Source organism: Camelus dromedarius, chromosome 14 (assembly GCF_036321535.1).
Source record: "Camelus dromedarius isolate mCamDro1 chromosome 14, mCamDro1.pat, whole genome shotgun sequence".
NCBI classification, from domain to species: Eukaryota; Metazoa; Chordata; class Mammalia; order Artiodactyla; family Camelidae; genus Camelus; species Camelus dromedarius.
This window is the reverse complement of record NC_087449.1, coordinates 54,585,807-54,716,090: the sequence shown is the minus strand read 5'-3', so window position 1 is coordinate 54,716,090 and position 130,284 is coordinate 54,585,807. Positions and strand designations below refer to the sequence as shown.

Below are 130,284 nucleotides of genomic sequence, written 5' to 3'. Positions count from 1 at the left end.
TACTGCTTTGCAAAACTTTTGTTTGTTATTATATAACAAACTAGGTTGCACTGTAAAATAAATTTCTTACTGTAGGCTGCAATTAGAAATGTTTGAAAACATTGCTTTAGAAATATGGAAAGGCCAGAAAGACTGGAGAGCAGGGAAGGAGTTAGAAGGGGTCTTCCCACTAAGATGGGAGAAATTGGTAGGGACTGTACCACGGGGCTTTGGAGAACACATTAACAGCTATCATAATAGCAATGCATTTGAAGGATTTTAAGCAGGAAGATATGATCAACTTTGCATTTTGCAAATAGTCACTGTGGCTGTTGGGTGGGTGAATATCCAATGAGTGCAATTGTTATGGAAATGACAGGCCAGCCAAGAAACAAGCACCACTCGGAGGGTTGGAGTACTCAGATTTATTGCGCCGGTGGGCTCAGAGGGGCTTCTGCTCCGAAGCTCTGAGCACCTCCAAGACGTGCACATGAGGTTTTATAGGGTTAATTACAAGTGTGGGTCTATTAGCCAATAAGGCTCAAACAACAAAAAGCAAGGAATCAGTACACTGGAGCTTATCAATTTGGAACAGATCACGTTACTGACACTTGTTGAACTTGGATTTACGAGTTAGCTTGTTAGCCAAGTAAACTGACACTAAACTTCAGATTTACGAGTTAGCCCAGCAGAACTTAGATCAGTAAACTGACACTTACCACACTTAGATTTATGACTTAGCTTGTTAGCCCAGCTGGGCTTTTCCTTCACACAATGAACTGACATTCTCAGAGTGGCAGAGAAGGCACTGTCCCTGCTTTCAAGGGGCTCAGATTTTATCTAGGGAGAGAACAAGACATGGTAAGTGTTCTGTTATGCTTCCACAGCACCAAAAATTTCCTCTATTGTAACAGACCACTGCTCACAGAATTCTTAAACCTGCAGCTAGAGGGCTGAACTTGACCCCCAAATACTAGCCTGGTGTTTATAATAAATATGGGTTTCAAGACCTGTACACTGAAAATTACAAACCACTGCTGAAATTAAAGGAGACATAAATAAACGGAAAGACATCTGTTTCATGAATTGGAAAACTTAATATTGTTAAGATGTCAGTACTACCCAAAAGTGATTGTAGCTACAGAGTCACTGCAATCCCTTTTTGCAATCCTGGTGACGGTTTTTGCAGAAATAGAAAAAAACATCCTGGGGGGAGGGTATAGCTGAGTGGTAAAGCATGTGCTTAACATGCATGAGGTCCTGAGTTCAATCCCCAGTACCTCCATTAAAAAAAATTAATCCTGTGTGTTTAATTGTTTACCATTTACTTTCCTTCACAAAGACAGGAACATTATTTGCATTGTTCACTGCTGTATCCCAACTGTATAGAACAAAACCTCACACCCAGTAGATGCTCAATCAATATTTGTGGAATAAAAATGAATGAATAAATGAATGAGGTGACTTTGATTTCTTAAAAAAAAAAATCCTGAAATTTATACAGAATCTCAACTCAACCCTGAATAGCCAACATGATCTTTAAAAAAAGAACAAAGTTGGAGGACTCACATTTCCTGATTTCAAAACTTACTCTATTAATTAAAACAGTGTGGTACTGGCATAAAGGAAGCCTTAGACCAACAGATGGGAATAGAAAACTCAGAAATAAGCCCTTGCATATGTGGTCAAATAATTTTTAACAAGAATGCTAAGACTATTCAATGGGGAAAGAAAATTCTTTTCAAAAAATGGTGCTGGGAAAATTGGATATCCACGTGCAAAAGAATGAAATTGCACCCTTACGTGATGCCATATACAAAATTAATTCAAAATGGATTCAAAGACTTTTTAACTGGTTGTTCACTGTGATGTCCACAATGCCAGGTACATGGCTGGCACTAAGTAAATATTTACTGTAAGAGTAATACGAGCAAATGTATGGAAGTCTGCCCGGGGCCACCCTCAGTTGGAAACTTATTTTAATTCAAGATGTGAGAAAAAGAACAACTGGAAAACTCCAATTAAGTAGAATGAAGACAAAATAAGGGTAGAAATTTGAATGACATAGGAAAAAAGTTACAAATGAGAGAGGATAATCCAATTAAAAAAGAAAAAAGAAAACTGGCTCTTTGAGACTAATAAAATTGACAACATTGTGTGACCACATTGATCACACCCAAAAAAGACATGAATAAAACAAGAGGACAGAATTAAAGACACTGCACTGTTTAATATACAAATGTATGGACAATAAATCCGAAAACTTTGAAGTGGATTTCCTAAAATATTATAACTTTAGAAAGTGGCTCAAAAAATAAAAGACACTTTACATCCACTAGGATGGCTATAATCAAAAAGACAGATAAGTGTTGGTGAGGATGTGGAAAAATTGGACCCTTCATACATGACTAGTGGGAATGTAAAAGGTGCAGCTGCTGTGGAAAACAGTTTGGCACTTCCTTAAAAAGTTAAAAATAAAATTACCATATGATCCAGCAACTCCACTCCTAGGTATACACCCAAGAGGACTGAAAAGCAGGAACTCAAAGAGATAATTTTTACATCAATGTTTATAGCAGCATTATTCATAATATCCCAAAGGTGTAAACAATTCAAATGTCCATCAACTAATAAATGAACAAAATATGTACAACAGTATTGCATCTCATGTACATATATATGTACAATGCAATATTATTCAGCCTTAAAAAGAAATGAAATTTTGATACATGCTATAATATGAATACATTTTAAAAGTATTATGCTAAGTGAAACAAACCAGACACAAAGGAGAAATACTGTATGATTCTACTTATATGAAATATCTACAATAAGCAAATTCAAAGAGACAGAAGATTAGAGATTACCATGGCTGGAGGGTGAGAGGAATGGGGAATTATTGCTTAAAGTTTATAGTTTATGTTTCAGGGTAATACAAATTTTAGAAATAAGTAGTGTTGATGGTTGCACAACATTGTTAAGTACTCAATGCCCCTGAATTGTACACTTAAAATGCTCAAAATGACAAATTTTATGTTATATATATTTGATCACTAGAAAAAGTTAAACAAAGAGCTACCATGTGACTCAATAATTTCACTCTATATACTCAAGAGAAATAAAAATGTATGCCCACACGAAAACTTATACACAAATGTTCATATCAGCCTCATTCATAATTAGCTGAAAAGTGGAAGGAATCCAAATGTCCAAATGATCAATAGATAAACAAAATGGGGTGCTATGTCCATACAATGCAGTTATCCAGCCATAAAGAAAGAAAGTACTGATACACGTTACAACACGGATCAACCCTGAAAAAATAATGCTAAGTGAAAGAAGCCTGGCACAAAAACTCACATAGCATATGATTCCATTTGTATGAGATACCTAGAATAGGCAAATTCAGAGACAGAAAGTACATTGGTTGGGGGGAGGGTATAGCTCAGTGGCAGAGTGCCTGCTTAGCATGCAGAAGGTCCTGAGTTCAATCCCCAGTACCTCCATTAAAAAACAAATAAACCTAATGAACTGCCCCCCTACCCAAAAAAGAGAAAGTACATCAGTGGTTAGCTAGGACTTGGGAGAGTGTTGAGGGTGAGAAGGAAAAGCTGGGCTGGGCTAACAAGCTAACTCACAAATCTAAGTGTAACAAGTGTCGGATTACTGATCTGAGTTCTGCTGGGCTAAATTGTAAATCTAAGTTAATAAGTGTCAGTTTGCTGATTCCCTGTTCATGATTCTTTTTTTTTTTTTTTTTTTTTTGCTAGCCAGCTGGATTTTCAAAGAGACATATCTGGCCTTGAAATGTTGGTTTGCTGCCTCCCTGCCTCTACTTTTGTGATAATGATGCTGCTAAAGCCAAATATCCCAAGCTTGTAATCAACCCTATAAAACCTCATGCACACGTCTTGGAGGTGCTCAGAGCTTCAGAGCAGAAGCCCCTCTGAGCCTGCCGGCGCAATAAATCTGAGTACTCCAACCCTCCGAGTGGTGCTTGTTTCTTGGCTGGCCTGTCGTTTCCATAACAAGGGGAGATGAGGGTGACTGCTAAAAGGGACAGGTTTTCTTTTGGGGATGATAAAACTGTTCTAAAATTGATTGTGGTGATGGCTGGACAACTCTATGCATATACTAAAAGACACTGAATTGTATATTTTAAATGGATGAATTGTATAATGTGAATTATATCTCAACAAAGCTGTTTTTTCAATGACAAAAACATAATAAATAAAGGAAGAGAAAGTCCCTGAGATGACTGACAAGGCGCAGTCCCACCTTTCCACCTGCTCCAGGTTGGCCATCTGGACCTATGGCCCAAGGAAGCCCCCACCGGTACAGTGTCTTGGGCCTGGACTGCTGGGAAACAAGCTGCTGGAAGACAAGCCGCACCTAAATTTCCATGAGCTTAAAATACCGTATTCACAATTACTTGCTTAAAATGCACATGCTTGCTTTGTTTTACTGTTTTACACAGTAGATGAAATTTGTGAGGAGAAATCCTGAGATTGACCGTAAGGGAATGAAGGAGGGCAGATATCTCTTTAGGGTAAAACAATGGATGATCCTGGAAAGCCAGATCATCCATTAACAGAAGCTTGTTCCGGCATGAAAGCATGCTTTTTAACCCGAGGGAAGTATCTGCTATCTCCAGATGTCCCTGAGGAAAAAACAGGATAGACTTAGAAAATTTGCATATCCTGAGGAGGGTGATCCTTTCTGGAAGGGATAGGCCTGAAATTAATCAGTTAACCAGCAAGCAGAACTTAGTGCTTATCGCAAGAAATATCTAAAGCCCCACCTCTTTGATAGAATTTTCTTCTGAACTGTGTACTCCTAATAAATATGATGTCGACCAGGCTTTCGGTGCTCTAGATCCACGTGATCTTGAGTCCCCTGGTCCCATCTTTGCTCTTTACTTTGTCTCTTTATTTCTTAAGTCTTGTGTCGCCCGTCCTCAGATACGGTCCTAAGCTGCGCTGGATGCAGCACTGGACAAGGTCTCCTCAAATGCACCATGTTCCCTGGTGGTCACTGTGGCAGGATTGTTTACCTTCAGAGAACTTCCAGCCCATTGACAGACTATGGGAGTCACTTTTTTCAGTTTAGGACTTGATGACAGATGGGAGGAAGTGGCCTTCCAAGGTCCCCAGCTGGAGTCCAGGCATGCCTTGGGTAGCAAGTTTGTAAGAGGTTCAGTCCACTCTGACTGCAAACTGGCCTGGCCTGGCCTGGTAATTCCCATACTGAATTATTTGACATGTTTGAATAGAGGGCAAAATGTGTAAGGAGTTCAGTTTACTCCTCTCCACTGAGAAGGATCCTCCACAGTGGATTTACTAAAGATATTTGATATAATCTGGAAGGTTTAAGAGTTGGGAACATACCATGAGCCTCCATTTTGTAAGAGGGTCTATCTACATGGCTCCACAGCAAACCACCCTAGCTTGTGACCCTCCACTGAGCTATTTCCCATGATGGGGAAGACTGAAAGGAAACATACCTCAGAAATTGGATCTACCAATCTCCATGAGAGTCATCCTGGAATCACGCCCCAAAGCACTCCACTTGTTCAGTATCTACTGGAAGGTTTATGAATTGAGGAAACGCCTGGGGCCATGATTTTGCCAGGAGTCAGAGGCATCGCGGAGTCACCCAACCACATTTCCTGGGGCCCTTCCATACAATCAGGGACACTGAGGTGCCAAAGCATCCCAAAGGTCTGAGAGGCTGCCCGGTGCTGTCTTGTTACCTCTGCATCTCCTTCCAGTGGGAAATGGCAGTTGGAAACTTAGGGACGTTGGAGCTTCAGTGGTTGCAGCCTCTTGCACAACTTGTACAACACACACACACATATTTCCATGTTTTACCTATTGTGAATAATGCTGCTATGAACACGGGAGTACATATAATCTCTTCAAGATTCTGTTTTCAGTTCTTTTGGGTATACACCCAAAAGTGGAAATGTTGGACCTCATGGTAGTTTTATGTTTAACTTTTTCAGAAACTGCGATACTGTTTTCCACAACCAGCTGCACCATTTTTCCATTCCCACCAGCAATGCACAAGAGTTCCAATTTCTCCACATTCTTGCCAACACTTGTTATTTTCTGTTTTTTGTTTGTTTTTGTTTTTTGGTAATAGCCATCTTAATGATTGTGAAGTGGTATCTCATTATGGTTTTGATTTGCATTTCCCAGGTGCTTTGTGATTTTGAATGTCTTTTCATGTCATATTGGCCATTTGTATATCTTTTTTAGAAAAATATCTGTTCAAGTCCTTTGCCCATTTTTGAGTTAGTTTTTTTGTTGTTGCTGATAATTGAGTATTAGTGGTTCACTATGTATTTTGGATATTAATCCCATATCAGATATATGAGTTGCAAATATTTTCTCTCATTCTAGGGTTTTTTTTTTTTTTTTTTTTTTTTTTAAAACTCTGTTGATAGAGCTTTTTGATGCACAAAATTTTAAAATTTTCATGAAGTCCTTTTGTTTATTTTTTCTTTTGTTGTCTGTCCCTTTGGTGTCATAGCCAAGAAATCATTGCCAAATTGATATCATGAAGATTCTGTCCTGTTTTCTTTGAAAAGTTTTATTGTTTTAGGCCTTACATGTGAGCCTTTGATGCATTTTGAGTTTACTTTTGTATGGTGTCAGGGAAGAGTCTGATTTCATTCTCTACATGTGGGTATCCAGTTTTCCCAGCACCACTTGTTGAAAAGACTATCCTTTCCCCATTAAGTGGTCTTGGCACCTTTGTCAAAAATAATTTGACCATATATGCAAGAGTTCATTTCTGATATCTCTTTTCTTTTATTCCATTGGTCTACATGTCTGCTTTATGCAAATAACATGCTGTTTTGATTACTGTAGTAACTAAGTTTAAACTCAAGGTACTGTGTTGACTCTGGTGGAAGTGGGAATTCTTGTTCTTTATCTTAGAAGAAAAGATTTCAGTCTTTCACCACTGAGTATGTTTGCTATACGTTTTTCCTATACGGCTCGTGTTTTGTTGAGGTAGTATTCTTCTGTTCCTAGTCTGTTCAGTGTTTTTGTCGTGAAAAGGTGTTGAATTTTTCAAATGCTTTTTCTGCATCAGCTGAGATGATCATGTGTTTTTCTCCTTCATTCTGTTAATGTGGTGCGTTACACTGACTGATTTCTGTATGGTGACCCATCCTTGCATTCCAGGAATAAATCCCACTTGGCCATGGTGTATAATCCCTTTACTACGCTGTTTGATAATATTTTGTTGAGGATTTTTGTATTAATGTTCATAAGGGATATTGGCCAGTAGTTTTCTTCTCTTGTAGTACCTTTGTCTGGGTTTGGTATCAGGGTGTTATAAAGTTAGAAAGTGTTCCCTCCTCTTCAATTTTTGGGAAAATTTTGAGAAGGATTGGCATTAGTTCTTCAAATGTTGGTAGAATTTACCAAAGAAGCCATCAGGTCCAGGGCTTTTCTTTGTCAGGAGATTTCTTATTACTGATTCAGTCTCCTTTACTAGTTAGATTTTCTATTTCTTCTTGATTTAGTCTTGGTAGGTTTTGTGCTTCTAGGAATTTGCCCACTTTCTTCTAGGTTATCCAGTTTGCTGGCATATAATTGTTCATAATTCTCTCATAATTATTCCTATTTCTGTAGAATTGGTAGTAGTGCCCCCACTTTCATATCTAATTTTAGTAATTTAAGTCTATTGAGACTATTTCTTAGTCCATTAAGCTATAGGTTTGTCATTTTGTAGATTTTTTCAAAGAACAAACTTTTGGTTTTATTGATTTTCTCTATTGTTTTTATATTCTCTATTTTGTTTATATTATTTGGTTTAATCTTTACTTCATTTTCCTTCTGCTAGTTTTGGTTTTTTGTTTGTTCTTCTTTTTCTAGTTCTTTAAGTCATACAGTTAGGTTGTTGATCTGAGATTTTTAAAATGTGTTTATACAAATAAATTTCCCCCTTAGCACTGCTTTTGCTGGGTCTCTTAAATTTTGGTATGTTGTGCTTTTGTTTTCACTCATTTCTAAGTATTTTCTAATTTTCTTTGTAATCTCTTCTTTGACACATTAGTTGTATAAGAATGCACTGTTTAACTTCCACAGTTTTGTGAATTTTCCAGCTTTCCTTCTGCTATTGATATCTAACTTCATCTAGCTGTGGTCATAGAAGATACTTTGAATAATATGTTTTTAAAAATCTACTGAGATGAGCTTGTGGCCAAATACATGTTCTTTTCTTTGATCTTTTTTCTTTCTGTTTCTCATACTCAATAACTTCCACTGTCCTATCATCAAATTCATTGTTCTTTCTTCTGCCTGCTCAAATCTGCATTTGAATCTCTTTAGTGAAATTTTCATTTCAGTTATTGTACTTTTAAGCTCCACAATTTTTATTCTTAGGTTTTCTATTTCTTTATTGATATATTCATTTCACTCATATATCATTTTCTTGACTTTCTCCATATCTTCCTTTAGTTATTTGAACATTTTAAAAAGAATTGTCTTAAAGTCTTTGTCTAGTATATCTGCCATTAAGACTTTTCCAGGGACAGATTCTTTTTTCCAGGGACTTTTTTCTTTTGAATGGACCATACTTTCATGTTTCTTTGTATGTTTTGTAATTTTTGTCATTGTTGTTGTTGTTATTGAAAACTGGACATTTGAATCTAATAATGTGGCAACTCTGGAATTCAGATTCTCACCCTTCTCCAGGGTTTGCTATTTTTTGTTACTGTTTTTGTTCATTGCTTCCCCCCCCCCCCTTTTGATTGTTGTAGGATGTCTCTGTGCCAGGGATAAGCCAGAGATGTAAAATTAAGGTCTTCTCAGGACTTTTCTGACTCTTTCCCTGGGCATGTATAGTCATTTTCTAATTTTCTCCATATATACAGTTGTTCTTAAATTTCTTAATCTTTAATGTCTAGCTCCCAAAAGGGAGGAAAAAAGAAAATTGAAAGGGGAAAAAAGGGCATCAACTCTTTGAATCCTCTGGAAGTCACTTTAGCTGGAGGAGGGACTCACAACAACAGGATAGGGCAGCAACAATGGCTTGCCCCCATCTCTTCTCTGTCTGTACCTCTGTGGTCAAAAGCAACAATCAGTAATCAGAGCACAAATCCCTACGGGGTTTTGGAGGATAGGGTCCTTTGCTCACCTTGGCTCTCACAAGCTGTATGCAAGTTGCTCCAGGAACACGTGCACAGCTGCCTATTCCATGACTAGGGATGAGGGATGGCTAGCTGAAATTGACCAGAATTATCCGTAACTTACCATCCAAGTCTTCCTCTGGAAGTTGCAAGCCTTAGGTAGACTCCAGGGTTTCAAAATAGTTACATCAGACAGATTCTGCCAGTGCAATTGTTGTCCAGGTGAGGAGACAGATTCTTGGTGCTTCCTCTCTGCTCTCTTCCCAGAATCCTCTCTAAAGACTTTATTTTTAAGCTACATTTCATAAGTTTCAATGCATAGTGTTTTCATTATCATTCTAAGTATTTTATAATTCCCTGTATAATAACTTCTTTGATCAATAAATATTTAGAAACCTGTTTTAAAATTTCCAAACATATCGAGGTTTTTTCCTCTAAGTTTTTATGGTCCTTTAATTATATTTTAGACATATTATGTAATTTGTATGATATTGTTTCTTTGGTTATTGCATTTGTAGATGTTTCATATGTGCTTGAGAGAAACAAATTTTCTGTAAGTGTTGAGTAAAGACTTCTAAATATATCTAGTAAATAAAGAAATAGAACATTTGATTAAATCTATAACAATTAAAGAGGCTGAACTGGTAGTCAATACAAAAGAATGAAGCAAGGAGCAGAAAAAACAAAAGAATTACTTTCTTTGCTCTGCATTAAGGAGACTTGGCAGGTCCCCCCACAGCCCTTTTATTTTTAACAGAAACATAAGGCTATAAGCAGTCCATATAGAAACTGGAAGAAGAAAGCTACAACATGCTTTTTGGTAGAAATGATTTGACATACAAATTTATTTACTTGATCATATTTAACAAAGCAGGGCAGAATCACAGTCATTTTCTTCATAGTATCACTGTAAAAAGACTGAATTTCAGAACTCTTAGTTTGCTCTGGAAACATAAGCTGACCATTAGCAACCTAGATAGCTTTTTCTTTCCTCTCCAGGCTCACCAGTTCCTGGGTGGAGGTGGGAAAATTGATGTGAAATAAATAGCATGTCGTGGAGGCTGACAATTCTTTTCACCTCCTCCCCGAGGCAACAGGGCGACTTTGGCTTACTCTTGATCTGAAATCATTTTAGTAAGCAAGCAGGTTATCAAACACAGAATGGAGGAAACTTTCCATTGTAGACAATTGCCAAAGTTAGGTATGGATGAATTCAGAGCTTAACTTCTTCTGTTGATTAGAGAGGGGTATGCTAGCAATGGATCTCAGATCTTTGATCCTGTGAGACATCAGTGTAGTGCATTCAGTTCTTTTTATTAAAATGTGTGGGAAAAGCCATCTCTGAGTAGAGAAGAATAGTTTAGTACAATTATGGTGTGGTAAGAGGAAAATCAAAGTGTAGGCAGGGTCCCTTTCCTCTTGAACTCCAACGATCACTTCACTCCTGTCAGTTTTAGTGTCCAAGCAAACTGAACTGGAAGAGAAGAGGGTGGCAGCTGTGGCAGGTACACAAGGAGACTTTCATCTGGATCCTTGGACCACTTCAGATTGTTTTGGACTCCCAGCATTGTTACCTGCAGGAAGTAAAAAGGGAATGGAAAAAACACTGATGTATTAAGGAGTACAAAATATGGCCTGAAAATGGTGGGAAAGAACCACGCTGGGCCAGGGCAGGGACGACAGTCTAAAAGGGGAATAAATATGGGAGAAACCTGGGGAAGGAAAGAAGCATTAGAGAAGGCCTGCCAATTCCTTCAGGAAAAGTTTCATCTCTGACGGGACTGAATGAGGCTCTTTACCTGTGTAGTCGAACTACTTTTGGGGGATTTAAGGCTTAAGATTCCATGTTTTGGCCAGGACAGGAAGATGGCATAAACAGCTGATCCTTTTGAGGTATACCTGGGGAAAAAGAAACATCATTGTCAAAGATACCTGGCTTGTTACCCTGACACATAACCTTACACATTCCCCCTTCAGTTATCTACCAATTCCAAGACCTTCAGTCCGTCACTGCTACTAGGAAGCACTCAATACCAGTTAAAGTCTGTAGGAAAAAAAAGCAGCCCCAGAAGACCCTCTTTCTGGCAATATATTTCATTTTTATCTGTCTATTGGGTTCTAAGTTTTCTTTAAAAAATTTAAACTCTTAGTTATTTCACACTGAAGTCATTTTGTGTCATTATTCAAATTTTGTTCAACTCCAGATGCATATGAGAACAGCCAATGATATAACATGGGCAAGGTGTGCAATGAAGACAAATTTGTTGTTCTAAGATTTCACAATGCTTAGAGAAGAGGATGAAAAATCATGACATAAAAACTCATCCAAAACAGAGGGGTGAATGTGTTTCCCCTGATCCAAAGACCCCCACCCTATGGTATAACACTTGCAGAGGTCTTTCGGTGGACAGTTAGCATGTGCCTGGCACTCTGCAGGGTACTCGACATACATTATCTCATTTAACCCTCACAGCCACTCTTGGAAGTCAGATGTCATCATCCCATTTTGCAGTTGAAAAAAACTGAAGCCCAAGGTCAAATAACTAGATCCACAATTGCAAGTATGAATCACGACTTCTCCACTTAGTAGCTTTGTGATTTTAGGCAAGTGATATTACTGCCCTGAGCTGCTTTCTCACTTCTAACATGGGGATAATGACAGTATCGATATGGTGGGATTGTTGAGGGGATTTAGAACAGACCCTTGTACATTGTAGGTACTGTACAAATATCAGCTGTTATTCTTTTTAGGGGGCTGGGCAACAGTGTCAAGCAAATTGATTGACGCTTTGTAGCCCCTTCATTTTTCACCAAGCCTACCACCTTCCCTCACTAGTCAAAGATATCCTGGTGGCCTAAAACATAAATCAGGGCACACATTCAACAGCAAGAGAACAGCTTTTGGGTTTTTGCAAGACGACTTCCAGCCTGGCTGGTACCATGGTGGATCCAAGGAGATGCCAGCTCGGCAGCGGCCACAGTCCCGTTGCTGCACACAACAGAAGACTAGACTCACCATACAGTTGTCGTGTTCTTTTCAAATTGTACCCTCCATGGTTTGGAGGCGTAGATAGCCTCCCCACTGACGCTCAGCCACTTCCCAACAGCAAGCAGCCTTTCTTGGAAAATGGGAACAATCAGTCCATCTTTGGTTGGTCCGATGTTGAGAAGATAGTTGCCTCCCAAACTTACTGTCTGAACCAGTTCCTAGAGAGAGCAAAAACAAAGGAATCCTAGCTCTGAATGCCAGGCCTAGCAGAATGCTTAGAACACACAGGTATGAAGAGAAGAAAAAGAATCTAGGGTACATTCTCCCTCTGCTTTGCAAATATCCTTTACTCTTTTGAAAATAGTATGTTTTTTTTTTTTTAATGGAAGTACTGGGGATTAAACCCAGGACCTCATGCATGCTAAGCATGTACTCTACCACTGAGCTGCACCCTTCCCCCTGAAAATATTATATATTTTTGTCATGATAAAAGCAGAATAGGCTAATATGAGAAAATTGAAAAATTCTGCTACAAGATGGAGAAATACATTAACTTCAATTCCAGGGAGTGCTCACGGGCACTTCCCTGTGACACTGTACCTCCTGTGGTGCCATATGCGGTGGGAAGGTTGTGTGTTAGAAGCACCAAGTGTGAGCAGGGGAGCCGAAAATAAAGCACCTGGCCCCAAAGGACTCCCATGGAGCCATACAGAGAGAATACGGGGATCCGAGAGGAGAGATTTCAAGCAGGTACTCTGGAGACTCTGGGGAGATGGAAGAGACCAGAAGAATTTCGAGACACTCTGCATGTGATAGGTTATATACGTGTACTTGCTTCCCCTTCGGGAAAACATGCTGTAAAGAGATATATTCTTCAGGATTTCTGGTGTAGGGTGTGTGTGTGTGTGTGTGTGTGTGACAATTTGTTACAGTACCCTAAAGACACCACATCATTAACCTTTGATGTTTCCTTCTGGTCTTTTTCCTGTGCAGTTAATTCTCTGTAGTTGTGACAATACATAACTTAATGCCCTCCAAGCATTAACCCATATTACATTCAGAAACATTCTAATGGTTAAAGAAAATCCCCAGATCTACTTAATTATCCCTTAATGGTTGCAAGAAATTGAAACAACCCATCTGTCCAACTGAAAATGATCCTGGGAAGAACACCTCTGTACGGAAAACTCTCTTCTGTCATTAGACCTATTTCCTTAAGGCAGGATTTTATGAGGAGGTTCAAAAGGGTTCTATCACCCTGCACTTCCATCCCGAGTGCTTCCACTGCTCTTGGTCATAAGGTTAGTTTGGCATAGCAGTTAACAGATAGCTACCTCACATGCGCTCTTACCGAAATGATTGTGGATTCATCTGCAACATCCGTTATCACCATGTTGCGACGATAGCCCCAGGAGAGCTTATCTATGGAGGTGCACATCTCCCACTTGTGATCTGGCAAGGTCTCTGGCTTGAATTTATCTTGACAGTTGTAGTATCCTCCATGGTGACAGGAACAATTCTGACCCCACCGGTCATTTACTACTACTGTATCCTAAAGGAGGAAGGAGTGCTGGGTCATTGGGAGTAAAGCCATTTAGCTTCCTTACGAAATACAGTTTTGAAAATTGTGTCTATTTGGAAGCAAGGAACAGATTTGATTGAGAGCAGTGGTTCTCAACTGGAGGCCTTGGATGGGAATTTTGGCAAATGTCTAGAAACAGTTTTTGGTTGTCACAGCTGGGGTGGTGCTGCTGCCATCTACTGGGTGGAAGCCAGGGGTACTTCTGAACATCTTACAACATATAGGATAGTCCCCTCACAACCAGGAAATATGCAGCCCCAAATGCTAATAGTACCGAGGATGAGAAACCCTGGTCTAGCAATATGTAATAGAGATATCATCTGGTAAGCCACGTAGTCTACCAGAGGAGAAATGGAGAGGAGGAGACTAGCCTGAAGTCACATCCCCAGGCAGAGTTTCGGAAAGCTGGGACTATGGTGTTCCCCCCCCCCCCCCCCGGCAGCAGGGCATGGGGGTGGTGGTGGTGGTAGTTAGGTGTATTTATTTATTTTTAATGGAGGTACTAGGGATTGAACCCAGGACCTCATGAATGCTAGGCATACACTTTACCACTGAGCTATACGCTCCCCTGGAAAGCTGGGACTATGAATCAAGTATTTGAACCCAGCCCAGGATGCTTTCCACTGTATAACCCTGACCTCCTTTTCCTAGGTAAATAAAAGTCAGTAATCAAGCCTTCTTTTCCTTCCTTCAAGGTTTTGCTGAACTTTGAGAAACCCTTACATGGAATATCTTAATGTAAATGTTTAATACTGCTATGAGGCTCACACTGGGGTATCCAAGGAGAATAAAACACGAGTTCTTGCCCTCAGAGATCCAGCAGAGACTAGCTGAGCAGACAGATACATGGACAATTACAATATGACATCACATCAGAACTTGGGATTAACAGAAATGGGGAACACTGATCCAGGAGTGTTTCTTACTTCTTCCAGGAAGGAATAAAAATTGTCAGGAACCAGATTTAGTTTACATCCAACCAATACTTATTATGTGCCTAACTGGGCCAAGTACTCTTCTTGGAGCTGGGAACATAGCAATGAACAGATACAAACTCTTGCCCTCACGAAGCTGACATTTTCGTGACAGAGACAGACAGTAAGAAGGTAAATGATATCTGAAATATACTAGACCAGGTAAGTGGTAAGAGAAAGACAAAGCAGGGAAAGAGATACAGTGTGCCATGGGCAGGCTGCAATTTTGGATAGGGTGGCGGGGAAGATGCCCTCTCAGGGAAGACCTGCAGAGAGCTCGGGAGTGAGCCATGTGGGGACTGCAGAGAGAATGGAGAGTAAGGAGAGGGGGCTGTTTCTCCTAAAAGTACTTTCCCAACATGAGTATAAGCGCCAAGACAACTCTCTCTCCTAACATGTGAGAAGACATTCAGAACAGGAGTGGGCAAACCGGGTCTGCAGCATCCCACCCAAGGGTCCACATCTGAGCCACCCCGGTGTGGGGACCACTGGGGGAGAACCATGATACCGCACCACTGGAAGTCCCCACATGTTTGGCGAGTCCCAGACAACCACTCTTCATTTGTCTCTATTTGTCACATAGGGTTTTGTCTTTTTTCTTTCTTCCCAGTTTCGGAATTTAGTAATATTTACCCAATGAGATCCTTAGAGGTTTATGAATCTACCAAGATAGCTCAGTTCAAACAGGTCTTATACTTAGGTTTCTCTTTAAAATCCACAACAAATCCAGAATATATAAAATTTTTGAAATTTTCTATAGTGAAGATTAAGACTTCTGGTACTTTGAAATTCAAACTATAAATGGGCAGCTATTATGCAATGTGACAGTGTTGATTATGGGGAAGAGGAGGAGGTAGGGAAAGTTCCCTCAAGAATTTGGATATAAGGGAATATGAAATTTCTCCTTGAGAGTTAAACTATGTAACATAAAGTAGCTGAAGTCATAGATATTCGCATTTTTATTCCTACCACTTAATTGTATATGTTTTGTATATTAATTTTTAGGGTGTTCTTCTCATTTACAATGTCTGTTTGCTTAATAATTCATTTTCTCGACAGTGGTTTGGGACTTCTACATATCATTTCTATTCTACTACTTAAATTTAACAAGATTTAAACCCATGTTGTCAAAACCAAGAATTAAAAGAGAAAACGTACATACTACAAGGAAGGCGGGAGGGAAGAATTAAAGGAGAAACATTTAATATTTGTTAAGTCCCCTGGTCCCTATCACACCCATGTTAATATTACTATTTATTATTGTTCTGTTGTCTTTATTGTTATTACTTCAGATCTTGGATCCTCACTTTCTTTTATCATAGCAGACAAATAAGAGGTAAGTCTTACAATCACATACCTTGACTGGGCTGTCATTATAGAGCCAAGAGAGAAAACCTGTAGAGTTCCAGTAAGTGTCGGGAGAGTCCCACTCTCCATCAGACCAAATCAGGTCAGGTTTGTACCTGAGAGACGTGCAGTCAGAACAAAGTTTATTATCTGAATCCATTCACAGTAAGAGTCTCATTGATCTATCTTTGCAACAAATATTTACAATTACATTTTCTCAAAGTTTTAAAAGTACCATGAAACTATCACGGTGCAGAGAAAGTGGAAAAGTAAAGGGACATAAAAATGACAATACACAGACACAAACCCCTTAGCTAACACAATCACTGTTTAATACACAGCACTTTGGTATATTTCCCCAAGTCTTTTTTTTTTTTTTTTGTAATTTCTTAAATTAAAAAGTAGAGTTGTAATTAGTACACATATAATTTGGTTTCCTTCCAGTAACTAATTCCAATGAAAGGAGTGGTGCTCCAGAGCCACAGGATTAAGGTTGCTGCTTTTAAGATGTACGAAGAACTAGAACTATTTCGCCAAATGCATTTCTGGGGACAAGGACCCAAAGCTTTCACTATAAAAAAATCTATTAAATTCACTTGAGCCACAGTTGCATCTTTCACGTATTATTACTCTGAGCCTTATAAGGTATGAGAGTATGTGTGTATTTAAACCTATAAGGTAAACATTATTATTCCCACTTTAGAGAGCAAGAACCTGGTACTCAGTAGGGCAATTTATTTTAGGGGACGGTGACAAAGCTTGTAACAGGAGCTGGAACCAACAGGCAAATCTGCCTGACGCCTAATCCTATGGCGTACTCTGCAGCTACTCAGGACAGCAGGTTGAGTCCAGGAAGAAGACCGCCTGTTTAAGAGGCAAGATAAACACAGACAGTCCGTGTTTTACTGCGTACAAGAGACTGTACGAGGCGCTTTATCCTCATTACCTCATTAGTTCTCACAATGACCTTGTGATGTATAAACAGGTAAAGAAACTGAGAACTAGAATGACTAAGTAGCTTGTCAAGGCTATACAATCAGTAAGAAAAAAGAAGTGGATTTCCGACCTAGTTCTGTCTGACTCCAAGTCTATGCTGGTCTCTTACAACTGTACTATTTCCTTAGAGAAGTCATCTGCATGCAAGGAGCTTTTTTATTTTTTTCGTTTTCGGTTTTGGTTTTTTGGTCTACAATGAGAGTCCAGGCAGAGATGGCTGCCTCTTCATCTTTAAAGGCCCACCATCCCCCAGAAGCTCCCAGATGTAAAAAGGGTAAACTCGGAATAAAACATGAAGACTAGTGACAAATCCCAAAGTGAAAGTGGCCATTTTAAGAATAATGATAATAATAACACCTTTATTCTGTACCAGGCATAGTGACAGATACTGTTCATGTATTATTCTGAGCCCTATACAGAAGGCATTATCATTCCCACTTTACCCAGTGAGAATCTGAGGCTCAGAAGGGTGACCTGTTTCAGGCTTTTAAGTTAACAAGAACCAGGATTCAAATGCAAGTCTGCTCCGCACCAAATCCTATGCAGGGACCATTAGACCATGCTGCCCCTCTCCAGGGTCCTGCAAAGAAAACAGCATACGAGGACGGACCTGAAGTTTTGACTTACCACCATCCTAGGGTTGGTTTGATTGTTTCATTTTATAAAGGCAATATGACCACACTTCAGAAGTTTTGGAAAGTAGCAAGAAAAAATATGTTTTGTCTTAAACACAACCACTGCATTTATTATTTTGATGTCTTCTAGATTTTTTTCATATCCTACTCCTTCCCTCTTCCCCTCAACTTAGCAGTATCCTGTAAGAAGCTCAGATGTCATTGATGAAAGTCATAAGGCCCAAAACAGGTCTGTCTTTTACCTGTTAACAAGGTCGTATAGCTCTGGCATTGTTTTTGCATGGACAAAATGCTGTGTTTTGAAGCCATTTTTCTTATCAAGTAGGTAGAGAGGATGGAACCATTCTAAGAGTGAGTGGTAGAGTCCATAGCGTATGTTCCTTAAATAGAAAAACAGGACAGCAACAACCATTAGGCAAAGAAAAATTAATTTATTTTTAGAAAAATCATTTGCAGGGGGGAGGTATAGCTCAGTGGTAGGGTGCATGCCTAGCATGCATGAGGTTCTGGGTTCAATCTCCGGTACTTCCAACAAATAAAAAAATAAACAAACCTAATTACCCACCCACTCTCCCCCCCAAAAAAAATCAAAAAAAAAGAAAGAAAAAGAAAAATCAGTTGCAGCATTTTTACATCTCAGTGAAACTCACCCACAGGGCATGCAGGAGCCAAAACCATTTCCTTAAATTATCTCTTATCATTCACTTAAGCAAAATGATTGGGTCTATAGTGTTTTCGATACTGTAACAAATTATTTTTATACATAAATACCTTAACACCAAACATCATTTAAACTTTTGTCAATTATCTCAATAAATATAGTCCTATTTAGAAAAAAAATTCTCTGTCATTTTGTCATATTGTGTGTGTCAGAATATAATGTGTATTCTGGCAAAGAATACATATTGAAGAGATATTGGAAACCAGAGACAAATATAAAGAATAAAATATCCAAAGTCTTATCACTCAGAAATAATCATTAGCAACATTTTCTATGTAGTTGAAATTAATGAATATAGGTTTCTCATTTCACTTGTAAGGTTTACTAGTAGTTCTTAACACACTCAACAAAACGAAACATGGCGAAAGTGAACTATTTCACACACAATAAAGCTTGTTTTGACTTAGGAATAGTGAGTGTTATGGAAATGCTATAATACAAATAAGAAGTGAAGATAACATTGCAAAGGCACAGATAAGGCAGAAAGAATTGAAGCTCAGCGCTTCATCATGTGACTCAGGGACTAAACAGATGCAAAGAAGGTAAAAATCAAGGATCTTAAAGTCCAGATCTAATCAACATCTCAGAGTTTTTACAGCAGGACAATTAGCAGAGTACAGCATTGGCAAACTGAGTATTTAACAGGTGACATAAGTCAGCAAATACTTTCTTAATGGGCCGGCTAGTATTTGAGGCTTTGCAGACCTTGTGGTCTCCATCCCAACTCTAAAATTGTAGCTTGAAAGCAGCCAGAGACAATGCATAAATATATGGGCTCAACCGTGTTCCAATCAAACTTTATTTATACAAACAGGCAGCTAGTCTCCCTCTTATGTAAGACATCAAGTTTGCCAAATCACAACAGAGCTGAGATTGGGCATAACACACAGACCACTTTTCCTCCTTACAGGTAAATACAGCCAGAACTATAGGGGCCAAAACCAGAATACCTGGGTTCAAATCCCACCTCTGCTACTTCCTAGTTCTTTGATTTTAGGAAGTTATTCCTTATTAAGTAGCAAATATTAGAAAACAATAATTAGAATCAACCAAGTGGCTCCTTACCTCACTTTTTGCTGCTTTAACTGTCCTTTTTAGTTCTCTCCTGATCTACCATTCATCCAAACCTTCCCTGAATGCCTGCAAAGCTCTGTGTTGACAGCTAAGGAGGACACAAAGATGAGAGACCCAGACCTGGCTTCCATTTGGTATTGGAAAAGGCCCTGGGTTGGAAGACTTTCCAGAAAGAATACTCAGCAGAACGCAAATGGAGCACTGTGGTCTATGCTGGATACTCTTCACCTAACCAGACAGGGCCATGAACTTCTCTGATGGTGTCATTTTTGGTCATATGAAAACTGCCAAGCATCAAACACTGCAATTCAAGGCCAGAAGCCCTTCGGGGTACTCCTTAAATGCAGACTTAGAAAGCACACAAGAGGGGAGGAGGCACGGTACACTGGATGGCTAGATTAAAAGAGATGATGGAGTAACCGTCTGTGGACACACACCTTTTCCGGACGGCTGCTTCCAACTCACCAACCAAATCACGATGGGGCCCCACATCCTGAGAGTTCCAGTTCCAAGACACGGGACTCGGCCAGTTTGTGAAGCCTTCGTGATGCTTTGTTGTCAGGACTACATACCTGTGGACATCAAAACTATGTGAGCAAAGAAGCGGGCAGCGGGCCAGGAATGTGAACTTATCTGGCATGACCTGGGCTTTTAAAATGGTTGGGAGAACTTGACTGCAGGGAATGTACAGTTGACCCCCTGAACAACGCAGGGTTTAGGGACGCTGACCTCCCGTGAAGAAGAAAATCCACATACAACTTTTGACTCCTCCAAAACTTAGCTACTAATAGCCCACTGTTGACCAGAAGCCTTGCTGATAACCTAAACAGAAGATTAATACACATTCTGTGTGTTATATGTATTATATACTGTATCCTTATAAAAATGTAGAAGAGAAAATACTAAGAAAGTCATAAGGAAAAGAAAATACATTTATAGTACTGTACTATATTTATTGATGCTATAAGTTTATGTGGTGTGTTTACCAGGTGAACCATCTGTCTGTCAGTACTTACATCAATATTGTCTTAAAAGACACAAAACAAAGTAGATATCATGTGTATTACTAACACTAGACATCAAAAGTGAAAAGACAATGTGAAAAATAGATTTATATTTCTTTACAGATTTAATGATTCATGCACTGATAACAAAGCAGCAGCAACATGACTGCTTTATATAGCAGCCTAGTGTAATCGGCATGTTTGCTTCTCGGTGGCCTAGTCTATATACTAATGAATGAATCATTATAAAATTTTTACTAAGAGAGAGAGGGAGGGGCATACTGTATGGTAATGTAATTCTTTGAAAGCAAAGATATAAAACAGTAAAAAAAAATGGCTATACTGTTAGTTTTATATTAGACATCACTTACCCTATGCTTATGTACAGACTGGCTCTCCACTTCAAGTCTCGCACATGAACACAATGAACACTTAGGTGATGATGCTGACACACCAGACACATTTACTAACTGTACGGCTCGATGCATACTTATAATTCATTAAGTGCAAGTGGATCATCATGAACGTCTTCACGTTGAGTGGGCTGAGGAGGAGGAGGAAGGGGAGGGGTTGGTCTTGCTGCCCCAGGGGAGGCAGAGGTGGAGGAGGTAGGAGGGGAGGCGGGCACTCAGTGTAAATTTATGGAAATACATCATAATTTCTGTCTGACTTTTTTTTTTCATTTCTCTAAAAATGTTTCTGTATGATACCAATCTTCCCTCCACTGTTTGCATTAGTTTCACTGCTGGTATCATAGAAGGGTCAACATAGAAAAGAAGTCAAAAGTGGTCTTGAATAATCAGAATCCTTCCATCAGACTGTCTAATGTCAATCCGTTTTCTGGCACTGCTGCTTCTGAGTCTCCTTCCTCATTGTCTAGCGCTGGTTTTGGAAGCATTCATCTCCACCAAGTTGTCTTCTATTAATTCCTCTAGTGTGGTGTCTATTAGCTCTTGAATTTCTCCAAGGTTCATGTCTTGAAACGCTTCACCTCCCCCTACCTTTTTTCGCCATATCCACATTTCTCTCGTGATTTCCTTGATTGGCTCTTTCATAAATCCACAATATCTGGACACAGCTTTCTCCAGCAGGGATTTGTTGTTTTTAGGCTTTTCCACAGTTTCTTCTGTAACAACGATGGCATCTACAATGGTGTAATCCTTCCAGACTTTTATGATGCTCTCTCTGTTGGGATTCTCTTCCACAGCATCGACAATCCCTTCCATACAGTATTGTCTGTAATGAGCCTTAAAGGTCCTCATGACCCCCTGATCCAGAGACGTTGTATTTGGGGGCAAGCACACGCCTTTGGTGTTGAACTCTTGGGATTCTGGGTGGTCAGAGGCATTGTCTGATATCAAAAGAACTTTAAAAAGCAGTCCCTTACTGGAAAGGTACTTCCTGACTTCAGGGACAGAGAATCAATAGAACTACTCCAGAAAAGGAGTTCTCGTTGTCTAGGCCTTCTTGCTGTACAACCAAAAGACAGGTAGCTGGTGTTTATCCTTTCCCTTCAAGGCTCAGGGGTTAGCAGCTTTATGGAAAAGGACAGTCCTGATCATAAACCCAGCTGCATTTGCACAGAAGTGTAGAGTTAGCCTATCCCTTCCTGCCTTAAATCCTGGTGCTTTCTTCTCTTCCTTACCAATAGATGTTCTTTGTGGCATTTTCTCCCTAGGATAGGGCACTTTCATCTGTATTAAAAACCTGTTCACGTAGACATCCTTTCTCCTCAATGATTTTCTTAATGGCATCTGGGAACTTGTCAGTTGCCTCTTGGTTGGTAGAAGCTGCCTCTCCCATTATCTTGATATTTTAAAAGCCAAACCTCTTTCTGAAATTATCAAACTATCCTTTGCTGGTGATGAATTCTCTGGCTTAGATCTTTCACCTTACTTCTGCTGTAAGTTGTTGTACAATGACTCGCTTTTTCTCGAATCCCATTAGAGTCTTTAGGTATACCTTTCTTAGAGCAACCCTGCACCCACGTAAAAGCTACATTTCAATACAAGATAAAAAGGTATTTTGCAAAAAGTGCAAGGTTTTTCACACCTCCTAGCATAGCTGCAGTGACAGCTTCATGAATTTTTTTTTTCTTTCAACAGTGGTCCTTACACTGGATTCATTCATGTTGGAATGGTGGGCAACCACAGCTGCAGACTTCAATCTATGATACATAAGAAACAATTCAACTTTTTCTTGTAATGTCATGACTTTTCTCTGCTCCTTGGGAGCACTTCCAGCATCACCAGAGGCATTTTGTATAGGTCCCATGGTTTATGATATTGCACTAAATACGATGAAAAATATGTGAGAACCACAAGAGATCACTTTTTCTTGAGATACAAAATTTACTGGCAAGATGAGTGCTCACATGAAGATGATTAGCATCACATGGTGTTTTAAGTGGATGCTCACAACACTTGAGCCCACCATGACAGCAACAGGTGGCTACAAAATTATGACAGTAGTACAGTGCATACTACAGTTAATTTTACACCATTATGATTTAATACTGCATTTTTATGATTCTTTCCATTTCTGCAAATGCACCATGTATAGTGTGTGTGCATAGCTTTTGATAAATTTTAACTTTTTATAATAGATTTGTAGATATTTCATGTAGTAAATGATAAAATAGACTAGTATCTGCATATTTTATTCATTTGTGACATACCTAACTTTTTCCTAATTTTCGGTATTTCTAGGCTATGTGAGTCACCTGTGAGTTTTTTCAAGTTGTCACAAATCTCCCCCAAATTTTCCAATATATTTATTGGCAAAAAATCTGCGTATAAGTGGACCCATGCAGTTCAAACCTGTGTTGTCCAGCTGTACTTGTATGAGTGACTACATTAGTGACAACCAGGAAGTCGCTGCAGTCATGACTCCTCTTGGGTATTGCTCCAGGAATAAAAGCAAATTTGAGGAAGTCACAGTCCCTCGTCCCCAGCCAAAAAGGAGGCTCAGAGGGAACGAAGGAGTAGGTAAGGGGAAAGTTGTACACCTAAGCACTCCAGTTCTTCAACCCTTCTGGGTATTAATGATTAGCTTTAAAAAAAACCCAAAAAACCAAAAACAAAACCCTTTGCCCTAAAGGAGAAAGAAATTTCTACTAGAAATAGCAGATGATAGAAAAGTAAGCTATTTGTTTTACCAAGCCCGTATGAATCGCCTCTCACTTACAGAAGTGACAAATGGCCAAAAGAGCTAGGGAGAAAAGGCCAGTGTTGAAATGACAACCAAATCACCCAACATTTCATTTGGTTTTATGGCAGAAAAATAGATGATGCCCACACGTGATCATTTAATCACTGGCCGACGCGGGGAGTCCACACTTTAAGGGTTAGACAGAATTTCAGGCTTTGTGGGCCACATTCCTCTCTGTGGTATATATATATTTTAAACAACTCTTTTAAAATGTAAAAATCCTTCTCACATCAAGAAAGTAAGCAGAGGACCAATCCTCTGGCCATGATTTGCAGACCCGTGGACTGGTGGAAAGAACCCTCCATTTAAGAGTCATGGGATTTAGAGTCTAGGACATGAGTTCCCGTCCTCTTTCTGGGCCACTCATCTTGTCCATAAAATAAGAGGTCTGGACAAAGGATGTTTCCCATATTTTAATTTTTCTCATTTGAAAATTATGGACTTCTAAGGCTCCTGGAAGACAGTGAACTCCTCCTCTGTTTACTCAAGCTCTATGTTCCAATACATTTTATTGCAAGCACTAAACATCAGTTGCAATTTCTCTTTAGTAAAAGAGAAACGAAAACCCAGAAGACAGTCGAGGAGACAGGCAAGGGTGGAAGACTGACCTAAGCCAGGAGCTGGAAAAGCCACCTGCCTCCATTCTTACTCTGCTCCAATCTATTTCCCTCTCAGCCAAACTCATCCTTGAAGCTGAGGGTTGACTTGACTTAACACTGGCAACATCTTGCCTTCAAGGATTAATCCTTCAGGACTGGCCCCAGCCTTCAACAGTCTCCTGAGTCCTTGCCTCTCTCTTCCCCACTCCAGTGCTCTACATTTTCAGTTCTCTGAACCCTTCACACACAAGTTCCAACAGCTCTCCAAACAATTCAGACATTTCTTGAGCACTCTGTGTGCAAGGTGTTGAGAAGAGCAGATGAATGAGAATCTGTGCTGTTGCCCAAATACTCTGCAGCAGAACTCCCTTCCCTCCTTTTCCCTTGGGGAGATATCAAATCCTGAAGGAAGAACATAATCTCCTTCTATATCTGTGGAAAGAGGCTTCAGCGAGGTGAAATGCCATGTTCAACTTCGCAGTTGAACTAGGATCAGATTACCTACCTTTGGCTTAAAAGCCTGGAATCCTGTTTGTTTTGTTGACCAGGAAGGGACATCAGAGGTCATCTAACTCAATCCTCTCGATAAAGAGGTGTCGCCACTGCCCGTTTTCCAGCCCACTGTCTCCCTGAAACCTTTATTATCTTCTAGTTCCCACCCAGATGCACCTTCTCCTTATGATCAGCCTGCCACATTCAATTCTGCACTCTTCAAGAGGCAAAACACAGGACCCAGGGTACCCGAAGTTAGTCGGACAGCTGTGTAACCCGGCAGGTCTTCTCGCCTCCCCATGCTCGGTTCCCACCTGCTTAAGCCCCCTCCCAGCGCTCCCAGTCCGACCCAAGCCAGGAAAGGGGCGCCCCGCCCGCCCCCGCGGCGGCACTCACTTGGCCCCGGCGGCCTTGAACAGGTCTGCCCAGCTGTCCGGGTGGAAGAAGCGCGCCGTGAACTGCGGCCCGAAGTCTCCGTAGCTGAAGCCAGGCGGGTAGTTCTCGTTCATGAAGCTCTGGTACTGCGGTACCTTCGTGCCCTTCCAGTGCCACCAGAACCACTCGCTGCCCCAGGCCGGCACCGAGAACACGCCCCAGTGCACGAACACCCCGAACTTGGCCTCGTCGAACCAGGCCGGCAGCGGCCGGGAGTCCAGACTCGGCCAGTCGGGAGTGTAGCGGCGCAGAGGAGCCGAGGGCCCCGACTTGGCCGCTCCGAGCACCAGCAGCAGCAGCAGCAGCAGCTCCTCGGCGACCACCCCCCGCGGCCCCATATTGGGAGACGGCATCTCAGCCTACACTCCTCACCGCCCGCTCTTTATGCGTAGGTGCGGGCGCACGCGGCCCCGCCCACCCTAACTAATGATTGGCTGGAAAGGAAAAGGGGTGGGTCAACCCAGGCTGCTAGGCCACCGAGTCTCTTCCCCACCGGGTGGACGGTTCTTGCAGCGCCCTCTGGCGCTCAAGTGGGAGAAAGACTTAAGGAGGCGTTGACTGCGCTCCGCTGATGCAGGATTGAAAACTTTAGAAGAGACTTCACCGCGGAGTTGAATCATGTGGGTGTGGAAGGCCGGGTGTGAGCATAGAACTGGGAGTGGTCCATCTGGCAGTTGGGAGCTATAGGACACTTTTTGAGCTGTAGTATAGAAGAGCAAGCCTGGAGGCAGGAATACCAGATGGAAGGGCATTGTAAGAGCACTGGCAGAAATGACGGGGTGGAAGGATAATGGGAGGAAGCTTTTTAAGGGAGAGGTGGGAAGAAAAGTGCGCGCTGAAAGAGGAAGAACAGGTGTGACCATTTTGCCCGTCTAATGTTTATTGAACTTGCTTTGGGATTCTGAGGCAATTCGAAGAGCTTAACATCTCGTTGGAAAAACAAGACTCATGCGTAGGCCTCCCCGAAGGAACATGTTAAGAGTAACAAGGTGAGCAACTTGAGAGCCTCGGGCCCAAGGAGTACCTGTGTGAACCTTGTCTGGCAGGGACGTCACCAAATTCCACTACAATTGGTACATGCTGTGCTTGCTCAAACAGGAGGTGAGGCTATCAAGTGTGAGAGGTCTAATAACCCCTCGTGGCACAGCTGGTCTCTACACATCAGTGAGAGAACTGCCACATGTCAGAGTTGGAAGGGACTTTGGGGGTCCTTGACACTATCCCCTTCCTTACTCTCCCCGTTTTATGGAAGAGGAAACTGAGACCCAGAGAGAAGATCGGAGTTGCCCAAGGTCATGCAGCTAGTTTGGGTCAGAAATGGGACCAGTACCCAGATGCAGAGACTGTCTCTCAAATGCTGCTCTCAAATGCACCCAGGAGGGTGCAAGAGAGCGTGTCAAACAAAGTCTGTGTTGACAGAAGCAAGCACTTCCTCATTCTAGGAGTGATAAGGAAACACAATAGCTCGTGCTATTTTATCTTCTGTTTCTTCCTCTGCAAGATTATGTTGAAATATTGTCTCCAACAGTAAGCACAGACACTTAAAAAAATCTGTACACATCTTCTAGTGATCAGGGTGAGTAATGGTCTTTGATGTTACAGAACTCGTCTTGGGAGAGATAAAATAGGACATTGTGACCTTCATTTCTCCTTAGCCTCAACCAAAACTTAAATCTGCAGGGCAGATGAGAGGTGTTACAGCAGAGTGGAAAAACTGGAAGTTGGGAAACCTAGGTTTTTTGCATTGGACACCACCTTGTTGGGTCTCCTTGGGCAAGTCTTGTCCACTGTCTGGGTCCATTTCCTCATCTAAACAATGAGGGCAGTCCTCAGTGATATCCAGGGTCCCCTTTACCTCTTGCTCTCTCCCTCCATAAACTCTAGTTCATTACTTACAGCAGAAATAGAGTGTGATTGTGAAAGGAGAGGGGTATGAAGTGCAGAAGTGCATTTAATTCAACAATTTCTAAACTATATTTGCTAAACAAATATTTACTGAGTATCAATTTATGCCAGACATTTGGGCATTTCCTTTGCTGGGATGAGAAAGGGCCCCACCAATGAATAAAGAAAGGTGTGTTCCAGCTTTAAGGAGCTCCAAATCCACCTTTAAAAAAGCATGCCATTTCTTTGCCTTACAGAAATATAGGTATTGGGGTTACAATAAAATTGAATTTACCAAAATTCAATTGAAATCTTTTCAGAAGCAGTTCAGTTCCACAGATATTGACCATCCCCCTTAAGACTCTATGTTGGGTCTTCACAGAACACTGGGAACTAAGAGATGAACATGGAGCTCATCTCGTAGGGGCAGATACGCCAGTGACTCCCACTTAACACAGTCCACAATATGGGCTGTATTAGAGGGTTGGACTTTGTCCTCGGGGGCTGTACTGGGTTGAAGAGTGTCTTCCCAAACTTTATGTCCACTCGGAACCTGTGCATGTTGCCTTCTTTGGAAGTAGAATCTTTGGAGATGTAATTTGTCAAATTAAGATGAGATCATACTGGGTTAGGGTGTGCTTTTAATCCAATGCTAGTGTCCTTAAAAAAAGTCACCAAGATTAAAGACCTAAATGTAAGACTAGAAACCATTAAATTCCTAGAAGAAAACATAGGCAGAACACTTTCTGACATAAATCATACTAACATTTTTCTTGGAGCTGTCTCCTAAGGCAAAGGAAACAAAAGCAAAAATAAACAAATGAGACCTAAGTAAATTTAAAAGCTTTTGCACAGCAAAGAAAACCATCAACAAAATGAAAAGACAACATATTCAAAGAGAGAAGATATTTGCAAAGGGTGTGACTGATAAGGTATTAAAATCCAAAATATATAAACAGCTCATACAACTCAGTATCAAAAAAAAAACAAACAAACAAACAAACAATCAGATTAAAAAATGGTCAGAAGACCTGAGTAAACATGTTTCCAAGGAAGACATAAAGATGGCCTACAAGCACATGAAAAGATGCTCCATCCACATCACTAATTATCAGAGAATTGCAAATCAAAACGACAATGAGATGTCACTTCACACCAGTCACAAATAACAAATGTCATCAAGGATGTAGAAAAAAGGGAACCCTCATACACTGTTGATGGGGATGTAAATTGGTGCAGCCACTGGGGAAAACAGTATGGAGCTTCCTCAAAAACCTAAAAATACACCTATCATATGATCCAGCGATTCTACTCCTGGGTATATATCTGAAGAAAATGAAAACACTAATTCAAAAAGATACATGAACCCCAATGTCATAGCAACATTATTGACAATAGTCAAGATATGGAAGCAACCTAAGTGCCCATCAACAGATAAATAGATAAAGAAGATGTGAGATATATATATATATATATATATATATATATATATATATATATATATATATATATATATATATATATATATATATATAATGGAATACTACTCAGCTATAGAAAAATAAATTCCTGCCTGTGCAACAACATGGATGGACCTGGAGAGTATTATGCTTAGTGAAATAAGTCAGACACAGAAACACAAATAATGTATGTTATCACCTATATGTAGAATCTAAAAACAATAAAACAAATGAATGAATATAACAAAACAGAAACAGACTCACAGATTTAGAGAACAAACTAGTGGTTACCAGTGGAGAGAGAGAAGGAGGGAGAGGGAAGGGGGAAGGAGCAAGTTAGAGGTAGGAGTTAAGATGTGCAAACTACTATGTACAAAATAAATAAGCTACAAGGATATATTATACAGCACAAGGAATATAGCCAATTTTTTGAGGTTATAATTTTATTTTATTTATTTTTAAATTGCAGTATAGTTGACTTACAATGTTTCAGGTAGACAGCAGAGTGATTCAGTTATACATATACATATATATATACGTATGTATTCTTTTTCAGATTCTTTTTCATTATAGGTTATTACAAGATATTGAATATAGTTCCCTGTGCTATACAGTAGGTCCTTGTTTATCTATTTTATATATAGTAGAGTGTATTTGTTAACCCCAAATTCCAAATTTATCCCTCCCCTCTTTATCCTTTTGTAATTGTAACTTTGTTTTCTATGTCTGTGAGTCCATTTCTGTGTTGTAAGTTCAACTGTATCATTTTTTTTAGATTCCACATGTAAGTGATATCATATGATATTTGTCTTTGTCTGACTTACTTCACTTAGTATAATAATCTTTAGGTCCATCTATGTTGATGCACATGACATTATTTCATTCTTTTTATGGCTGAGTAGTATTCCATTGGATATTATACACCACATCTTTATTCATTCATCTGTTTTGGGGCAGTTATGTTGCTTCCACGTCTTGGCTATTGTAAATAGTGCTGCTATGAACATTGAGGTACATGTGTATTTTCAGTTATAGTTAGAGTTTTCTCCAGATATATGCCCAGGAGTGGGATTGCTGGATCATATGGTAACTCTACTTTTAGCTTTTTAAGGGACCTCCATACTGTCTTTCATAGTGGCTGCACCAATTTACATTCTCACTAACAGTGCAGGAGGGTTCCCTTTTGCCACACCCTCTCCAGCATTTATTATAGGTAGCCAATATTTTATAATAACTTTAAATGGAGTATAATCTAGAAAAATGTTCAATCACTGTGTTTTACACCTAAAACTAATAGAACATTGTAAATCAGCTTTACCTCAATAATAATAATAATAATAATAAAAAGGTACCAAGAGATAAAGGATGGGGAAAGGCCATGTGAAGATGGAGGAAGAGATAGGAGCTATGTTGCCACAAACCAAGGAACACCAGGAGCTGCCAGAAGTTGGAAAAGGCAAGAAAGGATCCTCTCCTTGAAATTTTGGAGGGAGCATGGCCCTGCGGACACCTTGATTTTGGACTTCTAGTCCACAGAAGTGTGAGAGAATAAATTTCTGTTGTCTTAAGCCACTCAGTTTGTGGGAAATTGTTGCAGGAAATTAATACAGAGCATAAAATAAAGTATGTTGGGAAATAGTGATGAGTTAGGGTGGCAGCAGTCTGATGTTACAATCATCTAATATTATTATTAGACTTATTAAGTCTTGTTTATACTTTATATTTATACATATTTATCACTATTAGACTTTAATTGTTCAACTCATTATTATTTATAGATTTATTATTACTATCCTAATCAAGCAGAATTTGACTAAACTAGCAGTGAAGAGGGCAGGCTTTGGAGTCAAACAGAACTGGGTTGAAAACCCCAGCTTTGGGTACATAGTAGCAGTGTGACTTCAAGCAAGTGATTTTGCCTCTTAGAGGTTTCCTCATCTATAAAGTGAGGATACCAAAACACTCTTCATCAGGTTATTGTGAAGATTAAGTGAAACATTTCATTTAAAAACATTTAGCCCAGTGCCTGGCACATAGTAAAAACCAGCCAACTTTAGTGACCAGAGCACATAGTAGGCCTACTCTTCCTAAAGTTGCCTCATTTAATCCCTATCCCATGATCCAGATGATTTTCTTCATTGTAACACCAGTAATTATCTTCTTTATTTATTGGCGCTCTTCCCAGCAGAATGTAGAATATAAACCCCATTAGACAGGGGCAGACTCTCACTTGTGGCTGGACGTCTGGGACCCAGCATAGAGCCTGGCACTTACTTATGAGATGGGTGGATGAGTGAATGAATAGTGGACACCTGTAAGTATTAAATGAAGACAAGATTAATCAATATCTTTCATTTTATTCCATCTGTGGTCCCAAAGAATTGCATTAGAATTCCTCTGCAATCCTTCCCTCCATCAACAATTTCTCTTGCCTACTGTTTTAAGCCCTTCTAGTAGGAACTCAGCCTCCCTGATATGCAAAATATGGGTGTCCTGGAATCTTCAAAACATGGGGCTGTTTTCTTGCTGGAAATAATGAACTGTGAGATGTCAGTCCTATGCCTGGCACATAGTAAGGGAACTTTCCTCTCCTCCTATTAGCTTTGTTTATAATTCACTGAAGGGTATAAAGGTGTGGAGGAGACAAAGGAGCTGAATTGAGAGATGGTTGGGAACAATTTGGGGATAATAAAATCTTTGTGAATATCTTCCTTTTTCTTGGAATTGGGTTAGAATGGGACACTGCCTGCTTCCAGGGGTACCTCCAAGTAGGACTTCACAAGATGAGTAAAATTCTCTGAGGATTCTGTGTCTCAAGTGATTTCAACCACCTCTGTATTACCCAGGTACCTAAAAGGACACAATGGTTGTGAGTTGTGATTATCAGAGTGTCAGAGAGGGCCACTGCTGTAATAATAAGATGCCCTGAGCTGGAGGCTTGTCAGTTACCTCTGCAAGAGGTGGATTAACACGCTTGATCCTCATGGCGTCACAGCTCTTGGTCCTCTCTGGGAAAGAGTGACCAGGAGGTAGGGACTTTCATAGCTCCAGAACCAAGGTGGCCCCAACAATTAAGCAGGAAGAAGGGCTGGCCAGCCATCCCATCTGATACCCTGAAACCCCAGGAGAATGATGTTCTCAGATTTCCTCTGAGTCCCTCACTGCTGAGCCTGAAAGCTCCTCCTGGCTCCTGTGGGCTCTGGAGAATGCAGGCTCTAAGCTGACATGTTGGGACGGTTGTCCTGACCTGCACTGAGCCTGTCTCAGACCTCTTGCCTCCTCCCACCTTACCACCCCTCATAAACTGTGTGCAGATGGGCATGGCCAGGCTACCCTTCAGGGGTCAGTGCCAACACTCATCAGTAGAAGGGGATAAGTGTTCAGACCTCTGGGGTTGGTTTAAGCAAGATAAGAGGGTCAAGGCCACAAAATCTTGTCCAGGGAGTGAAATGATTTCTGACTTGGCTTGTTTAAAACTGTGAAGGAGGCCTCATCAGCGATCAGAGCAATATAGAACTCTGGAGTCTGGCCCCTGGGTGATTTTCACATCAGCCTCTGTCTCAGTGACTGAAGACCGCGGGAAGTCTTCCTTTCCTTCAGGCCCGAGGCCCTTCAGGCGCTTCTTCCAGCGGGCCAGGCAGTGGTCTGCCGAGCTGCGAATCTCCCTACTCCTCAGGGCATAGATAATGGGGTTGACCATTGAGTTAGCAAGACAGAGTAAGGAGCAGAAGGCGAAGACCTTCTTGACCTGGTCACTTAGAGTGGTGGCCAGGCTGTAGACCATGAGGACCAGAACCGGGAACCAGCATATGAAGAGCACAGCCACCAGCACCCCCAGGGTCTTGGCCAACCGCACATCCAGCCTCATCCGGGCCATTCCTGGCACTTGCCTGTCCTGGTGCTCAGCCAAGCTGGCTACATGCTGATGGGCCTTCCAGAGGACATGCCCGTAGGTGTAGATGATGCCAGAGAAGAGGATGGCGATGAACAGGAGCCAGCCCAGCAGATAGTCATTGGGGATCAGGGGGAAAAGCTCAGAGCAGGGCCTGGGACAGCAAGTCCATCCCATGAGGGGCAGGTAGGAGACCAATGCTGAGAGGACCCACATGGTGCCAAGGGTCACCAGTGCCCTCCCACGGGTGAGTAGCGCTTTGTATGTAGGTGGGTAGCGTAGACAGAGGTAGCGGTCAATGGCGGTCAGGAGCAGGCTGCCTACAGAGGCTGTGAAGGTCAAAGTCACGCTGCCAATCTTCAGCAGGAAGACAGTTTTGGAATCCACACCGTGGAAGACGTGGAAATTTATAAAGTTGCAGGCGAAGATCACACTGGCCAGAAAGTCAGCCCCAGCCAAGCTGCTGATAAACAGGTACGAGGGCTTCTTGCGGAGCCGATGTGAGGACAGGATCAAGTAGAGCACAGCAAGGTTCTCCAGGGCGCTAAGCAGGCTCAGGGAGGTGCACAGCACTGCGATAGCTATCTTCTGGGAATTGCTCAGGACCATGTAATCCTTCATGGGGTTGAAATCCAAGCCATCCCGGGAGCCATTGGCTGCCTCTGTCTCCCAGCATCGCTCCATGGGGAGGGTCCCTCAGCTTCTGCTGGGCTTGCCAAGAGGCCCTTGCTGTAGTACAATGAGAAGAAGAAATGAGTCTTTTTCATTTTTTGGGAAGAGTGGGTTATTTATTTATTTATTTCTAGAGGAGTTACCAGGGATTGAACCCAGGACCTTGTGCATGCTAAGCACTCTCTCCCACTCCAAGTGAGTCTTTTTCAATCAGGGCAATAATGACCTCACTCATCACAGACTCTAGTCGAATCCTTTACCTGTGCGAGTCATATGTTGAAAGGATGATTTATATTTGTTGCTCTGTATTTTACCCTTTCTCCATCCATCCTAGAAGGGTGCTAGGTCTGTACTGGTTGCCTTAGGAGAGATCTGTGGGAATTCAAGAAGCAGAAGTGATCTGCAAGTTTTTTGGCCTTAAAAAAAGTCTCCACCTAAGATTTCCTTTCAAAAGTATACGAAATCTCCAAATCTTCCTCCAAAAGCCAAGAGGAAATCAAAACCAAGAAAACATGGAATCCAGAGTGAATTCCAGAGTGATGTTTACGCATTGGTGTTTTATTTTGCTTTGTTTGCCAGTTTTGGTAAGTAAGATGCTGAAATTTGTGGGAGACATGCCTTTGGTTTCATACCACTTGCTTTGCCAGATAAAACAGAGGAGTCTAGATATATTTGAATGTCAGATAATGAATCATTTTTTAGTATAAGTATGTCCTAAATATTGAGAAGAAAACCCAGGGCACCCAAATATTGAATGGGACATTATTAGATATTATTAGAAATCCAGCTCAAAATTTCTCTAGAGGGGTGTACTCTCTAGCCAGGTCACACACGATTTCCACATATAAAGGCCCATGGAATTTGAGCTCAAGATGCAAAATTACAAAATGCATAAGGAAACATGAATAAAAGTTAGCAGAAATGTCTAAATAAAATTAGACTTCCAAGGACTTCATGTAATTCTTGGGTTTATGTTATAAAATATGTTTAATATGATTAAACAATAAGGAATCAAAAAAAGTCATTACTTAATGAGAGACTAGGCAGATCTGGAAAAGGATCAAGTAGAATTTCTGGAAGTGAAAAGTAAAGTCATTGAAAAAAGAAATTCTCAAGCGTAGGTCACAGAGCAGAACAGACTAGTTGAAAAGCATTGATCTCAAAGGTGGAGCTGAAGAAACTTCTCAAAATGCAGCACAAGGATATAAAGAGATGGGAAATATGAAAGCGAGGTTAAGAGACATGAAAGGATGAATGAAAAGGTTTAAAATGGATTTAACAGGAGTTTCAGAAGGAAAGAATAGAATTGGTTTTAGGCATTGGGGAGGCCATATTCAAAGAGATGATGGTGGAGAATTACCCAGAGTTCTCTTGGACACAACTCCTCAGATTCAGAAATCACAGTGCACTTCAAGCAGAATTTCATTCACATGCATCATAATAAAACTCTAGAATGCCAAAGACAAGTGGAAAAAATTAAGAGCAATCAGAAATTAGAACACCTCCTCACACCATACTCAAAAATAAACTCAAAATGGCTTAAAGACTTAAACACAAGACAAGACACTATAAGCCTCGTAGAAGAAAATATATGCAAAACATTTTCTGACATAAATCTCAGCAATGTTCTCCTAGGGCAGTCTACCCAGGCAATATAAATGAAAACAAAAATAAAAAAATGAGACCTAATTCAACTTATGAGCTTTTGCACAGCAAAGGAAACCATAAGCAAAACAAAAAGACAACCTACAGAACAGGAGAAAATATTTGCAAAACATGAGACTGACAAGGGCTTAAATTCTAGAATATACAAACAGCTCATACAACTTAATAATAAAAAAGCAAACAACTCAATCCAAAAATGGGCAGAAAACGCAAACAAGCAATTCTCCAATGAGGACACACAAATGGCCAATAGGCACATGAAAAAATGCTCAGTATTGCTAATTATCAGAGAAATGCAAATCAAAACTACAGTGAGGTATCACCTCACACCAGTCAGAATGCCCATCATTAAAAAGTCCACAAATGATAAATGCTGGAAAAGGGAACCCTCCTACACTGTTGGTGGGAATGTAGTTTGGTGCAGCTGTTATGGAAAACAGGAGATTCCTCAAAACACTGAAAATAGATTTACCATATGATCCAGCAATCCCACTCCTGGGCATATATCCAGAGGGAACCTTAATTCAAAAAGATACATGCACCCCAGTGTTCATAGCAGCACTGTTTACAACAGCCAAGACATGGAAACAGCATAAATGTTCATCGACAGATGACTGGATAAAGAAACTGTGGTACATATATACAGTGAAACAGTACTCAGCCATAAAAAATAATAAAATAATGTCATTTGCAGCAGCATGGATGGACCTGGAGATCATCATTCTAAGTGAAGTGGGCTGGAAAGAGAAAGAAAAATGCCATTTTATATCACTCATGTGGAGTCTAAAAAAAAATAAGGCCACAAATGAACTACTTATTATTTATAACTTAGATGATTGATTTCTTAAATATGCCTAAGCACATTTGACTGTCCTTTATAACTGGATTACCGCATTCTGTTGATTCTTATTTTATGATTGGCTTTATTCCTTTGATAACTATATTAAGTTAAAAAAGTTAAAGCTCTGATCTGTTCTTAGAAACAATGATCAGTACATATATGAAACTAAAAAAATATGTGCAGTATATTATATATGTATTTACATGCAATATAATGTATATGTGCAGTCAAACTGTAATAATTCTACCTAATGAAACTGAAAAAGGAAAAAAAAGAATAAAATAATGCCATTTACAGCAACATGGATGGGCCTAGAGACTGTCATTCTAAGTGAAGTAAGCCAGAAAGAGAAAGAAAAATACCATATGATAACACTTATATGTGGAGTCTAAAAAAAAAAGACGAACTTATTTTCAGAACAGAAACAGACTCACAGACATAGAAAACAAACTTATGGTTATGGGGAGGGGAAGGGTGTGGGAAGGGATAAATTGGGAGTTTGAGATTTGCAGATACTAACTCATATATATAAAATAGATAAACAAGTTCATACTGTATAGCACAGGGAACGATAATCAACATTTTGTAGTAACTTACGGTGAAAAAGAATATGAAAAGAAATGCACGTATGTTCATGTATGACTGAAGCATTATGCTGTACACCAGTAATTGACACAACACTGTAAACTAACCATACGTCAATAAATATATATATACTATAAAAAGAAAAAGAAAAGCAATCAGAGAGAGAAGACACACTATCAGAAAAAGGAATCACCATTACATTTAAAAGCAGATTTGCCAGTAACAATTATAATAGCCAGAAGATGGAAGGAAAAAAGCTAAACTATCACTTAAAATAAAAAAATAGAAATAGAACTGTCCACCAATAGACCTTCACTGAAGGAACGTCTAAAGGATATGCCATCATTTAAGGAAATTCTAAAGGAGAGGGAGATTCTTCATAGCAGGAAGAACGGAAAGGCAAGAAGGAACTGTGAACAAATGAGTTGATAAATTAATGTGTAAATAAAACAAATGTCTTTATAAAGTAATAATAATAATAAATGACTGAGTCTGATTTGGAGGATATAAAAACAAAGTGGAAGTGAAATTGTGAATGACAGTAACACAAGAATGACAAGTAACACAAGCCAAGAGAGAGCTGAATAGAGTTGAAGCTTTATTTAGGAAGTGAATAAAGGCATTGATCAAATTTAGGCTGTAAAAAATCGGGCATTGTCTCTTACTTGATTTACTATAATAGCTTCCTAACTGACTCCCTGCTTTTAACTAGGCCTGTCTAATTTCAGCACAACAGCCAGGGTGATCCTTTTAAAATATGTCAGATCATACCACTCCTCTGTCCCAAACCCCACATGGCACCTATTCCACTCAACATAAAAGTCAAAGTACTTACAATGGCCTAGAAGTCTGCATGTGTTCGGGCCCCATTATCACTCTGCCCTCCCTACTAACCATGCTTCCCTTGATCAACTAGTGTTGGCCACACTAGCTTACTAATGGATTCTCTCTCCTGCCACAGGGCCTTCGCAAAATCTGTTCCCGCTGCCTTACTCTTTTCTATGCTTGGCTCAATCTTACCTTCTTCAAGTTGTGGCTGAAATTTTGCCTTTTCAATGACATCTACCCTATCATCCTATTTAAAATTGTAACTCACCTCACCCTCCTGCTTTTCTGGTCCCCCTCACTCGGCTCTATATGTATTTTTTCCATATCACTTATCACTGAACATATAATTTACATAATTTACCTATTTATTATGCTTTATTGTTTATTGCCACTAGAATTTGAATTCCCTAAGGTCAAGGAACTGACTATTTTGTTTACTGATATAAGGACTTAGAATAGTTTCTGGTACATAATAGGTACTCAACAAATATTTGTGGAACTGAACTGCAGTGGAATTGAATAGTGAGTGATTTTTAGCATTCCTTTTTCAGAAGTTGATAGATTAAGCAGATAATATACTTGTTGATAGGACATATAAGATTTGACAGTGTAATTAACAAGCTTGACCTAACAGTTATATATGGAACTTAGCACCCAATAATTAGAGAATACTCACTGTTTTCAAGCAAATGTGGACACTTACCAAACCTGGCCTCATCTTAGGTGAAAAGCAAATCATAATAAATTTTTAAGTAATTTGTAACATACAAACCACTTTTTCTGACCACAGTGCAAGAACTTAAAAAATATAACTAACAAATTTCGCAGGTATGAAGCTTCTGAATCAAAAAATCATAAAGGAAGTTAGAAAATACTTAGAATTGTAATGTATTAAAATTCATGGATACTGAAAGGGAAATTTATAGCCTTACATGCTCATATAAGAAAAGAAAAAAGACTAATGAGCTAAACATCCAACTCACAAAATTAGAAAAAGAACAACAGCATAAATACAAAGAAGGCAGAAGACGGAAATAATAAGACCAGAAATTGATGACATGGGAAAACAATAGAGAGTAAAAAGCCCTGACAAAAACTGAAACTAGTTCTTTGAAAAGATAATAAAACAGACAAACCTCAGGCAAGTTTACTTATAGAAAAAGGAGAGAACCCACAAATAAGAAAAATATCAGGCATGAAAGAAAAGGTATTGAACCTCAACAGATCCACAGAAATGCAAATTTCACTCCCATAGACTGGCAAAAAAAATGAATGTGACAATGTCAGGCACTAGAGAAGGTGTGGAGCAAGAAATTTCAGCGCTGTGATGAGGGTGTCAGTTGGCACGAACACTTTGGAGAGCAGTTTGGTAAAATCTAACAATGTTGAAAATGAGCCCCTTCCCTTGGATACACCAATTCCACTCCTGAGAATGTGCCCAAGGAGACACGTACAAGTATGTTCATTTCAGCATTTTTGAAATAGCAAAAAAAAAGAAAAAAAAAAAAAGAAAAAAATGTCCATCAACTGGAAAATGGATAAATTGTAGTACATTCATAGAAAGAAATACACAAAGCAGTAAAAAATGAACTAGAACTATATGTATCAACAAGGATAAATCTTAACCACACAACATTGAGCCCAAAGTCCAATTCCCTTAGAAGAATGGAGAAGATTTATAACACAGATGAAGAGAATAAAACTTGTAGGCAGTAGCAGAGGAATTAGAGAAGTAGGAGGGAGGGCAGGGTTTTTTCCAGACTAGACTAGAAAGCAATGCCTTGACTGAGGCAAAAGCAAAAAAGAAAAGCGCTCTTTTATGTAGGCATTTCTATGTATTCTTTAGTGGTTTCCCGCCCCCTCTACCTCAAAACATTAAACATTAAGACACTAAAAAGTAGCTACTATTGAAAAATGGAAAAGTAGGCGCATGAAAATTCACAACAGTATTGGTTTAAATGTTTTATTTAAACTCAAGTAGAATTTTTTGGCACTCATTTAAATTTTGTGGCTGAGGTGAGCTCCCCGCTTTCCTCACCCTGGTCTTGAGAGAGGTTCTCAGGGAGTGGGTGTTGGGAAGAGAGAGGTCTGTGGCTTCCGGGGCAGAGGTGTCTTGCTGTATCTGGAAACTTCACGGCATTTCCTTTTCTTTCTTTTCTTTTTTAAGGTGGGGGAGGTAATTGAGTTGACTTATTTTGATGGAGGTATAGAGGATTGAACCCAGGAACTTGTGCATGCCCGGCACACCCTCTACCACTGAGCTACAGCTTCCCCCTCCACAGCATTTTCAAATCTCCCCTCACAAGGACCTCCAGGGTAGGGTGTGCTGATGCTCACTTTATAGAGGAAGAAGGCTTAGGAATGATGAGCTCTCTGAGCTTTTGGTCCTCAGTTTCCTTGTCTATAAAATGGGGATAATGATGGTAACCCACCCTAGCGATAACTCATGTTATTAATTATTGTGAATTAATACATAAAATATACTTAGAAGAGAGCTTGGCACTGCAGGCACTTGCTGAGGATGACCTAGTTATTTAAGTGTGAGAACTGGGGTTCAACTCCAGCTCTGTCTACCTGCACCATAAACGTGGTTAGTCTGAATGGAGATGTGCCTTTTGTGTGAATACACACCAGATTTCAAAGACAGTACGGAAAAAAGAAGGTAAAAGAGCTCACTGATCATTTTTATATTGATTACCAGTTGAAATGATATATTGGGCTAAATAAATATTTATTTTGCCTGTTTCTTTGTATTTTTTTTTTTTAAGTGTGGTTACCAGGGCATTTTAAATGACAAGTAGCTCGTGGGACAGCGTTAGCCCAATGCAGCGCGCTGCACTGTGCTGACAGCAAGGTCAGAAGCGCACTCCTCCGCAGCCGCTGCGGGAGCCCCTGTGCAGCACTACTGGCTAACACAATTCCCCAAATAGTTCTGCTTTCTTGCACCTTTGCCCCCAGGGTTCCTTTCCCTGGCTCACCATTCTCCTGGACTCATCTTTTGCTCAGTGAAGGCTTGCTTGACCAACCCCCGCCACCACCATCCCGAGTCACACACCACGTTCCCAGTCTTAGTCTGCGTGTATTATAACCAATTCTGCATTAGTCTTGTCTCCAACCAGATTAATAAGTGCATTAACCAACACTGGTATGGAATCCAACTTCTACAAAATATTTTTCTTAGCCACAATCTAATGTAATCCGCATAATCACTGATGTAAGAATTACAATTATTGTGATTTCGTGGATAATGGAGGCTCAAAGAAGTTAAACTACTTGGAGGAGGAGTTTGTCAAGGTCAGGGACTGAGCCTTCATTATTTCTGGGTCTTCAGTGCCTTGCCCAATGCCTGCTACATGATGATGTTCAAAAACTGCTTAATGAATGGAATCCATTTGGATGGAAAGGGCTGTCTCCAAACAAATAGATCCCAAGTAAGAGTGTCAGGGAGAGGAAAGTACATCAAGTAGGAGATTCAAATCCTACCCCAGTGACCTTGTTCAAGATACTTAATGACTCGGTTTTCCCATTTCTCATCTGCAAAATGGGTTTTTGTGAGGATTTAAGTAAATTAATATAACCCATGGAAAGGCTTATTATTGTTATTATTATCATTAGGAGCATCTCCAAATGGGGATAATTCACCTGCTCAGTGAGGTTGTTGAGAACAATATGCCTAGTGTGTTATAAGAGCTTAATAAGTGGCAGCCTTTAATCCAGGGTTTTAAAAATTTTTAAGAGAGCAGAATGCTTTTTATCATCGATGGAACTCTTTTTCATAAATCAAGTAGAATCTGAGTTCATGTCACCTTTGTCCTCCCTTCTGGGCAGCTTAGATTCCTCTGTGGAGCCCTGAGGATCCAAGGAACAGACTGAAAACCTCTCATCTAATCCAACTCTATAATTTTACCATCAAGGGAACAGCCTAAGGGTGGGGATGTAATCTCCTACGGTTACCCAATGCAGAGCTGGAACATCACATCCCTCAAATCGCAATCAGAACTCTTGCTCTGTAAACATAGAGACGACCCAGGATTCAGGGTCTTAAGAGGAGCACCCTACCTCAAAAAGCTAAAAAGGGGTATTTCCCTGAGACCGATGCCCTTTGCTGAATGTTGCCACAGTCACCCCTGAGTAAGACAGGAAATGGTGCCAGTCAAGTCCTCAGCCCTGGACACGAATGAGTTACAGCTAGTGTATGCCTTTGTCAGCTCCCACATCCCCACTCTGCCATTCTGGAAGCTTCCCCCCTGCACCCCTGCAGCCCAGGTCCCATCCCCCTCCCACCCTTTTCTCATAGTTCCCTTAGGAAACAGCCCCCTCCCATCAGAGAATGGCTTACCCCACACAGAGTCCAGCCTAGAAGAGGAATGCTGGGGTGGCAGTGGCCCGCATTTGTGCCTCACCCAGGCCTGGCGTGGCCACCAACCTGTGGTTTCTGTCCAAATTAAATCAGGGCAGGAAATGCAGTCATTTGAATGGAGGTCCTAACAAGACAACATCCGACAACAGGATGCACAGAGCAACAGGAAACCCAGCTCCCGGCCTGCCTTCCCTCTGAGCAGATAGAAATCCCTTTTGGAGTCAGAGCTTCTGGCTTCCAGATGAGTTCCTCTAGGGCGAGGACTTGTCCAAATGCCCAGCCCAGAGAAAGACTCAGTGTTTGCTGCGCTGCACAGCTCTTCCACTTCCACCTCTGCCATGGCTTGTCATGTGACTTTGGGTAAGTCCCTTCAACTTTCTGAGCCCCTCTTCTCATTTGTGAAATGACAGTGACAATGCCTGTCCCATTCTCCTTGGGAAAACCGAATCATCTGACGATTGCCACCATGGCTCTTTAATCTTTACAGTAAGACTTTATGTCTGTGTGTTTGTTAGGGTGATATGGTTCGTTTGTTTTTTTTTTTAAATCAATGTGTTAGTGGAGTTCCAAATATTAGAAGCCACCGAGGCATGCAAAAATATTCTGTGACCTGATACTGTACAAATGTAATATTAAAAGAGAACCAACCAACCGAGTGCTTTCCCCACCTAAGAAAAATGCCAATGCCCCCCAGGCTATCTGACGCTCTTTCCCCAGAGAGTGCGTCCATGCTGCGGTGGGGATCCGGGGCCTGGAGCCCTGACTCCTGCCTGGTGTCTGGGAAGGGAAACTTGAGTGCTGGGAAACTCTCAGGGAAAGATACACCTGGGGTTTTTCCAATCTGAACTGAAAACGTGAAGTGAAAGCACGCTACAGTCACAGCTGGTCCCTCCGTGCTGCTGTGTTGAAAGCCTGAAGGCACCCGGGACAATGCGTGAAGTAAGACAGGGTACGGCCCTGATACACCTGCAGTGAGAAGCTGAGATTGGAGGCCAAGAGCCATTATTTTGATCTCTGACTGGGCATGGGGATGCCTGGGTTCCAGTCCCTGTTCTGCTACTGAGTGACTTTGGGCAGGTCCCTTCTTCCTGGGTCTTTCTTTTCTCATCTTTGAAGTAGGTGGATTGACTGGGTCACGTCTTAGGTCTTCTCCTGGAAACTCACCATTTCGGCTTCCCCATGTCACAGGCTTGGCAACCAGATCTCCCTGGATTCAAATCCAGCTCTGTACCTTATGGGCTGTGTGATGTTGGGCAAGTTACTTCACCTATCTGAGTCTCTGTTTCATTCATCTGTAAACTGGGAGAAATACTATCCATATCACATTGTTGTGCAATCAAGTGGTCAAAATTTACTAAATGTATGGTGCTGGGCCTGGCTAATGAAAGGTAGGAAATATTCAGTAGAGTTTGTTAATAGGATTCTTACAGGATTCCATGCTTGTCTTGTCCAAATCTCTTCTGAGAACTGAGGCAGGTAGAAAAGCTCTCCACTCATCCTCAGCTGACACTTTACTACCATGAAGGCCAGACCATCACATTAAAAAAAAACCCTGTTTGACTGGCATGAGCAATCCACCGGTAATAGACCAAGGTGACTCTCTTGTCTTGCTTCACAGCAGGCTGGGCTCTTGGCACTATGTCTTGTGGTAGGAAGGATGTCATGGGAACTTCCTTCCACATTTCTTCTCCTAGTCCCCCTCTGTGCTTGGTAGCCCTTGGCTGCAAGATAGTTTTCCGGAGTTCTGGGCTGTGGGCTATGTTTCTTTGCCCAAATCTTATTTTTTTCAGGCCCTCTATCAAAAGCCACCTCCTCCAGGAAGTATTCTCTGGTTTCTCTTTACCTTACACCTCCAGGTGGATGAAACTCATTGAGTCCTACTGCATGGATCACTGTCTACCTTCCTTGCATCCATTCCTCACCCTGCTTCCTGGACTATGAGCTTGTAATCTTGAGAGTAGAATTTGGGTCAAGGAGTGGAGACATCTTTGTATTCTATTCCCCCTCACACCAAAAAGAACCTCCAGTAGGTTCTTGGTTGAGATCTTTTCACGGAGGACCTGAGCTAAGCTAAGTAGCCCTCTGGAGATGCACTCAGCCCACAAGGCAATCTGATGCCCCCTGAGCCACCACTCCCTGTTCACAAGCCATGGCAGACATCACCCATCAGTCCCATCCTGCACCCTAAGCCTCACTCTGAGCTTCTCCCCATAGTGCTCCTGACCCACAGATCCAGATTTGCAGAAAGAGGCAGAACCACAAGCAGCAAGTCAAAAAGCAGAAAGTTAACTAGAAGATTCCAGGCTCTTTGACCTTGTAAACAGACCACCAGGATAGTCATTTCTAAAATGGTTTTGGCAGGGGAGGTGGGACAGCATGTGAGGAAAGGAACTTAAAATTTCTCAGGTGATATAAGTCACAGGAGAAGTTTACTGATGTGAGGCAAGGTATGGAAATTGCCCTGGGGCAGGGGTGAGGGGGTGGGGGGTGATGCACCAGGCTGCCAAAGGGGTTATTTCTCAAACTCATTTCTTTAGTCTATTCCTCCTGGGATTTCCAGCCCTTGAGCACAGGGCCTGGCACAAAGTAGGCACTTAAATATTTTAACTTATTGAATGAATGACCGAACAAATGTCTCTTAGGAAAAAAAGCAGATTTCTTCAGACAGACTTTCGTATTTCCTTTTGCTTCAGCTGCCAGGAAGCTCAGAGCTAAATGCAAAGCAGGCTGGCAGTCCTGGGTGATTGAGTCCTGAGGCTGGTTCCTCATTCACTTATTGCTCCTTTTACAGGTTTCCAGTGCTTTGCTTTTATTTTGACAGTCCTAATTCATAACATAGGCCACCTCCAGTCCTTTTAGGAAAGAATTTGTAATTTACAGACTTGGGACAAAAGATCATCATTAAGGTTTCCTCTATAATTCCTTTCTCAAATGTCTATTGGTTGTCAAAGAAACCCAGTCTCCATGAATCTGCCTTGTGGGGACCACGGATTCTGTCCTGAGTCTGCAGTCCACTCACCATGCCTCCTCTCCACCCAGGGGTCTGTGGGGTTCCCACCTGCTGTCTGGACACTCATTCTGCCTGGACTTTTCTTCCTCATTTGGCTGTATCATCTGTAGCCTCTCTCACGAGGAATTTAGCTGAATGATATCTGAGTCGTCTTTCTTCTGTAATGAAGGTTAAATGCCAAGGCTTTGGAATGAAGCGTTGCTGGATTCAAATCTCAACTCTGCCACTGATAAGCTGTGTGATCTTGGGGCAAGTTACTCAAACTCTATGAGCCTCACTTTCTTCATCTGTAACTGGGGAAACGAATACCTGTGTTCTTCTTCTTTTTTAACTGTTCACAAGTTTATTTCTGAGTTACAAAATTTTTTTTCCCCTGTAATACCTGCATTCTTGATGTGCAGATTAAATAATTATTTAAAATAATGAAGCAGTAGCTTGGCTGCCTGATTGAACGATAGAGCGTGTGTTTGACATAGCAGAAAGAAAAGGGCCCCAAGTTAGGAAGCAGATACTCAGGGTTTGAGCCTGGCACTGGTTAATTCTACAGAGAAGTCGCTTGCTCTCTGTCGCCCCAGGACTGCCATCTGAAAGGAAGATTGGAGGATAGTGATGATGGGTGCTTGGCATTGTGCTAGCATTCTCTGCTCAGTATCTTATTTAAACCTGGTCTTATTATTATTTTCCATATTTGATAGATGAGGAAATTGGGGTCCATGGATGTTGAGAGACTGGCTGGGGCCACCAGGAACCTGTGCCCTTGTTCTCTTCTGAAGACCCATCCTATTGCTTTACATTCTTCACATCCTCCAAATACTTGGTAGATTAACTGACTAATCTGAAATCTGCCCACAGGACAGTTTTGTAGAGTGTTTTCAAATATCTTCTTCCTCTTTTCAACCACCTTATATTCCAGCCACTTCTTTTTTAGAGAATGGACGAGTAATGCCCATATTCATATCATACTTGACAGTTTGCACAGCAGGGGAGGCCTCACGGCTATTATCTGAGGCAGGTAGCGTTCCTTGAGCAAATGGGTTCAGAGAGGGCAAGTTACTTGCCCCAAATTCACAGCAAGTGGCAGGTGAAGCTAGGACTTGAGCCTTTGTGTTATGACAAAGTCAAGTTGGTAAAGGGACAGAATCTAACGCATGACCCTGCCCACAGTGACACCAGACACAGGCAATCTTTGTCTTCAGTCCCAGGGGCAAATCACATCTCTTTTCTCTTTTTGGCTTTGTCCTCTTCTGACCAGTTTCGCTCAGTCATGCCTCCATTGCTACCATTAGCTGGCTTAGATTTTGGTCCTGTCCCTACCAGCCTGGTGAAGTCCTGATCTCCTCAGCCCCCAACAGATTTTCCAGGCAGGCTGAGTTCTAGTCCTGCCTCAGCCAAGCATTATCTTTGTACCCTTGGATAAAGTCACTTACTTCATTCACTTCTTTTCCACAGTTTCCTCATCTGTGAAATGGGAATAACAAATAGTACCTATCTTATGGGTGGTGAGGAAGCAGGAGGATTAGTTGGGATAGTGTCGTGCTTAACACAGTGCCTGGCACACCATAAGCCCTTCCCCAAGGGCAGAGGATATACATGTAAGATGTATGGGTACTATAGCTGTCTCCTCACTTTCTCAAGTTCTTTGCTAGTTGGCAAGGAGTAAGAGTGACAATGTCATCTCTGCTGTGCCCTTGGGCTGGTGCTGAGGTAGTCAAGGAGGGAAGTGGGAGGCAGCGTTAGGAGAGTGGAGGGAGAAGATCCTGTGTTCATTTGGGATTTTTGGAGCTGAGTGAACAGAAGGCTGAGAACGTGCCTGACTGATTCCTAACCAGCCCGGGGTAAAGAAGTCAGCCTGTAATCATGACAAGATCCCAAGGCCAAGGAGACAGGAGTTTGGATTCTGGTTCTAGTTTTGGGTAGAACTGATACCTAAGATCCTCAGGCAAAACAGTCCCCTTCTTGGGAGGGTCTAGCTCAAGTGGTAGAGCACATGCTTAGCATGCATGAGGTCTTGGGTTCAATCCTCAGTACCTCCTCTAAAAAATAAATAAGTAAATAAATCTAATTACCCTCCCAAAAGTTAAACAAACAAACAAACAAAAAACCACACACACACACAAACCAGTTCCCTTCTCAACATCCATCTGCACCAAGAGGATATCTCTTGAGATCTCAAAAACTTTCCAATTGTAAATTGTGCAATTAACCACACGGGGTGGGGCGGGGCAGAGGTGGGGGTGGGTGGGGGGATTTGTCAGGTTGCAAAAGAGCTGGCTTGAGAAAGCCTAGAGCCACAGTTCTCAAACTTCATGGTCTCAGCACCCCTTTACCATGTTAAAAGTCATCCAGACTCCGAAGGGCTTTCCCTGATGTAGGTTACATCTTTCAGTGTTTACTGGATTAGAAAATAAAGCTGACAACTTAAAAACTATATTTAATAAACCTGTTGCATGTTCATAGAAATAATATGTTTTTAATGAAAATAATTGGAGGGGACAGCAAACCTCTTTATTGTCTGGCGGCTGGCTGGATTCTCATCTCTGCTTCTGCGTTCAGTCTGCTGTGATATGTCACTGTGGTTAAAGTGTATGAAGAAAATGAATTTGTCCTCGTCCCCTAGTGCTTCCTTTGTGGCAGGCACTGCAAGGAGGCTTTTTCACCTGCACTGTCTCCTTTATCCTGCAAACGGCCCTTGCTGGTAGACTGTCTTATTTTCACTGTCTTAGAGGTGAGGAAGCTGAGGCTCAGCTAGATGGATTTGCCCAAGGCCACGTGGCTGCTGGGTGGCAGAGTCAGAACTCACAGGCAGGCTGCTCTGTGCTCTGCACAGCTGGGGCCCCAGAAGGCAGGTGGGCCCAGATGGAGGGGGACGAGGTCTCTCTCACACTCTGGGCAACAATCTGTTCTCTGGTCTCCTTTCCTCCTTGGACCATTTTCTGTAACCAGAGCCTCCAACACCAACCTTAGTGGCCAGGGCTCTGGAACGCCAGCTCCCAGAGAGCAGGTGCTCACTGTCTGTCTTGTTCGCTACTGTGTCTCAGGTGCCTAGAACGCTGCCTGGCACCTGGCAGCTGCTCAAAAAATATCTGTCAGATGAATTAGTCAAAGGAGTTCTCTGACACTTGTGAAAATCCTCAAGGAGGGTTACCTTCAACAAGATTCTCAGAGTAGATGCAACTGATTGATTTCTAGGGGAAAAGATGGCTTGACGGAATATATATCAGCAAGAAGGGCATCCTGGACTAAGGTTTCAAAACTGACTCTCAAAGGATCTGTGGCAAGAGGACTTAGGAAAAGCCTTTGAGAGCGTGAACTGCCTCGCCTGGAACATATGGGTGAGAGTGGGATGGGGGACTGTACCTTAATACCAATTGCTTGCAGTGGGCCACGCACTGGGCTTCGCATGTAAACTCAGTTACTCCTCACAACAAGCCGGGGAGGGTGGTGCTGTTCTCATGTGGTCTCTCTTTCACAGTCCAGGAGACAGAAGCACGTGGAGATGAGGTCACTTGCCTGAGGTTATACAAAGGGGCAGAGCCCAATTTGAACCCAGGTCCAGGCCTGTCATCCTCACACCTCCTGCTCCAGGTTGCTCAGCTGGATCCCACAGCTTTCTCCTGGGGACCTTTATGCTTTCTGGGGGGAGCTTTTGACTTCCTGTAAGTACATAAGGTTCCCTGTTTCCTACTTCACCAGATTCCAGGGTTCAGAGTCTCAAGAGGAGCACTCTGGGTCTCTGCTCATTGTCTTCATTTTTATAATAGGAACTAAAAGGCTTATGTTCCTCTTTCAAAGAAAATTTTCAGAACTCAGTCATTAAAGTCTAAATGCCTGATAAGACTCTCTGGCTCTCCCTTGCCAGGCAGGTAGCTTGCTGCTGCTGAAAACTTGGTCTGGAGTTACTGGGAAGTGTGGTGAGGGAGCAGGTGGGTTTGGGAGCACTGCTAAAACTGTTCAAATTACACCTAGAACTGGCTAGTCACCCCTTCTGCCCATGAAATGCTCTCCTGTAGGACAAGCGTGTAACCAGGGAGACGGAGAGGCCCTTGAATGATGACTTTTCACGGCAGCTTCTCTGTATACAGCAGAGCATAGGAGAAGGTTAACCACACGGTGGCTCTTCTGAATCCTCTGTGGTTTCCCTGCAGGCTGCTCTACCTCTTCCTGGTGTGGCCAGATCCCAAGGGTGGGGTCCCCATCTAACTTTGATTCTGATTGTTTCTAGGGTTACAGCAGTGAGGGTGGAGGTTACAACTCAGGCTGGTTCCCAGAGCAGAGGCGGGAGTGGTGGGGTGATGATGCGGAAAACCCTGGAGGCTCAGCTCTTGAAACACGCTGGCGATCATGGCAAAAATAGAAAGTTACACTGAAAGGGCGCTAACTGTATACTGTGTGCCAGACACCGTGCTATGCGCTTGACGCATTAACTTATATACTCCGCATTACAAGCCATATACTCTACATGACAAGCTAGTGAGGGGTCTGGTATCACTCCCATTGTACGATTGGGGAAACTGGCACCAACAAAGAGACTGAGTAATAGGGCTTCAGGCTACTAAGATCTGTGGGTGGTGATAGAGTGGCTGGAGGGTCACAGGGGCAGCTGGACAGAGGCTGATGATAAATTAATCTTGGTGTGGGCACTCAGGCCATGGAGAGATGAGGAGAGGCCAGAGATGGGCCAGACATCTGCGCAGGTGACCTTCACCCACGCTCCACAGTAGCCCTTTAGGACAGAATGAATTAATGTGCATCTGGGGGTACCATTTCCGGCCTGGGATTTGGGATCAGATCCAGCAGCACGGATTCCTTCAGTACACTAACCGACAATGGGGCCTGGAGTTCTATCTCCTGCTTCTGTGAAGAGAGCTGGTTAACAGGTCAGGATCAGCTTAGAATAAGAAGGGAAAAGATAGACAGAGATTTAAGAGACAGCCCTGAGTCACAGTTGTGAGTTTTGATTCTACCCCTTATTAAATCTGTGGTCTCTTGGGCAAATTACCTCACCATCCTAAGCCTCAGTGTCCTCATCTGTAAAATGGGGAGAATGAAATTATCTCCGCTCAGGGCTGTTGTGAGGAGTGAAGGGGGTGGTGGCACGTAGAAAATGCATAGCACAGTGCCTGGCTGGCACTTAATCCATTCTGGATAAATGTTAGCTACTGTGTTTCTTGTTTTTGTGTCCATTTCCTCTGTCAGTTTACTAAAGGATCACATTCAAAATCTAAAGAATAAAATAAAATAGAATGAGGTGATAGGACTAAACCATCTCTTTTGACTCAGGAACTATCTCACAGTAACATATAATTTTACACACCCTGCTGAGGATTATTTGGACTATGTCAATAATGTTCTATGGTCCATGAAAAGGAAGTGTTTTTAAGTCAAGTGTACTATTTTTAATAAGCGTATTATTTCAAAAATTTCCCTAGCATTTATTTTATTTAAATCATATGCATCATGTGTGAAAACAAAGTTGACTTCTCCCCACTTTCTCAGTGGCATATGTGCTTGATTTACTTTAAATTCACCACATAAGAAAATGCATGGTTGCTGGACAAACTTTAAAGTGATGTCTTATTGGGGAGCTAAATGCACATTAAGATGGACTGAAATGTAACAAGAGGACAGAAATCACTCTCATGAGCGGGGGGGTTTGCATTCTTGCATTTGATGCCTGAAAAGATGATCTGTACCTTTTAAAAATAATTTGATGTTTGTTATATGGCAAGATAAGATAGATCTCAGGTCCCTATTTGCAAGCACCCCTCTGCATAGGCCTTGCAGGTATAGCTCACCTCTACGCCCAACACAGGGCAAGAAAACACAGGCCAAGAAAGAGTACATATTATCTTCTCTTTTTAACAATCTTTGAAATTTTGTGACTTACAAGAATTCACTGATAACCAGATTTTACCAGATAAATGCAATTTATGAATCTTGAAGCAAATTTGCAAAGGGGGCATCATCTTCTTTCTAGTTCCCAGTACTTTCAACCTCAGAGTTCCCTTTGCTTCCTTTCATTAATCATTGGTTCATTAAAGGTATAAATGAAACAATATAAGATTAAGAATAAGACCATTGTAAAACCATGTACCAGCCAAAGCCAAAGTGGATTTTGCAGCCTGGTTGGGAGTCATTAGGTTATAATTTGTTTGATCACACTAACTTTCTGGGATTCTTCCACTTATCTTAAGAGGCTCTTACACTGAGAAAATATCTTTTAAATACCAAGATAATTACTCACTAATTTAAAAAAATGGAAACATTCTAATAATGTGAACCTTCTGGTAGACCTCCTTCCCTTTTGGGAAAAGCTGGTGGAAAGTAGTGAACAGGCAGACCTGGGCTTGACTCTTGTCCCTACCATTTACCTGCTGTGTCTGAGCCTCAGAGGCCTCATCTGTCCAGTGGGTATTATTGACACTGGCCTCATGTGAAGACTTAGAGAAGGTCCATGAAGCACCTCACTACCCACTGGCCCTCAGCAGGCTCCTAACCCCTGCCGTTGGCTCCATCAGGTTCCCCAGCACCCAGAGAGATTCACAGAGACAAATTGAGGACTGACTCATTGAGTTCCGACAGAGGCAACACCGTGAACACAGCTGTGGTTCTCAAAGAGGAACTTTGGGGTGGCCCCAAACCCCAGGGAGAGGAAAGCAGGGGGACTGTGGTGGGAGGGGCTGCCTCTGACTCACAGTGTGAGCAGATCAAGGGGCCTCCCCTGTGGAGGTGGGAGCAGGTGGGGGAGGAGAGGAGAAGCAGCAAGACCCACAGGATACCCAACCCACCCACGCAGTCACTTCTGCCCGAGGCCTCACCAGCATCTTCCCCATCTGGATAGGACGCCAAGAGCCTTCCTCCCCACGCTTGGGTCTAATGACTCTGGGGAGGCTCCTCCCCACATGATCTACCTCCTTGATCTGCCCTGGTCTGCCATTTTCTTTCCTTTGGGGTCTTCGCTGCCTAGGGGTGAGGGCAGGACACACCCCATCTGTGTGGACCCTACCTCTCCAGGGGATGGTGGAAGAGGCAATAGTGGTCTTGCCCTTTCCTGACCTCTGCTGAGAGGGGGCTGACCACTCCTCGAGCCTGCAGAGTGCTCACGAGGCGCTTTCCACACCCGCCCTCCTGTTTGGTTCTCACCACAACAGAGTGCGGTTCTGGATTCAGACCGACCTGGGTTTGCGTCTTGGCTTTGCCGTGTGACCAGCTGTGTGACTGTGGGCAAGGTCTCACACGCGTGTGAACTTGTTTCTCACCTCTCAAATGTGGGTAGCGGTGGCAGATTCCTCACGGGCTGCGGCGAGGATTGACGAGGTGAGGCCCCAGCAGGTAGCTCGAGGACGCTCAGTAAAAAGCTTCAGAAAATAAACACGCACCCCTTTGAGACAGGCAGGTAACGCAACTATAGTTTCATTTTTAGAGTTGAAGAGACTAAGGTTTAGAAAGGCGATGTGACTCAGCCAAGGTGAGCTGACTAATGAGGGAGACTAGAAGATTCGGTGATTGACAGTACCAGCTTTGGGGCCCACAGAGCAGGGTTCGACACGGGCTCCACTCCTCCTTGGCCACGTGATCTTGAGTGAGTCCCCATTGACTTTGAGCCCTGGTTTTCCTTCTCTGTGAGGTAGGACAGCCTGTCTCCCTTCAAAGGGCTCCCTCGGTGTCTCCTGGCTTGGGGACTTTTGGCAGGGGTGCGAGGAGAAAGCAGAAGCTATTTGAAGACAGCCCTTCTTCCTGTCCTTTGTGAAAACCTCAATGAGAAGGTTAAGCTGGTGTCCCAGGTGGGTGGGGAGAGAAGAGCCTGCGTCTGTGACCCAAAGCCAAGGAGAAAGGAGAGATGGCCCCACACAGGAAAGGGACCAGAGGTCATGGGTCCCTTGCTTTCTGGCTTGGAAGTGCCTTGGAGAGATGGCGGGACCTCTGGGGGAAGTTGCCAGGTGGCACACACTGGAGACTGAACCAAGACACAGTGGATTCGAGTCAACAAAGAACCTGGACTCCAGGCATGCCAGGGAAGTGGACAGGGCTGGACTTCGGGGAATTAAAGCCCTTTGGACAATGGACATTCATCCATGGGAGGAGCTGGGGTAGCTTCTCTCACTGTGTGCTCTTTAGGTGACCCTAAGAGTTGGTGTGTGATGCTAGAAGGTGGGGATGAGGGCCGAGGGAAGCTCAGTACAGTCTGAGTTCAATTTCTGACCAGCCTAGTAGGATGAGTGCTCAGAGACTAACTGAATATGCTTTAGTAAGAATGAATAAAAGAACCTTTTATGCACATCTGAGAGCATGGGGTCAGATTAACAGAGGCAACAAGCTGAGGAGGGAGGAAAAGAGACTGGCACTGGAATGCTCTGCTCAGCTGAGCCTGGCCATCATTCTCCTGCCTTAAACTGGCCTTAACCAGCCAAGGGTAATGGATGTGCTTCATTGATAGAAATTGATGCTGGGGCCCATGGCAGGTTAGAGGGCCATCTCTGGGTGAGCCACAGGGTGGTTACAGGGCTGGGACCAGTGTCATCAGGATGCTACCTCCCAGGACCTCCCCACATTCCTCCCCAGCCCCTCCTCCACATCAGTCCTGGTCTTCATGCCCCGAGGGTGTCTACTCACCACCCATTCTAAGGGAAAATAGCCCCCAGCTCCATGTACCCTCATCTCTAATCCACAGCAAGGGCAGATGGGGTGAAGCTCAGAATCTCTACTTCAACAACTTGCTGAGCCCAGCGCTGGTGCCCATCCTGGTGCCAGTGTCATCCAGGTAACCCTCCCACAAGCCTATGAGCGATGGTCTCAGGCCCAAATTTCTCAGAAGAGGAAGCTGAGTGGGAGAGAAGTGGAATGGTTTGTCTGAGGCCATAGGGTTACCAGCGGCAGCACTGGGGTTCACCCCCGGCACACTGGTCAGCACTACTGTTCGTGCAGTGGAACCTCCAGGGAAGTGGACCTCTGGCCTCCTGAGCTTACTGCGGACTAGACTGTACTACCGAGCTGCCCCAATTGGGCAAGCTGCGTCTCCCTGTGGTCAGTTTCCTCACCTGTAAGACGAAGGCCAGGACTTACCATATGGTCTCTAAGGCCTCTTCCAGCCCTAGTCTTTTGGGGTTCTTTCCTGGCCCACTGTCTTCTATTTAAGCCTGCATCTTGTAAGTGGTTGGAGAGTGGGCTGTGGAGCTGGAGTGCCTAAGTTCAAGCCCAGCGCGTTCGCTTACTGCCCTTGTGACCTCAGGTAAGTCACTCAGCCCTCGTCTGTAGAGTGGGGAATGCTGATCGCACTTACTGCAGACTGTGGTGAGGGTGAAATAAGTTAAATCGTGAGAGGCCCTTGGAGCAGCACCTGCCACTCAGTGGAGGCTGGGATGATCACCCTCTGTCCTGACTTTGATGGATATGACAGCTGGGAGCTGCTTCTTGTCCTGTTGGAGGGTGAGGATTGCACCAGCCCTGAGCCTTCCCGGGGCTGGTCTTGGAAAACCTCAGGAATCCTCCTAGGACGTCTATCCCCTCGCCCTGGGGCAGCCCCATCCAGCCTCTTACAATCCCGGAGGGCCGGAGTCAGGTAAGAATTCAGGTTTTCTGGGATGAGGAAGAAGCCCAAAATAAAATAACAACAAAAAAAGCTACTCACGGTTGCCTGTGGCTGAGCTCCCTGACCCTGCTGGGCGCTGGGGAGTCCCAGTGGTGGTGTGTCTAAGGCTGGGACCTGGGTTCCAGTCAGAGCTCCAGTTGGGCTTCTGCCCCCAAACCAGCTTTCTCTTGCTTTTGCTTTCTCACAGATGAGTGAGTGTGGGTTGCTCTGGCCTTCCGTCCCTGTCACCACTTCCCCTCCGGGTCCCCAGTGCCACAAGATTCTTGCCCTTGCAGTTCAACTGTTTCTCATAAGGTTCTCTGGCCAGGGTAAAGGCCCTGGAGTCCAATCCAGCCTAGCTGTTACAACTTTGAACAATTCACTCAACCTCCCTAAACCTTAGTTTCTTCATCTGTAAAATGGGGATAATGAACCAGCCTTATACAGATCAACTAAGAGAACATTCCATTCTAGTGTCTCTTCCCCACCAGACCAAATCTTTGAAATCCAAATGCCTTTAGGCACCAGGCAGATAACATAAATGGGTAGAGGGTGCTGGTACGGGGCAATAGGGAGTGGAGGGGACTGTGGGGAATGAGGGAACATCTCTAAGCTCCAGGCAAACCTTGCCACTTGGGAGTGCAGACCTAAATGCCAGATGTTCCAAGCATTTGGAAGATGTGCCACATTTTCCAAGAGATACTAGAAATCCTGATTTTTATGTAACGGCTTCCAACTTTAGAATGTTGACCACAAAGTCAAATCTTTTAAAAATGCTATGTGGGGCAAATCAAACACCATTTTCAGTGTATGTTCGCTAGACCATGAGCTGCCTGAGGGCAAGGAGTGTGTCTCTAATGCCCAGTCCTGACATAGTTCAAACTGTTTTTACACCTGTTATCACATAGAATATTTAACGAGAATCTACTTCTCCCTTGGGACACACAGATGAGTATGATAAAGTTCCTGCCCTCCTAAGGTAATGACCTTGTTTCATCTCATCAGATCTTTTCACGTACTGCTCCCCAAAACCCAGGCCCCAAGGGATAGAGCTGGGCCAGTAGTTCTCAAGAAGAGAGATTTTGCCCCCAAGGTAGAGTTGCTAGATTCAGCAAGTGAAAATACAGGATGGTAATATTTGAGACATACATATAGTAAAAAATTATTTTTTGTTTCTCTGAAATTGAAACTTAACTTGGAATTCTTTTTTTTTTATTGAAGTACAGTCAGTTACAATCTGTCAATTTCTGGTGTACAGCACAATGTCCCACTCACGCATATCCATACATATATTCATTTTCATATTCTTTTTCACTAAAGGTTATTACAAGATATTGAATATAGTTCCCTGTGCTATACAGAAGAAGTTCGGTTTTTTTAAAATCTATTTTTATATATAGTGGTTAACATTTGCAAATCTCAAATTCTTAACTGGGCAGTCTATATTTGATCTGGCAACCCTGCCAAGAGGGGACATTGGTAATATGTGAAGGCCAAGAATGCTGCCAAACATCCTACAGTGTGCAGGACCCAAGGAATTATCCAGCTCAAAATGTTAATAGTGCCGAGGTGGAGAAATAATTCTAGACCCAGCTCAGGTTCCTTCAGAGCAAACCCTACTTTGAGGGCCCTTTTATTCAATAATTAGTCCCCTTGGGAGCACTCTTGTGCCTCTCCTAAGAGCAAGTAATTCACAGTAAGGAAAGAGAAGAGACCCTGGGGTGCTAAGAAAGAGCAAAAAGAAGACAGGAAGCAGCTGTGGCATGGGGGCCACCTGCAGCCTACATCAGACTTCTATCTGGACCAGAAATGGAGAACACCAGGGATGAGCTGGCAAAGATCCAGCAGATGCTTCCATGAAAAAGAACGGGGAGGCTGCCCCCAAAGCCTGGCTCTCCAATGCAGCCCAGAGAGTGGAATGGCAGGCTGAATGCATGAATGATGAATAAATAAATGAATGAATGAATGACGAGAAGAAGGAAGCTACTTAAAGGCTAATGTGGAAAGAACACTGGGAATCTGGATTCTAGTGTGGTTGGTTCTGCCACTGCCTGACTGTGTGACAAGTTCCTTCCTTGGTCTGGCCTTAATTTTCCCACTTCTAAAAAGATAGGTATTACTTCTGCATATATCAGAATCACTCCAAGGGCTTGTTAAAACACAGATTGCTGGCCCACCCCATGCCAAGTTTCTGACTAAAGTATTCCAAGATGAGGCCTGAGAATCTGACTTCCTAACAAGTTCCCTGGTGATGCTGTTGGTCCTTGGACACATCTTGGGCATCACTGGACAAGATGATGGATAAGGGCCCTTCTTGTTCAGTTGGGCCAGAATCTCCAAGTCCCCGGGTACTGTGGGCAGGGCTGAGGGGCCCACACGGGAAGTCAGTTTGCTTTTTCCCCAGGGAGGGCTAAGGGCACCTGCATGGGGGTCCAGGAGCCAGTCTTCTCAGTTCCTAGTGGAGAGCTATCTTCACAAGTCTTTGCACTGTGAGACTCTGCCATCTACTGGATGCATCTGCCCATCGCTGGGCCAAGAGCACTGCTATATTTGAGGCCCGGTTGAAGGAGATAGGTTCCTGGGTGGTGTCTTTCCTCCCAGGCCTCAGGGAAGCAGCCTTGGTAACAGTCTAGGCTGTCTTCTGCTTCAGATGACTCAGTTTTCAACATAGATGCTGGTGCCTGAGTTAACCTGGGAAAACGAAAACAAAATGCTCTGGCAAGCATATGGGGTAACGTATTTTCACCAAACCGTTGCTATATTCTGCCTTTAAAAACCTGACTTACAATTATCTTAATTTACCAAATGCAGGTATTGGTGGTGATATTTACATGGAAAAGGATTTGTGTACCTACAGATTTTTACTCCAAGTACCCTTTTAGGTGGTTGCATAAGGCTTGCTTAAAACATGGTGACGCACTTATCAAATTGGGCAGAAAAAAAAAAAAGAGAAGCCAATAGCAATGTTGGCACACGTGCGATGAGATGGACACTCTTGTACCATTAACAGGAGTATAACCTGAAAGTAAGTGGACACTAGGTTCTCCAGCATGGTGGAGTAGTTTGAGCACAATCTCTGGAACTGGGCTAGACCTAGATTTAAGTTTTGACTTGAGAGAAAATCTACGTTGCTCAATTAAAGCACTTTCTTTTTCTGGTCTTGATTTTTTCAACCAGGAATGAGGAACTTGGTCAGTGTTTCTCAAAATTTAACTTCTCAGAATCAGCAGGAGAGCTTATCAAAGTATACAGATGCTGATTCAGCAGGTCTGAGGTGGGTCTGAGTGTCCACATTTCTAACCAGCTCCCTTGTCACCTATGTGAATATGTGACATTGGTCATGCACCTCCTCTAAGCCTTGGCTTCCTTACCTGGGAATCTTCAAAGGGTGGTTGTAGGTATCACGTGGGAGAATGTATATAGCATGATTGTTGCCTTCATGAGTCTTAAACATATTCAGTAATTAACTTGTAAATCAGTAACTAACTTTTAGAAATCTATTTTAAGAAATTAATCATTTGACCAAAAATGTTACAGTGGTATTATTTATGCTAGTGAGAACCAGGAGTCATTCTAACCATCCAATAAGAAAGGAATAATTTAATAAATTATGTTACATCCATCTGCTGGAATGAATTTGGCTATTAAAAAATGAAGTTAATTGTAAGCTTCTGCACAGCAAAGGAAACCATAAACAAAACAAAAAGATAACCCACAGAATGGGAGAAAATATTTGCAAAAGATGTGATTGACAAGGGCTTAATTTCCATAATATACAAACAGCTCATACAACTTAATAACAAAAAAAAGTCAACCTAATCCAAAAAATAAGCAAAAGACCTAAACAAGCAATTCTCCAGTAAAGACATACAAATGCCCAATAGGCACATGAAAAAATGCTCAATATCACTAATTATCAAAGAAATGCAAATCAAAACTACAATGAGGTATCACCTCGCACCAGTCAAAATGGCCATCATTAAAAAGTCCACAAATGTTAAATGCTGGAGAGGGTGTGGAGAAAAGGGAACCCTTCTACACTGTTGGTGGGAATGTAGTTTGGTGCAGCCATTATGGAAAACAGTATGGAGATTCCTTAAAAAAATAAAGTACACTTATCATATGATCCAGCAATCCCACTCTTGGGCACATACCTGGAGGGAACTCTAATTCAAAGACACATGCACCCCAATGTTCACAGCAGCACTATTTACAATAGCCAAGACATGGAAACAACCTAAATGTCCACTGACAGATGACTGGATAAAGAAGTTGTGGTATATTTATACAATGGAATACTATTCAGCAATAAAAAAGAATAAAATAATGACATTTGCGGCAACATGGATGGACCTGGAGATTGTCATACTAAGTGAAGTTAGCCAGAAGGAGAAAGAAAAATACCAAATGATATCACTTATATGTGAAGTCTAAAAAAAAGATGCAAATGAACTTATTTACAAAACAGAGACAGACTCACAGACTTGGAAAACAAACTTGTGGTTCCTAGATGGTGAAGGGGGTGGGAAGGGATAAATTGGGAGTTCAGGATTTGCAGATATTAACTACTATAGATAGAATAGATAAATAAGTTTATACTGTATAGCACAGGAAACTATATTCAGTATCTTGTGATAGCCTATAATGGAAAAGAATATGAAAAGGAATATATGTATGTACATGTATGACTGAGGCATTATGTTACACACCAGAAATTGATATAACATTGTACACTGACTATACTTAAATAAAATTTTTTAAAATAAATAAATTTTTAAAATGAAGTTAAAAAACTGGTATGACTTCAGAAAATGCTCACAACACAATATTAAGAAAAAAGAGCAAAATCCAAAACTGTTTTTAAGTAGGCAAAAGACTTGGATATCAAAAGAAGAGATCCAGGGGAAAGGAGGGATAAATTGGGAATTTGGGATTAACAGATATTCAGTACTATATATAAAATACATAGATAACAAGGACCTACTGTATAGCACAGGGAACTATGTTCAATACCTTGTAATAACCTATAATGAAAAAAAAATCTGAAAAAAAATTACACGTGTAACTGAATCACTTTGCTGTAACACCCGAAGGATTGTAAATAAACTATATTTCAATTAAAAAATATTTTTTTTTAAAAAAAGAAGATACTTGAATGTTAAACATATAAAAAGGTGCTCAACAGGAGCAAGGGTGGGAGGTGGGGATTTGTGGTGGGGATAAAGCCTCTGCCCCTCTCCCCTTCATATTTGAGCTACTAGGGCCCTGGGACCTTATTTCAGTTTCTCAAAGATGCCACACTTTCTCCAGCCTCAGGCTTTCACTGCCATTCCCGCTGACTAGAAAACTCTCCCCTCCTAGTCCATGCTTCAGATGTCAGCTGCAATGTCACTGCCTCCCCTGAGAAGCCCTCCCTGACTACCCAGGCAAGGTTAAGCCCGCCAGTTACAAGCACTTCTTACATATTTTATAGTTCTTCTCTTTCCCTTTTGGATGACTGTAAAGCCCACAGCAGCACGGGTCTACCCATGATATTCACTGCTGTATCCTCTGCAAGAGGCCACAGAGCCCGGCACATAGCAAGTGCTCAATAAATAATTGTGAACAAGAAGATCTTGGTGCGGTTCCTCACGTTTTATTTGGGAGACAAACTGGAATCAGGAGGAGACTTGGGAGGCATAATATGAATTCTTAGGCAATGCTGGCCTCAACCTCTGCACACCTTGGATAAGTCACTTCCTGTCTCTGGGTCTTAGTCTCCACCTCTGAAAAATGAGATGATTGGGTTTCCAGGAATGGCAGATAGATTTTACCTTGGCACATCTGCTAGTTTGGTGATTGCCGCCTAGACATAATGTTGAGAAGGATTCTGAAGCTGAGTCTGAGCTCAGTAAGAAAAAGTAGCATGAACGATTAGTGAGGTCTGCAGTGGTGTTGTAGTTCTTAAGGTTTTGGGGGAGTGGTGGCTCCCTTTAAGAATTTGACGAAGGGAGGAGGGTATAGCTCAAGTGGTAGACTGCATGCTTAGCATGCGGGAGGTCAACCCCCAGTACCTCCTCCAAAAGTAAATAAATAAACCTAATTACCCACCCTCCCAAACAAAAACAAAGAAAAAAAAAGAATTTGATGAAATTGAAGGTAAGTATTGCAAACACAGTAGGGGCAGGTGGAGAGCTGGGTGTCAGGTTAGAGAGCAGAGGCCTGAGGCCAACTGGAGAGCCCTCACTGTGTCTAAAGGAGGCCGTGTCTCTCAGCTCTGCTGATTGTTCCTTCGCGGAATGAGTTTAAGTGGCCAAACCATGTGATTTGTCAAGAGAATCCCCATATCTGGATTTGTGTGTAAAAACTCCTTGATTTTTCAATCAAACACGGTGAGAAACAAATAATACATCTTCTGGCTGGATCTTTCCTGTGGCCTCTAGTTTGCATCCTTTGCCCAAGGACCCTTCTGGCTCTGGCATTTCCATACTGTCCCATTCTCTCCCTCTCTGCCCCCTCCCAGTGAGGACAGCTGGAAACTTCTCATAGATGAACACGCATACATCGCCTCCCCAAGGGTACACCTTCTTTCCTTTTCCAAGGCATTGTCTTTGGATTTCAAAAAAAAGGAACACGTGACCCCACATCCGCGCACAGCCACCCTGACATCCGTCAGACTCAACCTTCGCTATTTGTCAGGACTTTTTTGTGATTATGAAAGTAAACAGAAGTCACAGATAATGTCCACGTACGTGCCAAGTTTAAAAAAAAAAGGGATGCAGAATAAGACGTGTGGCACATGACGATTTTTGCAGATTAGTAAACACCTACGCACACAAAACAGTACAGTGTATTTTACAAAGATACCTTTAAAGTCAAGGATACTTGGTGACCAAAGAGGTACCCCGGAGGGGTCAGCTGTAGTGGTGGCAGGGGAGAGGGGGCAGGAAAGAGCATAAAAGAAACTCATAAATCAATGAATCAGTTACTTGAGAGGAGAGTGCGGTGACAACAGTGAACCTTAGACCAGGGAGGGCTGCTTAAGACAGTAAACTCACTCACCCCCCACCCCCAAAACAAACAGTAATAGGTCTCATTGCAGACATTTGGAATTTAAAAATGTATGAGGAAAAAGACAAAAATGCCCCCTGATCCACTGCATAGCTTTTAGATGTTTCTCTCTTGGCTGCCACAAGCCCAGGCCAGAGGTATTGAGGGGCTCAGGATCCCCGTGGAGGCCACTGGGACAGAGGAGAGAGGATGGTTGAAGAGAAGAATTTGAGGGTCCATCAAAAGGACCGGAGTTTGGAGGCAAACTTTGAGTTCCAGTGCCCAGGCCGAGCACATGGTTATTTCCACCAGCTCTTTGCCTGGTGGCATGGCCCAGCCCCAAAGGGAAACAGTCAACTCTATAAATAACACTGTAGGCAGGGGCTGAGGGCAGACCTGAGCCTGCCAGGCTCAGGGACCTGAGGGCGTTCAATAACAGCCATGTCTGTCACCACTGGGCTCAGACGGTGCTGCAGGATGAGGCAGGTCACATCTGGGCTCCCAAACAGGGCCTGGGGCAGGCATCTTCAGTAGCAGAGGACTGCGGTTTGGATTGTCCAGCTGGGTTCTGGCCACGAGAAGCAGAACAGCGCGCTGGCTGAGCGTCTGGGCTCTGAAGCAGATAGACCTGGACGTCTGTTCTCAGTTCTGCCACTGAACAGCTGTGTGACCTTGATCAAGTGACTTAATTTTCTTGAACCTCAGTTTTCTTTTGTACTAAGACTACCTTACAACTAAATGCAAAAAATAGAAAATACCATGTACGTATCAGGGACATGCGTAAACACGAGATAAGTAAGACAGATATAGATGCTGTCACTAAGACCTCTCCCCGAGTCTTAGCCGGGCTCCTCTGAGTCCTCCTTTCAACTAGGCCTTGGTGTTGGCTCCTGTCCCATCTTAGACCTGTCCAGCCCAGCCTGAGCAAAGAATCCTGCCAAGTCATCCTCCCTTGATATCTGATCAAGTTCCTCACCCTCCACGTTTGATGTCTCAGTCCTTGACCTGCCTTTAGCAAGAATCCTGTTAGGTCAGTTTAGCAAGAATTCCCCTACCTTTTATGTCGCTTAGTAACTTTCTACCCACTGGCATCTTCACCCTGCTCCTTGACTTTAAATCCCCAGCTGTCTTTACTGTATTTGGAGTTGAGCCCCATCTCTCTCCCCTATTTCAATATTCCTATTGCAATATTCCTGAATTAAATCTTCCTTACTGAGTGTTGGAGTAGTCTTTCTTTAACATCCGTGATTGGAACAAAAAAATTTTAAAGTTAACCCAAGAGAAAACCAGTGTCAGGCAGTAAATCCTACACTCCAGTTGTAAACTCCATACTATCCCCGTACTTGGCACAAATGCCCAACCCATGGTGGGCTCTCAACAGGTATTTGTTGAACAAATAAATGCAATGTCCTTGGGATGGTAAAAATAATGGGAACCATAGTGTTTAAGAGCTGAGTTCTATCTGTCCCCTTAGCTCAAGAAGAAAGGAGCGCTGGGAGTCAGGTGACGTGCGTCCTGTCCCCAGGTCTGCCCTAGCTCTCTCCATGAGCTCTGTTTCCCTCATCCATAGAATGAACAGGCTGGTTTGATAAAAGGTTTAAAAAAATTTTTTTTACTGTAATCCATGAAAAATTTATTTTACATGATGACCCTGTACACTTATAACATTTATATACTGTACATAAAATTGCAACATCAATGTCAGGTAACAGTAATAATCCTTATAGCATGGGAGGCACTCTGGTATTTTCCTATCTATTTTATTCTCTTCGAATCTACCCTATTTCATTAAAAAAAATGCTATTTGTAGCCGATGACATACTTTTTATTATCCACCAAGGGGTCACAAACTGAAAGGGAACACTTGTTGGCGGCCTCCCTTCCAGGTCTGGAATTCTGATCTGCCTGCGGATCTCTGCCTCCGCATCTTTGGTTGTGCTGTTCTCCCAGCCGCAGTGCCCCCTCCCTCCTGCTTTTCTATTTGATCTTGACCGCCTTCTTCCAGGCCTAACCCAAATCCTTTCTCCTATAGGTCTTCCCTGGTAGGTCACAAGTCCACTTCTCAATCTGTTTGGTTTTTTGTTTTTTTCTTTCTTTCTTAAATGGCTATAACTATCAAATAGCTGGTAGATATTTATTTGTCTACTTATGTGTCTAGAACTGTGCTTGGGACTATGGAGGAATCAAAAAGGCATAAGATACATTCAGGATCCAGGCGCTGAGTTGGAGTGATCAGCAAGAAACAGAGAGCAGGAAACCTGAGAAGGCATCCCATGTGGCGGAGAGGCGACAACCTCCTGGAGGGGTGGGGGGACCCTCCTTTTACTTCCCAGTTCAGACAAGTGGACGGAGGGCCAAGAAAGTTAAGGCTAGGGACAAAAAGAACCCGAAGGTGGGGGATGAGCAGGATGAATTATTCCTTAAACAAAATAGGAGGCAGTCTCCCAGGCCGGGGTCAGAGGAAATGGGTCAGAGGGAGGCGCTTCCTGCCGCCTGAAAGGCTGGGCCTGGTGGTTAAGCAACCTTAGGGTCAGGAGCTGCAGTTTCCACTCTGGGTAGATGCCAAAGTGTCCAACTGGCTGGACAATCCTGACTCAGAGCTGGCTGGAGAGGCTGTCAATAGGTTTATCCTGAACCTTCCAGGAAAAGAAAGTTGACTAAACTAGTTCATAGTTTTTAATCGTAGACTCAATAGTGACAAAGATTCTCTCCTCGATCAAACTCTATTCAGGCTCATCTCAACTTTTCAACTAGCCCTCAGCTTTTGGATTTTCATGTTTATCTATATGTTGTCCAATTTTAGCAAGAATCTTGCTAGGTTGGTTTTGCTAGAATCCCCCATCCTCCATGTCTGATCTCCCTCCATAACTAATTGGGTTCCTCATCTTCAGCCACCCCCGGATGATCTGATCTGATCGCCCTGGCCTCCTGCCTTCAGCAGGAATCCTGTTAGGTCAGTTTACCACCTGCCCCACCCTACCCCTTACCCCTACCCCTGATGTTGCCTCTTAGTAATTTTTCATCTACTCACCCTGACCCTGCTCCTTGGTTATAAATCCCCACTTGCCTATGCTGTATTCAGAACTGAGTCCAATCTCTCTCCTACCACACACACACACACACACACAACAACAACAACAACAACAATAAAAAACATTGTAGTGGTCCCTACACCTATAGCGATGTTCCCTTGACCCTTTGATTAAGTCTTTCTTACCTTCTTGAACAAATATCATGAATAGTTTTTTTCTCTTCTAATAGCTGTGAGGACCCACAAGAGGACATATAAAATCATCCACAAGCTAGGAGTTGTGGGAAATTCTTGGGTGGTTAAGGAAGCAACACTGGAGGAAAGACAAAATCTGGGTCCAAGCTCTAGTTCTGGCTCTGACTCATCCTGGCTGTGTAATCTTGAACAAGTCTGGGCCTTAGATTCTTCTCCTGTAAAATTGGAGGATAGGGTGGCCCGTCCAGCTCTGACTTTCTGTAGGTACCTAATCAATGTCCATTGAATGGAAATGTCCAATGAAAGGAAAATAATAACAGCCTCCACACGCTGAACCCTCATTGTGTACAAGGCATGAACTAAACTTCCCAATGGACACGTTCTCATTTGTGAGAAAATCTCACAGCACTTAGCAATGAGGACCATATATCCATATTATATTACATATGGAAATATAACATACTCTTCCCTAGGAAGAAGGTAGAAGGAACTCCAAATGATTTGGCTAAGACCAGGTCCACCATCCTTTGTGCCCTGGACTCAAATCTTCATAGGGTCCTATACGCTTAGGAGACAAATCTCCTCCTACTTTACCCCAGAATTTCCTGTCCCTCTGCTTTGATTTATGTTTTTTTCAAAGTACTTATCATCGTCTGACACCCACTATATCACTTATTTGTTAATTTATCTGTTTCTCTTTCTTAAAGTATAAACTCCATGAGACCAGGGATCTATTTCTAAGCATCCCTCATGCCTAGAACAGTGTTTGGTACATACTAGGTGTTCAGCTAATATTTGTTGAATGAACAAATGAATGAATGAAGTAGCCAACTCTCAGAGAAGTAAAGTGACTTACCAGTGTTATCCAGCCAGCAAGGGGCAGAGCTGAAATTCAAGCGCAGGACTGTGACATCTTTGGAGTCAATCCATTTAACCTCTATTTCATAATGGTCTCATTTGTTCAATCAATGTTTATTGAGATCTAATTCCCACTAGGTCCTGTTCTAGGTGCTCCTACAGCAGTGAGCAAACGAGACATAGTCCTTGCCCTCATGGTGCTTGCATCCCAGTATCCTCCCGTATGAGAAGAGATGTGACTTTATAGCATTGGGAAGGTGGGTGCAAGGAGGGAGTGGTGAAATGGTAGACATGACTAGTCAATGCCCATGGTAGACATGACCAGTCGATCAAGGCCCTTATTCCTGCTGATCCAGATGATGCTCAGGATCCTTCACAGCGCAACACTTCAGGTGGCCACTGTTGACTGGAGCTGGCACCAAAATAAACCCTATTGACCATGTGTGAATAGGTGAATCAATGAGGGCATGAATCCCAATCATGCACCGTGTAGCCAGAACCTCTGGGACGACAAATGCAAGTCCCATGGCTGGCTCAGGAATTGGAGTCTGTCCCACTGGTCCCAGGCAGTGTCCCCCTTATTGTTACCCCAGCCACTGACCTATCCTGGGGGAATGGAGGGCAGGGAGGTTCACCGAGGCGCAGCCCTAGAGGTGACCAAGTTATGTTGAACCTGGGAGTGTAGCCTGGGGTAAGGAATGAGCATATGCTCTGAAATGGGTAGTTCTGGATTCAAATCACTGTTTCTCTGTTCATATGTGTGACTTTGGGCAAATCACTGCACCATTCTGAAACTCAGTTTCTTCACTTGTTGAATGGGGTAATGCATCTGCTTCAAAGGGCTGACATGAAACTTAGGTGAAAATAATCTATATGAAGGGCTCAGCTTAGTGCTTGGCACATAGTAGGCATGCAACAAATGTTTGATGAGTGAACACATTACTGCATGAGTAAGTGAATGAATGAGTGTTCTAGCAGGGAAGGCGGACACGATAGCAAGTCTGGTAGATTGTATTTTCCAGTTACGACTGCAACCAAGTCTCCCATGCATTTGACTTCTCCCATTAAGAGGTGAGGTCTATGTAACCTTCTCTTGAAATTAGGAAGACTTTTGTGACGATTTCAACCAAAAGGGGATGCCAGAAGTGACATGATATGACTTTCCAGGCTGGGAACATTGGCTCTTGAAGCCTTCAGTTACTATGTAAGGAATCTGACGGCCCTGAGTTTGCCATGCTGTGAGGAAGCCCAAACTCGCCTGCATAGAGAGACTGCAGGGAGAAGCTCTAAGAGTCCATGAAGATGGAGAGATGTCCAGCCAGGTCCATCCACCAGCCGCCACCAGCAAACCACAGGAGACCCAAGTCGGACCACCCAGCCAATCCTTCCCGAATTCTGGAGAAATTCCACAGAAATCTGGAGAGATAATAAAACAATTGCTGTTGCTTTAAACCGTTAAGCTTTGGGGTGATTTGCTATGCAGCAAGAGTAACTGGAACTGCAGGTAACACAAATACCCCTCAATGAAGGCTATGATAGAAGTTTGTACCACGTGTTTGAAAACACAGAGGAGGGAGCCATTAAAAGTAGTTGAATGCTCTACATGAAGAAATTACACTAATATATCCAAGAGGATACACCATCAATTTGAGTTGTCAGAAGCAGTCTTCAGATGAAGGTTTTCAGATACAACCTCCATTCCACGCTGTCTCAGGAAATCTCCCTGGACTTTACTACCCCAACCCTTGACCCCTTTTCCCAGACCCTAGGTCAGGTTCTGAACTCACATAGCTTTCAGGCTGCTGAGCAACAAAAAGAGCATTGGACTTGGAGTCAGATATCTTGGGTTCAAGCCCTGTCCCACCAGGGCTAGCAGAATGATCCTGGGCAAGTCAGTTTGCCCAAATCAGCTAACCCTCAGTCTCCTCATTTATGAAACAGAAATGCTATAACTGCTAACATCTGTACCTCCTGAGCTCTGAGCCCTTTGAACACATTGCTTCCTTTAATCCTCCTAACCACCCAGTGAGATAGAGATAATTATGTCCATTTTCCCAGTGGGGAACCTGACCCAGAGACATTAAGTAAGTTGCCAGGGTTGGGCACCGTGTGAGCGGCAGAGCTGGGATTTAAAACCAGGCTGTTTAGCTCCAGAGCTTGTGTTCTTAACCTTGTGCTGACCCAGCAGGGTGGGGTGAAACTCAAGGAGAACTTGTGAAACTCAGTGAAAGGGCTTCTGTAAATGAAAGTAGTGCTGTGTGCAAAGGTGAAGAAACTTTTAATAGTTATTTGTAGCTTCCTCACAGCACCTGGCATGTTCTGCGTAACAGGGTATACCATTGCTCCCGTTTCTGAATCCCACTATCAAAACTCCTTAAAGGCAAGACCCGTGTCTTATTCACATCTGCACCTGCCTGGCATCCAATCCCGCTCCAAGGACTGAATTGGAGCTCAGAAAAAAAAAAAAAAAATGTAAATGGAGTCAATTGCTCATTTAAGCGGAAGCACTAAGGCAATTATATCTGCTCATAAAAATCTTATGAAAACAAGGACACTTTTAAAAACAATTTTTTTTTCTCAGTGTTCCTGAAACACTTCTAATTTTTTTTTCTTTTATTTTAAGAGGAGGTGCTGGGGATTGAACCCAGGACTTCATGCATCCTAAGCATATGCTCTACCACTGAGCTGTACCCTCCCTTGAAACACTTCTAATGCATGCTTTCTATCCTAGGCTTTAAAAATCAACCTATCATTTTCTTTCTGAACATTTGCAGATGTAGTCTTAAAAGAAGGGAAAAAAGAGAAGCAGAGAGCTTTATGACTTTAGCAGATGCTCCCTGACATATTCCTCAGGGTAGGAAGGAGCCCTTCCAGTGATAAGTAGCAAAATCTGACTGGGGAGGACGTGGGGGTTAAGTCATTTGAAAACAGAACTCTCTCAGGCCAAGAAGCTGGTTCTGTGGAAACTTGTTTTTTTGTTTTCGTTTTTTTTTTTTTTTTTTTTGGCAAAGTTCTCTTGGTGTGACCTGGTCCAAAAATTCTGGGGTAGTTCGACAGAGAGTTGATGTTATGAGGCAGTGGCCCATGAAATTGGGTCCAGAAGCTTCCTTTAAGCTGAGGTTCTTCTTACAGAAGTCTGGAGAACCGAAATAGTTTCCAGTGTAGTAAGAAGGGAAATTCTTCAACATGTTTATGTTAGCGGGTTTGTCATTCCTTTTCCACTGTGAGCAGCAAACTTCCCTAACAAGCTGACACTGAACCAAAATAGGATTCATTTGACTAGAGCTAAATGCAGCTGAAAGAGCTCATTCTTCTCATGAACAGTCCTCTGAGGTTTTTGCCCATCACAAATTTAAACCCTAGGTTATAACCAGTAGCGCTTTACATTCATCTGAGATACTGAAACAGCTGAGTACGCGGATAGTACACTAGCTAAAAACAACAGCTTTGGAATCAGACAGGCTGGGTTTGAGCCTCAACTCCATCATTGTGTAGCTGCGGGGCCATAGGTAGCTTAATCTCTTTAAACCTTAACGGCCTCTAGTACAGACTAGGTCTAATCATAGTTACAGATTCCCAGGGTTATTGTCAGCATTAAATGAATATAAGTACATATATATGGCTTAGCATATTAAATCCTCAATAAATGTTAGCTATTGTGGCAGGCAGCCTCTAAAATAGCTCCCAGTAATCCCCGCCCCATGGTACAGTCAGCCCTCTGAATCCATGGGTTCTGCATCCACAGATTTAGCCCAACACAGACTGAAAATACTGCAGAGAAAAAATTCCAAAAAGTTTCAGAAAGGAAGACTTGAATTTATCACATGTTGGCAACTATTTACATAGCATTTACATTGTATTTATAACTATTTACAGAATATTTACATTGTATTTGTTATTATAGGTATTTTAAAGATGATTTGAAGTCTATGGGAGGATGTGCCTAGGTTAAAAGCAACTACTACGCCATTTTATAGAAGGGAGTTGAGCATCCAGAGATTGTGGCATCTGACAGGAGCGGGGTCCTGGAACTAATCCCCTGTGGATACTGAGGGACAACTGTACTCACAATCTTTGTGCAATCTCCTCTTCTTGTTTGTGGGCTAGACTCAATGACTAGCTTTCAACAAACAGAATATAGCAAAAGTCATGAGCTACTAGGGAGCCTGAATAGCCAAAACAGTCTTGAATAAAGAAGAACAAAATTGGAGATCTCACACTTCAAAACTTACTACAAAGCTACAGTAATCAAAACAATGGGAAACTGATATAAATATAGACATAAAGACTGATAGAATAGAATAGCGTGCCCAGAAATAAACCATATAGAATAGTGAGCCCAGATGATGAACATATATGGTCAAATGATTTTCAACAAGGGTGCTAAGATCATTCAATGGGGAGTGGACAGTCTTTTCAACAAATGGTGCTAGAAAAACAGGATATCCACATGCAAAACAATGAAGTTGGACTCTCATTTTATACCATATACAAAAAATAACCACCAATGCATAAAAGACCTAAACATAAAAGCTAAAACTCTTAAGAAAACATGGAACAAAAGCTTCACCACACTAGATTTGGCAAGAATGTGTCAGATTATGACACCAAAGGCACAGACAACAAAAGAAAACATATGCAAATTGGACTTCATGAAAACTAAAAACTTCTGTGCATCAAAGAACATTATCAACAGAGTGAAAAGGCAACCTAGCAAATGGGAGAAAATATTTGCAAATCATATATCTGATAAGGGATTCATATCCAGAATATATAAAGAGATCTTAAAAACAACAACAAAACAACCCAATTCAAAAACGGTTGAAGAAGAACTTAAACAGCTATTTCTCCAAAGAACATATACAGATGGCCAGCAAGTACATGAAAAGATGGTCCACATCACTAATTAGGGAAGTGCAAATCAAAACCACAATGAGATAGCACTTCACAACCATTAAGATGGCTATTACTAAAAAAAACAAAAACAAAAACAAAAACAAAAACAAAACAGAAAATAACGAGTGTTGGCAAGGATGTAGAGATATTGCAACCCTTGTGCATTGCTGGTGGGAATGTAAATTGGTATGGCCACTGTGGAAAACAGTATGGTGTTTCCTAAATAATTAAAAATATAATTACTGTATGAAACAGCAATTCCACTTCTGCGTACATTCCCAAAAGAATTTAAAGTGGAGTCCCCAAGAGATATTTGTTACACCCATGTACATAACACTATTCGCAATAGCTAAAACATGGAAGAAACTCATGTCCATTGATGAGTGAATGGATAAGCAAGATGTGGTATATATACAACATAATATTATTCTGCCTTAAAAGGGCAGGAGATTTTGACAGATGCCACAACATGGGTGAAACTTGAAGCTATTATGCTAAATGAAATAAGCTAATCACCAAAAGTTAAATACTGTATGATTCCACTCATATGAAGTTCCCAGATTAGTCAAAATCATAGAAACAGAAAATATAATGATTCTTACCAGGGGCTGGGAAGAGGGAGAATGGGTAGATATTGTTTAATGAGTAGAGTTTCAGTTTTGCAAGATGAAAAAGTTCTGAAGCTGGGTCGTGCTGATGGTTGCTCAACAGTATGAATGCACTTAACGCCACTGAACTGTACACCTAAAAGTGGTTAAGTTGGTAAATTTTATGTTATGTTGATTTTACCACAGTAGAAAAAAGAAGAAAGGAGACCTACATATAATTTGTCTACATATAATTTGAATAAGACAAACTAAAACACATTTTAATTAAAGATGTCCTACCTTCCTATCTTGTCAAATTTATATTCACAACGACAAAATCAACTACAAACCTTCATATCATTTGGATGCAGTTGCCTTTTGTTTCAAGGTCATGGGGCAAGAGATGTGGAGAGCATTTCCCTGGGGCCTGAACAGTGTTAGCCAGAGTGGATGTTGAGGGTTGTGTTGTGCCAGCACTGAGTACGGAAGTGGGCATGTGTTTTCGCCGTGCCAAACAACCCATGTGGCCAAATGGTCCTTCAGCTCCAAGGCTGGCAGAATTAGGTTTGTTTAGATATTCCAGTTTTTATTCCTGTATTCATTCATTTCAAGTTAGGATGATGATCATCTGTTCATGTACTTCATTCTTAACAATTTTTTTTTTGTAATTTGATTTTGAGCTTCCATTTTTATCTCTTATTCAATTAAATTAAGAGGCTCAGGGTCCTCACGAGATTGCTGTGAGAAGTCAAGCAGTCATTCCCAGGCTGCAGTCATTTCAAAGCTCAACATGGGGGTGGATCCACTTCTAAACTCACTCACAGAGCTGTTTAGCGGCCTCAGCTTCTCTCTGGCTGTTGGCTGAAGACTTCCTTTACTTGCCATAGACAAGCTCACAACAGGACGACTATTTTCCCTTGGGGTGAGTTAAAGCATGAGAGCAAGCAAGATGGAAGTCACAATCTCTTTGCAACCTAATCTCAGAAGTAACATCCTGTTACTGTTTTTGTATTGTGGTAAAATACACATAAAATAAAAATTTACCAACTTAACCACTTTTAGGTGAAGAGTTCAGTGGCATTCACACTATTGTACAACCATTAGCAGCCATATGCAGAAATTTTTCATCTTTAAACAGTAACTCCCCATTCTCCCCTCCCCCCAGCCCTGATAACCACTATTCTATTTTCTGTTCTATAATCTGGACTACTCTAGGTACCTCATTCAAGTGGAATCATACAATATTTTTCCTTTTGTGTCCAGTTTATTTCACTTAGTATAACATCATCAAGGTTTATCCACATTGTAATATGTATTGGAATTTCCATTCCTTTTAAAGACTGAATAATATTCCACTGACCATTCCAACGACTAGCAATATACCACATTTTGCTTATCCAGTCATTTGTAGATGGACATTCGGGTTGTTTCCATCTTTTGGCTATTATGAATAATGCTGCTGTGAACATGAGTGTAACAAATATCTGTTCACGTCCCTGCTTTCAACTCTTTTGTTGCATACCCCAGAAATGGAATTGATGAACCATATGGTAATTACATTTCTAATTTTTTCAGGAACCACTATTCTGTTTTCCACAGCAGCTGCACCATTTTATATTCCCATCAGCAAAACATAAGTGTGCCAATTTCTCCACACCTTTGTCAATACTTGTTATTTTCTGGTTTTGTTTTTGTTTTTGTAATAGCCATCTTAATGGTTGTGAAGTGGTATCTCATTGTGGTTTTGATTTGCACTTCCCTAATGATTTGTGGTGTGTACCATCTTTTCATGTACTTGCTGGCCATCTGTACATGTTCTTTGGAGAAATAGCTGTTTAAGTTCTTCACCCATTTTTGAATTGGGTTGTTTTGTTGTTGATTTTTAAGAGCTCTTTATATATTCCGGATATGAATCCCTTATCAGATATATGATTTGCAAATACTTTCTCCCATTTGCTAGGTTGCCTTTTCACTCTGTTGATAATGTTCTTTGATGCACAGAAGTTTTTAGTTTTCATGAAGTCCAATTTGCATATGTTTTCTTTTGTTGTCTGTGCCTTTGGTGTCATAATCTGACACATTCTTGCCAAATCTAGTGTGGTGAAGTTTTTGTTCCATGTTTTCTTAAGAGTTTTAGCTCTTATGTTTAGGTCTTTTATGCATTGGTGGTTATTTTTTGTATATGGTATAAAATGAGAGTCCAACTTCATTGTTTTGCATGTGGATATCCTGTTTTTCTAGCACCATTTGTTGAAAAGACTGTCCACTCCCCATTGAATGATCTTAGCACCCTTCTTGAAAATCATTTGACCATACATGTGAGGATTTGTTTCTGGACTCTCTATTCTATTCAGTTGATCTGTATGTCTACGTTTATGCCAGTTTTCCATTGTTTTGATTACTGTAGCTTTGAAGTAAGTTTTGAAGTATGAGACCTTCAACTTTGTTTTTCTGTTTTCAAGATTGTCCTGGCTATTCAGGGTCCCTCGAGATTCTGCATACATTATAGGATGGATTTTTCTACCTGGAAAAAATGTCATTGGGATATTGATAGGGATTGCATTGAATCTATAGATCACTTTAAGTAGTACTGACATCTTAACACATTAAGTCTTCCAGTCCATGAACACTGGTATCTTTCCATTTACTTATGTCTTCTTTAATTTCTACCTTTTTTTTTTTTTTTAGTTTTCATTGAACAAGACTTTCACCTCCTCCATTTAATTACTAAACATTTAATTCTTTTTGATACTACTGTAAATGGCTTTCTAAATTTCCTTTTCAGATGATTCATTGTTAGTGTATAGAAATGCAACTGATTTTTGGGTGTTGACTTTGGATTCTGCTATTTTGTCAAATTTGTTTATTAGTTCTAATAGATTTTGGTGGAATTTTAGGGTTTTCTATATATAAGATCATATCATAGGCAAACAGAGATAATTTTACTTTTTCTTTACCAAGTTGGATGCTTTTTAATTCTTTTTCTTGCTTAACTGCTCTGTCTTAGGACTCCAGGACTATGTTTAATAGAAATGGCAAAAGTGAGCATCTTTGCCTTGCTCCTGCTCTTAGAGGAAAGACTTTGTCTTTCACCATTGAGTATGATGCTCACTGTGCCTTTTAATATGTTGAGGTAGTTTCCTTCTATTCATATTTTGTTGAGTGTTTTTATCGTGAAAAGGTATTTATTTTATCAAATGCTTTTTCTGCATCAGTTGAAATGATCATGTGGTTTTTTCCTTCATTCTGTTTAAGTGGTGTATTACAATGATCAATTTTCTGTATGTTGAATCATCTTTGCATTTCAGGAATGAATTCCACTTGGTCATGGCATATAATCTCTTTACTATGCTGTTGAATTCAGTTTAATAGAGTTTTGTTGAGACTTTTGTATTAATGTTCATGAGTTTTCTTTTCTTAAAATGTCTTTGTCTGGCTTTGGTATTAGGGTATTATAAAATGAATTAGGAAGTGTCCCCTCCTCTTTGAAAAGGAAAAGATTGAGAAGGATTGGTGTTCTTAAATGTTGGTGAATCTCCAGTGAAGCCATTAGGCCAAAGCTTTTTGTTTGTCAGATTTTGATACTGATTTAATCTCCTTACTAGTTACAAGTCTAATCAGATTTTCTGTTACCTCATGATTCAGTCTTGGTAGGTTGTATGTTTCTAGAAACACTTCCATTTCGTCTAGGTTATCCAATTTGTTGGGGTGCAGTTGTTCCTGGTACTTGCTTATAATCTTTTTATTTTTGTAGAATTGGTAGTAATGTCTTCACTTTCATTCCTGATTTTTGTAATTTGAACCCTCTCTTTTTTTCTGAGTCTATATAGCAAATTTGTCAATTTTGTTGAATTTTTTTTCCCCAAAGAACCAACTTTTGGTTTTGTTCATTTTCTCTAGTGTTTTTCTATTTTCTATTTCATTTATCTCTGCTTTAATCTTTATTAGTTCCTTTCTTCTACTCACTTTGTGTTTAGTTTGTTTTTCTTTTTCTAGTTCCTTAAGTTGTTCAGCTTGATTGTTGATTTGAGGTCTTTCTTGTTTTTTAATATATGTTTACATCCACATTTCTCCCTTAGTACTGCTTTGGCTGGGTTGCAAAAGTTTTGGTATGTTGTGCTTTCATTTTCATTTGATTTAAAATGCTTTCTAATTTCTCTTGTGATACATTTGATCCATTGATTGTTTAAGAGTGTGTTGTTTAATTTCCACATTTTGGTGAATTTTCCAGTTTTCCTTCTGTTATTGACTTCTGATGTTATCCTGTTGGGATCAGATAAGATATTTTGAATGACATCCATGTTTTTAAAAATACTGAGAGTTAATCTGTGACTTAAAATATGGTCTATGCTGGAGAATGTACCATGTGCACTTGAGAAGAATGTGTATGCTGCTGTTGTCGGGTAGAGCGTCCTGTCTGTGTCTGTTAGATCTGGTTGGTTTATTGTGTTGTTTAAGTCCTCTATTTCTTTACTTATCTTCTGTCTGGTTGTTCTGTCTTTCATTGAGAGTGGGGTATTGAAGTCTCCAACTATCATTGTAGAAATCTCTATTTCTCCCTTCAGTTCCATCAATTTTCATTTCATACATGTGATGGTCTGTTATTAGGTGCATAAACTTATTCTCCTTTTAAATCTGTTTAGGTTGATAGTTCTTTTCCCGTCAATGGATGAAACACCCATTTTCATGGGGAGGTGACCTTTTTGCTGACCTCTAGGCAGGGCTGACAGTTAGCCACTATGCTCCCCATGGCCCTACTGGCTGTCCAATTTTGATTAGTCAGATATCTGACAGGGTGTTGTCTGTGCTATTCCCATTGTTATTTTCATTATCCTTCTTTCTTTTAGGTAATAGAACTCTGTGGTAACTTTAAATTTTGAACTCAATTTTGACTCAGTAATTAAAATTGGCCAGTCCAGGTAATAATCAGAACTCTGAACTTGACTGAAGGTTGAAGGCTCTGTTCTTCCTTATTCCTCCTTCTGCAGCTTGTTAACTATATAGTTTTTTCCTCTTTTTTAAAAACTATATAGCTTTTGACATCTCTGAGTTTTCAGCCATGGAGGAAGAAGGGTAAGGGAGAGCAAGAAATTCTTCCTCTGGACCAGAGCTCTTGTCAGATGGCTTCATGTTTCCCTGGCTTGATGGATATCTAAAGCTGCCTCTTTCTCTCATGGGCACTTTTGGGGCTTCTGCCGCAACTCCTCCTCATGGGCTCACCTGGCTGCAATTTCTTTGCGGTGGGCAATGCTCCTCCTGAGGCTGGCCACTGCAGAAGCTCCCTCAGCTCCTGCCTCTTAGCAGTACACGTCCACTGCAGGAACCATCCTTGTGGGCAGGATCCCTCTGAAAATAACCTCACGTATGGGGGCCTATAAATATTCTAGTTTTTCTTTGTTTCCTTTCTAATAGGCACTAAGAATATGTGTGCAAGTTCACTGTACTGATGGGAGCCTGGGCTCAAAAGGGTGGCTGCCCTCTATTCCAGAACAAGCTATATTCTGAGCATTCCTGAGGAATACGGACCCTGAACACTATGCCAGGACAGCAGAGTGGCTAAAAGTAGAGGTTTTGGTATCTCATTGACCCAGGTTTGAATTCTCTGTGTGTGATTTTGGGACAATCACTTAACCTATCTCTCTGAACCTCAATTTTCTCATCTGTTTAAATGAGGATACTAATATTACTTACCTTAGGAGGATTCGGTTGAGAATTAAACAAGATAATGCATGTAAATTGCTTACTTAGTACAGTGTTTTGCTCATAGTAAAGTGCTCACTATTTACTCCTATTATCTAATGAGGGGTACATCTGGAATATGCAAAAGATCATACCTTTGAATTATACAAGGTAACAGTCATAACAAAATAAAACAAAGATATATCAGTTAAAGGCAAGAAGGTGGTATAAAAATCAAGTGGTATTAAAAATGGTGAACTGGAGCCGAGAGATCAGACTGTCCTCGGCAAGTTATTTCACCTCCCAATGCATTAGAAGCGGTGGGTTTAATGGAGATTCCTTGGTGCCTAGGTAGTCACACCACACTGTCAACAGGGCCAAAGAGTTTTAATCATCTATTAAAACTATGTCACTACGTGTTTTTCTGCTGTGGCAAAACACAAGCTCTTAGGCATGGAAGCTTGACTCACACAGTCTCTTCCCAAACCCATGCTGTCAGCCAGAGAGCAAACGTCGGCCTGCGCTGAGTCAGTGGAAAATTCCAGATGTTTGTGGCTCATTGATGGCCAAATCGAAGACTATGGAGGCTGTCAAGTGTGATGAATGAGTAGACCTTATTAGCATCAGGTGCCCCTGAGGAAAGAGATATCCCACAGGCATATTTCTTAAAAGGGTCATATATAACATGTGATCTTTAAAAAACCTTTTCAGATTCTTTCCACTATTTCCCTTCTACGTAAATTCACCAACTCATTTTCAGGTCCAGTGACAGAGAAGCAGCCATTAATAAGGAGGGAGAGGCGTATCCTCAAAGCCAGAAGCCAGAGACTGGACTTTTACACTGATGGAGGAGACATAAATCAATCTTACCTATATATTTACCCTAGTAATTTCACCTCTAGGAACTTATTTAAAGGACATTTATTTAAGGAAGTGAAGATTTATCTATAAGGACATTCAACTCAGCATGTGAGAGGGAAAAATGGGAAACAACAGGAGGGGCTGGTGAAATCAACGACAGAGGTTCATAACATGGAATACTGTTAACAACGATGCAGGTATGTATATATACACAGAAACATGCTCACAATTTATTGAGTTTAAAAAGTGAAAAAAAAGTCAGGTGACAAAAGAATCTATGTCATTCATTATCATTATTATAAAAAGGAAAGAAAAAGCTCAGTGACTGAAGTCTTTCTATGTTCTGGGCATCATTCTAAGTACTTCAAAGATGTTGACTTATTTGATCCTTACACTATTAGGTATTGTTATTATCCCCATTTTATGGATGAGGAAACTGAAGCACAGAGAGGCTAAAAAGCCAAGGCCATATGTCAGTAAGCCACAGAACTGAGATTCGAACTTGGACAGGTTTTGGAGTCGGTGCTCTCACCACTCCAAACTGCTTCTCTGTACAGAAAAAATGCTGGGAGGACATCCTCTCAAAACCTTATCTCTGTGGTTATCTCTGGGAGGTAAGATGTTGAGTAATTTTTATTTTACTTTTTGTTTACCTGCCTTCTCTTCAGCCAACATACGTTACTTATACAACAAGACAAACTCCACTAAAAATGTTTTAAGAGAGAAGATCCTTCTTGCAGACTTGAACAAGTGCCTCTGAGCCTCAGTTTCTTGGTCTGTAGAATAACACCTCTCCTGCAGAGCTAATGGCAAGGCTGAGGGAGATAATGCTCCTGAAAGCACGCTGATGGTGTAGACTTAGAAGGCGTTAAAAGTGCTGGTGCTATGGTTCAGTGCAACACATAGTAGAAAGCGATAAAGCAAGACGTCTGCAGGGATTCACAGACTGTCAAGCTGAGCAAACATGTTGTGGGAGCTGGAAGGGGTTCATATCTCATCTGATTCTCTTGAGAGCCTCCCACGACTTCTGAGCTGAGGATTGTGTTTCTTCCTCCTGCCCTGGGTGTGAAGAGTTGGGAGACAGGTATTGTCAGGGTCTTATATATAAATAGATGGCTCTCATTTTCCACTGTTTTTTTTTTTAACATTTTTTATTGATTTATAATCATTTTACAATGTTGTGTCAAATTCCAGTGTTCAGCACAATTTTTCAGTTATTCATGGACATATACACACTCATTGTCACATTTTTTTCTCTGTGAGTTATCATAACATCTTGTGTATATTTCCCTGTGCTATACAGTGTAGTCTATTCTACAATTTTGAAATCCCAGTCTATCCCTTCCCACCCTCCACCCCCCTGGTAACCACAAGTCTGTACTCTCTGTCTGTGAGTCTATTTCTGTCCTTTATGCTTTGTTTTTGTTTGTTTGTTTGTTTTTGTTTTTGTTTTTTAGAGTCCACATATGAGCGATCTCATATGGTATTTTTCTTTCTCTTTCTGGCTTACTTCACTTAGAATGACATTCTCCAGGAGCATCCATGTTGCTGCAAATGGCATTATGTTGTCGGTTTTTATGGCTGAGTAGTATTCCATTGTATAAATATACCACATCTTCTTTATCCAGTCACCTGTTGATGGACATTTAGGCTGTTTCCATGTTTTGGCTATTGTAAATAGTGCTGCTATGAACATTGGGGTGCAGGTGTCATCCTGAAGTAGATTTCCTTCTGGATACAAGCCCAGGAGTGGGATTCCTGGGTCATATGGTAAGTCTATTCCTAGTCTTTTGAGGAATCTCCACACTGTTTTCCATAGTGGCTGCACCAAACTGCATTCCCACCAGCAGTGTAGGAGGGTTCCCCTTTCTCCACAGCCTCTCCAGCATTTGTCATTTGTGGATTTTTGAATGACGGCCATTCTGACTGGTGTGAGGTGATACCTCATTGTAGTTTTGATTTGCATTTCTCTGATAATTAGTGATATTGAGCATTTTTTCATGTGCTTTTTGATCATTTGTATGTCTTCCTTGGAGAATTGCTTGTTTAGGTCTTCTGCCCATTTTTGGATTGGGTTGTTTATTTTTTTCTTATTGAGTCGTATGAGCTGCTTATATATTCTGGAGATCAAGCCTTTGTCGGTTTCGCTTGCAAAAATTTTCTCCCATTCCGTAGGTTTTCTTCTTGTTTTATTTCTGGTTTCCTTTGCTGTGCAGAAGCTTGTAAGTTTCATTAGGTCCCATTTGTTTATTCTTGCTTTTATTTCTTCTAGGAGATGTTTTTTGTTTTTGTTTTTGTTTTTTTTCGGTGAGTATTGATGTCCCAGGTTTCCTCTTATTAACAATCTAGTTGCCAGTCTGAGCCCATTTCAGTTGCTCCTCTGAACATTGCAGCCCATCTCACTGTTGACACAGCTTCCGGCTTGCAGTACTGTGAGCTCAGCCCCTGGAGTGGACAGTTCAGATCAGCAGACTAGCAAGGAGACTGGGAGTCCGTCCGTGAGATAAACACTTTACAGAGCTAATCAAAATAACTCTGGTTCTCCAGGAGCTAGTTTCTCACTTTTTTTTCCGGTTGTTTGGTATGATCACCACTTTTGAGGATTATGGAAGACAAAGGGGAGTCTCCTTCACACATACGTTTCCTTAGAAAAACTTGGAGCAGGAGGTGTCAACCAGAGGGAGACGTTGGAATCGGATGTACAGAACTTTATCTCCACCTTCATAAGCTCTTCAGCTGGCCCTGAGAATTACACTGACATAAAACAGACTAACAAGGTAGAAGCATTCAAGTCTATTTAATGTAAGTTTTACGTGACATGGGAGCCTTCATAGGGAAACCAAGACCCCAAGAGGTGGCAAAGCCTAAATGCTTTTCCACTAGATTGAACAAAGGGAGGCAATTGTGGAAAAGTGAAATATACGGGGAGGCTAAAGGAAGAGAAGAGTGATTTTGACAAGGTCTGTTTGTGCAGAATTCTCTGGGCCTTTGACCCCCTCTTTCTCTGGAGATAAGAATGTCTCTTTTCTCCTACTATAGGAAGGGCATCTCTTGCCTGGGAGTTTTCTCCTGTTTTTGAGAAGAAAAGGGGAGGAGGCTCAGCGCAAGCTTCTTGCACCTGCTGTTTTTCGAGTGCCTTTAGCTCAAAATAATCTTTATGCCAAAGTGGCATGTTTGGGAGTAGCGTATTCTGCCACCCTTCAGTGGAACCGGAACACCCAAGTACTCGTTCTCAAAGATTCTGATCCTGGGGTGGGGGTCCAGGCATCAGAATCCTTTAAAGGTCCCAGAGATGTTGAACCTCTGGGTCAGAATCACAGGAGGTGTGGGAGTTTCCCATTGACTTCCTGTGCCCCATTTAGTAATTGGACCGAAATGGCTGTAATGGCTGAGAACTGATTTGCAACTGCTTGGGAACATGTGGGCAGCTGGGGAACGTGCGACAGATGCTTCCCCAGGAAACACGTTCACTGTGAGTGGAGGGGGGTGGGTTTTGATACCAGCTTGGCAAAGAGATCAGAGCCCTGAGGCACATCAGAACATCAGGCATGTGGTCCACTTTACTCTCAGTAGGTCCCCAGAACTTGCTTCCCCCTAACCGAAATAACCATCAGCTGATAGACCTGCAAGCATTCAAAGTTGGGCTCTGAATTCATAGATGAGCTTGAGGAAGAAAAAGAACCAAAATAGCTTGTTTTGAGATAGACACACGGGGAGGTGAGTGATCCAGCCTGAAAAGTCAGTCAGTTCTCCTAGAGACTTGTTCCAAATGTTCAGCAAATGTGGGTGCTTGTCTCAGCTGCTCTGGCATCCCTGGGGTCTAAATACAGCAAGCATCAGCCTGCAGTTCGCCAGTCCTCCAAAGTCAGACTTTCAGAAACACCTTTTTGCCCCACTTCTACTTTCGGATTAGGTAGAAAATGTTTACATAAGAGGTTTCATTGATTTTAACTCCCATAGATACATGATTCATAACAGATTCTCTGGGGAAAGGATTCCAGCGAGCGTGGAAATCTTCTCGTTTTTCCTTCCATTCCACAGGGTCTGAGCACAGTCTAACCTGCACTCCTTAGGGATGTTAGTAGGTTGATTTTCGTGTTTACATACGATTGGCACTGCCTGTCCTTGACTCTCAGAGGAAGAACTGAGGAAATGAATCTCCCCAGACACCAGCTTCCCTCTCTGATTAGTAAAGGGAAAAGCTTTTGAGTTCCTTTAGGGCTAGGATGGAGCCTCATTCACTGTTGTATTTCCAGGGCTTGGTGGAGTGCCTGCCTCAAAGAAGGCACCAGATAAACCTTTGTTAAATAAATGTGTGGTATTAAACACCCACGTATTTATTATGCATTTGGCATCCAGCATTGGTGGCTGATCTACATCCTGAGAGCTGTTTGTTTACATCAACATTTCCCTATTTGAACTGAGAACCACTAATTGGATCATGTTGGTGGAACTGACTTTAAAGGGCAGCCTGAGACAGGCAGAGGCTCTATCAGATGTCCTAAAGAGGTGTGATTTTAACTTCTGCTCTCAGTTCTGAGCTGTTGTGGGCACTTGGTAAATATTAATGAAGCATGAGGCTGGAGCTATATTGTGAGGCTCCTGGGAGTCTGGAACGTGGTAATGGCTTTCACGGTGCTAGCCAGAGGGCAGCCCAACTCTGACTTTCTGGCAGAGAACGTGACTCAACCAGATGGCAAGATAGAGGCTTCATACTGCCCAAGCTGGCTGGACAGCCCTGGCAGCAGCCAGTCAGTGTCTGCTCTGGGCAAAGCAGAGGACACCTTTGGGGAGGACACAAAAATGACTCAGACATAGATGCTGCAGGGAACCGTGGAGATCAAAATAGCACCTTCCTCGTAATTTGTGAAAATTAAATGAAATGATGTAAGCAGAACAATTTAGCACAGGGCAGAGAGAGGCAGAGTAAGTATCTAATACAACACCCGTGTGTTGATACAGATAAGGTCTGGAGAGCAATTTAATTGTTATACAATTTGGGGCCAATGAAGTGTTTTTTTTTGGTTTTTTTTTTTTTTTTTTTAAGTAACACAATCAGATCCATGAGGGAGGGGTGGGAGTGTAGCAGGGATGAACTTGGAAGATATTTGGATGATGATAAAAAAAAAGAATTAGAAAAAGAACTTCATTTTACAAACTGCTATATTAAAAAATACATTGTAAGGGTCTTTTCTGAAGTCAAAGTCTTGAATCCATTAAATACAGCCTGGCTCTACTGTGGCCAGATGTCTAAACCAGTTTTTTGAATTTTAGGGAAGTAGATAACACCTTCAAGTTAAGTTAGCAGTTGTTTACTAAGAACATTATATTTGACTATAATGATTGGCACCAGAAAGTCCCATGCTCAAAAATGTCTCTTCTCTTCTACACATTTCACCAAATTAGATGAACAAACTCCTCTTTTAAAACGCAGTAGCTTAAGTGGCTTTGTTAAGAAAAGTTAAGGTCCATGGTTAGAAGAACACAGGGGTAGGGGATGATGGTAGGGGAAAACGGAAGATTAAGAAACGAATTATGTGGGACTTGTAAAAAGTATATATAAATCCATCCTGTAACACAAATGTTCGTATGTTCATAGAAGTTGGTGTTCACCTTTAAAACACCAACTCTGGGTTGCTTATCCATTTACTCCAAAGAAGTTGCCCTTTTCCTCTTCCCTGCACCTCGCTGGCATAGTCAACTGAACTTTGTCTTTTTTTCCCAGCCCCCCTTTCACTTACAAACTGGGCAGAAAGGGGAATAAGGGGGGACCCTCCACCCCCGATTCTCTCAACAAATTTTGCACCGTGCTTGGAGAAACAGAACCTGGCTTTGCCCCCTGGAGGGTTTATGTGCGGGAATGGCTTAAGAGTTAGAGCCACAAGTAGCTACAACACTGTGTGACTGAGATTAAGTACCAGTAGGACACAAAGGAGGGACCGATTAACTTGATCCGCACGTGTGTCGGAAACGCGTTCACGAGGAGGCAACTTCTGAAGAATCTCGAGGCTGGGGGCGGGGAGGACAGGAGGGGACCGCAAGGGAACAGCAAGCTTGGGGGCTGCAAAGAAGTTCCCGACTGGGGACAGAGGGATTAGCAGGACTAAGTGGGCAGGGGCCAGCCCCGAAAAGCAACTTTGTTGAGTATCCATCATCTGTAAGAAATCAGTTACACGGCTCAATGAACTTAACTCGGGAACTCAGTGCCCCTTTCGGTGACTCCCACGGCGGGGAAACCACCGGGTTCCCAGGGCCGCGGGACCCGCGAGCGGGACAGCCTGGTGGAAGCTGCTGCCCGGGCAGGCGGCTGACCCCTCTTCCCCGGCGGTGGGGGTGCGCGGGGCTCGGGCGCCGGGGTCGCCGCGAGAGGCTGGCGTTGGCTGCGTCCCGAGGTGCTGGAAGCGGCCGGGCGGGCGCCTCCCCGAAGAGGCCGGAGTTACCCGGGGTCCGGCGGAGAGGCGGCCGCTGGGGCCGCAGCAGTTGCTCCCGACATGCTCCTCTGGGGGAGGATTTCAAACCCTTGTCCACAACCACCCTCCTTCTTCCGCCCCGTCGGGCCCCAGCAACAGGCGGCGGCCCGCGTATCATTGGCCGGGCCTCGCAAAGGCGTGTTTTGATTGGCCGCCGCGCTTCCCGGCCCCGCTTCGGTGTTCGCCGCCGCCTCCATTTTGTCGGTAGAGGCAGCAGGAGGAGGTCGATCTGGACTCCGCGGTGGCCAGCAGCTATCTTGTCGGTGCTCGTGGGCTTCGCTCATTCCTGCCTCGTCGCTCCCTGGAAGGGGAGGGGGGCTTCGACGCCGAGCAGGAGTCGCAGCCGCCGAGGTCCCGAGCTCGAAGTCGGTGAGTGGCGGCGGCGCCGCGGGCGCGGCCATGTTGGCGGCCGCGCTCCCCATTGTTGGGGGAAGGAGGCGAGATCGGGAAGCCGGGCGGGCGCGGGCGGCCCGGAGGACGGGTTCCCGGGCCAGGCCCGAGGGACGTGCAGCCGCTCGGAAGCCCAGCCCCGTCAGAAGAACTGAACATTCGGGCTCGCGTAGGGAATGACTCACGATCCGGGAACTCATTTCTTTAAGGCTGTTAAAATAGTCTCGAAGGGCCTCTCACCCTTTCGAAAAGAGGAGTTATTATTTCTTTGGTAACTTGGTTTCTTGGAATGTCAGATGAAATCGTGAATGTTTGATGTTCACGATAGGGAAGCATTTTTATATATTTAAGTGTGAAACTGACCGGTTGTTATGGCTTCTGGAACTTATTTTAAAACGGGGAGGAGTCAGGAGTTCGTAACTAAAGGAAACACTGCATGACGTAAACATGTTGGGAGACTACTTTGTGAAAACGGATACGTGATGTGTCGAAAGATTGGGAAATTCTGGAGGGACTTTTAAAACACAGTCTCTTGAGAAAACGAATTTTAAGCCCATTTCTTGGCATGGCTGTCAGGGTGAACGCTTACGTGGTTTGAATTAATGTTTTGGTCACAAAATCCGTGTGAGAACCTGAAAGGTCCCTAGGAAAAATATACAACTTGTTGCGTGATTTGGCGGACACCCTCCCCCCCGCCCCCAACTCCTCAGGAGTTCCTGGATCTCAAGGCTTAGAAGAGTTCTTAAATGACAGTTTAGAGGTCAAAGTCATCCTTAGAGTCATTATTATCTGCCTTTTTAGTTTAGGAAGTAGCCATTCTGTAACTTTCTGTAGTAAATATAAACGATCACTTTATTCCATGTTTTGAATTGAAATAATGAAAAAAATCTTTGCTTTTCTAGCTAGGACTTCTCTTAAGTTTGTGTGCTGAGGAGACTCAGATGTTGGCCTCAGCTCCTAGGCTGAACTCAGCAGATCGGCCCATGAAAACTTCTGTATTGAGACAAAGGAAAGGATCTGTCAGAAAGCAACATCGGTTATCCTGGGCTTGGCAGCAAGGAAGAGGACAGGTAGTGGAAATCCTGCAATCTGAAAAGCAGACTGAAAGGTATAAACTTCATTTGTTATGGGGCAGACATTTTGTGATGGACTTAACCAACTTAATTGTTTTTATTTTTAAATAGAGGATTATTCAGATTTATGGGTAAGCTCATTTTCTTAGGAAGGCTGTGCATGTGATGAAGTGTGAACATTATTATGAAGTTAAAGCAGCTGCATAGCACCTATTTGAATCATCCTCAAGATTTCTGGAGTTTCAGATTGAGGCCATTGAAGTTAAAAGTTTTGAACAAAACTGTCTTAAGTGGAATTTTACTCAGTATTTTGTTTCCATTCACTTACAGGTGACAAAGAAGCTGAAGATGGGTGGCGGAGAGAGGTATAACATTCCAGCCCCTCAATCTCGAAATGTTAGTAAGAACCAACAACAGCTTAACAGACAGAAGACCAAGGATCAGAATTCTCAGATGAAGATTGTTCATAAGAAAAAGGAAAGAGGACATACTTACAATTCATCAGCAGCTGCATGGCAAGCCATGCAAAATGGGGGAAAGAACAAAAGTTTTCCAAATAGTCAAAACTGGAACTCTAGCTTATCAAGTCCCACCTTACTTTTTAAGTCTCAAACTAATCAAAACTATGCTGGAGCCAAATTTAGTGAGCCACCATCACCAAGTGTTCTTCCTAAACCACCAAGCCACTGGGTTCCTGTTTCCTTTAATCCTTCTGATAAAGAAATAATGACATTTCAACTTAAAACCTTACTCAAAGTACAAGTATAAAATAAGAAAGTACTAATGTTTAAATTTAGTCATATTTAAGGATAATTGGCAATTGTTTCAGACCAAATTCACTTGGGAATTTCTCTGTAAAACTACTAATTAATGTAGAAAATTACACTCCACCTTTATGTGTTATGTGCACTATGATGTAACAGAATCACTGCAACTTAAAATAACTGAATTACTGATAATTGTTCTTGGTATCAATACTAAGTGTTCTGAATTGAGTAACCAAGTGAAACCATTCAAGTTTAGATTTGGAGAATGGTAAAGGAATCAACTTTTTCTATTGCTTGTTGGGGAAAAATACTAATTTAATATTATTCATGGATCAGTATATTTAGTTGTTGAAAGCTGGTGAATCTGATAAGCATCCAGTTAAGACATAACTAGGGTTGAAAACTAGTTGAATATTTGAAAGTTTAGAAACACCCAAACCAGTAATATGCTAACAACCTGATGCACTGCTAAGAGAAAATGTGAATTTTCTTTAGAGAATAGTCGTGGTTTAGTGAACTGTATGGTGAATGTGGAAAGAGCACTAGGGGCTATTTAGAATGAGAGTATATCCCCTTGGCCCCATTTCTGACATGCAGCGGGATAGGTGTCTGCCAACAAATGCACCGAAACTATTTTTTTATAGAAACAGTATTTGGTGTTCACCGAGTAGCTTTCAAAATACATTTTTGTATTAAGGCACTGCACAAGCTATTCTGACAGTGATGTGGCTTCAGATCCCTGCAAAAGCGTGTTTAAAGTGGGGAGCTGTATAATGTGAAAGTTTTAAGTACCTAGGAAAGAGCTATGTAAATATATGTAATAAACTTGTAGCATATGTAAAGTTTTGTTGGCATTTATCCTACAAAAATAGAGTATTTTAGTATGAATTTGCTGAATATAAGACACTCTTTTTATACTATGGCCTAATTTTAAAGGTCCAAAATAACTTGCTTTTAAAGTTTGCCCTTGTGCTAAAGTGCCAGTGTATGTATGTTATAATTGATCTTGCTGTAAACTATATTTCAAAGCAAATCCTAGTGTAAAGTTTTATATAACCGAAAAGGTTTTAAGCTGCTAAAACATTTCCTATTGTTGAGAGATGTGAAATGCAGTATGAGATTACTATTTTTTTTTCTTAAGCTCAAAGGTCAACTATTAAGAGGGTTCTCCAACCTTAAGAGATTCATTTTGGCTTTCAACAATTTGTGTAACCTGTGAGTACAGTGTACAATGACCGTACCGTGATTTTTTCGTAAGGGATGCAACCCAGGGGACCACTTGTTGCAAAAGATGTAATTTCTTGCATAGTACCTTGATAACATGCTTTGCCTACCTTAAAGATAAATGCTAATTATAACAGCTAACCGAATAGTAAATTAAAAGTGTGTGTGGGGGGAATCTGTTTAAAATTTGAATGTAGGTCGGTCCCTATTACATAATTTGGCAACTTTTTCTTTTTTTTTTTGTATTTTTAAGCAGAATGGCTAAGTTGTGTTTCTCCAAATAAATTCAGGTGAGATAAAACGTCCCAAATCCTAAAGTTTATATAGTACTTAATGTACATATATGAATTTGAAGTGTGAAATTAAAAAATAAAATTGCTTTTTCCCCAGTGGCTTGCTTTTATTGATAAAAATTGTTACAACTAATATTCTTATAGCATGCACATAATTAGCCCAACTGAAATACAACAGGACTGTGGGTTTTAAGAGGCAACCGGTTTGCTTACTAACATTTGGATTAATTCAGCAGCTATACAATAGAAAAAGGCAACTAGCTGTGACTTCCTCCCAGCAGGGCTTAACAGTTAAGAGGCTATAGAATACTTTGGAAATACATGAAGTTTCTGAATTCATTTGATAAATTGAGTAAAGCAGATTTGTGTCTCCTTTTTTACTACATTATAATTTAGGTTTATAGAAAAAAAATAGCACAAAAGAATTCAAGTTGACAGGAACCCTTGTGTTTTACTACTTGTTGATACGTAAAGGTACAATTTTCACAAGGGGACATGTGGTAAAAGTCACAAGAATTACACTGGCTTTCTAAAATAGGTTCCAAATGATAGGGTAGCTTAAACTTGTTCAAGAATAATCCTTTTTAGAGTTCCACACTAATTAGGCAATGAATCCCAAGCTGTATCTTCTCATGCAAATGAAGTATAAGTGACTTGGAAGAAATCAATATTTGAGCTCATTTTTTTCCTGGTGTATTCCCAGTGTATTTTCTATTACCAGTGCCAAGGATTGCCATGTTTTCTGTACTGCACTGGAATTTGACTAGATTCAACAGTCCTCATCCTGGGCATCTTTGTTAGTTTATGTATACTAAAAGATGTATTAGGTTTTTGCTTTGGGGTTGATTCAAGTGATAAAAGGGTTCAGAGAAGGGCGTAAGTAAAATTTTAATGGCTATGGGTACGTAAAAAGTTAATGGTCATAACATCTCATACCTTAAAAAGGTACTAATAAAGTTACAGCCTACAGGAAGGATGGTGACAGAATTCCCACATCTTCGTTAAGAATGAAAAAGTTGTTAGAACTCACTTATCCTGTAGGAAGTGTGAACTTAGTGTTTTAATTTAAATGTCATATCTTTTTGATGGCAGTATATATAGTATGATGGAATCTTGAGTCCATAACCTATCCTTACACTTAAGTTCTCTTCATCCCAAAAGAAAGCACAAGGTGGAAAAAAACTCCTGGTAAGTTTTCTAGTGTTTAATTGTATTCTCATAGGCAATTACTTTGTAGAACAACTGGGACAGAGTACATCTCAAACCTCTTATACAATTATGGAAAGCCTACCCAGTCACAAATCTGTAAGGCAGAGCTAAACCTAAAAAAAAAAAAAAAAAAAAAAAACCCCAAAAAAACTAGCATTCAAAGAGATGTGATCTACAAAAACCAAAAAACCAACCAAAGTCCTTTTACTTTACAAACTACTCTGTCAGTTATCAATAAAATGAATTTACATGCCTTGCTTTTTACTGTAAATAAAAAAATCCCACCTTTAATATATGGGTGAAACAACTGTTAGGAATACATATAAACAATGCAATGAACATAACCAACACTGTTGGAGGGGGCAAAGGAAAAAAAAAACAAGAAAAGCAGCCTTTTCCATAGGAGCTAGCTATGTCTTATAGGTGTCAGTAGTTGAAGATAAACAGGTTGTTTACTTCATTTATCAATGAGAACAGTTTATGCCTGGGACTCCTAGAAGCTCTGATAGACCTCCTAATTGAACACTTAAGATTATTCCTGAGCTAGCACTGTGCTGTCTCAGGTCACAGCCTCCCCACTTTAGAGTATCTCAGGACTTTGTAAACAGGAATATGATCAAAATGCAATGCAGTGAGACTAAAAATTGGAAAGCCAGGCTAGAAAAGTGCCTGAGTCACAACAGCTGTGAGATACTGTATTACATTTAACCTCTCCTTTTCATCCAGTAAAGTTACAAACAAAACTTTGTAATTAAATTTTTATAAATCTATTAAATCTTCCAAATGAACTCTAGATTCCCTTATATTAATTCTATTAAGTTATAAAAAAATTCCCCATTTGATTAAAATAAAAAAAAGGCAGAACAGAAGCAAAGATGAACCAAATGAAAAACCACGGACACTAATCTAGTATCTGCTACTTACTTGCTGTGTGATCTTGGGCCAGTTTGAAAATTAAAAAAATAAAACAGGTAAAAATACCTTCATTTCTCCCTTAGGTGTATTCTGCTGTATTTTCAAAATCTTTATCAAAGGCTTAACCACTTCCATATTTTTAGGTAACTTTACACAAAGTCTTAAGTGTGGTAGAAATAGGACAAAAAAATATGCAAGTGATGAAATCAATGTACAGGTAAACTTCATATCCTAATAAGGAACTAAGGAATCCAAAACATTTTGTGATACTATAAAAGTTATTTATTCACTATACACAGAACATGTCCCCTATAAAATGTACATGTAAATCACTAAAAAGTATAATTTGGTGAACATTTTCTCAATTACAGAACAAACTAAATCAGTTGGGATAACAGCTCTCTGTCTGCCTCAAAGTAATCTAATTATAGCACCCAGAGTCTCCTTTATATCTGATGCAAAGTTAAATACTTATTTTTGGGATTATCTCCTAATGTGTTTGAGGAGGCAGTTAACAATTTAATATAACTCTAGTATATTACAGTCACTGCACAATAAATCATTTATTACAGATTAACATCATTTTTTTCATTATTTGTATTAATGGGATGCAAACAAATACTGAAATACTTTTAAATGGCAAATAACCACAAAATTACTTATCTTTGATAGTATATTGGGTTTTATAATTACACAGGATAAAATGGTGTAAAGTATTGTTATGAATAATACACCTCAAACAAAACAAGGAGGCCATACTGTATTGATTCACTAGATTGTGCTCAGTAGACATTTATTGAATAAATGAATTTTATCTGTTTTTCTCCCCAATTACCCAGTACAATTTTTGCCCACAGTAAGGGCTCAGTAAATGTTTGCTGAATATACTAACTAGGAAAGAGGTGAGAAGAGATGGACCCTCTTAGCTGGATGTGAAGTATTATAATTGGAATTTACAGGGGAGAGTGTTTAAGGAAGGTGTAAACTGCATGTGGCATACAAGTAAATAAACTCAGATGCCAACAAAGCAAACCATTAAGCAGAAAACACTGGCACTGGAACGAACAAAGGCAAGATTTGCCAATAGCAAAAACACAACTGAGTTTAAGAAAAACTTTATATTGGACCATACCTTTTCTCACCCAATTCAGCTTGAGACAGACCAATAGAGGCACTGTAAGAGACTATGGCTGTCTTCCTTGATATTCAGACATCCTAGTTTCCAATAATTTAACATGGACCTGTTACCCATAAATCAATATAAACCTATGCAGACTTAGGGATTAGTTTCCACAAGTACAAAGTTGAATTTCCTTTTATTTGTCCTAAAATGCTTACTTTCAAACTTGAAGGGACTTCAATTATTCCATGTAGTTTCGATAACATTCTTTTATCTTTTCAGACCAGAGTCAAAATATTCGTACAGTATTCATACTGCAGCACCTTCCACCCACCCTTTGGTCGCTTGAACTGCCCTTCTTTGGTTCTTTTTCCGCTTTCTCAGATCTTTCTTGAAGTGTAGTAAGCAGAACTGTACTGGGTATTCCAGCTGCAGTTTGGTCTTAAATAAAAGAAGGATGTTTGTCAGTTTGGTTTTCTTTATTCTTCTCTGTGGTATACAGGATTTTGTTAGTTGAACTGGATGTAGCAGCTTACAGGGCCAAAATTTCAAGAGAATAGTATAAAAGTTCCCAGGTCTTTTCCCTGGGTTGTAACTTAACAGCTCATACTCTATGTAGCACCTTTCCTTTCTCACTGAAGCATTATCTGTCATTTTTCTTCTTGCTTACTTGGCTTCAAAAAAAAAAAAGTGCAGAGAGATCTTAAGTAAAAAGAGAGGTGAAGTGTCAGCCCTCGCTTGAGTCTCGGTATGTCCTACTCTAATATTGAGCACAGTGCCAGACACAGTAGAAACTGAGTAATTGTAGAACTTAACTATGTAACCCCAAATTAAAGCCCTGTGTAAGGATCCTCATCAAGTAACAGCAGGATCCCAACTATCATAGGTTCAACTATGAACAGTCCCTCTGAAGCTATGTCAGTACATCACTTGAGAAACAATATATAAGGTTCTCAAGAAAATAATCTGAGTCTAAAAATAAGTGACAAGTAAAAACAGTGAAAACATCAGGCCTTAATTCTATACAGAGAATGTGAACAATTTCAATAGGCTATTTCCTCAATCTACTGTAATTATAGCTCATTTAAAAAAACCATCTTAAGGATCAGGCCTGGGCTCAAATTGTGGATCTGCCTTTTACAGTTTTTTCTGTGTCTCAATTTCCTTATTATCTGTGACATGGAGGAAATAAAAGTATCTTTCTCAGAGGGTCTTGTAACGAGCAAATGAGTTAACACATAAAGGTTTTAGAAGTGTCTGGCACATCACAAATACTCAATAAATATTAGCTATACTTGTCATTATAAAGTAGCTAGGACTCAACCACAAAACACCTAAACCAGTTCCCCAAAGTGACTATCACTTAATACTAACTGCTCACCAACATTCAATGCAAAAATACTTTAAAACATGCCACAAACATAAGGCCCAATCCATCTTGTTTAGGATAGGGAAGAGCAGCATTATTGGTCCATCCAATAATGAAAATATAAACTTACAATCAGCTGACTCAAATTTCACTTTAATGTGTATCTTAACACTATCAATAACCTCTAAGTTATTTAACCCAAGGGGCTTAATAAGCCATCATGAAACAACTTTGACATTACATAAGGAATTTTTAAGTACTATGTAAAAGATGTATCTTTCTGGCAAGTTCTATCACTTCCAAAGTAAAAGTTGTGCCTAGTGCAACACTGAGTAAAAATATTACTAAGTCTACAAAGGACTGTTTCCATTATTATTTTAGAATCTCATCCAAAACTATAATAATTCCAGTTAATCATTATTTCCTTCATTTTGTTTTTATTATAGCATGTTTGCTTAATTTACAGCAAGCAGAAAATAAGCTGGGTCTTGTTTTGATCCAAACATCGATGTTTTAAAGGTTGTACACAATATTTGTTAAAAAGAACATATAAAAATACCTTTTTAGAAGCTTCTATAAGAAAGAAAATACAAAGTTTAACCCCACAACTTTCCTCTTTGCTAGAACTGCAAACTACTGCTACAGTTTTAAATAGACTTTTTGTTGTTTAAACTATACATCCAGGAAAATCTAAAAAAATTAAAGAAACGTGCATATAAATGATTGCATAGCAGAACATGAACATTAACTGCAAACAGTAAAGAAAAGAAAGTTAGAAATACTATCAAATATACAAAGGTTCTAGAGTCAATCCTTTAAACACATTCCACAAACAGTATTTAAAAACCATCTTTTGTTCTTTACAGGCAAGGCCTAGATTACTAAAACCAAAATTGAAAAAAGTAATCCTCTAAAAAGGAATCGTTTCCTCACAACATCTCTTACTTATACCTGTAAGCAAGCAATCTAAAAATTTTAAAGATGCTAGCTTTTATTCTGAAATGAGACTGGACACGTCAAGTCACTTTTATTGCCCCCAAACTGATCTCTCAGAGAAATGCTAGAAATTATAAATTGTTAGGGTGTTATTTTTTTATCTTCATCAGGTACTACCAGGTACTACACTGATAATCAAAAACTCAAGAGATGTGAGACTTTCTTAAAATTAATTTTTTTCCAAATTATTTTAAATTTCATGGCACCACAGAATCACTTAGAATGGGAGTGTTTGTTGTCTTTCAACTTGCCTCACATTAAATAAACTGAGGTGTGGACAAGCCTTCTTCATAAAGAGATGGGTAAATTTTGATACCAATGCACGCATGTAAGTGCTATAAGCATCAAAATTCAGTCTTTTTACTCTATGCATACACACAAACAAATCCTACTTTGAGACAATTTACTTGCTTTTAACAGCAGTAAGAAAACTAAGGATTATGGTCAACAATGCTCCTTAAAGTTTAGAGGAACTACATAAGAGCATTCTTTTCCCCTTAAAATTACTTCTGCCATCATAACCTGCCCAAATTTTAAGGTGAGTTTTTCCAACGTTTGTATGTTCCAAATCTTCACAGAAACGAGAAAAAAGCAGCGAAGGCTCCATGTTTCAGTCAAAAACTCAACCTCCCTGAAAATGCTACTTAACCTAGTTGGCATCATTCCCCAAGACAGTGAGGTTAACAGAAGAACTATTCCACACTGTGCCATAAATTACTGTCACGGGCCTAGACATCTTGACAAGATAAATAAAAGGTCCACCCTGAACCTAAATGTGTCTGGTCGGTCAGTGTTGTACTGTGGCTACAACTTCACTTTTGTATCAGTCTATCTTATTAGCAAGCTACATTTCTAGGTTAACAGTTCTACCAAATATGGATATGAAAGTTTATTTTTAATAAGACAATGTTGCAAATTATGGTCAACCAACATCTTTTCACCAATACTTCAAGCATAAAAAAATGAGAATCTTTACAAAAATATACAGAGACACCACAAATTGGTAGCTGCCCATAACATTAAACAAACTGGACTCTTAAGAGTGGCTTCTCAACAGCATATCATTTTAATTATAACCATTGCCTGGTACAGGGAAAACTGACAAGTGTATTTTTAAGCATCATTGCAACATTGTATTCCTGATAATTTAAGTAAACCAAACTATGAGTAAATGAATGATACATGCCTAAAAATATCATGGTTTATACTATCAGTGGCCACTGGACTTAGGACTAGTCCAAGACCTTGATCTAGATTTTGACCTAGACCTAGACTGTGATCTTGACTGAGATTTGGATCTAGGTGGTTCTTTTTTCCTTGATTCCTTTTCATATCTTGAGCCAGACTTATAATGTGTTTTGGAATCTGTTTTAGAGGTGCCTCTAGTTTTGGTGTGAGATGCAGACCTAGAACGTGATTTAGCCTTCATTTCTTTCTTGGGCTGGGACTTGGACCGTGATCTTGAATTGGATTTAGATCTTGAAAAAGATCGATTTCGGTGTTTGAATCTTTCAAAACAGAGGAGAGATACAATTAGAGTAAAAATTAGATTCTATATTAATCAAATTTGTTATTTTTAGAGCAAAAGTTCACTCTGAAATTGAAAAATGTACAAGTCTTTTTCAAAGCAAAGTTATTTACCTATCATTGTCGGAATGGCTTCTGCTACGCCGTGGTCTTCCAGTCGGTCTACTGCTAAAAAGTATATCAGAAAAAGCAAACAGTGACACATGTCTATTTACAAAGTCTTTTAAAGTATCTAATTAAAAAAGTGAACCATAAAACTTTTAAAATGAAGCACTAAAATATTTTAGTCTCAAATCATACAATGTACATAATTAAAAGTACACACACACACACATACACACACACACAAAGGCTAACAAACATAGATCTTTTCTGACAGCACTGTGCTACACACATCACACTTACTTTCTAGGACTATAAGATCTTCTATAGCTGTAATCAAAGGACCGACTTCTTGATCTCCTCCTTTCATAACTTCGGCTTCTAGAACGTCTGTATCTGTCATAATCATCATACCGTGAAGAACTGTACACATTCCTCCCTTCCTTGGCTTTCATCTGATTTGGAGCTATAAAATACATAGAAAAGAAATATTTACAAACATTAAAAACTCAGTATTTAAGCCTTCAAAGTACAGGAAAAATTCCTGCATCCTCTTCTCTTATACCCCTAAATCTGTGTCAAGGTTAATTGTGAATATTAATCTTGGAAAAGTTATCAGAAGACTGTTTTATGTTAAAAATGGTACTCTCAAGTATCTCCACAACTATTTTGTTTCAAGTACCTCTTGCCATCTAGCTTGTTGTCCAAAAATGTGCCAACTACTTTACATTAGGAAAATATAACATGAAAGTAATTTTTAAATTTCAAATTAAAGTATGAATGACTTCTGAACCACACACTAATTTGGAATTATCCTGTCATGGTTTCCATTCATTAGGAACACAGTTAACAATGACAAAATACTTATCGGTGGCCTATGAACGATGTGTAGTGTCAAAATACAACAATATAGTTATACATTTCTGAGAAACCACGACAAAGAAAAGCGCAAGACAACATTTATTGAATGCCTTAGACACACTCACACTATAGGACTGAATGGACAGTCCTCAATTCTTACATTATCTCATTCAACCCTATGAAGTAGATACTTTAAGTATGTGTGTAAGTATGTATAAATAGGAGTGACTACCCAGGAATCCATCACTCAACCGAAGAACTAGAGAATCACCGATAGATTGGGTCTACCTAAGGGCTCCTCCTCTCTCCAGCAGCTACTTTCATCTCTCTCTTTTAGTATCTTGCTCAAGGTAACATAATGGTTGAGCCAGAATTCAAACTCAGGTCCCTCTGATTCCAAAGTCTGTATTTCTGTGTCATCAGCATGCAGTTAATATCTGGTGTATGCCTGCTAAGTAATAAAAACCAAAGTCTAACATAAAAACTATTCTAGGTTTAATCTTAAGTCCTTCCCAGTCTAATTCTATCTGTTCATTTCTACAGCCATGCACCCACACAATTACCCATAATGATACCTTGAAGATCTTTAAGAAGGAAAATGGCTCAAGAGAATCAAAACCTTCCAAATTTTATTCCTTTTGATTCCACCCTCAGTATTATACATGCCACAACTGATAGCATTGATCTACTTTCTTAAAGAGTGCAAGCATACTGCAGTTGTTCTCAATCTTTACATCTACCTTGAAACTGCAAAGTACTCAAGATACTCTATCTTCTCAAAAACTATCTTTTGGGATTTTGAGCAGATAGACAAATTACACAAATACTTTCAAGAGGCACTCTCAAAACAATGTCTAAAAACGATGTATTACACATAATTAGGTATAAGGGTACTTACTCTTCCGATCCCCCTGTGCAAACTGTATTTCAATTTGGCGTCCACAAATCCATTTTCTGTCCAAATTATGTAAAGCATCTTCGGCATCACGAACATCCTCAAATGTGCTAAATGTTAAGGGGCTTGGGAAGTTTTGCAAACTTTGATAATGAAAGTTCAGTTGGTAAGTCTGGAACAATTGACAATCTCTCAATATTATTCCAGAAAATCAACCAGATCCCACTTACTAGTTGGTTGATTCAGCTATAAACACTTTACAGTATTAAAGCACTTGTGGTTTCCTAGGCATTAAGTTTGAAAAAACACGTGAATATATATTATAAAGTTATTATTCAAGTAAGGTCTGTTATAGCTGAACTACCAAGTAATCCCATCAAAAGATTTTCCTGAGTTTTAAGAATTTTACAAAACAAAAGAAAAACAATTGCCAATTCTATTTTGTATGCAGAAATAAAAATTTCTTAAAATAAAACCAAAACTTTTTCATATTTTGTTTCAAATGAAAAAAAGAAAATGCCAATAGTTCTTGTGTAAGCAAGCGGAATATACCTTACCTTACAAGAGATGAAAACATTAACCTCAAATTAATCTTGCTATTTTTCTCAGACAGATCTAACACGATCATTTCACGTAGTTGTCTTCCTTACAGCACTGGGAAGACTGGCACGCTAGCCACTTGTACGTATCAAGACAGAATCAAGCAATACTTAAGACATAACTATACCAAAAGCACATTACATCCATGCACAGACTATAAAAGCATGCTGTCAAGAAATAAGACCATTTCCAAATATTCCTGGATTGGAAAGCCCTAACGTGACACTAAACATACAGCTTCCTGCAAAGTGTGCTTGGGACTGGTCTCAACTTGAAAATTTCAAGATAATGTAAGTCCAAAGCAGGAACTGCTAGTACCTGTTTTAGATCTGAGAGGCTAAGCTGCCTTGCCCTCCCCTCTCAATGTAAGCTTTACAAAGTTATTCTGGCCAAATTTAGCTCCTTTCCTAAAACCACCACTCTAATGGAAGCCAAGCACATATTCAGAGCAGTTTGATATAAAAGCTTTTGAAGGGGAGCTAGGTTAGGTCTGGATTTTCTTTCAGTACTAAAATTCACTATTCTAATTTGTCCATTTCTATTTCTCAAATTTGAGAGAAGAGTGCACATCCTGAGTGCTGATTAAAAAACAAAACAAAACAAAACAAAAAACACACTCCTGAAGCAATACACTCCCTTCCAGAGTGATACTAATATTCTTTTTATTCCAGAGACTAAAAGGTCTGCCGCACTAGATTTCCCACCCCCTCCTTTTTTTTTTTGGTTCTGGAAGGACTTAAGAACCACAGCAGGGTCCCAGCTCTCTCTTCTGAGGCTATTGTGTATAGGGAAGGAGAGGTTTTCTCAAGTCCTAAATCATGAGGCTTTCATCATGAAAAGACAAATGTTGATGGGGAGTTTAGAACCTAGAATTACTGTTAACTGAACACCCCTCAAGGTTAATGAAGTTGGGCTCTAAAATAATTAAAAAGAACAAGTTCACTTAGTGGGTATACTACTTCATTTGTTACTTTGAGAGAGAATAACTTCCTAAAGGATTTAGATCAAGAAGTATAAGTTATTAATGAGAGCAAATATTCCTCTGGGGCTACCCTCAAAAACAGAATCCTGGGCTGGATGAACCATGGCAAGGTTCTAAGAGAAGGCTAGCTGGGAATGGGGTCAGGTAGAAGAGGGAACCACAGCAGGGGCAGCTAAACATCATTCTGATGCCAGTTACGAAGAAAGTTGTACTCAGGGTCTTTGCAAAATCCTGATACCTGTTTCTTTTTAATTATATTAAGACCACAGAAGACTTTGTGTAAAAACAATTTCTATATATATATAATTCGCCCTTAGATTCCTTTGGATAATAACTCTTTTCTGTATTGAATATCACATACTCTTGAGTCAAACTGTGGATCCTGGTTCCCAGGCTACCCCCTAATCAGGCAAAATCAGGTCCACATTGTAAGCCAGAATGCACTGCTACTTTTTCTTTTTTTAAACCAAGCCAGATATAGCTCTTATCCTCTATGTAACAAAGCTTTGCAACCAATTCCCACAACTGTCCTTGATCACAGACCCTGAAGGAGTAGCTGATTTGGCATTTCCCTTAAGTCTCACTAGGACTCTGCTAAGTTTCAAGACATCCACTGAATTTAAGCAATTAAGAATTTTTTTCTAGCCTGAAGTCCACAGCTCAAACCTTTGCTGTCACAGGGAGATGATCTCTCTGAAGGAAGTAACGTCACTTGAAACTCTGGGACAGGGAACAATTTCCTTCCCTTAGATCTTGATTAGGTACCTATACCAAGGATAAAGGTCTTCTGCAACCCATTCTGGGCCAACTGATCATATGTGCTAAAGTAGTCAAGGCCAGCAGACTTCACAGAGCTAAGTTTCAGAAATGAGGAGTATGTGTGTGCCCCTAGCAGTCACTTTAAAATCTATAAACAGATAGTGTCTCTAGTGGGTCTGACCTTGTAAGACCACCAGAGCTGTCTCTAAGTAGTTCCCCAGTGCAGGCACCTGTCTCTCCTTTAAGCACGGCTCTGTGAGGTCAGCTTGACCCCAGAACCTCATGCTATTCCAAAAAGCACTGCTACTACCCTATGGCATCTGACCACCTGGTCCAAAACAGAAATATGCAGGGTTTAAGCTTAACAAGATTACATCCTGGTACACTTTAACTTGACAAGCTAGGAGAGAGTGCATTTATACAAGACCACATCACAACATCAAAGGCCCACATAAATCAAGTTACAGGTTTTGTCACTAGACCAAACCAGAATAATTTTGAAAATTAACTGCTTACAAAACATTAAAAAAAAAGAAAAAAGAAAAAAGAAAAAAGGAAAATAGTTATTCTGTAGGATACATCAGGTATGACTCCTTTAATCTTGGCCATCATTCAACTTCATCTTGACCTTTAACTCTTTAAGTGCTTGTCAGAAGGACTTGTCATGAGATGCTTGGCCAAATATGACAGATGGCTTTATCTTTAACTTTGAAAAACAACCTTTTCCCCCTTTTGTAGATAAAGCGAGGCTTTGTCTCCCATTAGGCTTGTCCTTCTTCCAGCTTTTCTTTATATTTTCTTTTCCCAAACTCTCCCTTCTCTTCAAGCCTGATCCTTAAGAGGTCTTTGGCTTGTCTACTTGCCTTAAGTGTTGAACTCTACTCTAAAGGTTCTTTCATGCTTTCTCTTTGGGGTCGCCATAACTGTACAGCTTTACATTCTCTGAGGTAACAACAGAGGACAGCAAATTAGGGGACAATATAAAGAAGCTTACCTCATTGTTATACAATTTGTTTTTGATCAAGTGATTCAAATTAACAAACAAGAATACCAAGCTTTAATTGCTAAGCACAAGAACATATTAACTTTTAATCTGAGTTACATTAAAGGTGGTAGCAACCAGAGTGTATTCAAATTTAAATCATATATTATAATCACTGATTTGAGTTTCAGCAGCAATGAATGGGAATTTAAATATTTTACTATTTTTGGATTAACTTTAAGAAATAGAGTAATGTGTGAGTCAGAATTAATTAAAAATTTTTTGAAGAGATAAGACATTACAGGACAAAAAAAAACAACTACTTTTTAGATGTTACCTCTTACATAAACTTGAATCTCAAACTTCAACACCCCTCACTAATCAGCCATCTGAAGAAAGGATATTGAACATATGCAAATCCTCTTGGACGGCGAGTGTAGAAATCAAGTGGAACATACACATCAACTATAGGACCATAACGACCGAATTCGCGTCGCAAATCTTCAGACCTAAAACATCATAAAAAAACCCCAAATTTTTATGTTCACTCTCTTAAAAGTTTCTTTGTAAGAAATAGATTTCTTTCTTAATATCTCAATTAATGAAAGGGACTGCTATGTCCCTGTGTGAGCTGAAAGACAAGCTTTCTAAATTTCAACATCAAGAGCCAACTGTAAGAATACACCACAACATGCCTTTTTGAAAAAGAAAGCTAGAATCCAAGATTTTGGAAGACAAAAACGTAGTTTATAATAAAATCTATTACTATTTTACATTAACAACAGGCAAACGTTTAAGGAAACCTGATTACAACTTCTCTCTATTGTTCTTATCCACAGCCTTCATGTTTTGTAAAAGGTATAGTAGCATTAAATTGTATATAAGTATTGCTAATTTTTTTTTACAGTATCAAAGCAACTCTATTATTCTGAAAAATACCAAGCACTTATATTTTTACCCCCAAATTTTAGCGACAGACTTACACACTTACTAGTAGGTAGATACGGTTTGAAAAATGAAAGTCACAAATATATAAAACTCCTTAATAAATGTCAAAATGACATAAAGGGGAAAGTTTCCTAGATGCTAGAGTAATTACTATTGCTTACTTTCTCACTTAAAGTTAGGAAGAAAAATATAAATCACACAAGGCTACCAAAATTTTTGGATTTTTTTCTTGGTTTAGAGTGATTATTTGTGAAAAAATAAAGTCTCATCTTGTGATAAGATCTTTTCCAAAATATTCTGCGACAACTCCAAGCAATTAAGGGAATTTCTGAGAACAAAGGCGCGGCCTGGATTAATCCAATTTAGCCATCAATTTCCTAACCGTAGAGGCTTCCTAAAGCTCCCTTTTCAAAGGGTGATCAGTATTTCTGGGAAATGGCAAGAACTAACCCGTACCGTTTAACTGGGAGAATTTTATTTCTCTGATCTCAAAATTCCCTTTCTCTAAACATCTCCAACGTTAAAAAAAAAAATCACAAATAGAACAAAAAAAGGGTAGCAAATGCTTCGCCACACTCCCCACCCCCGATCCCGTTATTTTACTGCAAAGTAATTTTTTAACTAAGATAAAAAAAGATTTCTGGGCCGAGGGGGCGTGCACCCCAAAGAACGTGAACTTCAAGTCAATGGGGAGCAGACGTTCCGCGGAGGCGGAGGCTGGACGGCGGAGAGGAAGCGGCAAGGAAGGGCCCCCCGAACTGAGGAGGGGGAGGGGACGGAAACCCCGCCACGCGGCCCGCGCTCCCCGCCGCGGCCCGCGAAGACCAGCGGCGCCGCCCTCGCACCCACGCGGCGGTTGAGCCGGCGGCGCGGCCTAGTTTGGGCCCGAAAGCCGGTGCGGGACCCGCCATCTTCACCCCTTCCCCTCCCCCGGCCCAGGCCCAGCGCGCCGCCGCCCGGGTCCTCTCCCAGCGCCTGCGGCCTCCCTGCGTAGGCCCAGAGTGCTTCCCCTTGTACATACCTGGTGTCGTCGGCTACGTTCCTCACGAACAGAGACGTGTTGGGGGGGCGCAGGTACCGGGACATGACGGCGGCGTGAGTCTCAGCAGGGACACTAACGGGCTCAGCGAACCTTCGGCGGCTCCGGCGGCAGCTCCTCAGACACACACAGCCAGAAGGCTCCGCTACAGCAACTGCTTCTTCTCGCGAGACTTTACTCCCGCCTCCCCCCACCCCCACCTGGGCCAACGCCGGGACCTGCAACGGTTCTTTCCCGCGAGATCACCCGGCGAACGCCTGCGCATGCGGGTGGCTGGAGTACGTGCTGCAGTCTCGGTCTCATTCATTGGCTTCTGCGCTGCCTCCTTTTCTGCCCCTAGCCCGCTCTTTCTTTCTTTAGTGCCTTATTTTCCCGCCCTTTTCTGCCTTGCACAACTTTCCCCCTCACTCCCCACCATGCCAGGAAACAGATGTTTTAACCTGTACGCCAAACTGTATATTTGTTACAAGCTGGCGTAGTTTTTCCTGTCTGATCCACGTTATGCCCTAGCTTTTATTTGATCACTGACTCGCAAGAGAAGAATTTACAGCTTCTCCTATTACACACCTGTTAGGAGTGGGTGTCCTTGCAGAGCGATAAGGCCTGCCTCTCCGGTGCTTTCTGCACGCCGCGGCCTCACTCGCTCTCTGAGCGCCTTTGCCCTGGCTGCTTCTTGGTAGTTTCCTCCACCTCTCCAGCTGTTTCTTCCTGATTAAAGGCTCTTCCCAGCCAAAATGGGAAGCAAACCTCACATCTTAGTCTCCATTGTCATCTACAGTGTCTGTTGCTAAAGGCTTCCTGGATCTGCGTCGTTCCTGTATTGCGGTGTTTCTCCAACTTTTTGTTCTCAGAACCTCTTTCCGCTCTTATAAATTGTGGGAAGACCCCAAAAGACTTGTTTATGTGGGTTATCACTATTAATGTTTACTGAACTAGAACTTAAAAGCACACATTCCACCACTCTTCATCACATATGAAGCCTCTGGAAAACTCCACCTTACATTTGTGAGACTGAAAGTGAAAAGGGCTTGAATAACGTTTCCATAGAAAATAAGCAAGTTAACTAATTACAGATTTGTGATTTGAAAGAGACAGTAACATGATTCTTTTTTTAAAAAACAAGGTTGCTGAACAAGTGTCTCCCAACTCCCCCTCCCAAGTTCTTTTTAGTGTCTAGAAAACAGACTCCTGTAAGTTACCTTAAGTAATGGAGGAAATTAACATAGTTTTGTGGTGCTCCAGCCAGCGTTTAATAGGGATAAAGATTCAGAACAGAGTCTGGTGCATAGTAAGTGTTCTATAAATGTTAATAGGACTGGCTACATAATTTGGGTGACTCAGTATAAAATGGAAACTTTCAGAAATTAAGATGACAATAATAGAGCACTAAGCCAAGTGCAGGATTATTACCAGTATGGGGCCCTAGGCAACTGCACAGGTGGGACGGCTATGAAGCTGGCCCTGAATGTTAGCAATTATTATTATTACTCACAATGCCTCAAGAAATAATAGAAGCAAGTGAGGTACAAATATTTACTCACTGGAATTGCTTTCTGCCTCACATACCAAGTGCTGCTTTGGTCTTTTGTGCTTTAGGATTCCAGAGTCTTGAAAAAGATGATATTGGGGAAAGTAGAGAAAGTAAGAACCTTTCAGCTGGGGCTTGAGGTGGGCAGTTTACCAAACTATAAATCTGCTGCAGGTGGTGTTGGGGACCAGGGTTGGAGCCAGAGGAGGAAGTACATCAGGAATTTTGGACCTACAACACTTCCTCACAAAAGAGCTGCCGTGTGTGATTAAGAACACTGTATTTCATTCTGACCACAATACCAGGGCTGGTAATTCTTTTGAAAGCCAAATGTTAGTCTCTGAAAACGGTCTGGCACTGCACCTCTTCTTGAAGAAGTTATGTTCTGTTGGGGGTTTATGTCAGAAATCCACTTTCTTTGAGTCCCATTCTCAGAATTGCACAATGAGACCCAAATGTAAAATATATACTTGTGAATTTCCTTGATCCTGAAACTGCTTTTGCCTGGTTTGTGGGTGATGGCCACGCTTGAGTGGGCTGTGCTACCTGCTGGAGGGAGACTCACAGGGACAAATCTGTGTGTTAAAGCCATGGATTTCTGAGCCTGTGTCCATAAGCAAAACCAAGACCTTGAGTCAGTACATCAAGCTTAATTTTATTGTTACAACTGTTTGATTCAGGCAGTTGCCTTGTTCATGCTAAGCATGCAGGATGATGCTCAGCCCTGTGTCTCTCTCTGTCTCCACCAGCAATCAGTTAGAAACCTGCCCTTAAAATGTGTTTAAATAAGAAATGCCTGTTGTTTCCTGGATGCCTTTTCACTCTAATGATTAGGCAGCAAACTACGTTTCCCAGACCGAAGAGGACTCAGTGTTCCCTTTTAGACATTCCTTACTTTTGGGTCAGAAACTTTTGGGGCACATACACATTAACACATTGTCAATTTACCTATGTACAAACTGTTCTTTTAACCTCGAGCTCCCACTGGTTCTGCTTTGTGGGTGAATTCACCACTAATGCACATATTTGTTATTATTAGTTTTAACTTAGATGATCTATTCTAGCACATAGATTGCTACCTTGAATCTGCTAAAGGTAAAAATAACTTGTTATATCTTAGCCTTATTTTAATGTCTTAAAATAACATTTTTCCTAGGTATAAATGTCCTGTGTTTATTGTTAACTTTTAAGACATAAAACTAAGAAGACAACAAACATCATCTGTGATTGTACCACTCAGAACTAATTATTTCTAAAACTTCTCTGCGTTCCTAAGCATTTCTATAATTGTTAAAACTGGAGCCATGCCAGCTACACAATTTTATAATGTGTTTTTCTCTCACCAAACCTTTTTTAAAAATATTTTTTCTTTACATTTTCTAGGTGATTTTATTTATTTGTTTTGTGTGTGTGTGTGGGGGGGTAATTAGGTTTATTTATTTATTTATTTATTTTTGGAGGCAGCAGTGGGGATTGAACCCAGGACCTTGTTCATGCTAAGCATGCACTCTACCATTTGAGCTATACCCCCCTACTTTTTTCTTTTTAATTGAAGTATAGTTGATTTACAATGTTGTGCTGGTTTCAGGTATACAGCAAAGAGATTCAGCTATATATATATTTTTTTTCTTTTTCTTTTTCAGGTTCTTTTCCATTATAGGTTATTACAAGATATTGAATGTGGTTCCCTGTGCTATACAGTAGGCCCTTGTTGGTTATCTATTTTATATATGTTAATCCCGAATGCCTAATTTATTGCTCCCCAACATTTTCCCCTTTGGTAACCGTAAGTTTGTTTTCTGTGTCTGTGAGTTTATTTGTTTTGTAAATAAGTTCATTTATATCATTTTTTAGAATCCACATATAAGTGATATCATATGATATTTGTCTTTCTCTGACTCACTTCACTTAGTATAATAATCTCTAGGTCCATCCATGTTGCTGCAAATGGCATTATTTCATTATTTTTTATGGCTGAGTAGTATTCCATTTTGGTATATATGCATGCATATGTGTGTGTGTGTGTGTGTGTATCACATCTTCTTTATCCAGTCATCTGTTGATGGGAATTTAGGTTAGATTCATGTCTTGGCTATCATAAATAGTGCTGTTATGTGCATTGGGGTGCATGTGTCTTTTCAGTTAGAGTTGGAGTTCTCTCTGGACATATACCTCAGGAGTGGGATTGCTGGATCATATGGTAAGTCCATTTTTAGATTTTTAAGGAACCTCCATACTATTTTCCATATTGGCTGCACCAATTTACATTCCCACCAACAGTTTACCAGGATCCCTTTTTCTCCACACCCTCTCAAGGATTATTATTTGTAGACTTTTTGATGATGGCCATTCTGACTGGTGTGAGGTGATACCTCATTGTAGTTTTGATTTGCATTTCTCTAACAATTAACAATATCAAGCATCTTTTCATGTGCCTGTTGGCCATCTGTATGTCTTCTTTGGAGAAATGTCTATTTAGATCTTCTGATTACTTTTTTGATTTTTTTTTTTTTTTGATATTTAGCTGTATGAGCTGTTTCTGTATTTTGGAAATTAATCCCTTGTCAGTCCCATCATTTGCAAATATTTTCTCCTATTCTGTAGGTTGTCTTTTTGTTTTGTTTATGGTTTCCTTTGCTGTGCAAAAGCTTTTAAGTTTAATTGGTCCTATTTGTTTATTTTTGTTTTATTTCCATTTCTCTAGGAGACAGAGCCAAAAAAATACTGCTGTGATTTATGTCAAAAAGTGTTCTGCCTATGTTTTCCTCTAAGAGTTTTATAGTATCCAGTCTTACATTTAGGTCTTTAATCCATTTTAAATTTATTTTTGTATATGGTGTTAGAGAATGTTCTAATTTCATTCTTTTACATGTAGCTATCCAGTTTTCCTAACACCACTTATTGGAGAGACGGTCTTTTCTCCACTGTATATTCTTGCCTCCTTTGTTGTAGATTGGTTGACCATAGGTGCATCCCACCAAACATTTTATAAAGAATAGATTCTCTGGCCATGAGTTAGTTTTAATAAATGTAGTTTTAAATTGCTGCTGTATCGATTATAAGTTGGGTTCAATTGCCAGTAACAAAACTTGAAAAAATAATGTTGATCATTATAGCTAACACTTATTTTTGAGCACTTAAATGCCAGGCATTTTTTTTTACAAAAAAAGCAAGGGAAACAACTCAAGAAGTAGTAGAATGTTACAACCTTAGAGGTCATTCTGCTCAATTTTCAGTTAAGTCACATGTATTAACCCATTTAATCCTCACATGAAACCAATGAGATTGTTTACTATTATTCTTTCCATTTTATAGATTAGGAAACAGGTTTACAGAGTAGTCTAAACAAATTAGAAGTTCACTTATTTGTTTATTTTTTGTATAATAAGAAGTCAGAAATAGGGTGGGACTGGTATGGCAGCTTCTAGATATCCAGGCTCCTCCTCCTTTCTTTCTTCTCTGTTACCCCTACTGCTGGCTTCAATACTCAAATTACCTCATAGTCATATAATGGCTGCTGGAGCTGTAGGCATCATGTCTACATCCCAAGAAAAAAGAAACAGTAGGATGGTGTTCAAAAGGCCTTTGCTAGCTGAGTTACCTGCTATCACCAACACTTTAGGAACTAATTGTTAAGTTGGATGGAACAATTCCCACTGATACTTAATTGGCCAGAACTGAGTCTCATATCCAACCCTATCATCAAGGAAGGCTAACCACTGTTATTCTGAACAAAATCAGAGTTCTCTTTGTAAGGAAGCAGAGGGAAACAAAGGATGTTGTGGATACATAAAAAAGGTACACGTCATTGGTTGTTGCATAATTGATTTATGTAGAAATGATGGTGATGATGATGAATAACAACTAACTACATGCCAGATACTTATCATTTTATCTACATTATCTCATTTAATCTTTACTACTTTGAGGCAGGTATTATAACTCTCCCCATTATACAGATGAAGAGACTGAAACCTTGAGACACTATAAGGTTTTCTGACAATATACAAGGCTGAGGGGATAAAAGATAATTTAAGACAGTTCCTGTGTTTTCAAGGAGTTCTTAAGCCAACAAGGTACACAGTATTTGTAAAATTTAGTTTTAGGTTAGTTTTACATAGTTCATAACTGACTTGTTTTAATTTTAATCAGATTAGTTTTATATCAGCCAAGACGCCCATCAATTATTACCCAGTCCCAGAGTGCAAATGCTTGCTTAAATGTGTCTGCTTCTTTTATGAGTATCACTGAGCCTACAGTCAGAGACTGTGAAACACAACAGACAAGTAGGCAAACACAGTAAACTTAACTGGGCTTTGGGGTGCTAGACATTTGGTCAAACGTTATTCTGTGTGTGTGTGTGGAGGTGATTTGGGATGAGATTAACATTTGAATAGGTAGACTGAGTAAAGCAGATTGTCCTCCCTAATGTGAGTGGCCTTCGTCCAATCAATGGAAGACCTGAACAGAACAAAGAGGCTGGGTAAGACGGAACTTTACCTGCCTAATTGATGGAGCTGGGACACTGGTCTTCTCCTGAATCCTGAAGGCGCTGTGGCTGAGGCTGTTAGCTTAACTTCACACACTGTGATTGGTCACTCTTTTTTTTTTTTTGATATTTTCTTTTAAAATTTTTTTTTATTTTTTGAGGGGGAGGTAATTAGGTTCATTTATTTATTTATTTTTAGAGGAGATACTGGGGATTGAACCCAAGACCTTGTGGATGCTAGGCATGCACCCTACCACTTGAACTATATGATAGGTCACTCTTGAAGGGAGATTTCAGTAGCACACTTCCATGGTGGCCAAAATCCATTCCTTGCTCCGTGCAGATCTATTACTGGGGGAGCAGGTGGCTCCCTCATGGGTCTCTCTTACTAAGGGGCAAACTTGGAAGAGGGAGGCTATTGGGATGAACTACAGCCCCGATAGCTGCACGGGGTCTTGGTCCACAGCTGGCACTCATCCTCTCCCTCCTGAGCTCTCCTCACACTCAGTGTCACTTCTTTAAATCTCGAGGGATTACCTGGTGGTGGTCTGAGCCCCTGATCACCAGGCCCTTCTCAGGCCAGGGTTGCAGCACTTGTCCATTCACAGTACAATTGTCAACGGACATCAAGGGGGACCTGACTAGATCATCGGGGTTCCATGCACATTCCTCCCAACCCCGGTGGTAAAACAGTAACCCTACCTCTTTCTGCAGAAGGGGTCGGTTGGCCTGTCATGAGGCATTGTATCCGGGAGCTCAGCATTGATCTTTGTACCTGGCAGGTTGGCAGCAGCTGGGTTTGTCCTGGTAAGTGGGAATCTATGTCAGGTGTCAGAAAACTGCAGCCCTCGGGCCAAGTCTGGCTTGCAGCCTGTTTTTGTATGGCCTGCAAACTGAGGATGAATTTTACATTTTTAAATGATTGGAAAGAAATCAAAAGAAGATAATGTTTATTTACTTGTTTATTACAAAACTCCCTCTGAATGTCAGTTTCTTAGAAGCAGGGACTTCGTTTTATTCAAGCCAGGACAGACTCGCATTGCAAAAGCATGTAAAAAAATATTCATCTATGGAACTCTTGAGCATAGGAGTGTAAAATTTTGGTGCAGCCACTGTGGAAAAGTTTGGTGCTTCCTCAATAAATTTAACATAGAATTACTACAGAACATAAACAGAAATACCCAGCAATTTCACTCCTGGCGTATATACATCAAAGAATTGAAAACAGTGTTCAAACAAGAATTTGGACATGAATGTTCATGGTGGCACCATTCACAATAGCCAAACATAGTAACAACCCAAATGTTCATTAGCAGATGAATGGATAAATAAAATATGGTATATTCATACAATGGGATATTACTCAGCCGTATAACAGAATAAAGTACTACAACATGGATGAATCTTGAAAACATTCAGTAAGTGAAATAAGCCAGACACCAAAGACCACATACAATATTGTATGATTCCGTTTATATAAAATATCCAGAGTAGGTAAAATCACAGACACGGAAAGCAGATTGCCAGGCTCTGGGGGAGGGGGAAATGGGGAGTGACTGCTCGATGGGTATGAGGTTCCATTTTGGGGTGAAGAAAATGTGCTGAAACTAGAGAAAAGTGACAGTTGCATGACATTGTGAATGTATTAAATGTCACCGGGAGGGGGAGGGTATGGCTCAAGTAGTAGAGCGCATGCTGAGCATGTATGAGGCTCTGGGTTCAATCCCCAGTACCTTCTCTAAGAATAAATAAATAAATAAACTTAATTACCTCCCCCAACCAAAAAAAAAAAAAAAAAAAAAGTCACTGAATTGCACACTTTAAAATGGTTAAAATGGTAAATTGTATGCTATGTATATTTTAGCACAATAAAAAGGTCATAAAATAGAAAAAAATTTAAAAATTTAAAAAATTCTACTACTGAATATTGGACATTTGCATTATTTCCAAGTTTTCATCATTGAAAGTAACCCTGAGATGAATATCATGGTACAGATTAGTTAGGACAAATTCCTAAGTGTTGAATTGCTGAGTCAAACAATACAAAAAATTTTAAGGACATGACATATGTAATCAAAATGCCCTCTGGAAAAGCTGTACCAATTTCACTCTTCTTATTCATTCAACAAACATAGACTAAGCGTGTGAAGAGTTTAAACTCTTGTGACAGGTACGATGCTAGGACTGGGAACAGTGAGGAACAAGTTCTCAGGGTTTGAAATTTAACTGGATGATACAGTCATGTGAGTAGCCAGTAGCACTAAGGTAGAAGAGATGAAAGTTGAGGGTGACACTGAAACAGAAAGAGAACTAAATTCACCCTTGGTTAGGAAGGGAGCTGACATCTTGGAAGTCTAGGTGTTTTCTCAGCCTGGGTCAACCGCCCTCATCAATTCTGGATATTATCTTAGAAAAGAAGCTGCAATTTTTATAGATTTTTTTATACATTAAAACTTTCACTACTTAAAACTATATTTATTTGATTGCTAGTGAAGATGAAGATTTTTCTCATGTTTACTGATCATTTCTGTTTCTTCTTCAGCCTATTTTTCTATTGGGATGGAAACATTTTTCTCAGGATTTTGAAGAGTTCTTTATGTAGTGAGGATACCTCTATTCCAGTTATCTTCGTGGCAAATATATTCATCTAGTTTGTACTTTGTTTTCAAATCTTGTGTAGAGTGGTTTTTTAAGACAGCTTTATTGAGGTATAATTTACATAACACAAAGTATGCCCATAGTAAATGCACCGTTCAACAATTTTTAGTATAATTTTTAGTAAAATTTACTAAAAGCATCTAATCTAATAATTTATATACATATACATAAATTCTCTCTCTCCATATATATATATATATGTATACAAACACATATATGGCATATAAATACATAGTAATATCATAGAATTGTGCAGGGTGTTTTAAAAATATTTAAACATATCATTGTATACAGTCATAGAGTTTTTATTATTTTTAAGTTCAAACTATTGTAGAGATGAAAAATACCAGTAAACAAGTTTTTAACATTCCTTTGGGGGCCATATTTCATAATCAATGGCTATTTATTTTCATGTCTGGAACGTGAGAGGAGGCACACAGTCCTGGGGGATTTTTCTCACATGGAGAGACCTTAGGCATGAAAAGCAAAGATGCAGAGATTTAATTGTTTAGTGCCACTGCTGCTGTGCTTGCGACTGTGTGACGTGGTTAACAGGCAGCCTGCTGGCATGGGGGAGGATCAGATGACTTGGAGCCCTCAGCGAGAAGTTGACGCTGTTACCCAATCCTGATTTAGGGCAAGATGACCTTTGTTTTAGCACTGCCCTATGTTTTGACTTTCCTCCCTCTCTTGGCTCTGTGTGCATACAGCCTCCCACTTTAAAGCATCTTTTTTTCTTTCTTTTTCCTTTCTTTAAGTCTGACTCTTTCTAGAATCTTCTTGGCTCAGTGATAACTGTTGGAGAGGAATGACTTCTGGATGATTCCCACCTTTAGTGGGCATTTCAGCTCAGGTCCTTGCCTTGATCTGAACGTGATCACCTCCAGTCATGTTCCTTACAGCTCATCCCTCTCCTGGGATTCTGTCTCCCTTGGCTCCATCCTGCCTCAACCCCGAGACCGGGAGGCTAGGTCGCCTAGGTTGGCCTTTGTCTCCAGGGCTTTCAGTCTGTGAAGTCAGTGTCATTATCCCTATATTCAGTTGAGGAAGCTGAGGCTGAGAGGACAAAGAGTTTCGCCAAGGTCCCTGCCCATGCCCTGTTTGGGGAATCCTCTACTTTCCTTGGCTCAGTAAGAGGCAGTTTCCTCACAGTATAGGTGCTTGTTTGCAGTGATCTAAGGTTCACCAATCACATGCCCCTTTCCCAGACTTAGATAGCAGACTGGAGCCACACAGAAGCAGGGACCACAGAGAATTCTCCCTGGTGGCTGTGGCAGTTACAAGAGTGGCAGAGACCAGTGCCCAGCCACCATGCACCATTCCAAGACGGGCTGCTGCTCTGTTGGAAGTGATGCATAGAACCCTTGGGTTCAGACCCCAAGCATCAGTGAAGTCCTGGCAGTGAGTGAGGTCCCTGGGGCTGGGTTATGAACTGTCATCTTTTTATAGGCCACGTGGTTTTGGGTGATGAGTCTCTTACTGTCAATCTTAATAGACAGAAGGTCAGAGAAGTTTCTCCCAAATTTCAGGATTGCCTAAGTTCCCTGATACCCAAGTGCAATTCTGGTGGAAGGGGAAGGATGCCAGCCTCTCCATATAATGAAGATTATATTTTTCCCATTCAGATAGGTAAGAGTTCAGAGCCAGATATAATATGATATAGACAAACAAAAAAAGTATTATGTCTTGTATCCAAGCGTGATGGAACAGAAAATATTAGCTGTATTTGGGAAATAATTCACACATTTTAATTTTATTCAGATCTCTATTTTCCCCCACCCTCAAAATCATAGTCATAATGATTGTTCATATTAAGAAGGAAAACCTGATCTGGATCTGAAACTTTTATGGTTGCTCATTAGGACATCTTCTAGTTCTACTGAGTGATGCTGAGTCAAAAGACAGGGTCTGTGAAGGAACACAGCATCCATCCTTCCATTTCACCCGCTGCTTGACCATAACTCTGACATCAGCCCTCTTTAAGTAGTACAATGCGTGATTCATTGGGAAATCCTGAAAGAGCTGGAGACACGAGAGGGAAAGAAACAAAGGCCGCTGATAATAAAAGCAAGTGTCTTAAAGCCTACAATCTATGTGGAATAAGCTCTCAGAACTGGGGTCTTGAGGATGAGGGGGAAGAAGTAACATGAGTGCCCTGAGGGAAGCACAGAGAAGCAGGGACCACAAGGAGCTCTCCTTGGTGGCTGAAGTGATCAGAAGAGGGTTTAGTTGGGGCCAAAAAGACCAACAAACTTAAAAATGCAGGGAATGCAAATGATTAAATGCTCATTGCTATAGGAATTGTTGGTAGTTAAATATCCTAAAAAAGATCCCAAGACATCACCCCTATTTGACAGATGAGAACACAGGCCCACAGAGAGGTAAGCACGTCTCTAATTAGTGACACCATCAGGATGGAAATGGGTGATGGCTGACTTCTGTCTGGTGTGATTATGTGACATCACTGCTGTTTCCGGTTAATTGAATGTTTTAATTGCACTAGTTCACTGAGATCACAAGTGTCAAGCTTGTTGGGGGATTATGGAGCACAGAGAAGGTGTCACAGATGGTGGAGTGGAAAGAGGATGAGTTTTGGGGTCAGAAGTGGCTTTGAATCCTCATCTCAGCCACTTTGTAGCTTTGTTTAGGAGCCCCAGGGGCAGTTTACTTAATCCTCTTGAGCCTCAACTTTCTCATCCAATGGTACAGATGAAAAATTGATCCCTGGTAGGGTATCATAAGGATTAACTGTAGTAATATAGGTAAAGTATCTTACACATAGTACGTGACCAATACCAATGAGTGTATTAATGTTACTATTCTCATCTCATGTCCATGATTAAAAGTTAATCAATAAGAGAGTACTTAGCTCAGTACCAGATATTAATGTAGTTTCATCTCTGCTGGTAGGGACCCAAAGGCAGGAAACAATGGGTATTAAGAAAATAAAAGGCAAAAAAGCTTAAATATTTACAAAATTGAAGAACACAGTCAAGGCTGCTATGTTTGGATGTTCAGGTTGTGCACCACTCAACACAGGGGTATGGTTTCCACAGGCTATAATGTAGATGGTGCCCTCTGGATTTGTTCAGTGTGCAATCTGAACAGTCGTATGTGGTGACTCAGGATAATAGACGATTAATATAGCCTTCAATGGATAATTGGGTGTTTTGTAAAGGGAGAGCACAGGAGCTGGCATTCCAAACCACATCTTAAAACCTCCGAAGAGAAGGAGGACTTATAACTGCTTTGCTTCTTTCCACCTTTGTCAGGAGCAAACTCAGAACGACTAAGCAGAAATTTGTTTAGTTCTGAGTCTTTGCACTTCAGTGTCCTGCAAGTTTTCTCAGGGCACACAATTCCTGTTGAGCAGCATCCACCAAAAGCATTTTATTTGCTTCTGCTTTGACTTGATATTAGCTAGCAAGCTGCGTGGTGTAGTAATACCCTCGACCAGGTTGCTAGCTTGTTAGTAATCTGAGAACAGTGACTCTGGAGGCCAACAGAACTCCTTTGAAGTTTACTGTGGAGAATTGACGAACTGCTCCAAATTATGATTCAGAATCAAACAGGCGGAGCCTTGGTGGGGCCTCTGGGAGGCTGCAGGAAACTGATATTGGGCAGTAAGTGCCTTGGGTTTCAAATTAATAGCTGGCTGTGCGTTGCCAATTGATTTTCCCTATCCTCCACCACCAGAAATCAGCCAGTAAATAGACAGGTTGGAGGCAATATGCCACTAGGTGCACTGGGAATGCCAGGAAGGCTAGCTGGTCTCTGACAGTAGCATAGGCTAGAGGAATTCAGAGACTGGCAAGAGTCCTGAGGGTGGGGGCCTTTGGTAGGGGGCTGTGTGGAGAGACTGATCTGAGCCATGCCGTGAATATTGGGTAGGCTTGGACCAAAGGAGGAAGAAAAGAAAATGAGAAGGCAAATACAATTTGGGTGGGGAAAATGACAAGCTCAAAGCCTTAGAGGGAGAAATATGCAAGGTGTGTTAGGGAAATGAAATATGGATCAATCTAATTGGAGTAGTGAAAGTTATGAAAGGAACCTTGGTCTAGCTTGGTAGGTTCTTTTTATTCTATTTTTTTATTGAAGTATAGTCAGTTTACAATATTGTATCAAGTTCTGGCGTACAGCATAATGTTTTAGTCATACATATACATATATTCTTTTTCATAATAGGTTACTACAAGATATTGAATATAGTTCCCTGTGCTATACAGTAGAAACTTGCTCTTTATCTATTTTGTATATAGTAGTTAGTATCTGCAGATCTCAAACTCTCAATCTATCCCTTCCCACCCCCTTTTCCCCCTAGTAACCATAAGTTTGTTTTCTATGTCTGTGAGTCTATTTCTGTTTTGTAAGTAAGTTCATGTGTGTCTTTTTTTTTTTTTTTTTTTTAGATTCTACATATAAATGACATCATGTGGTCTTCTTTTTCTCTTTCTGGCTTACTTCACTTAGAATGATGATCTCCAGGTCCATCCATGTTGCTGCAAATGGCATTATTGTTTTCTTTGTTATGGCTGAGTAGTATTCCATCATATAAATATACCACATCTTCTTTATCCGCTTGTAGTTTCTTAAACTCCAAGCTATGGGGTTTGACTTTACTCTGAAGATAATAGAGAGCTATGAAAGGTTTATGAACAAGAACATTATAAGATGAAAACAGCATTGGTAAGTAACTTCAATTTGGTCTTTTAGTTTTTTACCTAAATACAGGTTGAAGAATGAGAATGGATGCTGAGTAACCAAGGGGTACGCTGTGCTGGTCACCTGCCTATTGCTCTTAGCCCTTATCTGCCCTTCTGTGCATCAGAGAGACAAATTATATTTTCCAGACTCTCGTATTAGTTGGTTTCTGTTTAGGTTTTGTCAATGAAAGGCACGGGAAGATGGAAGGAGGAGATAATTGACTACCTTTCTGACTCTGGTTTCTTGTGGAATCTTTGGCCTCAGTGACAGCAGTACAGCTGAGATGACAGCCTTTGTGGTGGTGACAGTATTGGCTCTAATGACAATGGCAGCAGTGGTGGCTGCTTAGACAATTGGGCTCCAACAGCCAACAGGAGCCTTAGGGACACAGTGCCCCTGAGCATTGGGTAAAATTTTTGCTCCTCTAGCTCAGAGTGGTGATGGTTTCCTGAAGTTAATAATCTTTGAGTAATTGCTCCTCTCCTCTTTGCTCCTCCAACTCTTCTAATACTCTTGTAGCCAATTCTTTTTATTAATTTCTTCTGTTTGAAATCCCTAGAACTTTCCTTTCTTTCTTACTTCCTTTCTTTCTTGGAGGGAGGTAATTAGGTTTACTTGTTTGTTTTTTCAATGGAGGTATTTAGGACCTTTTGCATGCTAAGCACACACTCTATCATTAAGCTATACTCCTCCCCCCTTCGTTTTCTTTTTGATTGGACCCTGATTAACACAGTATCAAGTATACTTTCTTCATTTGGTTTCTAGGACACCACACGGTTTTCTCCTCATCCTAGTGGACACCCTTTTTCAGTCTCCCTTGCTGGCAGGTTCTCCCTTTTCAACTTGACTTTTCACACTGGAGTGCCCCAGGGCATGAGAACTGTGAATAACTCTCATGTGAATAGTCAGCTTTCCAGAGATCTAACCTTATCTGCATACAGCTCACCACCCAGGAGCACAGGGATTACTTTCACTTTATAGGAGGGGAAATTGAACATTTCTTGCTGTACGGACTATTTCATTTATACCATCTTTAAAAATTTTTTTACTTATTTAAAAAAAAATTCTTTGGTGGGAGGTAATTAGGTTTACCTAGTAATTTTTTTAATGGAGATGCTGGGGATTGAACTCAGGACCTAATTCATGCTAGCTATACACTCTACCACTGAGCTATACCCTCATTCATACCATCTTAAGAGGTGATTTCACAAATTGCTTCTACCTCTGAAACTGAGGTCCAGTCCCAGATTGTTATAGTTGAAGAAGAGTCAGGATTTGCTCACTTCTGGGTTATTTCCTCAGTAAAAAACCCACAATCCAGGCTCTGATCATCTTCTTTGCAGATTCAGAAAGTACTTTTTTGTTGAGCCCACCCTGAAGTTAATCAAATTCAACAACATAAAGTATCCAAGTAAAATGCTTACACTTTTCATATGATAGTAATAGAAAATGTAAATCACCATTTTAAGCAATGAATGACTGATAATGGGCTTTTGTTTTAAGATAACTAAAGTATTTCAACAATACTGAGTGTTACAATCTATGAACGTGATATGTCTCTCTGTTTAATTAGGTCTTCTTTGTCTTGGCAATATTCTGTCAAAGAGTTTTCAGCATCACAGTCTTGCATGTGTTTTGTTAAATTTAGGAATATGAATTATTCAATTTTACCTCTAACTTGTTTTCTTCTTAGCATTATTTCCAAAGCATTCTATCATGTCCTTTAAGGTTTTATTAACATTTGTAATGGCTGCATATCTAGAAGGTAACTTTTAAACCACTAATATTACTGGTTTTGCTTAATACCCTTTCTTAATGATAATTTTTGCACCATGTTTTATAACATCAGCTTTACTGTATTAAGCAGAAGGTCTAGTGCTGCACTGAGCCCCTTCAGTAATACAGCCCAGAGTAATTGCAGGCTCAGTTCCCAAGCCAACACTTCAAATGAAGAGAGTTTTTAGTGAAAATATCAGTTTACTTTGAATATCTTCCTAATCACATAAACAGTCTTCATTTTCTTTCTAACATTAGATATGTTAGTTCATGATCTCTTAGCTACTTCACTGTGGTTAAAAATTGTCTACATTTTGACCACATCAAACTTAAAAACCTCTGTGCATCGAAGGACACAAGAGAGAGAAATGGCAACCAATGGAATGGGAGAAATTATTTGCAAACCATATGTCTGATAAGGGATTAATATCTTGACTAAATAAAGAATTCCTAAAACTCAACAACAAAAACCCCCAAATACTCAAATTTAAAAGTGAACAAAAGACTTGAATAAACATTTCTCCAAAGATGATATACAAGGCATCAACAAGGACATGAAAAGATGCTCAACATCACTAATCATCAGAGAAATGCAAATCAAAACCACAAAGACAAACATTAGGAAGGCTATCAAAAAAAAAAAAAAAATCCAGAAAAAAACCCCCAGAAACTAAGAAAGGTTGATCAGGATGTGGTGAAACTGGAACCCTTGTGCACCATTGTGGAGACTGTACAATGGTACAACCACTATGGAAAACAGTATGGAAGTTCCTCAAAAATTTAAAAATAGAACCACCATGTGATCCAGCAATTCTACTTCTGAGTATGTATCCTAGAGAATTGAAAGCAGGGTTTCAAAGAGATGTTTGTACAACCATATTTATAGCAGCAGAGGCCCAGAGGCAGAAGCAACCCAAATGCCTATCAACAGATGAATGGATAAACAAAATATAGAATATACTATACATACAATGGAATATTATTTAGCCTTAAAAAGAAAAGAAATTCTGTCATATGCTACAATATGGATGAACCTTGAGGATGTTATGCTAAACAAAATAAGCCAATCACAAAAGGATAAATACTGTACGATTCCACTTGTATGAGGTATGTAAAGTAGTCAAGTTCATAGAGACAGAAAGTGGAACGGTGGGTACCAGGTGCTGGTGGGGAGAGGGAAAAAGGGAGTTGTTTAATGAGTACAGAGTTTCAGATTTACAAGCCAAAAAAGTTCTGGAGATCTGTTTCACAACAATGTGAATATACTTAACATGACTGAATGGCATCCTTAAAAATGGTTAAGATAGAAAGTCTTCTGTGAGGTGTCTTTTACTAGACACAGAAAAATAGCCTCCATTTTGCTGTATTTTGAGGATTTTGGAGGGGTGAATCCTACTGATTCAATCTTTACTCAAATCTGATCTTGAACTTAAATGTCTCTAATAATACTCTGTATTCCTAGATGGCTGTGCTAAATTCCATCACAACAATCATTCCATCCAGTAATCATTCAATCAACAAGCATTTAGCAGGCATCCTGCTGGTATGTGCGATGGGCATCTGTTATATGCTGAGTAAACAGTTTTTGTCCACGGACTTCCGGGCTTACTCCTGTTGTGCTGTCTGATTCTGTGAGAAGCGAATCAATATAGGCCATTACTGACACATTCCTGGAGGCCTGAATCATGTGCACTTTCGCCCTACCTCCGCTGTGTTCAACTGCTGAGAGAGTCCTGGGGACCACGTAAAACTATCACCGGTCAGTTTACCTGGATGAGACTGTCTTCAAAAGCCCAGTCAACTCAGGGGAAGACTAACTTCTTCCAGAATGCTCTGAATTTCTCCTGTCCATCAGAAGTACGCTATAACTGCTTCTATGCGAATGTGTGGCCAAACTTTCCCAAACTCTCTGATCCTTGGTTTAATGCTCAAAATGTAAACCTCCTATTATATATCTTGTTTTACACCCCCGTCTGCATTCTGCTCTGTGTGGCCTCTTCCTGCTGCACTGCTCCCCTGAAGCTTCCCACCGCTCCCCCTGGAGTCTCAAGCTACGCTAAGCAAACCCATGTAGGAGAGTGAGTTCCTCATGGAATTTTCCTCTACCTCTTGGCTAACAGAACTCCTCCAAGAGATTTCCCTGTATCTCTCTAAAAAGGATGCTACTCATTGCTCACATCTCAAATACCTGGAGTCAGGAAGTAGGTTAGGAGCCCTCCTTCCTTCCCAGGGTGACTTCTGAACTATTTCTAGTATAAAAGCCCTTGGTTCCACAACTACCACATAACCCAGTATACCAATCTCTGAACTCCCGTCTCCCCACTTCCTGGCCATCCCCTCTCATTCACTGACGAGTTTTCGAAGGTGTTATCATTAATAATGTGGACTTTGGAGTCCGATTTTCCTACGTTCCAGTCTCAGGTTTGCCACTTACTAGCTGTGTGCTCTTGGGCAAATCACTTAATGTCTGAGCTTCAATTTTCTTAGCTGTAAAATGGGATAGTGATAAAAACCTCCTCTTGGAGCGCAGTTACTGGCATTCAACACTCATTCAGCTACAAACCAAACAGAATAAAATCATAAACTGGTATATGTTCAGTGAAGGCTTTGAGACAGAGAATAAAGGAAGGCTATGATGGGGAAGGAGTTTAAGGAGGAGGTGCTTTTTAAGCTGAGACCTGAAGGAAGAGGAGGATGAAATGAGATAAAGCACGCGGAAGCACTCAGCACTGCGCTGGTCCCCTCAGCACATGGTAGTGAGGGTGGTTACTTTTAGCGTTGCTGTATTTGGCACCTGGCTCTGAGCCTTCCTGTGCGTGTTAATGTCCACATAGATGACCCATTCCACATCCACACTGTCAGTTCTCTTTTCCTTTCTCCACTTTCCGGAACTTTATTAAAGAAAAAGTAATGTTGGTAAATCTCTAGACCATTATTCATTTTCTAGGACTCCCCCCTCAAAAATGTGATGTTTGATTTCCAAACACATGTCAGAGTGTACATGGTTCCCAGTTGCACTAAGTAGATGAAAAGCTGAAATCCTAAAATGTTCATCCTCTAATTTGCCCCAGTCTGTGGTCTGTCTTTGGTTCAGCAAGAATCACCTAAACAGCCACTGTGGCTGCATTAATTTTTGTCTGCAGCTCTCTGAATTCTTCTCTATACAGCAGAATTTGAGCAGCTTCATTTAGAACTACATTTCCTGTGTCAAAACCAAGAATATGCTTGTCTACAGCAACAGGCAAATCTTCTGTCTGATTTGCTCCAGCAGCTGCATCCTGTGTCAGGAGCTCCTGGACCACAAAGCGAAGTGTCTTAAACATCACCACATTACCAGGTAATCACCGTGACCCTGAACCTGAATAAAGTTAGCAAAGCCTTGCAACTGGGATTATTTACATACAAATTGATCAACAGCTCTGCATTTTTAGTTGCACTGTCTGCCTGTTTTGCATTATCATGTCCCAAGTCCTTGTATTATTCAGCATTATCTCTGTATTCAAGGCTAACAGCTCAACCAAGAAGCTAGTCAATTGCTACTTGGTGAACTTGAATCTTGAAAAAACAGTTAATATTTCTGAGATACTTTTCAAAAGAACTTGGGCCAGTCACTGCTGTGAATGTTTCTTAAATTATTTCCGTCTTCAATCTCAATCATTTTCTGTCTTCGAGCCAAACAATAGTTTCTAAATTCTGTTGCAACTTTGCGGTATAGCTGGCAGGGCTGCAGTGATCATGGCTCCCGGATCTGGTCCCACAGGCTTCAGCCAGGAGAGGAGAAGGTGGTGCCAGCACTGGCAACGTGTTGAGAGCAGCCTGTTGGTTCTTTGGCCTCCTCAACTCCAGTGACTTTCACCTCTGCTCCACCTCAGGTACCCACCACTGTCATGGTCCCACCCTGGACCTCCCATCACCTAGGACTCCCTCATTTCTTAAACCTTTTTTTTTTTCATTTCTTAAATCTTGAATTCAGGCATCTCCCTGTGACCACACCCCCACATCCTTCCACATTTTTTTCAGCCAGCTGCTCCCACTACACCTGTTTTTCAAATTTGTTAAAACTGCCAAGCCTCTGGCCTCTCTGTTGTCTCCCTTTCTATTCACCTCCTCTTTGGTAAGTTCCTCTCCTACCCAGGAAAGACTGAATGCCTTCACCATGTCTTTGCCAATCACTCCTCCTTTGCCCCATCGTCTTGTCATACCTGGATGCTTTTGGTGTTTGTGACACAACAAGGTCATGGTCTCTCTCTCAACTGCGTCTCCATTGCTGCCTGGCAATCTTTCTGTATTTTCCTGATCAGCTTTCTCTTTGGTACTTTAAATCTTCACTCTCCTTGGATGTCCCACCTATAGAAAAGAAGGGGATAGAGAACCTTTCATGTGTTAATCTCTTAATGTCCTGCCAACCCACATCTGGATAGCAGAGGCTGTCACAGCTCTCCCCATGTTGCCTCAGAGTCCTTCATTGTCTGGGGACACACCAGCTCCCTGTGTGCTGTCACTCCCCCCAGCTGTCACCTCTGTCTCTGCCTGAGGACTTCCCTCAGGCTGCCTCAATCACTTTGCCTGCACAGAGAACTGCAGGGAGCTGGAAATATACATCCCACCGCCCCCTACCACAAAGGGCAGCTCTTAACCTTTGGAAGTATAAATACCCTGGCAACCTTGCCCCATGACTGGCACAACTCTGAGGTGTGAGAGCTCCCCAGGGAGCGGGCCCAAGTTAGGTACCCTTTGTGGCACTCTGCTGTCATGGCAGTCTTGCTCAGCCCCCTTCCCCTCCTGCTCTCTCTTCCCACATCCCTTCAGGCTATTCCTGGGAATGCTCCTGGGAACCCTCATCTCATCTGCACCCGGCTTTTCCTCCTTCCTCTCCCAGAGGAAGAGGTGACTTCCCTTCAATAGGTCCCCAAGTATCAGCCCTCCATCCCCTTCTCTGCCCTTCCCTTTGAATCAACACATCCTTCTTAGACAAACTTATCTAATTCCATGGCTTAATTTATCATCTGTATTTGTTTCCTAAGGCTGCTGTAACAAAACACCACGGGCTGAGTAGCTTTAGCAACAGAAATTCATTATCTTACAGTTCTGGGCCTCGAAGTCCAAGATAAAGGGATGGTGGGTTGGTTCCTTTGGAGGCCTGTGAGGGAAAATCTGTTCCACCCCTCTATCCTAGCTTCTCATGGTTTACTGGCCATCTTTGATGTTCCGCAGCTTACTGCCTTTATCTTTATATGCCATTCTCTCTGTGTCCAAATTTCCCCTTTTTCGAAGGACACCAGTCAATGTTGGAATAGGGCCCACCCTAGTGATCTCATTTTAACTTGATTACCTCTAGAAAGACCCTCTCTCCAAATAAGGACACATTCTGAGGTGCTGGAGATGAGGATATCAACATATAAACCTGAGGAAGATACAGATCAACCCACAACACCATCTCTATGCTCCCTTGCCTAGGGAGCCCTCCCGGACTGCAGACGGGCATACTCGTCGTCTATCAGATTGCTCCATTCGAGTGCCCCGCATAACTTTTCATGTTTTCAGGCTTCTCAGCACTTTCTGCTCTGTTTGGGGAATTTCCTGCCTCATGAGTCTCCTTTCCTCAGAAAGGTGTTTCCCAGTCTCCTCTGTGGTCAGGCTCAGTCTTGTGAGCTAGTCCCCGGTGCCTATATAGTAGGTTGAACAATGAGAAGCAATTGTGGAAAAGTAACTAAAATATAGGCGGAGACTAAAGGAAGGCGAGTTATTTTGACAAGATCATTTTGTCCCGATTTCTCCTGCCTCAACACCTCGCCCCGCCATCTCTGGTGGTAATAATGTTTCTTTCCTCCTTGGCCTGTTTTTTCATAGGGGACCCATTTCGTCTCCTGGTTTCAGGAAGAAAAGTGCAGGGGGTGGGAGGTGGGTAGGGGTGATCACAGTGTCCTTTTTGGACCCGCTGTTTTTCACATGTCCTTAGCTCAAAATCATCCGTATGCCAAAGTAGCATATTTGGCGTTGGCATATTTTGCCAATCTTCATCTCTATCTGGACCAGGTCTTCTGATAAGGGTTATTCATCGAACTGAAGCAGATAGAGGAAGCCTGCCAAGATCTTGAAGATTTGGATTGTCGAGGGCCCCCAGGGCTGTTCAGCATAGACTGCAGCCCCAAGGCATTGATGGGGCCTGGTCTACACGGGCAGGAGTGTCTGCTGAAGCTGGGCAGCCTCCAGGAAGGATATTCTTCCCAGAGCCTGTCTCAGGCACAGCTGTAGGGAATATCTAACAAGGAGCAACCTTCCGGAGAACAGAACGAGGGGTGCCGGAGGGGCTAACCAACCAAAGAGTCCACTGCCAGGATAGCGGTGCTCACTGCTCATGCCCAGTGGGATTGTTTGGGCACCAAGGACCAGTGGCAACGGGGTGCTTTCCATGCTCCCCTCTTCCCAAAAAGGGTTTAAAGGAAGTGATTGATCAATCAACTAATCACCTGTATGAGTGATCACTTAAGTTATATGTATGTGTATATGTCCTGTTGGGGAGAGAAACTTGTCTTTTGGCTTATGTGTCCTTACTCAAGAGAAGCAACATCTTGACTAAACCTCTAGAGATTCTGTACTTTGTGCTGGAACCGAGACTAGACGGAATTTTGCAGCGGTATTTCTCAGAGGGGAGGGGAAATGCATTTTATTTATGGGAAGAAGGATGCATTTGAATGCTGGCTAGCTAAAGGGGTGGACTGTGACAGAAATTGTTAGTTTCCTATCCCCAATCTACTGTCTCTTTTTGTTTCTTTCTAACAGAGCCCTGATTATGTTCAAAGTGGCAACATGCCAACTAAAAGTGCTGTCCTCTTCAGTCTCCTTTGCAGGCAGGGTGGCCCGGTGACACACAGGCTTAGAATTTCTGGGATGTTGTTGGTTTTCTGACAGTTTCCTCCTGTTTTCACTTCCTCCTCTGCTGCTTGTCTGTGGTGCTGGAGTTGTACTAGCCTGTAGGTGACCGGGACACACAGACTGGAGGGTGAAGCTTTATACCACAAAGTTGGCAACTGGAAAGACAGAAGGACCAGCTCTGGACTGTGGACCTCTGGGCTTGCTTGTGGGAAAAGGAAACCCCCATCAGTTTAAGCTAGCCTGAGGTTTTTGGTTTTTTACAGCTGAACACATTCCTAAATTGACACACCTCCAAAATGAAACTCATCACCTTCTCCCTGAAATCCACTTCCCTTCCCTTGTTTCCTGCTTGGTTCATTTGACCACCATCTATCCAGACATCAACGTGCAACCCTCAACTTCTTATCCTTTATTTGCTCCTCCCTCAAGACATAATCGATCTCTTAGTCTGATTGATTCAGTTTTTAAATCTCTCCCTGTTACAAGCTGAATTGTATCCCCACCCCAACAAAAGAAAGCTATCTTAAAATCCTAGCCCCCAGAACCTCAGAATGTGACTTTTTACAGATGTAATTAGTTGAGATGAGATCACACTGAAGCAGGGTGGGTCTTTAATCCAATACAACTGGTGTCATAAGAACAAGATGTGAAGAGACAGACCCACAGGGAGAACACCATGTGACGACGGAGGCAGAAATTAGAGAGATGCACCTGCAAGCCAAGGATCACCAAGGATCGATGGCCCCACCAGAAGCCACGGAGGAGGAAGTCAGATCCTACCCAGAGTCTCAGTGCAGCCCTGCTGACACCAACATTTTGGACTTCTAGCCTCCAGAACTGTGAGAGAACACATTTCTGTTACTTAAGCCACCAAATTTGTGGTACTTTGTTATGGCAGCTTCAGGGGACTTATCCATGCCCTTAATGATTCACCCTCTACCCTAGGTCACCAGACTCTCATTTTGCTGCAGGAGCCTCTGAACTGATCCCCCAGCTTCCAGTGTTGCTTCCTTTCCATCCCTGCTCCATATAATAGCCTGAATGAGCTTCCTAAACTCAAATGACTCTCCTGTTTACACACGTTTCGATGGTTTCCCGGTACCCTAAGGATAGATTCTGAACTCCCTTACCTGCTACAAAAGACCCTGTGTGCCTTCCCAGCAGCAATAGTGCCATGCCTTTCAGCTACATTCCCTGCCTGCAATTCCCCAATGTTCCTACCCTGTTTGACAGCGGGGCTTTAATTCCCATTAGACAGCTCTTCTCCCAAGAAGCCATCCTTGTCTCTCCCAACACTGATGGTGCCCCTGCTGTGTGCTCTCTGAAAGCTGGTTCTTACTCCAGAGCATGGACATTTATTACGACTTGTCTGTCTCCTTAGTCTGTAAGCTCCTGGGAGCAGGGACTGTGCCTTCTTCAGCGTGATAACATCAGTGACCAGCAGTGCCTGCCCCATTTCAGGGACTCAGTACATTGGATTGATGGGAACAGAGGGCTGACTGCTTTTTTTTTTTTTTTTAATCTTTTCCTTGGATTTCAGATTTTGAAAGATTTTAACCACTAAACACAATTTATTACTTAAGTTAACCTATTTGGGCTTATCCAGGGTTCATGTTTGGTTTTCTTTTTTCCCCCCTAATATTGAAAATTGCATGAAGAACTTTCAAGCTGTTTTTTCCTTTCTTTTAATTTATTGAAGTAGAGTTGGTGTGCAATATTATGTAAGTTACAGGTGTATAATATAGTAATTCACAATTTTTAAAGGTTATACTCCATTTATAGTTATTATAAAATATTGGCTATATTCCATGTTTTGTACAATGTATCGTTGTAGCTTATTTTATACATAGTAGTTTGTATGTCTTCATCCTCTACCCCTATCTTTCCCCTCCCCTCACCCCTCTCCCCACTGGTAACCACCAGTTTGTTCTCTAAATCTGTGAGTCTGCTTTTTTTGTTATATTCACTAACTTGTTGTATTTCTTAGATTCCACATATAATGATATCATACAGTACTTGTCTTTCTCTGTCTGATTTATTTCACTTAGCATAATACCCTCCAGGTCCATTCATGTTTTTGCAAATGGCAAAATCTCATTCTTTGTTATGGCTGAGTAGTATCCCACTGTGTGTGTGTGTGTGTGTGTGTGTGTGTGTGTGATTTTTTTTTTTTTGCAGATGAACACATTCCTAAATTGATACACATACAAAATGAGACTCACCACCTTCTCCCTGAAATCCACTTCCCTTCCTGTAATCTACTTCCCTTCCTGTGTTCCCTACTTGGCTCATTTGACCATCTTCTTTATCCATTCATCTGTTGATGGATACTTAAGTTGCTTCCACATCTTGGCAATTTTAAGTAATCAGGCTGTTTTCTTCATGAGGAATAACTCGGAACCTCACAATCCTGACTTTATATCTATAGTCAATCTCCTTCCATTTAATAGAAAAGGAAACTGAGGCCCAGAGAGGTGAGATGACTCATCTAAGTTGAAGTGAGCTGGTAATGTCGCCGGGCTAAAACTCAAGTTTTCTGACTTCTATCCAGAATTCTTTCTGCTCTTTCACAATAGCTAAGCCAGTTGTGTGTTGATGCAATGTTTAACAACCAGGTCTCTAGAGGGAAAAAAAGAGCCTCGATTTGCAGCATTTCTTGGTTTATGCCGTATACTTTCACCTTGGCTAATTTCAAGCTACCTACATGAAGTCACTGAACACGAGAGTTGGTTTAAGCAGAGTCTGAATTCCACGCTCTCTGCTTTTATAAAGGTTTATGGTGTTGGAGGCTCTAGCCCCTCTGAAAGTTGCTGTTGCCAGAACATGCTAAGTTCTGGCAACGAACTGATGTAAAAGGCTATAAATAAAAATAAAGGATCCCAAAGGAGTGTCCTGCTGAAAATATGACAAGATGGAAAACTCATATGAATAGAAAGTGCCGTTCATTGTCACATGTTGGAACCAAAAGCCAATCTGCAAAGATGAGTTAATGAAACAGAAATACAAGTCCCAATGCAATCCCACCTCCTCACTGTAGCCTTTCTGATTATTTCTGGCAGAAATAATTCCTCCTTCTTTAGTAGTTTAAATATGTATTTATATTCAGTTGCTTTTTTTTATTTTTAGAATTGGCTACAGGATGTATCCAAAGTCCCTAGCTTGGCAAAGAGGCCTTTTACCAAATGAGTTTTCAAAGGAGGTGGGGGTGGGACGGCAGGAAGAACACATACTGTGGGGCTTGTCAACTCTGGGTTCAGCTCCTGCCCCATGACTTAATGCTCTGAGCCCTCAGGCCAGTGTCCTGAGGTCAGTTTCCTCATTCTTAGATGTCTTCCTTGTAAGGCTGACATGGATGAAAAAACATCAAGATGTGTCAGGTGCCTTACACGCCACCTGGCACATTTTTGGGAGGCAAGAAATAACCTGTTTTCTTCGTTTACAGGTTAAACATTTCCTTCCTGTACAAATGGTCTGTACAGTTTTTAAGACTTTTCTTTTCTAAGAGTGAATTCATTCATTTGCTCAGTCTCCTGAAAATTTTTTTTAATTTTGAAAAATTTTCCTAGCAAATATTTAGAGAAAGAAAAATGCCTCTGTGGATGGAATTGCTGATTCCATAGTCTTTAATATCTAGCGGTTTTGCAGAACGAGGACACAAGTAAGTTCTTGGACTCCGGGGTCAGGGTGGCAAGGTAAGAGCCCAGGAAAGTTGTTCTTAAAAGCGGACCAAAGTGTGGAAGCGTGGTCACGAGGGTCCTGCTCAGGATCAAGCCTCACCAAACAAAAGGTTGTAACTGTGAGTTGCACTAGTGCCCCCACTAAGGGCTGGGCACCAAACTCACAGCCTTAAACCCACTCCTTTAACCCTCATGTGAACCCTCTAGGGATAGAATTATTCCCATTTTGCTGATGAGGAAATGGATGTTCAGAGAAGTCCATGCTCTGTAATGTTTCTTGTGCACCTACTATATGCCAGACACTGTTCTAGGCATTGGGGAGAGAGCAGGGATGAACAGACCAAGATCTCTGCCTTGTGGAACTGACATTAACAAGGCAACAAACCAGATGAATAAGTAAAATATATCATATGTCAGGTGGTGCTAAATGCTGAAAAATAAAGCAGAGCAGGAGTTTGGGGCAATGGAGGCTGCAATTTGATGTAAGGTTATCAGGAAAGATCTCATGGAGAAGCTGACCTTTGTGCAAAGATGTGGAGGAGGGGAGGAAGTGGGCCAAGTGGACAGCTAGTTCAGAAACTTGCCCGAGGTCACTAGGAAGTGTCACTGAGCACAGGAATGGCTGTTTGTCAGGCTCTAAAGCTAGGGCTCTCATTTCATCAAGCCTCTTTTTCAATAAGCAGCATTGTTGTCCTCCAAGCAGGATATGTGTGTGTGTGTGTGTGTGTGTGTGTGTGTGTGTGTGTGTGTGTGTCTATGAATGTGTTATATTTCCCTGGGCTGATCCTGTGAGGGGCCCCAGCTCCCCCACTGGCAGCTCCCAGGGCGAGAGGCCTCACATTATTGGTTTTCATGGAAACTTGGCAACTTTCTCTCCACTCCGCCCTTTGCCCCACACCACATTCCAATGGCTTTATTTGTGTGCCTTGGAGCCTGGCCAGGGCTGGGCCTGGGACAGGTTGCCATGGTGATCTCCCACTCCTTCCAGATAGAACTTCTCAAGGATGTTGCCCTTGGGCCTGAAATAGTTCAGGCCTGCTCTCAGCTGCAGCCGGAGGAACTGAGTTAGAAAACCTCTTTCAATCAGCTTCTGAACTTGTACAAATTGAACCCTGGGTGGGAAAGACTTCTGGGCATGGGTGGGTGGGGGGAGGGTGTTCTCCAGGGCACTCTAGATTTGGGATTGGGGTTGGTTTCCCTTGGGACACTGGGATAACTCCTTTCAGTTGTTAGGTTCCAGATGTTATATTTAGAGTCTGCCTCCGAGAGCCCCGCAGAAACAGAATGGTTTTTTAAAAGCTGACTTTACTAAGGAATTTGCATACAATAAAATACACCCATTTTAGCTGTACAGTTCAATGAGTTTTGACAATGGGTTTTGACTTGGGTAAGGACCATTAAAATTAACAAAACTTTTTCATCAACTCCCAAAGTTTCTTCCTGCTGCTTTGCAGTTATGCTCCCCACCCCCCACCCCCATGCCCGGCTCCAGGCAGCCACTGATCAGCTGTCTGTCACCATGGATTCATTTTGCTTTTTCTTGTTCATGTAGATGGAATCATCTAGTACATGCACTTTTGTGGCAGGCTTTTTTTTTGGTTTGGCATAAGGTTTTTGAGATTCATCGGTGGGGTTGCCTGTTTGTGCTTTTTTATTGCTAGTGCTACTGTACGGAATGAATGTAACAGGGAACAACCTGACTCCATCTATTCTGTAACTCTAACTCTTGGGCTGTGTTGCCTGTACTTAGTGACCTGGGCTCTGCACCTTTGTAAAACAGTGTTGCCTATAGATTGAAATATGCAGCACAGCCCATTCTCAAGTCTCTGACCTTTAAAGATGTAACACTTTCCCATCCATATAGAGGTAAAAAGTTGCAGAACAGAGACTAACATTTGTGTTGTTGGAAGTTTATAGGAGCACTGTGGACAGCTGCAAGAACAAAGGGTTCCAGTAGGAAGAAGTTTGCAACAGTCAGCCACATCCCCTTCCCTTTTAGTATAAAAGAAGCCTGAATTCTAACTTGGGTAAGATGGCTCTTTGGGACACTAGCTCACCATCTTCTCAGTCTGCTGGCTTTCTGAATAAAGTAGCTATTCCTTGCCTCAATAACTCCTCTCTCGATTTGTTGGCCTGTGGTGTGGTGAGCAGTACAAGCTTGGACTCAGTAACATGACCATAGCTTGTCTCTTCTCTTGTTGATAGACATCTGGGTTGCTTTCCATCTTCAGTTATTGCAAATAAAGTTGCTATGTACACTTGTGCGCAAATCTTTGTGTGAACATATACTTCCATTTCTCTTGGGTAATACCAGGAGTGGAATGGCTGTGTCATGTGGTAAATCCGTATTAAACTTTAGAAGAAACTGCCACAAAGCATGATTTGAGGCAGCCCTGACTGGGTGCGATTGGTTTTTGCTCACAGGAACCAGAGCTACTGAAACCCAGCTCCCCTAAAACTGCATTCCCCTGCCAAGTTTATGATTAACCTCTCTGTCCAAAATGATATTCCCTTTCTTGTCCCACTCTGTCCCCTCAGGACTGAGGAAAAGGGGAGATTGAAATTGAGCAGGACTCTGCCTTTCCAAGTATAAAAGCCCCTCTGTGTCCCGCATTTCCTGTTTGTAGAAAAAGGCTTTAGTCTCCCAGCCCTTCCCTGAGTTCCAAAGAGCAGACTCAAGCAGTTCTTAACTAAGGAAGTGAAGAAATGCAGAAACAAATGAAAAGCAGTCAAGAAACAATAGTTCAGCCAATAAAACAGAATCCAAGTGCCTCCTCAAGGAATATACATAACAATCTGACACAGATCTTTGAATTGTTCTGCAGAATTGTTCCACTCAGATGGAAGATGTTGATTACATGCTGACCACAATCACGTAGACCCCAGATTGGTGGAACCAGGAGATTGATGATTAAGATTCCAGAAACATCATCCTGTTACCACACCACCAACCAATCAGAAGAAAGTCCACG

The 130,284-nt window shown here is 41.2% G+C and overlaps 4 protein-coding genes and 1 pseudogene across 22 annotated transcripts; 1 reads left to right on the top strand and 4 right to left on the bottom strand.

Moving 5' to 3' along the window:
* Positions 1–9,938: 9,938 nt before the first annotated feature.
* FUCA1 (alpha-L-fucosidase 1) lies at positions 9,939–25,570 on the bottom strand. The gene is made up of 8 exons (XM_010989815.3): positions 25,144–25,570; positions 19,880–20,014; positions 17,890–18,027; positions 16,027–16,132; positions 13,465–13,665; positions 12,141–12,331; positions 10,924–11,023; positions 9,939–10,698 (listed from the first exon to the last, which is right to left on the bottom strand). The coding sequence occupies exons 1-8, from the start codon at positions 25,533–25,535 to the stop codon at positions 10,558–10,560; spliced, it is 1,404 nt and encodes a 467-aa protein (XP_010988117.2). The 5' UTR covers positions 25,536–25,570; the 3' UTR covers positions 9,939–10,557.
* Positions 25,571–28,951: 3,381 nt separating this feature from the next.
* CNR2 (cannabinoid receptor 2) lies at positions 28,952–54,149 on the bottom strand. 13 transcript variants are annotated; one of them, XR_010383933.1, is made up of 5 exons: positions 54,008–54,149; positions 51,639–51,737; positions 34,451–34,538; positions 31,913–33,147; positions 28,952–30,838 (listed from the first exon to the last, which is right to left on the bottom strand). XR_010383933.1 is itself a non-coding variant. In XM_064493926.1 (5 exons), the coding sequence occupies exon 5, from the start codon at positions 33,100–33,102 to the stop codon at positions 32,020–32,022; it is 1,083 nt and encodes a 360-aa protein (XP_064349996.1). In that variant the 5' UTR covers positions 33,103–33,147; positions 33,351–33,462; positions 34,451–34,538; positions 51,639–51,737; positions 54,008–54,149; the 3' UTR covers positions 30,864–32,019. The 13 variants fall into 13 exon arrangements, 12 of the variants coding, with proteins under 12 accessions (XP_064349996.1, XP_064350000.1, XP_064349995.1 ...); XM_064493926.1 differs by lacking the exon at positions 28,952–30,838 and adding an exon at positions 33,351–33,462 and having other exon boundaries at positions 30,864–33,147; XM_064493930.1 differs by lacking the exons at positions 28,952–30,838; positions 34,451–34,538 and adding an exon at positions 47,737–47,889 and having other exon boundaries at positions 30,864–33,147; positions 51,556–51,737.
* A 30,764-nt stretch (positions 54,150–84,913) lies between these two features.
* PNRC2 (proline rich nuclear receptor coactivator 2) lies at positions 84,914–87,396 on the top strand. The gene is made up of 2 exons (XM_031464341.2): positions 84,914–85,051; positions 85,347–87,396. Exon 2 carries the CDS (start codon positions 85,365–85,367, stop codon positions 85,782–85,784), a length of 420 nt encoding a protein of 139 aa, XP_031320201.1. The 5' UTR covers positions 84,914–85,051; positions 85,347–85,364; the 3' UTR covers positions 85,785–87,396.
* Positions 87,397–89,683: 2,287 nt separating this feature from the next.
* Positions 89,684–101,783, bottom strand: SRSF10 (serine and arginine rich splicing factor 10). Of its 7 annotated transcripts, XM_031464344.2 has the most exons (7): positions 101,587–101,780; positions 100,022–100,126; positions 96,298–96,401; positions 94,842–95,004; positions 94,551–94,604; positions 94,316–94,417; positions 89,684–90,985 (listed from the first exon to the last, which is right to left on the bottom strand). In XM_031464344.2, the coding sequence occupies exons 1-7, from the start codon at positions 101,649–101,651 to the stop codon at positions 90,925–90,927; spliced, it is 654 nt and encodes a 217-aa protein (XP_031320204.1). In that variant the 5' UTR covers positions 101,652–101,780; the 3' UTR covers positions 89,684–90,924. The 7 variants fall into 7 exon arrangements, with proteins under 7 accessions (XP_031320204.1, XP_031320207.1, XP_031320205.1 ...); XM_031464347.2 differs by lacking the exon at positions 94,316–94,417 and having other exon boundaries at positions 94,551–94,601; positions 101,587–101,781; XM_031464345.2 differs by lacking the exon at positions 94,316–94,417 and having other exon boundaries at positions 101,587–101,779.
* An 18,026-nt stretch (positions 101,784–119,809) lies between these two features.
* LOC105097297 (RNA transcription, translation and transport factor protein-like) lies at positions 119,810–120,417 on the bottom strand (annotated as a pseudogene).
* Positions 120,418–130,284: the final 9,867 nt, after the last annotated feature.

Excerpts from the sequence above, each read along its gene's own strand:
- FUCA1 (XM_010989815.3), bottom strand. The coding sequence starts at position 25,535 with ATGCCGTCTCCCAATATGGGGCCGCGGGGGGTGGTCGCCGAGGAGCTG. Across the intron at positions 12,332-13,464 it reads ATGAATCCACAATCATTTCG|GAACTGGTTCAGACAGTAAG; the intron begins GTAAGAGCGCAT and ends TGCTCTCTCTAG. Across the intron at positions 11,024-12,140 it reads AAGAACACGACAACTGTATG|GTATACCTCAAAAGGATCAG; the intron begins GTGAGTCTAGTC and ends CTTTTTCCCCAG.
- CNR2 (XM_064493930.1), bottom strand. The coding sequence starts at position 33,102 with ATGGAGCGATGCTGGGAGACAGAGGCAGCCAATGGCTCCCGGGATGGC.
- PNRC2 (XM_031464341.2), top strand. The coding sequence starts at position 85,365 with ATGGGTGGCGGAGAGAGGTATAACATTCCAGCCCCTCAATCTCGAAAT.
- SRSF10 (XM_031464342.2), bottom strand. The coding sequence starts at position 101,651 with ATGTCCCGGTACCTGCGCCCCCCCAACACGTCTCTGTTCGTGAGGAAC. Across the intron at positions 96,402-100,021 it reads AGAGGATTTGCATATGTTCA|ATTTGAGGATGTTCGTGATG; the intron begins ATATCCTTTCTT and ends AACATTTAGCAC. Across the intron at positions 94,418-94,550 it reads AGCCATTCCGACAATGATAG|ATTCAAACACCGAAATCGAT; the intron begins GTAAATAACTTT and ends CTGTTTTGAAAG.